At 42.6% G+C, this 144179-nt stretch overlaps 1 protein-coding gene across 1 annotated transcript; it reads right to left on the reverse strand.

Annotated features, from left to right (window-relative positions):
- Positions 1-19057: 19057 nt before the first annotated feature.
- Positions 19058-116252, reverse strand: PPM1H (protein phosphatase, Mg2+/Mn2+ dependent 1H). The gene is made up of 10 exons (XM_075274531.1): positions 115806-116252; positions 76969-77137; positions 75171-75515; positions 64858-64970; positions 58619-58703; positions 52691-52809; positions 37428-37491; positions 33868-33975; positions 23602-23753; positions 19058-20199 (listed from the first exon to the last, which is right to left on the reverse strand). The coding sequence occupies exons 1-10, from the start codon at positions 116036-116038 to the stop codon at positions 20052-20054; spliced, it is 1536 nt and encodes a 511-aa protein (XP_075130632.1). The 5' UTR covers positions 116039-116252; the 3' UTR covers positions 19058-20051.
- Between the last annotated feature and the right edge of the window lie 27927 nt (positions 116253-144179).

Here is a 144179-nt window from a genome sequence, read left to right on the forward strand (position 1 = left end):
TGAACTCGTTCCTCGCGCTGTGTCTGTGATTGTTGCGGTATCTCAGCAGCTCGCTGGGACGCCATATAATGAGCGTGTTGTTGGCGTTGATGATCCGCATACTCTGGCGTTTTGGCAGCTCTGAAGCTGGCCTGCCGCTGAACTCATTCCTTGAGCTATGCCCGTGATTGTTCCGGTATCTTAGCAGCTTGCTGGGACACCATATAATGAGTGTGTTGTTGGCGCTGATGATCTCTGTCAGCTCCGATTGAGGAGAACTCTGTGACTTCTGGCTCCGTTATAGCTTTCATTGTTTGCGACAAATTACATTTTCTTTTTCCAGGCATGTTGAAAATTGGCAAACTGCCAATTTGGATTAAAGGTGTTTTCCCGTGTCAGTTTTTCAGCAGTGCCTGGAGCAGATCAGATAATATGCAAATGTGTATACACGTAGGGTAAGGGTGCATGCACACTACATAACGCCGGGCGTGTATGAGAGCCGTACACGCCGGCGTTACAGCAGGGCTGCCGAACACTTCCCATTCACTTCAATGGGAGCGCTCGTAACAGCGGCGTTTACGAGCGCTCCCATTGAAGTGAATGGGAAGTGTTCGGCAGTCTGCCGTAATGCCGGCGTGTACGGCTCTCATACACGCCCGGCGTTACGTAGTGTGCATGCACCCTTAGTGTGTGTTTATACAGAGAGACAACAGCCCTGGCTTTCTCAGAAGGTGAGATAAGAGCAGTGTAATATAGTATGTGAACAAAAATTCATAAGTCGTGATGCCATGTCATTTACTGGGATACAAAGTAGCCTATATTTTAATTGAGGTCACTATCTATGTTCCGAATTTCATCCAAATCCGTTCAGCCGTTGTTGCGTGATTGAGGAACAAACATACAAACTTTCACATTTATAATATTGGTAGGATAAAACTGTGCTGTGATTGGATGCCTTTTTCACAGTTTTAATAATTTTGCCTCAAGGTATTGATGACAAGCTGTAATGGGTCAATCTCATGATTTACATATTACTTTGTAACAACGTTAGCAGATCTTAAATATACAGATGTTTGTTGAAGAGCATTCTGTTTGAGACACAGTTTTATGTTCCGTTTAATAACTATATCATGCAGCAGACATCACAACTTAGCTGCACAAGGACTTTTTCCACATTAAGTCAATGCGTTTTTAATGGCCGATCCTATAAAGCTTAGGACTCTGCGAGACTGTAGCAGATAATTCATTCTACTTATCCCATGTGTTGCTCTGCATGTAGTTTATTTATACATTTCTTACATTTTTGCAGTTGCAGGCATAATGCTGACATTGCTCAGCAATATACTTTAAACAGAAAGCTGACTAAGTTGTTTCACTAATGTATATGGAAATACTACACCCATACATACCAGTTCAAGAAGCAAACTCACATATGGTAAAAATCAATTTACCACATATCCCACTGCTGGACCTACACTGGGGTGTTTGTACACCAGCCAGGAATGGAGCGCCAGGTCAGACGGTTCTTTTCAATGGGGATCACCAGCGATTGCCAAGTGCTGTAGATATGGGGTAACCAGGGCTGCACAAACAGCCAATAAAAAATGAGCCAGATGCACTCTAGGTAATATTCCCCAAGTGCACAACAAACAGATATTATCTCAGCAACTCCAAACACTGTTGCACATTAAAACTTTAACATTTAATAAATATCGTTTAAAAAGTACATATAAAATGGAAGGTACTAATCGCAATTATTCCCCAAGGTTCTTTGGGATACACTTTTAAGAAGTAACTTTACCGTGGCACATATAAGGTGACAGCATCACAATAGTCAGTTACACAAAAATATGAAATGGTCTCACCATTTGTTGAATAAAGGGCAGGAAAACATCAAATGGAGCCAGGCATATCACAGGAGGGATCCGTATAGAAATCCCTGTTCTCAACCTGCCGATAGCCCTTATCCCCAAAATTACTCCTGCCCTAACAAGGGCAGTCCCAAGCTGTCCCTAAATGGTAAGCCCTGGTAATCCCTAGTCCCTACGCGTTTCTTGGTGCATTATTGTCTGCCAATGTCACTACTTGGAAGTGAGTGCTAAACTAGAGCTAGGGAGCAGGCCGTCAATTAGTCCTACCACTGTAGGCTTTTGAATCCTCCAGGAGGAGCGGCTGCCCTTAAGCCACTATAAAAAAAAAAAAAAAAAAAAACTTGATCGTCTTCAGTAGTTGATACCTTTTTAATGGCTAACTCATAATGATGACAAATTACTGACGTTTCGGAACCTCCAGGGTCCTTTATCAAAGTAAATTTAAAACATTTCTGAAGGATGCATATATATATATACAGAGAAGGCACTAAGTGTGTTAGAATTCCAGGAGGAAGGGGGGGGGGGGTTTGTCGAGTCAGGTCCCCTGATGACTGGTGTGCTAATGCACCAAGAAACGAGTAGGGACTAGGGATTACCAGGGCTTACCGTTTAGGGACAGCTTGGGACTGCCCTTGTTAGGGCGGGATTCATTTTAGGGATAAGGGCTATCGGCAGGTTGAGAACAGTGATTTCTATACGGATCCTCCTGTGATATGCTTGCCTCCATTTGATGTTCTGCCAAATTTTTACATAAACCTATGTATGCAGGAACCTGCAGTCCTTGATCTTCTTCCATTGAATGCAGGACCTTTTTGAAGAGCAGAAAGGTCCTGCCGTCAAAGGAAGACAACGACTCAGAAGAGAAGCAGAGTAAGTGTATGTGAGCTGTATATGTGTAGTGTACACCGTACCTGAAGGTAGGGTCTCAAAGGTGTGGGATAGCCTTAAGGTAATATCTGGACATAAACAAAAGGCTGGTCCCCGGAAGAAGGTAGTGGCTTAATGAGCTTAATCTATTCTTTAATAGATTTGACTCCAAACCAACTCTCCCTTCACCAGCATGTCAGTCAACCCCCCCTTCCCTCACAGTTTAAGACTCAACCCCCATTGACTGGCAGTCAATTGAAATCTGGCTATCTGATCCTCAAGGAGTCTCAAGTGTGTAGGGAAATCAAGAGGATTAAAGCAGACAAGAGGATTAAAGCAGACAAGGCCAGAGGACCCGATGGGATAAGCGCAAGAGTTCTTAAAATGTGCAGAGACCAGCTGTTTGGTATTATTACACACATGAACAATATGAGTTTAAAGCTGGGAGTGGTACCTCAACTGTGGAAAACATCTTGTGTGGTACCAGTACCAAAGAAACACAACCCGATGGGCTACAATGACTACCGACCTGTAGCACTGATATCCCATCTGATGAAGGTCCTAGAGAGGCTGGTCCTGACACACCTACGCCCCCTAGTGAGCTCTGCTCTGGACCCCCTCCAGTTTGCCTATCGACCAGGCATTGGGGTAGATGACGCCATCATCCACCTTCTTCACAGAGCTCTCTCTCACATGGAAAAACCCGGGAACACTGTGAGAATAATGTTCTTTGATTTCTCCAGTGCGTTCAACACCATTCAGCCAGGGCTGTTGAGGGAGAAGCTGAACCTTGGTGGAGTGGACCATCACCTGTCCAACTGGATCCTAGACTACCTTCCAACTGGATCCTAGACTACCTGACTAACCGCCCTCAGTATGTGAGAGCCCAGGACTGTGCATCTGAAACTGTGATCTGTAGTACGAGGGCACCACAAGGTACAGTTCTTGCCCCTTTTCTCTTCACACTGTACACTGCTGACTTTAGGGACAACTCATCCAGCTGTTACTTACAGAAGTACTCCGATGACTCTGCTATAGTAGGCCTTATCACTGATGGTGACGATAGGGAATACAGAGACTTAAACCGGGATTTTGTTGAATGGTGCCTTCAGAACCACCTCAGGATGACCAAGGAAGACCAAAGGAAGACCATCCGTCATGGCTATGACTAAGAGACCGGAATGTAGGTCTCAAAATGCGTAGGCTTTTTGATCGTATCTGCTGGATCCATGTTGTAAGACGTTTTATTTTTATATGAAGTAAAGGTTATATTCTATCTTTTTGAAAATTTGGGTGTGCAGGATGCTTTTATATACAAATTTTGCACATATGTAATCCAGCATGCCTGATCTGTCTTTCTCCCCACATCTGTCAGGTGAGAGTCAGGACCCCAAATGTACAGTACATGAAATAGATGTCTTGTTCTGCCAAAATCAGAATCAATGGCTTTCTTCCAATTTGGAAAAGCTCTATAAGGTACAGCCATAATAACATATACCAATGCTATCTCCATATGTTTTGTTTCTATGTATTCACATTTTCCTTTTTGTTCCCCACATTTTTCCTACTGACTTTTCTTTTTTTTTTGTTGTGCTGATAAGTCTTCCATGTCGTCCCTGTGATTTTCTTTCTTTTAGACAGAAGACAATTTTGTATGTTGGAAGATGGCCATACATAAGTAAAAGTGAATGGTGGAATGAGGAATGACTTTGTATCCAAAGCTAGTCGGGTTAGACAGTCATTTGATTAACATTGTGACTTATTATGGTGAGAAAATGCCATCCATGTGTACAGATATCTGAGCGTATATCGGAGACTAGCTGGAATAAGAGGAAATTGATAAGGTGAATACAGAACAAATATGACGACGTGGTTTATTTCACCCCGCAACTTGTAGTTTTCTAAATAAAGCTATAGTTTTATGAGCTTCACCATCTTTAGGCAGAATCCGGTGAATCAGTCTCAACATTGTATAAATATATTGCATATTTATAATATAAATCACATTATATTGTATTAAATAGTTAGAACTATAAATTGTATCTCAATCATACTGAGGACCCGCAATTGGTCCCTCAGCTGATGGTTAACTTTGGAGGCGTTTTCCAGAATTATGCCTGTCCCCCTAGGTGAGCTCAGGTGTTCTTGGGAACACCCTTTAGTTGTTTCCTCATACACGGAGGGGCTACCTTCTTCTTCTAAGGGAGCGTTCACACTACCGTCGGTGTCCGACATGTAGTGTCCGCTCCTAGTGTCCGCTCAAAATCTGTCACGGACACTAGGAGCGGACACTAGATGTGTCCGTGACACCTGTCATTCACTTGAATGGGCATCGGGTGCGTTCTTTTGCACTCCGTGCCCGTCCTTTCCTGACCGCAAGAGAAGATGTCCGACTTCTCAAGCGGACAGAAAAACCCTGCATGCAAGAACGCACCCGATGCCCACTCAAGTGAATGACAGGTGTCACGGACACATCTAGTGTCCGCTCCTAGTGTCCATGACAGATTTTGAGCGGACACTACATGTCGGACACCGACGGTAGTGTGAACGCCCCCTTATAGAAGAGAGACATAATATCACTAGAGTATAGTGGCACGTGTCCATTGGTGCAAATCTTTTATCTGTTACAGCAGATTCCTCGGATCTGTCAGCCTGAATTTTTGATAGACTGCTATAAATACTCCGCTTCAGACAAGATGACTGGTTGCTTGGCCAGCTTTAGTTTTTCTAATTTAGGCCTCAGCAGATTTCATTATCATCCACCAGCACACCCTTGTTTTTCACTAAACCTTTCTTGTTTAGCTTCTTTTACTCATCTTTCCCTCCCTGCCTTCTTTCTTCTTGTGTTTCTCCACTTATTCTTCCACGCACGTCTTAGTGGAGGCCCATCTGAACAAAGAACTTGTGTTAATTTTATTGCTGGATATGTAAATGATTTATTGTGTATACTATATGCTAAAGTGTAATAACTTGTCTGGTTTGCAAATAGTGTTCTCTAAAAAGTTTGTAAGAATTTTGTGTTTCTTTTTGCATCTTAAACATCTAGAAAATGTTGGTCTCCTCTCTGGTGAGTAAGCTTACATAATTTGTACATGTCTAAAAATGATGTAGTTTTGTCCAGCATGAGGCATGCTGTCACTATAGATCCAGGGAAAGCAGGATAAACTCTATATGGCACAGTAGGCAATTTTCATATAGTAATGAAAAATAAACCTTACAAAACTCTATTACAAACCCATAAAGAGTACTAGTTCCCTAAAGGCCATATGTAATCTGATAGTGCTGTCACTCTAACGCTAGGTTCACACCTGCGTTCAGGTCTCCGTTCTGTGGTTTCCGTCTTCTAAATGCAAGAAGACGAAAACCACAGACCGGGTCCGGCCGTTAGCATTTTATGCGCTCCGACGCGAAACCGTTTTTTTTTAAACCGGACACAGAGTACTGCATGTCCGACTCTCTGTCCCGATTTAAAAAAAAAACGGTTTTGCGGCGGAGAGCATAAAAAGCTCACCGCCGCTCACGGCCAGACAGCTTTCAAACCCATTCAAATAAATGGGTATGAAAGAGTCCTGCAGGTTTCCGTCTCCTGCCTCTGTTTTCTGCAGGAAACGGAAACCTGCAGAATGGAGACTGGGCGCAGATGTGAACGAGCCCTAAGCATTTTGTTTTTACAAACCTATTCAGCTGTTCCAAAGATATAAGTCCTGTCAGTGTTACCGTCCAATTGGATAGACCCTAATTTGTATTAAAGGGATCCTGTCTTTCAAAGACATTTTTTTTTTCTAACACGTGGAAATAGCCTTAAGAAAGTCTATTCTTCTACCTTTCGTTGCCTTCTCCGCACCGTCGTTCACTTGAAATTCCGTTTTTTCTCTGTATGTAAATAAGTTCTCTCACAGCACTGGGGGCGGGCCCCAGTGCTCAAACAGTACTGGGGGCATCCCCAATGCTGCCAGAGAACTCTCCAGCGCTGCCTCCATCTTCTTCTGGAACGAGGTCTTCACCACGTCTTCTTCTGGCGGTGTCTTCTAACTTCTAGGCCTCAGGCCTAGGGCAAACTAACTGCGCATGACCGCCGGCTACGAGAAAATGGCCGCTTCCAACACTGTGTAAGCAGCCATTTTTCTTGCAGCCGCGAGCATGCGCAGTTGGCTTGCCTTAGGCCTAGTAATTAGAAGACGTGGTGAAGACCTCGTTCCAGAAGAAGATGGAGGTGGCGCTGGAGAGTTCTCTGGCATAATTAGGGCCGCCCCCAGTGCTGTTTGAGCGCTGGGGCCCACCCCCAGTGCTGTGAGAACTCATTTGCATACCGAGAAAAAACGGAATTTCAAGCGAACGGCGGCACGGAGAAGACAACGAAAGGTAGAAGAATAGCCTTTCTTAGGCTATTTCCACGTGTTAGTTAGTATACTCTAATTAGCATCAACAGTAAAAAGGGCTTATATCTTTGGAACAGCTAAACAGCTTTGTATAAACCAATAAAACTAAATGCTCAGGGCGACTTATCCGATAAGGTATGTTTATTGGCTTTTTAAACCTGGTGACAGGTTGACTATATGCATTGTAATGCCAATATATATTATATTATCTAAGTACTTGTATTTAAATGAGTTTAATGATTTTAAGTAGATTTCAAATTAAAATGTGAGATATTTGAAGCATAAAAATGTTTCAGAAATTCAATACCTTATCTGATCCTACAAGGTTAGGATATCAGTGTCTGGAGAACCATCTGCTGGGACCCACACCAATCAGGTATATAAGGGTCCTTGTGTAAATGGAGAGTGGTGTAAATGTTTGGCCCCTGTGTCAGTCACTTGTATAGGACTTCAGAGACTATGATCTCCATCAGTCCCATAAAAAGTAAATGGAGTCTGTGGCTACCACCTGGTGCACATAGGGCACTTAGGGACCTTTGTTTTCTTGGTCGGCGTGGGTGCCAGTACTTATAATATAGGGAATATCATTTCCATATGGACTTCCATGTCCATACTAGCCAATAAGCAGCTGAACAAATGTTCATAGGATTGCTTATTTGCTTCATAGCAAAATTCCTTCAGAGGTGTAGTTTCTAAAATGGGGTAATTTACTAGGGTTTCCACAGTTCTCAGCAAATGTGTCCAAAATCTCAGTGGAGTTTCTTCCCTTATATACGCCCCGCCATGTCCTCAAGCAGCAGCAGTCTCTGGACAAAGCCCATGTGGTGGGTAAAACATACGTCAGAAGTTAGGTGGGGAGACAGGGTTTAGTTTAGGGGTTAATTTTTATTTTATCCCACACAATCCCTTTAAGTAAAATATTTGAAAGATCTCTGAATCTGCCATCTACGTATAATATGTACCAATAAGGCTCCATGAAATCTACTCCACAGTTCCTCAGTAATGGTGCATATCTGGTGGATGTGCCCCAGTCTTCTTGGGCTTGAATCATTAGGCTCATATAAGAGGCAGTTGACATTCATTGCCCTAGAACTCCAGCAATTTGTCTCCTTTATAGATAAACCATCCCTGTGCTGACCAGTTGCTTTTAGACTGGCACAATGGCATACATCTACTCTGCATCTCTCTGCAGTTCATAATAGGATTAACTCATCCACACTCCAGCAAAAGATCTAATACCATGGAACACTTCTAGCAGGTCTTCCAACCATGGCATCGTCCTCTTACTCCCCAGATATTGGTTATTTTATTTCTTTATAACAAGGTAATGTTTCTCTCCCCCCCCCCTTTTTATTTCATGCCCGCTGAGTCTCACTCTAGAAAATACTCCCTGATATTATAAAGTTTGTAAAATTACCATTGTGTATATCTGCCTGCCTATAATGTACAATATACAATCTCTGTGTAGGCATTGGCAATAATTTGTTTGTGACAAAGTTTAACCAGAACACGCTGTATGCCATTCAATGGTGGATCTATCTACAAGACTCTCTTTGGGCTAAAATCCAAAAAAACATAATACATGAGCACTCCTTCAGAGTCTTAAAAGGTCATGGCCAACTCTTTCAGGACTAGTCCATACATCCCCTAGTGTAACATGTAGCCATGAAAACTTTAAAGAACATTCCAGACAAATCTGATCTACCGTGTTACAACTAGGGTCTGGGGGACACTGCAAGACATTGTTTGTTTTTTTGTTTTTTGAACTAGGAATAACACAACGTAAGTGTGCATTCACACTAAGTATACGCTTATCTCATTCTGAGCTTCAAATACGTTCAGAATCAGCACGTACAAAGCAGATCCCATTTATTTCAATGGGAGCCGGCGTACGTGCGCTCCCCATTGAAATGAATGGGCTGCTTTTTTTCCCTATTGGTTTCAATGTGATACGCACGTGTTTTAACGTTCAGAATCAGTCAGCGTATACTCAGTGTGAATGCACCCTAAGTGTATAGACTATGATTTGGCTTTTTAGGTAGTTGGATCAAATGCAACCTATAGTAATGCAGACAGAACCTACCATTTCTTCTGATGGTCTTGCATATAAAATTCTAAATTCATAGGTTATCATGTTCATCTACTGAATCTCATCCTAATTTTGAAAAAGGATATGAAAAAAAAAAAAGACCCATTAAACCAATTGGGTAATACAAAAAGTCATCATATATAGTACTTTATTTTTGTTTCCCCAGCAATATATGCTACTTTAATAATGTGATCCATAAGTTCTGTTCTTTGAAATTTTTTAAACATTTTTTGTAGACCATGTGAGCTGTGCGTTTGATCATGGTTTCCGCTTCTTATATTTATTTCAGAAGTTTTCTTCTTCAGTCTCAATTTTCACGCATATAGCAAACACAATATACAATCCACAATTAATGAAAAGCAGGCGCAGGAAGTTTAGCTATATACGTTTATATTTCATAGATATTTTTTAAAACTTTGATTTATTTTTTTTTTACTATTTTTGCTGTAATTGCATCACTTTAAATACATGTCTTAACACACAACATATATCAAGTACTAAACTTTTTTTTTAATCTCCAGGCTACAAAAAGACTAACATTTCACAGTCACAAAAGAGGCTGGAACATTAGTTCATTCATTAAATCCATTTGGTACAGAATACGACATTTACAAAGAGACTTCATTGAAAATACAACCACCATCTACAGTTTTGGTCAAGCAAAGTAAAACATAAGAGCAAATGGAATAAAGGTATGAGCAAAGAAGTCATACAGAGGAATTGTTAAAATGCCACGTGATTATTAAAATGAACAGAAAAAGGAATTGTACACAATCATACGAAAAATTGGGCCTGGAAATAAAACAGGAAAAACAATGCAATATTGAAAAACCAATATCAGATCCTCAAATATCTTTGGAACATCGAGAGGTGAATGGGAAATTTCTTACTTATAATCAGTAAATTAGTGCAAAAGAACAGGAATGTTGGCCGATACTGAGATCTATATACGTATTTTGTGCTTAAGGTTTTCCTTTCCAGATATACTGACAGATTTACAGACTTCTTAAGAAGTTTGTCTTAGAAGGTGTTCCAGTTTGCTGTCGTAACACTGTAAGGGCCAAGGGAACGGTTATGGTGTGAATAAACACTCCCTGTGTAGTTTAAGTAATATTACTGATTATTTAAGTACTTCTTCATAAGAACATGAAGTGGAAATCCGCCTAAGGCTCTGTGCACACAGCCAAAATACCACAGTAGCCATAGATTTAGTGCCAAGGAGAGGATTAGATTCCATCCCATGGGACGTTGCTTTGGAAAGGCTTTCCGGATCTCTGAAGAAGGGATCCTGGAGCGGTAACTATATGGCACCTACATGGAACTGCTTTCACAGGGCAGGCATACACTTCGTCCCTGGATTACATGGTGTTGCAGTATGGCACAATGAAGGGTGTCTTGCATTTTTGTTTCTAGTATCATTAGATTATACATGATGCCACCTTGTACATTATATATGCAAATATTTTAGTACTGTCAATAAGTTTATTATGGATGGAACTTTGGTTTTTTTTTTTTTTTTACAACATAACAGAATAATACAAGCAAGAATGTTCCATCCTACTTGCTGGATTCTTGCTGCTTTGATGACCAATTGGTGTGTATCCTAGCTAAAATCCCTTTCGATCAGGAGACAGTCGGTGAAGTTGCTGAAATAGTAGGGCCCACCACAGTATTACTGACGTGACATCACATTCTCAGTCCAGCGCAGTCAAGGTTGGACTTAAAATTGCCTCAAGTGTTTTTTGTACGTTAGCAGCATTCAATAAATATTACATGTATCAATAAATGTTCTATGCAAAGCTATGCATAAAGCAGAGACTGTACTGTAGTGAATGAAAGTTTAGGTTCAAATCACAAATCTACACTATATATATATATATATATATATATATATATATATATATATATATACACACACACACACATACAGTGGGGCAAAAAAGTATTTAGTCAGTCACCAATAGTGCAAGTTCCACCACTTAAAAAGATGAGAGGCATCTGTAATTTACATCATAGGTAGACCTCAACTATGAGAGACAAAATGAGAAAACAAATCCAGAAAATCACATTGTCTGATTTTGTAAGAATTTATTTTCAAATTATGGTGGAAAATAAGTATTTGGTCAATAACAAAATTTCATCTCAATACTTTGTTATATATCCTTTGTTGGCAATGACAGAGGTCAAACGTTTTCTGTAAGTCTTCACAAGGTTGGCACACACTGTTGTTGGTATGTTGGCCCATTCCTCCATGCAGATCTCCTCTAGAGCAGTGATGTTTTGGGGCTGTCGCTTGGCAACACGGACTTTCAACTTCCTCCAAAGGTTTTCTATAGGGTTGAGATCTGGAGACTGGCTAGGCCACTCCAGGACCTTGAAATGCTTCTTACAAAGCCACTCCTTCGTTGCCCTGGCGGTGTGCTTTGGATCATTGTCATGTTGAAAGACCCAGCCACGTTTCATCTTCAATGCCCTTGCTGATGGAAGGAGGTTTGCACTCAAAATCTCACGATACATGGCCCCATTCATTCTTTCATGTACCCAGATCAGTCGTCCTGGCCCCTTTGCAGAGAAACAGCCCCAAAGCATGATGTTTCCACCCCCATGCTTTACAGTAGGTATGGTGTTTGATGGATGCAACTCAGTATTCTTTTTCCTCCAAACACGAAAAGTTGTGTTTCTACCAAACAGTTCCAGTTTGGTTTCATCAGACTATAGGACATTCTCCCAATACTCTTCTGGATCATCCAAATGCTCTCTAGCAAACTTCAGACGGGCCCGGACATGTACTGGCTTAAGCAGTGGGACACGTCTGGCACTGCAGGATCTGAGTCCCTGGCGGCGTAGTGTGTTACTGATGGTAGGCTTTGTTACATTGGTCCCAGCTCTCTGCAGTTCATTCACTAGTTCCCCCCGCGTGATTCTGGGGGTTTTGCTCACCATTCTTGTGATCATTTTGACCCCACGGGGTGAGATTTTGCATGGAGCCCCAGATCGAGGGAGATTATCAGTGGTCTTGTATGTCTTCCATTTTCTAATTATTGCTCTCACAGTTGATTTCTTCAATCCAAGCTGGTTGCCTATTGCAGATTCAGTCTTCCCAGCCTGGTGCAGGGCTACAATTTTGTTTCTGGTGTCCTTTGACAGCTCTTTGGTCTTCACCATAGTGGAGTTTGGAGTCTGACTGTTTGAGGGTGTGCACAGGTGTCTTTTTATACTGATAACAAGTTTAAACAGGTGCCATTACTACAGGTAATGAGTGGAGGAAAGAGGAGACTCTTAAAGAAGAAGTTACAGGTCTGTGAGAGCCAGAAATCTTGATTGCTTGTAGGTGACCAAATACTTATTTTCCACCATAATTTGCAAATAAATTCTTACAAAATCAGACAATGTGATTTTCTGGATTTGTTTTCTCATTTTGTCTCTCATAGTTGAGGTCTACCTATGATGTAAATTACAGACGCCTCTCATCTTTTTAAGTGGTGGAACTTGCATTATTGGTGACTGACTAAATACTTTTTTGCCCCACTGTATATACGCGCGCTGAGGAGGCAGTCAATGCCAGAATACAAGAGACAAAATGTCTTGTGATGTTGCACAGAGATCACCAACAAGACAATGCTTTTAAGAACATTACAAAGGGAGATAAAACATCTCCTGATCCTAACAAGACAAGCCAGTCTTTACTGCTTGAATGTATTTCACTAATGTGTTTCAAAATTCAATTCCAAGAGTTTCTTGGAATTCATCAGACAGCTGGCCTAAACATGTATGTGGATGATCCTTCAGTAGGGAAAAATGTAAACTATACATTCAATGGAGGTTAGGAGCAGATCTGGTGGAATGGAGATTTCTTTTAGTGGTATCGGCATTGGCTACATAAAGCTAAGTTCTCATTTTGTTTGTTAACAAACATGTTCTTTTCCATTTTTATTTTTACACTGGTGTAAATGCAGATGGAGAAGGCTATGTCTGCATGTGTCATTCCAGTTCTGTTTAAGTCCATTGCTCTCATCCTAGGATGGATGAGAGAAACAGACTTTAAAGCCAAGTTCAGTTTGTAGAGTGACATCCTTCTTGTTGGTTAGGTCTTCTTAGTTCAGCTTTCAAATAGCCAATAAACAATAGTCAATGTTGCTAGCATATTTGGGTAATATTCTAATCTGCTGTGTGGGGATTTCTATGTCAGTAGTGTGCATGCACTTTGGTTTCATTGAGCCAAGTCCCTTCACATCTGCATTCAGGCCATTCCATTCCCCTATCTGCATGAAATATGCAGATAGAAATCCTGCTTGCAGTACTTTCCTCTCTGCATTTTTCATGCGGAAAACACACAGACCCATTATAGTCTATGCGTTCTGCGGGTTTCCTTAAGTAACTGGTTTTTATGCATATAGGCTTCTGTTCGGGGAATCCCAAGCATACTCTCCGAACAGAAACATGAACACAGATGTGAATCGGGTCTCAGATCTTGAGATACTAATTGAGATAGCTGACATAATTAAAGGGGTTGCCCAAAAACCACCACTATCTACAGACTAGGAGACAGATCTCTGACTGCTGGGTTCTGTATGGATACCAGAGTATATCACCTGGGTATTTTAAGCACTTCCATTCTGTTAAATTTTGCTTCAGTAGCTATACACGTTTGTGCACGTGAGAATCAAGGAGTAATCCACTCGTAGTATTATGTGAAATTATATCTGTTGTTCATTTACTTACAGACCTTAAAAGCGGTTTACATAGATACAGTCCAGTCATATTAATGTGACCACTGCCTACTTTTGATGTCAACGTTAAATAACCAATCACAGAAGGCACGTGTCATCAGCCATCTGGGTGCACTCATCATTGTGGAAGGCACAATGGATCAACACAAGTATGCATCTATCCCTGTGGACCATGTTCACCCCTACATGAGAATTGTTTTTCCTCAGGATGATGGCATCTACCAGCAGGACAATGTGACGTGTCATAAAGCTCAGAGTGTACGTGTGTTGTTCGAGGAGCACCAGGATGAGTTTACCGTACTCCCCTGGCCAGCAAATTCCCTGGACTTGAACCCAATTGAGAATCTGTGGGACCACCTCGATCGGGTTTTACACGCCATGGATGCTCAACCGCGTAACCTAGCACAGCTGACATGCTTTGGCATGGCTCGACACCCCTTCTTTTCCTGCACGTCTCGCAGCGGTCTGCTCTGCCAAAGGTGGTTATTCTGGATTTTGACAGGTGGTCACATTAATGTGACTGGACTGTGTAGATTTTAATATGGAGGTTAATTGTAACAGTTGGAAGTGATTTTTCACTGAACTAGGATCTGTTTTCAATAACAGACAACCTCCAACACTTAACACCACCACCAACCCCCCCCCCCAAAAAAAAAAAAAATAAAAAAAAAAATCCAGTATTGGTATTCCTTAGACGCATTCTACATTGTCTTACCATTGCATTATGGATGTGATAAACGCCCGTTCTACCATGGGTACATATGGGAATGTATCACCACATTAGGCCGTAGCCATACAATACTGGACTTTATGGTGTAGGAAAGGGACGACATTATATTACAATGATTAGTTCATATGTCTTAGTAGGAAATGACCAAACTTGTGTGATACATTCTATTACAGAAAACAACTGGCACCAGTCTATATATTTCACAGTAGTATATAACTATATAGTCATGGTCATTCTTTTCACCAGTTCTAACACAAGGCTACAATAATGCTTCATGGTGTATTGGACAATCCTTCAATGTGAAATAATAATAGGCTGAACATGAACTCTCAATGTCCTTTGAGTTTGTTATAACCTCCAGGCACTAAACCCTCAAAATGAACACAGACCTATTGGACATTAGGCAAGACAGAAACGTCCAGCTTTTGTCAATAAAAATGTCAGATACGAGTTGTTCTGAATCAGTTCAGAATTCAGACTATCCCTGAAATATTACTCAGACATGTCAGGAGGGCTTTAAATCTGATAAATCTTTAAGTAATTGTACTACCCATGAAATGGCCATTCTGGAGCATCTTTTCTTGTAAATCGGCTCCATCTTATGAATAAATTGACACCTGGCTCTTCCCATTCCACTTGTCAATAGGATATGTGCCTACCTGACAACACCCCAAGTGGTAACAGCTAGCTGTCAATTTAAAAGAAAATGGGGGCAACACGGTGGCTCAGTGGTTAGCATTGCAGCACTGGAATCCTGGGTTTAAATCCTACCAAGGACAACATCTGCAAGGAGTTTGTATGTTCTCCCTGTGTTTGCATGGATTTCCTCCCATTCTACGAAGACATACTGATAGGGAAAAATGTAGATGGTGAGCCCTAGATGGGGCTCACCATCTACATAAAAAAAAAAAAAAAAAAAAAAAGCTCCAGCGTGGTTATATAATGGGATATACAAGAATTTAGTAAAATAAACATGTCAAGTCTTCTTTAAAAATAAGATTCTTTGGAAATTTCAAGTCTCTTTCCTTATCACAGTTGCCTATATACAGGCAAATAAACTCCAGTATTAAAATGTAGCTGATAAAATGATGTTCTGACAAGTTGGTCACTATGAGAGGAAAAATGACCAAAGATCTCTGACATCTGGGACAATGCTACAGTAGTCTTCAGTGTAAACTAGTCACTTAGCACTAGCTAGTCATACAATGCAGGCAGAAGATACACTAATGCTAGATATATAAAAAAACACGAAAACTTGGTGATCTTCAGTAGTTGATACCTTTTTAACCCCTTCCCGCCGATGGCATTTTTTGATTTTCGTTTTTCGTTTTTGACTCCCCTCCTTCTAAACCCCATAACTTTTTTATTTCTCCGCTCCCAGAGTCATATGAGGTCTTAATTTTTGCGGGACAATTTTTTCTTCATGATGCCACCATTAATTATTCTATATAATGTACTGGGAAGCAGGAAAAAAATTCAGAATGGGGTGGATTTGAAGAAAAAATGCATTTCTGCGACTTTCTTACGGGCTTTGGTTTTACGGCGTTCACTGTGCAGCCAAAATGACATGTCCCCTGTATTCTGTGTTTCGGTACGGTTCCAGGGATACCAAATTTATATGGTTTTATTTACATTTTGACCCCTAAAAAAAATTCCAAAACGGTGTTAAAAAATTTTTTTTCTAAAAGTCGCCATATTCCGACGGCCGTAACTTTTTTATACATAGGTGTACGGGGATGCATAGGGCGTCTTTTTTTGCGGGGCCGGGTGTACTTTTTAGTTCTACCATTTTCGGGAAATGTTATTGCTTTGATCACTTTTTATTCAAATTTTTAGCAGAATTAAAACAGTGAAAAAACGGCGGTTTGGCACTTTTGACTATTTTTCCTGCTACGGCGTTTACCGAACAGGAAAAATATTTGTATAGATTTGTAGAGCGGGCGATTTCGGACGCGGGGATACCTAACATGTATATGTTTCACAGTTTTTAACTACTTTTATATCTGTTCTAGGGAAAGGGGGGTGATTTGAACTTTTAATACTTTTTATATTTTTTTATATTTTTTTTACTTTTTTTTAATTTTTTTTTTGCATTTATTAGACCCCCTAGGGGTGTTGAACCCCAGGGGGTCTGATCACTAATGCAATGCATTGCAAAAAAGCATCATCTCTTTTGCAGGCTGTATACACCAGCCTGCAAAAGAGAGAATTTGCAGACTGGCTGGGAGCCCTTAACAAGGCTCCCGGCTGTCATGGCAACGGGGGGGGGGGGGTCGGCCCTGGAGCATGCTCCAGGAGCCGGCGATCCCTGCCAAAATGGCGGCGCCCATGCGCCGCCGGGAAGATGGCGCCTCCGGCGCCTTTGACAGCAGCGCCGGAGGGGTTAATGCCTCCCATCGGTCCGGGGACCGATCAGAGGCATTAGAGCCGGTTGTCTACTGCTTGAAGCAGTAGACACCCGGCGGCTATGACGGCCGCCCGGCTCCCGGGCGGTCGCCATAGTTACAGACCCGACACGCGCCGTACTATTACGGCGCATGTCGGGAAGGGGTTAATGGCTAACTCATAATGATGACAAATGGCTAACGTTTTGAAGCGCAAAGGCTCCTTTAAAAGGCTTACATTAAAAAGGTATCAACTACTGAAGATCACCAAGTTTTCGTGTTTTTTTATATTTCCAACCCACTGGCTAACACGGTACAACAACGAACATTTTCCTAATGCTAGATAGGAAGCCTGGTATGTCAGGAATGGCCAGTGCATAAATGTGTATTCCATTAAAACCATTGGAAACCTTGCTTTAGGAAAGCCATATTATTCAGAATACATCCTCCAGTCAAAAGTACACCGACTAACAGTATATACAGTATAGGCTGAAGAACTGCTGCCAACCATTCCTCCAATCTGGTTCCCTAATAAGATTCCTCTCTAGAAGGCCACTGACTCCTAATGTACAGAGCTTGTGACCCCATTCCCAGCACCTATAGCAGAAGCATGGAGGCAACTTGGAAGGAAAAGAGGCCACCGGTCACGGTTTTCACTAGTGTGGTGTTGCTTTAAGGAAACAAAGAATGAGGTAAATTGTCTTCTAGATGAACATTGAAATGTAAGAGAAATGGACACAATGTTACCAGTATTGATAAAGTGCTGCTTACTGTAAACTGTCAGAGCAATTTAATTTATCTGGAGCCAGAGATGTTGAGTGCAATATAAATCTAATGTCATTATCTATCCTGTCCAGCAGAAGCCAAACTTGGCTTCAGTGGTACTGTTGGGAATCAGCGAGCGCCATGATACAATTCTTATGTCCTCTGAATGACACTGATATTATCAGCTAGTATGTGACTATTAAATGGCTCTCTCTATGTGCTATGGATAGATGAGGACGGAACCTGAATTAGTACGCAGCAAATTCATAGCGGAACTGAGCGCAGAGTCTCAAAGGTCGTCTGTAACATGTAGTTTGTGGATGGCGAGGACTCCTGAATGTCTGAGGTCTATAGAAAGGACACAGAACATGAGAATACTAAACACGACTATACGGATACGATTCTTCACTACATATTTATATTCTCGACTAGTCACACTAGGGACCATTACATTTACTTCCATGCTATATTATAACAGTCCATAGTGTTATTTGTAACTAAAAATGTCAGAGGTTCCTCCAATGACAATAATACACTAGCTAGCATTGAGTGGAGCCGCACTGCAATGTACCGACACTTCTCCAGTGCTTATGTGCTACATCATCTGCTTCACACAAAGCAGCACCATCTGCAAGCTAAAAACGTCAGCTATTGCACTCTATAAATAAAGACTAAATTCACAATAGGTTATGGACCCCGAGATGTTAATTGTAGACTCCAGCTCCAGAATGAAGGGTGCACTGATCATCCACCCCCATTGGATTGTACAAACGTAAGCACATAAGGTTCATGACGGAAAGACAAACTTATTATACACATGGAGTTATAAATAAAATAGAATATAGCACGCTGCTAGCAATAACCCTCCAGCTTTAAAGACATTTCAACATTCACTTCTGATTTTTTTTTTTTTTTTATGCATTGCCGAATTTCCACGCTACATGCTGGGAAAGTGCGGTAAATCACACATCTCTGTAGTTCTAGATTTAGTTTCTGGCCTTGTTGTGTAGCTTTCACTGTAAACCATAAGAACGTAGGTTGAGAACATGTGAATCTATCCCAGCATGCAGCATGGACAATAGACAGTAGATGCTGACGGGTCTCTAACAGGGTTACTAACCTTTATTTCTCATAGACACTCAGAAATTTTACAAACTGGAAAAGAACAACAAGAAATATACAACTATAGTTCAGATCATATGCAGACATTAGCAGCGTTTACTGTGAGATGAATGAACTTTCCACTCAAAATCTTAAAGAAGACCTTTCACCATTTTGGGAACATGCTGTTTAATGCACTGCTAGAAAGCTAGAAGGCCGCACGTCCCCAAATTGGTGAAAGGTCCTCTTTAAAGGATGAATCCATTTTTTTTTTATTTTTTTTTTAAATTATGGACACTGGTCAATGGTCTTGTATATTCATATCATGGATGTCCAGTCATTTCCCAAAACTTCTCACACTGTTATAAAATAACAAAAAGCCATACACACCCTATAGATTCCCTGCCATTTGTGTTCCCTGTACTTCCTGCTCTAGTGTCCTGGCACAGACATGTGACTTCTACAGCCAATCACGGGCTGGAGCAGTGACCTCCCTGACGTAGCCAGGGCACTTCTATAGTCAGTGACTGGCCCAAGGGATCACGTCTGTGTCCGGAAGTCATCAGGAAACAGTTTGGCGGTGTACCGTAAACTGCGAGGGACTGGCGAATATGACTTTGTGATTTTATACCAGTCTAAGGAGTTTTCTTAGTTTAAAAAAAATTAAAGGGGAGGAGAGCATGGAGACCAGGTCAAGCCTCTCGACTTTGATCTCCATATCTTATATATTATCTACGTGGGATCTAATGAATATATGGATGATTGGCAACACAACTACACGGAAACAAATCATGAAAAATTGCAATCTATAAGCATAACTTAAAGCCAGATTTATGACTGAAGGTTCCCTTATTTGGGACATCTAGATAGATTAGCTACACCCCACTCCTGTCCAAATGTTCATATGTACCATTTTACAGACAGTACTTTAATGGTGAAAACTACATGGCAGCATAAGGAAACCAAAAGAGGGTGAAAGTCTTCAGAATACAACACAAGAAATCTTATGACATTAGCAGCGTTTCCATATTCTCTGAGGTCCCAAATGCACAATTGTGCAATGCCTTATTTCAGTAGTGACATTTCTACATAGGTTCTCATTCACAACATGGTAACAGTACATAATAAACATTCCCTGCACTTGTTGATGATTCCTTCATGTCAGTTTATTGCCATGTATTAATGGGATGACGTACACGGAGATGTCATCCCCTGAGCCCAGCCTGTCATTGGATATTCTCCAACCTCTGTCCTTCAGGACACCTCTAGCACGCATCACCAGGTCCTGAGCGGCCAGCGTATACCTGCCAAGAGAGAGGACCACAAATTATACAACACTTTCCAGCAGATAAATACTACTTCTAGGACTTTCTGGAACCTTTGCCTTGTATTGATCATATAAGCACTTAGATGTATTAAAGGCAAGATCATTTATTATTTAATAACAGATTCTATGTCCTGGAGGTGACAAAAAAATAGCCTGTTTTATGAATATCCATGAAAAAGAGCGGCATTCCATGTCATGTGTTCAAGGACTAAGAAAACTCCTTAAGGAGAGTGCCTTTGCAGGTGTATGGAGTCTTAAAAGCCATTGGGATGATTATGGCTCAGACCCACAAAGATCTGACACATATATTATTTTAATTATATAACCCTACAAGGTTTTCTCTACAAACATTTGTTTGAAATGTACTTAAAGGGGTTGTCTAAGAAACAAGAATCCCCCTCTATCCACAAGAACAAGAATACCGGTCTGATTGGAGTCCCGGAGCATGAATGGAGTGGTGGTTGTCCATGTCATCTGCTGCCCTATTCAACTCTATGCAACTGACCAACAGTGTCAGGGTAATAATACGGTGGAAATGCAAAACTGTTCAAACAAGGGGACTCAAGACCACTGATCTCTGTGAACAGGGAATAAATCTTATGTGTGTGACAACCTATTTAGTATAGATTTAACATGTGAGATATCTCTATCGATGTGAAGGTCTGGATGTCTATAAAGGACAGACAAAAACAAATGCCTGAATCATCCGATTCCAACCTTAGTATATAGATAAATTAGGGATCTGAGAAGGTTTTTTGGGAAGGTTCTAACCTAGTAGGCCATAAGTTTTAAAGAAGGACAGCAACTGCTAGTTGATACTTTGAACCCACAGGGTTAACTTAAACCCCCTTAAGGAAAAGGCCCCATTTTTCAAACCTGATCTATGTCACTTTACAGGACATAACTTTATGACACATTGTGCTTCATCTTGGTGGTAAACACTGATTAATATTTTATGCATTTAATTAATTAAAACAAATAAACAAAACGGAGTTTGGTGAAAATTTGGAAATATTTCCAATTTTCAAAATGCGAGTTGCTCTACCACATCACTGCTTTATCCTGCCATCATCTTTTAATCTTGAATTGATTTAGGATGTTAGAAGGCTTACAAGTCTAATATAATTTCCAAAACCTATGTGGTTAAGGACCAGGACAGGTTTGTGAGGCGAGATGGCATAAAATAGTTACTTCTGTTTCCAGAATGTCGTCGTGTTACAGGTTTTTGAGATTGGATTGTAAAATAGCAAAATAAACAGTAAGTGCTAGTTCACACAGTTTTTTTGAAGGCAGATTTTAAAACGGAAACCGCCTACTAAAAAGTCTCCAATGTCTCTTCAATGGGAGCCGCTCGCTCCCCCCCCCCCAGGAGGGGGATGGCGTTACGGAATGCCGATGCACTACACCGCCATCCCGTTGCAGCTAGCTGCGCGGAGGCTTCACATAATGGAAAAGCTTTCCCCCGGGTAAACATACCTGAATAAGGCATGCTAAAAATCAGATCACTGTTAAGTAGAAAATGTTAAAAAATATATATACAGTCCTATGAAAAAGTTTGGGCACCCCTATTAATCATTTTTAGTTCTAATTATTTTGGTGTTTGCAACAGCCATTTCAGTTTGATATATCTAATAACTGATGGACACAGTAATATTTCAGGATTGAAATGAGGTTTATTGTACTAACAGAAAATGTGCAATATGCATTAAAACAAAATTTGACCTGTGCAAAAGTATGGGCACCTCAACAGAAAAGTGACATTAATATTTAGTAGACCCTCCTTTTGCAAAGATAACAGCCTCTAGTCGCTTCCTGTAGCTTTTAATCAGTTCCTGGATCCTGGATGAAGGTATTTTGGACCATTCCTCTTTACAAAACAATTCAAGTTCAGTTAAGTTTGATGGTCGCTGAGCATGGACAGCCCGCTCTCAAATGATCTGAAAACAAAGATTGTTCAACATAGTTGTTCAGGGGAAGGATACAAAACGTTGTCTCAGAGATTTAACCTGTCAGTTTCCACTGTGAGGAACATAGTAAGGAAATGGAAGACCACAGGGACAGTTCTTGTTAAGCCAAGAAGTGGCAGGCCAAGAAAAATATCAGAAAGGCAGAGAAGAAGAATGGTGAGAACAGTCAAGGACAATCCACAGACCACCTCCAAAGAGCTGCAGCATCATCTTGCTGCAGATGGTGTCACTGTGCATCAGTCAGCAATACAGCGCACTTTGCACAAGGAGAAGCTGTATGGGAGAGTGATGAGAAAGAAGCCGTTTCTGCAAGCACGCCACAAACAGAGACGCCTGAGGTATGCAAAAGCACATTTGAACAAGCCAGCTTCATTTTGGAATAAGGTCCTGTGGACTGATGAAACAAAGATTGAGTTGTTTGTTCATACAAAAAGGCGTTATGCATGGCGTCCAAAAAAAAAAACAGCATTCCAAGAAAAACACTTGCTACCCACTGTAAAATTTGGTGGAGGTTCCATCATGCTTTGGGGCTGTGTGGCCAATGCCGGCATCGGGAATCTTGTTAAAGTTGAGGGTCACATGGATTCCACTCAGTATCAGCAGATTCTTGAGAATAATGTTCAAGAATCAGTGACAAAGTTGAAGTTACGCCGGGGATGGATATTTCAGCAAGACAATGATCCAAAACATCGCTCCAAATCGACTCAGGCATTCATGCACAGGAACAATTACAATGTTCTGGAATGGCCATCCCAGTCCCCAAACCTGATTATCATTGAACATGTGTGGGATGATTTGAAGAAGGCTGTCCATTCTCGGCGACCATCAAACTTAACTGAACTTGAATTGTTTTGTAAAGAGGAATGGTCCAAAATCCCTTCATCCAGGATCCAGGAACTGATTAAAAGCTGCAGGAAGTGACTAGAGGCTGTTATCTTTGCAAAAGGAGGATCTACTAAATATTAATGTCACTTTTCTGTTGAGGTGCCCATACTTTTGCATCGGTCAAATTTTGGTTTAATGCATATTGTACATTTTCTGTTAGTACAATAAACCTCATTTCAATCCTGAAATATTACTCTGTCCATCAGTTATTAGATATATCAAACTGAAATGGCTGTTGCAAACACCAAAATAATTAGAACTAAAAATGATTAAGATTAATAGGGGTGCCCAAACTTTTTCATAGGACTGTGTATATATATATATATATATATATATATATATATATATATATATATATTCTAAAAATAACTGGAGGAATTTTGTAAGGAATTTGTAGCTTACACACTATTTGGCAATGTTATACAAGCTATGAATCCCCCCACTCCACTATAAGGTTATTTACTGTGCTTATGTATACTTCTGGAATAAATTGTTCTGTATTATAAATGGCCATTTTCCATACACACCTGTGAGGGTCATCGGGATCACAGCATGCAAGAAAGTTTGTAATAGCTTCAGACACTTCTTCATTTAATAAGACATCCCAGAGACCATCTGTTGCCAAAACCAGCACATCATCTGCACCATGCTCGTATTGCAAAAGATCATAAACTCGTACCTGTAATACAAAAAACAATATGTAGAGAAAAAATACATTCACGTGACACTAATGTGGTCTTATATGTCTCATACCTCCATGTTACAATACAACGAAACAACTCCCTGCAGAAATGACAGCACTCAGAGGTGATGGTATACATTACTGAATTTATCTTATGTTTCTTTTGGGGATGGTTCTAGGAAATAAAGTTTAAAGAGGACCTTTCACCACTTGGGGCACATGCGGTTTTATACACCGCTAGAAAGCAGACAGATTTCCCGTTCTGTGCCCCTGATGAAGAGTTGTCAGTCAATCAGTCAGGAATGCCCTTCCTCACAGTAGAGTCTATAGCTCTGTACAGTGAGAGCGGGGAGGAGCGCCTCCCTTACTCCTAATAGTGCTCGTCCATAGACAAGTATGGGGGGGGGGGGGCTTTATTCGGCACACTGTCGGCTTTCTAGCAGTGTGCTCCATAAGGTGAAAGGACCTCTTTAAAGGGGTTATCCATTGAGTATAAAAAGTTCTCAGATGTCCAGGGTAATAATATTGAAACACCGGCTTACCCAAAGCATCCACATCCCCTTATTCCAATGCTTACTAAGATTGGCTGAGAGGAAGCACACACTCACTCGCATGTACTTTACTGTAGGTAGTAATTCAGCACAGAAGTTAACAATAGTTGCTAAAACACAGCAGAAATTGAACAGAATTTCCCTCAGGAGGATTGCTGAGAAAATCACTGGACTAACTATGTGCAGTACACAGCAGTCTCCCTGTTCTCATAGATCTTGTACTGTGTTCACACAGTTTCCGCTTTTCTAGCTACATGCCAAGACTCAATGTTAATTTTCGAGTCATGTCTGAGCTTCAGCCCTGGACTGACATGAACACACCATACTGAAGGTGGCCGCAACAGATGGAGATGGAACTCCATATGGAAGACCCAAAAGGCACAGGAAATCCTCAATTTATAGGAGATTTACCCAACCAGCATGACTATGAAGCTTCAGGCCTATCATGCAAAGGCTATTAGCCTCTGCATAGCCAATGGGGGCAATTAGATTCCATCTGTTTGGAAAGTTCCTTTCACTGGAAAAATACATTTGATGTGGCCAGTTGGTCACCTAAATAGATGAGCTTGCCCCCATAATTTCACAGTGTCTAGGACGTTCCTGCTGCTTGTACCAGGTTTGCAGCACCAGGTTGGTAAAGCTGTTAAAGGGGCGTTCTAATTTCATAAAGTACAGCAGACGTGACGTGGTCTCTTCTCCTCAACTGGTTCTCCTTTCTCTCATTCCGGGTCGTATATCTCAGGTGAAGGGCGACCTTCTCTGTCACTTTCTCATGGCTGCCAGGACGGTTATCCCGCACCATTGGTGCAGCCCAGTAACCCCCTCTCTGCTGGAGTGGCTCCAGGAGTTTCTCCTCATTAGGCAGGTGGTGGCTCTGGTTGCGGAGGGTTTCCCTACTTCCTTCAAGTTTGAGACCCCCTGGCGGTCGTGGGTGCCGTTTCGGGAGTCATCTGAATTCTCTAATTTATTTTCATGACTCTCCCTGTTTACCTCTCCCCCCCCCCCCATTTTTTTTATTTTTTTTCCCCCTTTTGGTGTCTGCATGCTCCCCGATGCCCTTTTGCCTCCCCCTACCCTCTCTTCTCTTTCTTTTGCCTCTGTTTTGGACTTGTATCCATTACCACTATGGTTTGCATTCTGTATCGTGCCTTTATGAAATTAGTTAATTTTTATTGAGTTTTCATAAGACAACAGAATAAAATAATCACATGTTGCTAGACTATGTCTTCGTTTTATGATCGGTGAGGGTTTGACTTTTGGGAACCCCACTGACCGTGAAGATGAATGGCTGCAGTGTCGATTCAGTACTGCCTCCCCCTTCCACAGTTGCGTTGTCAGCCAACTGGAGGGGTAATGCAGCAATGAGTCAGAATATAAATCTACACCAACCAGGGACCAGAGATTTCTGCAGTATGCAAGATGAATGTGGTTTCCTACACAGTTAGGTGGCTACGAGCACTACTATAAAGGGAAAGACGTTGAGTAGGAATTCAGCACTATTTTCACAATTGGTGTTGGTCCTATAGATCAGACCCCAACCCATTATAAACAAATGGTATATCCTAGCAATATGCCATCCCATAATAAGTTAGAAACACCCCTCCAACTTTAGAGCTGCATTAAGGAGATTTGTTAGAAATTCTCACGAGTCATGTAATCCAAAGGAAAGCAGTTCACAAATGCGTGAAGCCATATCTTAAAGGATCTATTCTGTCTCAATATTATTGTTACGTTAGCTCTTTTTGCAGATTTTATAGTTCTAGACAAAGAACAAGCACGGTACGCCTTACAAATAAGTTAAAGCATTGAGTGGCGGACTTTACACAATCCAGAGACAGTCTGTGGCCTGTGCTGTAAATTGTTCAGTCTCTAAATGAATCTTTTGTTGAGCATCCACTAAGTATCCTCTGGGCCGGCATTCCAAGTGTCATTGCATACTACTTGAATTTCCTTCTGGACCTTGCAGCCATCAGACAGAGCTCGCAGATCACTTTAATTAACCTAAAGAACAGCCGTAATTTAGAAGACGCATGACGGCCTCAGCCAAGGAAAAATTATACTCGCTATTACAATTTGCACATAGTACGCCTGGTCAGACATGCTGGTTAATCCTTCCAATTCAGCAATACATCTGTGGTCCACAAACTCGTCTAAACATGCAGTGTATTTGGCATCAGCGCCTGCCTGGGATGTTTAATATGCCTCTCCGCATTCCTTGCGTGCTGTAAAAAGGGAATGTTTATTAAATAAACCCTGGGTTTTCATGCAATAGGTCTCAAATGTTTGCCTGAACAGCAAAGTTTCTGGAATTCGAGTATTTGCTTCTGATTTAATGACATAACTTCACATATAAGGAATATCACAGCAATGCACAGAAACCCATCACTGCCCACGCTTGCAAGTTTTTGATGAATTGAACCCCCCCCCCAAAAAAACTAAAAGCTTTTGCCTTCTGCTCCCATATCTGTAACTTCTATATTAATATGCAATCTCTTGTTCTTTTTTAATAATAAGATCCACATGCTTTTGGAAAACTAGGTTCCCATGACAGACACAGAAGACAGGTTTGTCCTCACTTATTAGGAACTTCCTGCTGTTACGTGAATGAATGAGAGGCTGTAGCGGGACTCACCACACAGTAGAGACAAGGAGGCAGCAATATCTGTTCTACCAGGGGTATAGCAGACTGCCATGTAAAATATATTACTATTCTAAATGGCACAACATTGGAAGGAGCCCAATTACAAATTGACATTGGGACCCAAGAGGTACAAATTACACCACTGGGTTCTATGTGTACTGGACCCCAACAAAGAGACCAACTGATTAAAGTAAATGGGCTTTCTGAGATCCCTAGTAGGGTTGAGCCGATCTTGAAATTTCAGGATCGTTTTTAAAATCCGATTTCCGATCATTTTCCATTCGAACCCGATCCCAATGAAAGTCAATGGGATTTTTTAAATAATTGGAGATCGGATTTAAAAAAATGATCCTATTCACTACACAGCATGTAGTCCAAAAATTGATTAAATTTTTGGACCCCTCGCTGTGTAGTGATTAACCCCCAACCCCCCCCTGTGTGTTCACTTACCTGCAGCTCCCAGTTCTTCTTCGTCCGGTCCGGTCCCCTGTCCTTCACATCTTCAGAGCGCCCTGCCCCCCCATCTCCCTAGACTAGTATTGTAGAGATGCAGGGAGTAGGTGGGGCTTTGTGCAGCTGGAGAGTGTGGGTGAGGAGACTGAGTGCATCCGTCACGTCTCCCCTCCCAGTACCCGCCCACACTCTAAGCCCCGCCTTCTTTATAATACTAGTCTAGGGAGATGGGGGCGGGGCGCAGGGCGCTCTGAAGCCACATGAAGGACAGAGGACCGGACCAACAGAGGGCAGCCGCAGCACTTCTGAGCAGGTAAGTTGAGCGAAGTTCATGAGTAGATAGATACTATTGTACATTAACTTGTCTATCTACTAGACAAATCAATGTACAGTAATATCTATCTACTCATGAACTTGCCTCGTCCTCCTCACAGCAGCACAGAGTGATTTACCGCAGCCTGCCACTCTTCTGCTTCATCCCTGTTTTACCGTATATTCAGCTGAGTATACAGTAAAACAGGGATGAAGCAGAAGAGTGGCAGGCTGTGGTAAATCCATAGGAATGAATGGACGCAGCCGGCACGCAGGGGGTTAAGCGGACGGCTGCTTCCATTCATTCCTATGGGTGCTAAGCTTTTCCCACAATGTTTGGCCAGTAGCCAAGCATTGTGGGAAATAAGCCCCGATCTTGATCCCGCCCGAAAAGATCAGGATCGGAATTCTGATCGCGATCGTGAAATTTTCTCGATCGCCAATCGGAATCTGATCTTTTCCAATCCCGATCGCTCAACCCTAATCCCTAGGCATTATTTGCATAGCTATGGTCAGTATCTTTTCTATGCAGATGTTATTGATGACCTATTCTGATGTAGGTCATCAATATCAGATAGATGGGGGCCTGACACCCTGGAACCCCACAGGCTCACTGGTGTACTTAGAGCATAGCTAGGGAGAACTTTAAAGCCTGTTTTCTACTAAAAGGAAATAAAACAGGTTAAAGTAGATTACCAAAATGTTCATCAAATAACCCGCTACACACAATAATGAGAAAAAAGTAAAATGGCAAACTTAAGAACTTATGTACAGTTAACTAAACTCTTAATTTTAGATCATTGGGGCTTGGGTTCTGAAGTTATACATAGCCTTTAACTGACTGCACTGGATCCATGGATAAACGAACAAGGCTTTGGGGATGGGTATTTTGCATGGGCTGTTTGATGCGAAGGCAGTTTACAGAGTACATAAAAATGATTGATGTAACCAATGACCAAACTAAATTACTTCTGGCAAATCATACATATTAAAGTCCCCTGTATTAAATCCATCTACCAGCTTCTAACTAAAACGTTTGAGTGTTCCAGTCCATTAATATAGCAAGTCATACATAACAACCAATACATGTCATGGTAATATTACCTATGTGTTTAAACTGAGCATCGCCTAATATTCGTTTAGCCAGGGATCAGATTTACAGAACAAATAAAAAGCTCCAGGAATATCTACTTTGCATGCGTATTGCTATCCAGTCTACTTGAATGGGCTCACTGTTTAGCATAAGGATCAAATACCTTATTTTAAGCTTCATTTGAGCTCTGTACACTGTAGGGGAACGGAGAGGAGCTCAGACTCCGAGAATATACTGTAGCTGTATGCCTGAGTCTGGATCTATGCAGGCGTCATATAATATGTGTTATTACACAGAAATTCTATATTATACGTCTATGGAGACAAAAGCTTAAGGCATAAGGAAATGAGTTACAAGATCATTTTGCTGATATTACACAATATAGGAATAGCTTTTGATGAGGAACAACTACTCCAAATACTGAAAATACTTTCAGCTAAATAAATTATTTTCTGTATATAACTGAAAATAAATGCAAAAATATAGATTAGCACTTATAATTTTAGCTCTGGAACATCCCTTTAAGATGAAATCTACATGCTTATTACCTGTGTCCTAGAAGTACGGCTCAGTCTTTGGATTCATTCCTCAGCAGCAGGTTTATACTGAGTTGGTCTGAAATTTTCCAGCAGTGTTTTCAACAAAATTGCTTGGCCAGAATGACTACATCTATGGCCAGTAAATTGGTGAGCACATTCTTGCATATATCGGTGATCAGAAAGATACTTCTACTATAACTGGACTGTTTTGGCCATTGTTCCAGAGTGCTTACTATATGTGGTAGGAAATATACAGGTAGAAAATATTTAAAGGCAGTCTGTCACCCAGCCCGACAGATTGATATGCTGGGTTGTGATGACAGACTCCCTTTAACCCCTTCCCGCCGATGGCATTTTTTGATTTTCGTTTTTGACTCCCCTCTTTCTAAACTCCATAACCTTTTTATTTCTTCGCTCTCAGAGCCATATGAGGTCTTAATCTTTGTTGGACAAATTTTTCTTCATGCTGTCACCATTAATTATTCTGTATAATGCACTGGGAAGCTGGAAAGAAAAAAAATCAGAAGGGGGCGGGGGGGGAATTTGAAGAAAAAAATGCATTTCTGTGACTTTCTTACGGGCTTCAGTTTTACGGCGTTCACTGTGCAGCCAAAATGACATGTCCCCTGTATTCTGCGTTTCGGTACAATTCCGGAGATACTAGTACGGCGGATGTCGGGAAAGGGTTAAAGATATAGCTAAGGCTAACTGCAGCGTTGTACCCAATATATTGCTTTATCTATCTTGCTCAATTTGAAGACACATAACCTGCATCCGACAATGGTTCTTTACGGTGTTTGCTGCTAATGGAATCTTCTTTCAGCTCTGCAAAATGCTCTCAGTTGCTGAGCCCTGATAGGGTTAGAACATAGTCTTAGAACACGCACAGTCTAAGCACGTCCATCAACTTGAGATGGAAACTTGGTCTATTTACATGGGTTCATCATCCCCTAAAAGATAATTTATATGAAAGCGGGTCCCCAAGTTTTGCCCAAGTAGCTATGTCATGCAATCAAAAAAACAAAATACCCCCAAACGCAAGAAACACAAATTGTTTGTGCTTTATCACTCACTATGCATATGTAATTTTTTTTTTTTTTTTAGCAGCCCACCCTCCTGGGTAAATAGGGAATGTGTGGCCAACAATATTGTACTCACTGTATGGGGCAAATTAACTTAAGAACAATGGTCTGAACATACAATGGTTTCTCTATTTACATGGAAGTAAATGCGTGCTGATCATCTTGATAGATCAGTGATCAGCATTAGTTATAGGAAGATTTTCTACTTGTGTAAATAGTAGGGCTAATGTATATGGCAAGTTGATCAGTATTTGTTTATCTCCCTGTACTTCAAGCAATCATACAAGTGTGTTGGTGTATGGTTAGCTGCACCCATATATAAAGTGTGCCACTGCCAACTAAAGATCATTTTTATTTATATACAAAAGATGCAAATCAATGACAAATGTGCGTTTGGGCCAACAATTGTTCAGGTAAAAAGGCCTTTGAGACCAGTGTTCCCATAGGGCACAATTACAGTTGGGTATAAACAATGTAATGGTGGCTGATTCCTTGTAGCAGTTTACCTGGACCAGAGAATGTTCATGCAATTTGTAGAAGAATTAAGGAACGTGAGAACAATCAAGACTAAATTTCAGGTCTATTTAAGTGATATGTCGACCATAAAACAGATACAGGAACTTAGGAAAAGTGATTTGATTGCAAACAGATCCCCTTTCCTTTTATTCTCCCTTCTAAGGTCTCCTGCCTTTCAATACCTTTTGTCTTTCCATTCCCATGCCGTGTCTGTGCTCCATCTGTGCACTCAATGCTGCTTTCAGTATTTTTCCAGGTGGGATCAACCATCTCCAACTTCAAACACAAACATCCTAAAGCGTATTCTGAGAATGTTAACTTCCTACATCTTACATGTAAATAATAAGAAACTGATGTTATCATTTCCCTGATGATAGGACTTTATTTTTTCCCAAGGGTTTCCAGAATGAAACTAAATGTTTTTTTTCCCCTTAACTGATCACTCGGTTTTCAGTTGCCTTTAAATATGATAAATGTTTTTTAGTGGTTTCCTCGTAGACAACGGTTCGGTTGGACTTCCGTCACTCATCGTTTATTCATTATCCACCTATCTTTAGCTACTTTCATTTAGGGTGCCCATCGTGCAATAGCCACAGACGGATTAACCCTTATTCTTTTACGGGCTTTGTTTTTATGGCGTTCACTGTGCAGCCAAAATGACGTGTCACCTGTATTCCATGTTTCGGTAGGAGTCCAGGGATACCAAATTTATATAGTTTTCATTTATGCTTTAACAAAAATCGAAAACTTTTTCAATTTTTCAATAAAGTCACCATATTCTGACAACTGTAATTTTTTATTTTTTTATTTTTATTTTTTTTTTATACACAGGGCCAGGGGAACATTTTAGTTATACCCTTTTGGGGAATGTCTATTGCTTTGATATTTTTTTAATCCAAATTTGAAACGGCGAAAAAACCGCAGTCATCCCGTGGCTGAGTGTAGAGGTTTCAGCAGCCTTAGGAGGCCCCTACAGTGACCCAAAAGGCAGAGTGGGGGGGGGGGGCAGCAGCAGCGTTGAGGAGGCCATAGAGTGGCACACACAGCCATTTTGTCATGTAAAGACTGTGTATATTCACCTGAGTGAACAGCCTACGACTGAGATCCCTCATTGCGGAAAAGCTGCTTTTTATGTTGCAGATTTTGCTGTTTTTTTTGAGCCAAAGTCTGGTGTGAATTTAGCAGAGGGGATAAGTGTAAGAGATTACTATAGATTTCCTATTCCTATTCAAGTCATTCTTGATTTTTGATTAAAAAGGGCAGCAAAATCTGCCACAAAAAAACAGCTTTTACCGTATTTTCCGGACTATAAGGCGCACATAAAATACTTCGATTTCCTCAGAAATCGAAAGTGCGCCTTATAGTCCGGTGCGCCTTATATAAGGCTTGAAGCGGCGGCACGCGAGGAGTTAAGCGGCGGCCACCGGCAAAGTCTGCATGCCGCTTCCATACATTGCAATGGGAGCGCGCTATTCAAATAGTATTCGTTCATCTCTAACTATTTGAATAGTGTGCTCTCATTGTAATGTATGGAAGCGGCATGCAGACTTTGATTCTACTAGAGATGAGCGAGTACTGTTCGGATCAGCCGATCCGAACAGTACTCGCTCAACTCTAGATTCTACCATTAAAAGAACCTCTTCCCCCTAACCACGTCGGAATAGCCTTAAAAGACTATTCGTCTCTTACCTTTCCCATAGCCAGCGCCGCCTTCTCCCTGAGCTGTGTTCGCGCCTTCCGTGTCGTCTTCTTTGGGCCTCATGGATGACGCATGCGCAGTCGGCTCTGGCTGCGAGAGCCTGTTAGAGCCGACTGCGCATGCGTCATCCATGAGGCCCAAAGAAGACAGAGACGGAGCTGCGGAAGAAGGCGGCGCTGGCTATGGTAAAAAGGTAAGGAGATTATTCCGACGTGATCAAGAAGGAAGTTCTTTTAAAGGTAGAATCCCTTTAACTCCTCGTGTGCCGAGCGCTTCCATTCATTTCAATGGAAGCGTACCATTGAAATGAATAGAAGCGGCTGGCACGCGGGGGGTTAAGCGGCCGCCGGCAAAGTCTGCCGGCCGCCGCTTTCAATCATATAAGGCGCACTGGACAGCGCTGCGCCTTGTAGTCCGGTGCGCCTTATATATGGACCTAGGCAGGACTATAAGGCGCTCATGGGTAATGCGCCTTATAGTCCGGTGCGCCTTATAGTCCGCAAAATACGGTACTCTGCCTAAGAAAAATGTTCCACATTATTAAGCAGACCACAGGTTTCAAGCAATATTGGAAAGAAAAAGCATCAAATAGCGCAATGCCTTGGACAAGGTATGAAAACATTAGATATTTCACAAAAACCTAAGCGTGATCAACATGCTTTGTAGAGATTTATGGCTGATTCAGAACATAGATGGGTTTGTGCAGATAAAGGAATAATGAGGAAAAATCCTGCCAAACAAATTCATTGGTCTAAGAGAGCAACTACTATAAAAACCACTACAAAGCAGCAAACAGTTATTCAAAGCAGCTGGTGCCTCAGAAAAACCTCAAGGTGTAGGATCTTCCGGAGGCTTGCAGTTGTGCATAAACCTACTATTTGCCCCCTTGTTTACTGATGAGTACCGTACAATGCTGGATGGTCCATGATGGCTGGAGTAGAGGATGGTTGGTGGATGGCCACCATGTTCCTACAAGCCTACAACATCAGCAAGGAGGTCGCAGAGTCATGTTTTGGGCCATAATCATGGGAAGAAAGCGGTTATCCCCCTTCAGGGTCCCTGAAGGTGTGAAAATTACCTCCGCAAAGATTTATGACGGACCATGGTACAAAAAGAAGAACCTTGCATTCTGTAACAAAATCTCCATGGAATATTTGGAGTGAAGATTATTACTTATTTTTTGGTTGTAAGATAGAAACACATTAAATGTAAAAATTGCACTTACCTCAGGAATTGAAGACAGAAATGGTTTAATATAAATATTTGAGTCATGGACTTTCAGATCATGATCACCAAGTCCTCTGGTTACACCAATTGTTGCCATCACACGGGCCTGTATGTAAGTTAATTCATAATGTATTAATTAAAGATTGTAAATTTAGTTCATACAATATGAGCGAGTTAGAGTTGCAAAAAATACATGCATCATAAAACGTCAAAGATTAGCACAGTTTAGTTATGTTTTCAAGTATACAATGCACTATTTTTTTCATAAATTCATAGTTCAGGTGAAGATAAACTTTCTAATATACATTATATAAGAAAAGTGCTTGTTTCGCACTTCTATTGTGCAGATTTCATCAGTGACAGACAGAAGTCTATGCAGAGGGAAGAGAGAGGAAAAGGAAAGATCCTCAAACAAAGAAGAATCAGCAGTGTAGGGAGAAATTCAGGAATTCGTATACATCAGTCTTCTTAGAGGAATAACTCGCTAAGGCTCCGTTCTCACAGAGTAATGCGCCGCTCATTTAGACACGTATACACGTGTCAGAGCGCGGCGCTTCAAAACAGACCCCATTGATTTCAATCTGTTACAGTTAGGGCCAGAAATATTTGGACAGTGACACAATTTTCGCGAGTTGGGCTCTGCATGCCACCACATTGGTTTTGAAATGAAACCTCTACAACAGAATTCAAGTGCTGATTGTAACGTTTAATTTGAAGGGTTGAACAAAAATATCTGATAGAAAATGTAGGAATTGTACACATTTCTTTACAAACACGCCACATTTTAGGAGCTCAAAAGTAATTGGACAAATAAACATAACCCAAACAAAATATTTTTATTTTCAATATTTTGTTGCAAATCCTTTGGAGGCAATCACTGCCTTAAGTCTGGAACCCATGGACATCACCAAACGCTGGGTTTCCTCCTTCTTAATGCTTTGCCAGGCCTTTACAGCCGCAGCCTTCAGGTCTTGCTTGTTTGTGGGTCTTTCCGCCTTAAGTCTGGATTTGAGCAAGTGAAATGCATGCTCAATTGGGTTAAGATCTGGTGAATGACTTGGCCATTGCAGAATGTTCCACTTTTTTGCACTCATGAACTCCTGGGTAGCTTTGGCTGTATGCTTGGGGTCATTGTCCATCTGTACTATGAAGCGCCGTCCGATCAACTTGGCAGCATTTGGCTGAATCTGGGCTGAAAGTATATCCCGGTACACTTCAGAATTCATCCGGCTACTCTTGTCTGCTGTTATGTCATCAATAAACACAAGTGACCCAGTGCCATTGAAAGCCATGCATGCCCATGCCATCACGTTGTCTCCACCATGTTTTACAGAGGATGTGGTGTGCCTTGGATCATGTGCCATTCCCTTTCTTCTCCAAACTTTTTTCTTCCCATCATTCTGGTACAGGTTGATCTTTGTCTCATCTGTCCATAGAATACTTTTCCAGAACTGAGCTGGCTTATTGAGGTGTTTTTCAGCAAATTTAACTCTGGCCTGTCTATTTTTAGAATTGATGAATGGTTTGCATCTAGATGTGAACCCTTTGTATTTACTTTCATGGAGTCTTCTCTTTACTGTTGACTTAGAGACAGATACACCTACTTCACTGAGAGTGTTCTGGACTTCAGTTGATGTTGTGAACGGGTTCTTCTTGACCAAAGAAAGTATGCGACGATCATCCACCACTGTTGTCATCCGTGGACGCCCAGGCCTTTTTGAGTTCCCAAGCTCACCAGTCAATTCCTTTTTTCTTATAATGTACCCGACTGTTGATTTTGCTACTCCAAGCATGTCTGCTATCTCTCTGATGGATTTTTTCTTTTTTTTCAGCCTCAGGATGTTCTGCTTCACCTCAATTGAGAGTTCCTTTGACCGCATGTTGTCTGGTCACAGCAACAGCTTCCAAATGCAAAACCACACACCTGGAATCAACCCCAGACCTTTTAACTACTTCATTGATTACAGGTTTACGAGGGAGACGCCTTCAGAGTTAATTGCAGCCCTTAGAGTCCATTGTCCAATTACTTTTGGTCCCTTGAAAAAGAGGATGCTATGCATTACAGAGCTATGATTCCTAAACCCTTTCTCCGATTTGGATGTGGAAACTCTCATATTGCAGCTGGGAGTGTGCACTTTCAGCCCATATTATATATATAATTGTATTTCTGAACATGTTTTAGTAAACAGCTAAAATAACAAAACTTGTGTCACTGTCCAAATATTTCTGGCCCTAACTGTACATGCGTAAGCCGGCACCCATTGAAATCAATGGGATCTTTTTTGAAGTGCCGCGCTCTAACACGTGTATAAATGAGCAGCGCATTACTCCGTGAGAACGGAGCCTTAAAGGGGTTGTCCCATGAAAAGCATCCTATCTATACTGCTAGTTTGTGTGGATTTAAGACATTTCCTAAATACATTGCTTTATCAAAACTGCTTAGCTTGGCCACTATCTTAATTTATTCACTGCATTGTTGACACTGCGTTTCTATGACCACTGGACCTATCTGCTCAGTTCCCAAGTGAGGTAGCTGCCTGCTCTGGGGGGGGGGGGGGGGTGTCAAAAAAACCCTTATATCTACGGGAAAGCCGCCGACCTTTCCATAGATATACCGTAATTGACATGCTGCGATTTTCAAAACCGCGACTGTTTTGGAAATCGCAGCATGTCCGCGCTGCGATTTTTTTCCGCAAAGTGGGCATGCGATTTGCATGAATCCCATCCGCTTTTTAAGTACTGTAAAATTCAGCGATTTTTCCTGCAGCATTTCCGGCCGGTGGGGCCTTAGCCTTAGGGTGCGTTCACACGATGTAACGTGTAGCGTGATCTGGCACGTATACAGCATGTCAGACTTTGAGCGCTAAAAAAGATCCCATTGAGTTCAATGGGAGTTACGAGCGTATACGCCGCGTTATTTTGCGCCCGTGATTTTACGGCCGCAAAATCACAGGCGCAAAATAACGCGGTGTATACGCTCGTAACTCCCATTGAACTCAATGGGATCTTTTTGAGCGCTCAAAGTCTGACATGCCGTATACGTGCCAGATCACACTACACGTTACATCGTGTGAATGCACCCTTAAGCTGTAAAATTTGATAACTGCAAGACTTTAAAAGTTATGTTCACGTGATATGCAAAAACAAAAAATATCAATAAAATCCACAGCAGAAATCGGAACCTCTGTATTTTCATGCTCAAGTACAGAATAGAACAAAACATTATGCACTATATGGTGAGCCACAGCTGGTTACTAGTAACACAGACCAACAAGGTATCTTGGTTTAATAGCTTGGGTGGTATTATCTTGTATTAAACACATATTTGTTCAGTCTCTGTTGCCCATTTTCAGCGTTCTATGGCAGAAATCTATTGGAAGGATAAAAATACAGGAGCAGGTGGTGAAGAAACATCTGAAATATTAATGTGTTGAAGCATGAAGGGTTTTCATTTAACAGCAGTAAATGCTAAAATGATCCATTCTAGTTCTATGGCATGCAGTCAGCAGATTTAACGTCTGCATTTAGTTAATTATAAAAAGTAAATTAAACTATTACCTTTTTTCCTTCTCCATATATTAAAGGAAATTTTAAGTCTTCCTCCTCAATCGTCTTGTAAGCCCTATGAAAAGCAAGGAATCACTTATGTAGAAACAAATGCAGCAAACAACTAACCAGAAATTCTTTTTAAGTCAAATTTTTCACTAGTAAGCCTGTGTGAGTACATCAGTATGTGTCCTGGTCTTGCCTCCACCACCCATGTCACTGTCCGTAAGTGTGAGAGTGACTCTCAGTCATGCCCCAAAACCAAGGTACGCAGGCAATAGTATTTCTATGGTGATGTTATCAGACACGGTAGGACCTGGCAGGGTAGGACCTGGATAGTTCCTATTACAATATTTCTAAAATTCATAGACTGGAATAATAGCCGATAACGTTCTCCTATAAGAGAGTCTATCACCTGGGTGAACCATATTAAACCAGCAACAGTGTTCGATAGCTCAGGATCATATAACTGTGACACTTATTTCTGTGCTTCTGTTGCAAAAATATTCATTCATTTCCCCATATGCAAATTCGCAGTCTAGCGCGCTGACAGCAGTTTACATTGCGCCAAACTACTGTAATAAGCCAGTGTAATGCGAAGACAGGGCCAGAGGAGGTTTCAGCATAGCTCCCTTGCCCTGACACTCGAAAAAGGGAGGGTATATATGTGGAATATACAAATTTTACACCTTGTAATAGAAAAAAACAAAAAAAAACAAAAAAAAAACTTTGATATTATTTCTGGTCCAATTATGCCAATACTCCTTTCAGAACAGATTGTGTAGGTTCGCACTCATGTCAGTTGCTACTGATTTTTTTTTTTTACAGGTCTCCTTCATATTAGATAATAAGGCATCATATATATGGAAAGCTTTCTGTTGTCTAAAGCAACCAGTCAGACCATAGATTTCACTTTTAAAGCAAATCTGTCAAGGTGATTTAGGACACTAAATCACCCACAGGTCCTTATGGACCAAGAGTTTAGTGTCCCAAATCTCCCCCTTGTAACGCAATCCACGGCCACATTAAAAATAAAATCTCTTTTTGACGAAGGTCCACTTTGTGCACTTTGTGGAAAAGCTGCTTTTTTCGTGCAAATTTTGGAAAGTGTCTTTGTGCAATCCACTCCTGGCTTTAGCTCAAAAAGGTAGAAGTATAAAAACTTCATTAAAAAGAGGACCTTTCATCACTTGGGGCACATGTGGTTTTATATACCACTAGAAATCCAGTGAAGAGCTATTGGTTTCGGTACCGTGGCTCTTCATCGTCAGAAGGGCATTCCTGACTGTCTGTCAGGAACGCCCTTCCTCACAGCAGAGCCTATAGCACTGTACTGTGAGAGCGGGTAGGAACGTCTCCCCCAGTACTGTGAGGAGAGGGAAGGGGCGTTCCTCCCTGCTCTCACAGTACAGCGCTATTGTACTGTGAGGAAGGGCGTTCCTGACTGAATGTCAGAAACGCCCCTCTGACGGTGAAGAGTTACAGTACCGGCACCAATAGCTCTTCACCTGGAGCATAGATCGTGAAAGATGATAGTGTATTGAATTCAGCGCACTGTCGGCTTTCTAGCGGTATATAAAAGCACATGTGCCCAAGTAATGAAAGGTCCTCTTTAACATTTGCTGTTCCTACTGTACCCACACCTGGGTTTCGCTAAAAAAAAATGCAGCAAAAAGCTTTTCCGCACAGTGGGGCCTTAGCCTAATACTAACCTATAGCTTGTGCTCCCAGAACCAGAACAGGTCTTTTTAGAGTAATACACCTCAACTTCAGTGTGCATGTCCTGGACCTTGGGTGCATGCGCAATGAAGCTGGGGAGTAAACCTACAGCCTCAATGAAGACCAGTGCAGGCGCCAGGAGCATCAGAGATCAGTCCAATGAGACTCTAGAGATTATGGGCCTGTGGGTGGTTTAAGCAGAAGAATCTCAAAATGAAAGATGTGATGTGACTGGTTGCTATGACTAAGAAACAGCTTTTCTTTAGACAATATCTATAAATAGGACAGTAACTAAAAAGAAGGCTTTGCAGTGCTGATGGCTGTATGCACCATAACATATACCAATAATCCTCAGTCACTCCTCTTTGTCCATAGACATGTCTCCGATTTACATTTATAAAGCAGCCCTGACCAAAGGTCCTATTACATAAGCCCATAATGAGGAACAATTTTGGAATTGGAACGATTCTTCCCCAAATAATTACCCTGTGTATATGTTCTCTCAAACACTCATTTGCCCACTGACTGCATCTTCAGTGGCAAACATTTGTGATTGTTGGCAGAAAATTGCTCCATGTAAAGAAGAATGTACTGCAGACAGTAACAGGGCTGCATGTGTCCGAACAACTGCACTATCAATCATTGGGGAACACACAGTCCTGATAACTTATAAACACTTTGTATATATTTCTAGGTCAGTGCTGCAACTAGAAAACAAAGGAAAAAATAATGTACATTTATCCTACTAATATTATCAATGTGAAAGTTTGTGTGTTTGGATGTTTGTGTGTTTGTTATTCAATCATGCAAAAACGGCTTAAGGGTGCATTCACACTGAGTAAACGCTAGCTTATTTTGTAGAGTAAAATTACACTTGTAAATTTTGCTATCCCATTGACTTCAATGACATTTTACAGGCGTATTTTTACAGGCGTATTTTTTACAGGCGTATTTTTACACTTGTAAAAAAATATCATTGAAGTCAATGGGATAGCAAAATTTACAAGTGTAATTTTACTCTACAAAATAAGCTAGCGTTTACTCAGTGTGAATGCACCCTAACAGATTTGAATGAAATTTGGCACATACATAGATTGTAACCTTGATTAACACATAGGCTACTTTTTATCCCAGTAAATGACATTGCTTCACGACGGTTATGAATTTATATTCACATACTATATTAAGCAGCTCTAAGCAGTAGCCGATCTCAGAATCTGATAACCCCAGGTCTGTTATCTCTCTATGTAAACACTGAGCTAACCCTCAGTCCATTGTGTACATGCATTTGCATATTATCTGATCTTCTCCAGGCATTGCTGACACACTGGATGGGAAAACATCCTTAAAGGGGTTGTCCCATGAAAAACATCCCATCTATATTGTTAGTTTGTGTGGATTTAAGACTTTTCCTAAATACATTACTTTATCAAAACTGTTTTGTTTGGCTGCTATCTTAATTTATTCACTTCATTGTTGACACTGTGTTTCTATGGCCACGGGGCTTATCTACTCAGTTCCCAAGTGACATAGCTGCCTGCTCTCAGGTGGAGGGAGGGGCTGAGTGCTCGGCAGCAGCTCTGAGCTGTGTATGTCTGACAAGTAACGGAGCTCCTCAGATAGGGGAGGGGGGAGGTGATAGAGATCTGATTCCACATCAGCTTTATACTGTGGTAATGCATTTACAACCAATCCCTCATTACTGACTGCAAACATAGCAGATAGCAGAGCAAGTGAAACCCCGCCCACCAATGTGCCAAGAAAACCAGGAAGTGAAGAAAGCAGAGAGCCTGCAGAACAAGCGTTATGGGAATACCCCTTTAATTCAAATTGGTATTTTGCTACTTTTAAGCATGCCGGTAAAAAGAAAATCTAAGTTGTCGCAAAATTCTAAAACAATGAGAGCTATGAAGGTAGCCAGAAGTCAACAGAGTTCTCCTCAAGCAGAGCTCAGGGGGATCATCAATGCCAGCAACACGCTCATTATACGGCGTCCCAGCGAGCTGCTGAGGCATGGCGTGAGGAACAAGTTCAGCGGCAGGCCAGCTTAAGAGCTGACGGAGCAGGCAAACCATCAATGGCAGCAATTTGCTGAATGTAGGCGGAACATAAACGCCAACAACATGCAGTTGAAGTCACAGGCAGAGGCTAGTCATACATATATAAAGGAAAAAAATGGTTTCTTAGAAAACTTTACAAATTTAGAGCGCTTTAATTTCTAGAAACATTTTTACAGACAAAATGTGATGGCTAGCAAACATGTCTGTGGCCATAAGTCACATATCTTGAACAAGAATGATCACCTGCATCTTCATCAGATAGATGTACATGTTATTCAGCCAGTACATCTTACCTATCCTGCTACTCTATGCAGGTAAATGGAATAAGGAATATTTCCCAAGGAAGAATCAATATTGTCAAAGCAAATAAAGGGTTAAAAAGGCATAGTGATGTAACTACATTAAAATAGTGATAGACTACAAAAAATTATTCTTCTAGAAATAGCACTGTACCAAATTCTGGTATTGCAACTAAGTGAAGCAGCCTGACTAACAACACTAGACAGCCCATGGATACGCGTGGTACAGATTCAGGAAGAAAGCAGCCACGTTTTTCTACAACTCCCTAGAGGACATTTTGTCTGTTTTACTGTAACATGTAGTCCATAAATTTACTGTACATTAATTTTAACAGTCAGGCTAAACAGTTAACCTCAGGATCTTTGCTCACTAAAATATCTGAGCAGCTTTCAAGTGACACAGATAACAAATGCTGAGGAGCCAACATTAAAAAGCTCATATATTACATAACCTTGAGCTGACTTAAGCACTGCCTCTCCATTAAAGGTTACCGGATTGCTCGGTTTGTCCTTGAGTAAAACGCATTCTGCCTCTATCAAAAAAGTCTTTGTTCTACAAAGCATTAGAGACAAGTGAAGAGTAAAACAGGTAGATGGGAATGCTTTACCCAAGCTCTGGGGACACGGGCTTAAGAGGAAGCGCAGCATGGCCATAGCACACAGGAATGACGATGAGTCCTACTTACTAGAAATGCATTGCGTAGAATATATATAATTTAGGGTTATAACTATCACCATAACACTACTCAAAGTACGCTCTGGGAGTGAATGAAAATATAGCCTCAGACCATAGCAAATGAAATATTTTTGTAAGACACTATATACTTCTAATTTGTTATTTTAACCCTTTAAAGATGCAGGGTAGTTTAAAGTTGGAAGGGGTTAATAAATGCCCGAACAAAATTAAATTCAGCTTTTATTAATGGTGTCATTCCAAGACTGGTGGGGTTGTCACTGCTGAAACCCCCTGTGATTAAAGAATGGCGGTCCGATTCCACGAGGGAGTGGTAGGCTGAACATGCGCCCTGCCACTCCATTCATTCTTGACCATTTTGACCATAGATAGCGAATGCTTAGCCTGCTACTCCTTTAAGATGGTGAAACTGGACCCCTTTTCTTGGAATCTGTGGGGATTCCAATGGTCAGAATTCCACCCATCATGAAGTCATCCTCAGTCCTACTGAACTTCAAAACTTGGTACCCCCAAACTCTAAGTGACCCTATTGGACTAAGCTAGAACAGCCAGGGAAGAAGGAAACATGACAGAGGATTTCTTCTATATCCCTCTCACTAAAGTTACTCTTTATTGCTCTAAATATGCTGCTTACTATCCACTAACTGAAATTATTTAACTCTACAGGTTTCAACACCATTTATTTTGCAATTCAATTCCCCAAAGATACAATTTATCAAGGCAAGGGCCACCAGATCATTGTTTTAGTTACATAAAAAAGTATTGATAGCGATATTGAGTAACTATACTAAAGAGGGAAAGTAAAGGGTCAACTTTCCTATCCTAGTTGAATAGGTTACACCAGAACCAATATAGTTATTAAGTAAGCCCTGGTTCACATCTGCATTTGGTATTCCATTCGGGAGGTCCGCTCGGGGACCCCCCAAATGGAATACCGAACACATTAAAAAGTGGTGAGCAATGAAAGCACACGGACCTCATAGACTATAATGGGGTCCGTGTGTTTTCCGCACAGTGTCTACACCAGTCATGTGGAGAGGAAAAAGTACTTTTCTCTCCACATGACTCGTGCAGACATATGGAGGGGACTCCATGAATGGAATACCGAACGCAGATATGAACCAGACCGTATTCAATAAAAAGTTAAATTATGTCTGTAATCACTCATATCTATCTTTGCCCTGAGCAGGGGTCAAAATCTGATTTCTTAGCTCATCAATGTAAATGTTATAGGATTGTATAGGTATCCTCTAAGGCCTGGTTCACATCTGCGTTCGGGTTTCCATTTCGGGAGTGCGCTTGAGGACCCCCTGAATAGAAACCTATCTGCATAAAAAAGCGGTTGCCTAAGGAAAGACTATAATGGGGACTATGTGGTTTCTGCACGAAAAATGCAGAAAGAAAAGTGCTGCTTGTAGGACTTTTCACACCGCATATTTCATGCAGATAGGGGAACGGAATGACCCAAACGTAGATGTGAACCGAGCTTTAATAAGGTTTGCAATGTGGAAAGGGTAAAAACCCATGTACAGGAAGGAACTAATTCCTGCAGATGATGCTCCTGGTCAGATTCCGTCCCATAACCTGTTTGCAATATAGTAGGAATATATTGATTGCTTGCAGTTGTATTTATTCACAAGGAGATGTACAATGCTTGGTGCAGAAAATAAACGTTTTGTTCTGTTTGCAATATATTTCTGGGATGTAAATTTGGCACCGTTTCCCAGGATGTCAGTGTTATCTACTGATAGATATATATAGATATATATATATATATATATATATATATATATATATATATATATATATATATATATATATCTATTAGAGATGAGCGAACAGTGTTCTATCGAACACATGTTCGATCGGATATCAGGGTGTTCGCCATGTTCGAATCGAACACCGCGTGGTAAAGTGCGCCAAAATTCGATTCCCCTCCCACCTTCCCTGGCGCCTTTTTTGCACCAATAACAGCGCAGGGGAGGTGGGACAGGAACTACGACACTGGGGGCATTGAAAAAAATTGGAAAAAATCATTGGCTGCCGAAATCAGGTGACCTCCATTTTAGACGAATAGTGGATTTCAAATCCGGGTCATATGAGAATGTGAACTTTGTGACTATGAGACAGGGATAGCTGTACAGGCAGGGATAGCTAGGGATAACCTTTATTTAGGGGGGAATGTTATTAAAAATAACTTTTTGGGGCTCTATCGGGTGTGTAATTGTGATTTTTGTGAGATAAACTTTTTCCCATAGGGATGCATTGGCCAGCGCTGATTGGCCGAATTCCGTACTCTGGCCAATCAGTGCTGGCCAATGCATTCTATTAGCTTGATGAAGCAGAGTGTGCACAAGGGTTCAAGCGCACCCTCGGCTCTGATGTAGCAGAGCTGAGGCTGCACAAGGGTTCAAGCGCACCCTCGGCTCTGATGTAGGAGAGCCGAGGGTGCACTTGAACCCTTGTGCACCCTCGGCTCTGCTACATCAGAGCCGAGGGTGCGCTTGAACCCTTGTGCACACTCTGCTTCATCAAGCTAATAGAATGCATTGGCCAGCGCTGATTGGCCAGAGTACGGAACTCGACCAATCAGCGCTGGCTCTGCTGGAGGAGGCGGAGTCTAAGATCGCTCCACACCAGTCTCCATTCAGGTCCGACCTTAGACTCCGCCTCCTCCAGCAGAGCCAGCGCTGATTGGCCGAATTCCGTACTCTGGCCAATCAGCACTGGCTAATGCATTGTATTGGCGTGATGAAGCAGTGCTGAATGTGTGTGCTTAGCACACACATTCAGCTCTACTTCATCGGGCTAATAGAATGCATTGGCCAGCGCTGATTGGCCAGAGTACGGAATTCGGCCAATCAGCGCTGGCTCTGCTGGAGGAGGCGGAGTCTAAGATCGCTCCACACCAGTCTCCATTCAGGTCCGACCTTAGACTCCGCCTCCTCCAGCAGAGCCAGCGCTGATTGGCCGAATTCCGTACTCTGGCCAATCAGCACTGGCTAATGCATTGTATTGGCGTGATGAAGCAGTGCTGAATGTGTGTGCTTAACACACACATTCAGCTCTACTTCATCGGGCTAATAGAATGCATTGGCCAATCAGCGCTGGCCAATGCATTCTATTAGCGTGAACTGAGTTTGCACAGGGGTTCTAGTGCACCCTCGGCTCTGCTACATCAGATTGCTACATCTGATGTAGCAGTGCCGAGTGTGCATCAGATGTGTAGTTGAGCAAAACTGACTCAGCACTGCTAAGTCTCTGCATTCGCATAGGAATGCATTGGCCAGCCTTCGGCCAATCAGCGCTGGCTCTGCCGGAGGAGGCGGAGTCTAAGGTCGGACCTGAATGGAGACTGGTGTGGAGCGATCTTAGAATCCGCCTCCTCCAGCAGAGCCAGCGCTGATTGGTCGAGTTCCGTACTCTGGCCAATCAGCACTGGCCAATGCATTTCTATGGGGAAAAGTTAGCTTGCGAAAATCGCAAACTGACAGGGATTTCCATGAAATAAAGTGACTTTTATGCCCCCAGACATGCTTCCCCTGCTGTCCCAGTGTCATTCCAGGGTGTTGGTATCATTTCCTGGGGTGTCATAGTGGACTTGGTGACCCTCCAGACACGAATTTGGGTTTCCCCCTTAACGAGTTTATGTTCCCCATAGACTATAATGGGGTTCGAAACCCATTCGAACACTCGAACAGTGAGCGGCTGTTCGAATCGAATTTCGAACCTCGAACATTTTAGTGTTCGCTCATCTCTAATATATATATATATATATATATATATATATATATATATATATATATATATATATATGAGTGTTGGTAGCATTTTGAGGGACTTTGTGCTGTGCAATAACTAGAGTACAACACTTAGAAATAAATGTAATATCCTGCAGAGCGGCCAAGCAACAGGAGCTAGTAGTGTCAAGTAACACCAGCAAGTCTCCATACTCGTGTCACGCAGTATTGAATGACAGGGATCATGATCCTTATTCACTTGTGCCACTAACTTCATTGGTTCCCCCCTGCATGACATATATAACATATAGCAATAGTTTTTCAGCCTGGGGTAAAGTAATATTCCAAGGGCATTACAGCTCTACAATGCACTATATAACTTACAATATAAAAGAAAGTCTACCACCTCCCCAAGCATATTCAGCTGGCACCATCGCATTACAGAGCACATTACAGTCATACAGCATACTTTTGTTAGTTAAGTCATCATTGTAGATTTGGAATAAAACTGTGAAGTGCTGTGCAAATTAGGCAGTTTTTTTTTTTTTTTTTTTTTTTTTGGGGGGGGGGGGCTTCAGCTCCAGGAGTACTGCTGTGGCTGCTCAAGTAGGATCAGGGTTCATTCACATTTGCGCCTGTGTCTGTCCATGGGGTTTCCGTCCGATTTTAAAGCAGGTCGCTGGTATCCATATGTAGCCTCTCTGTGGGGAAACCATTTTTTTTTTGACAGACACAAAGTCCTGCATGTCCGACTTTGTGTCCGTGCAAAAAGACTGGTTTCACTGCGGAGAGGCTGCATATGGACAACAGCGGTTTGCTTTAAAATCCCATTCAGATGAATGGGTTTTAAATCTGACCGCCGGCAAGCCGTCCCCTATGCAGTTTTTCCAGGGCTTAGGACGGAAACCCCATAGGTGGATACGGGTGAATGCCGCATCAGTGGTGGGGAAACTACCACTGCACAGGGTGGTATAGACAGGAGATGGTTAGGGTCGGAGTGGTAAGAACTAGAGATGAGCAAATAGTATTTGATCGAATACACGTATCGGTCGAATAACACGCAGGAAAATTCCATTGAATTCAATTCAAAAACCTCCTCGTGCTCCTCATCCTGCTACTTCCTGAACTTGGAGGATCCAATGTGTCGAACTTAGGTTTCCATGGAAACCGGAACATAATTTCCGTTTTTTCCCATAGACTATAATGGTATTCGATATTCAATCGAATACTACTCGCTCATCTCTAGTAAGAACAGTGCTCCAGAGACCTGAAACTCCCCATGGCACCAATTGCCTATTTTGCATAAGACAAAGTTGCTTTCTGTCAAATCTACAAATTGACATATATACGGTATGTTATTTACCACTGTAATGTGCTCTACAACACAGCGGTGACTGTTGAACATATGTGGGGAAAGTGGTATACTCACCCTAAAAGAGTAATTCAATAGAATAGAAGGCAAATTTCTGAATGGAATACCTTTAAAAAGGTTCTACATTAAATTTGTGGTCATGTGCTGTTTGTGTTAAAGTTACTGTATAGTTATCATAGTTGTGACTTGTAATGCGCTACGTACCACTGGATACATCACATGGCCAGGACAGATTTTTATTCACTGGAAATAAAAAGTGAAGGTTCCTATGAAAGTAAGTCAAGATTTACATATGCACATGGGTCTCCATCATTCATATCCGCTGAGAGAACCAAACAACGGAGAATCAGACCATTAAAACAGCAGTTACTCTTGGATCCCATAGACGATAATGGGGACTGCTGAGGTTTCTGCCGTTTTTCTACTAAAACCGGGTGGAAGAAAAAAGTCTTCTGTTCGGGACTTTTCGAAGCCAATTTTCGGCAGCTTCTGCGGTGGAGTCTCCAACTGAGACTTTGGCACAGATGTGAACCTAGCCTAAGCAGAGATCTAAACAGTGAAGTGAACTGATACAGTGGAAATGGTCTAACTTTCCCCAATACTAAGAATAGCTTTTATTTGCTAAAACCATAATACCTCTTTAAATGAGTGGAGGAACTTCTTTACAAGTTACGTCGTTCAAGTATCCTATTAAATCGGATCAACTGCTTGTGAATGAAGTGGGTCAATACAGATTGATGTGCAATGCCTCTTTTTCATCTCAACTTTTCTAACTCTTTTATTAATACATTAATAAGCATAATAAATCCTCTGCGAGGCCTCCACACCGCCCGCTTCATTACATATGATCTGGAAGTCACAAATGAAATCCGGCTAATCATTTTTTGTCCTCTTGTTTTCTAGTCCTGGCAGAGATTAATAAGCACTTTTTGTCTCCGTAAAGAAAAACCAGAGACACTCACAAAGAAAAGGTCACTGCGAGGCATCTGAAATGCATTGAAAGTGAAGTTTCTTTTAATCAGATCCTTGGAGAGTGAAAGACCTTCTTAGCTGGAAGAGGGAAATAAAGTAATTCCCTAATGCTTAGCCGCTTGGCAGCGCTCCAGAACTCAACAAAGCGCCAACGAAAGAAAACTATATTCTTGCATACTAATACATTTAATTAAATGCAATGAAATCAAACATGCTTGGAGGTAAATCAAACATGCTTGGAGGTATATCACCCCGACACATCTCTTCAGGGAAGGAAGCTAAGAAGAGCCGTCCTAACCCATCAATGAAAAGTCACTTATGAATATTCAGCTAATATTTGAATATTTTACTAGCTTGTATTAAAAGGAGACTAAAATAAAACTAATCTGGTTAATCAAGTGGAAAAGCCAACAACATATATGTTACCTTATTGGGGTTTTCCCAGGATCAACAGTTATCTGCTATTCACAGGATAGGCAATAAATGGCTGAATGAAGTGACAGCCAATTGTGCACACTGCTGTGCCATTCAAAGGCAATGGGATGGATGAAGATAGCCGAGCACTATACTTTGCTGCCTTCATCAGTTCAGTGCCCATACGTGACCCCTGCTCCATCCAACCTCCTCATTACTACCAGAGATCCAGTAAGGAGAAACAGGGGATGCAGGACCTCAACTTTGTAATCTGTGGCGGTCCCAGCCTTGTGGTCCTCAACGATCAACAATAAAGAGCTCAAAAATATTGTTATATTTGTTGGCACAGCAAAAAAGTAAATGGACTTTTATATTACTCTATGGGCCAGAATGCAGAGCCACTCTGTATGACTAGCTCTCCTTCTGGAGGACTTGCAAGATTCTAAAATTACTATAACCACCATGTGCTGTTCCATTCACTCATAGAAGGTGGGAAAGGTTTATTGGTGCACCATTCTGCAGGTGAACCACATATCTGCCAGTAGAGCCATTTACCTGTAAAATCATGAAGCCATGAACAACCAATCTGAGTGTGTTGGATTGCACCAAAACAGCATGTCAGCAGAGTCTTGCCTGAGATTATGGAGGGGTCATTAATATAGGGCTAGTGCATCCACTGCAGTAAAACAGCTGCCACTCCTATGGAAAGGTTTTCTATAACATTTTCAAGTATGTCTGTGAAAATTATTTTCCCTGTCATCCAAATTAGCATTTCTGAGTTCAGATGAGAGATGTTACATGAGAGAGCTTGGCTCTTCCTTACCACACTCACCCAACCATTACTTTATCGCTCTTGTTTTGTACACTAGGATACAGTCATGCTGGAACGGAAAAAGGCCTTCCCCAAACTATACCTACAAATTGTCTTGGGTGTGCTAAAGCAAAACGATTTCACTGGAGCTAAGGGGCCTAGGCTAAACTCTGAAAACACCACCAAAGCATTATCCCTCCTCCTCTAAACTTTATAGTTGTTACAATGCAGTCACACAGTTAAATTTCTCCTGGCATTCACCAAACTATACTCATCCATCGGACTTCCAGTTACGCTACAAAACATGTTTCTACCGCTTTACACCACTTCATCTAATGCTTGGCGATGCAAGACTGCACGCAGCTGCTCAGCCTTGGAAACCTATACTATGAAGCTCCCTGCACAAAGTTGTTGCAATAATATTAATGTCAGATGAAGGGCGGTTCACACCTACGCCCGGTCTCCGCTTTGTGGGTTTCCGTCTTTTGCCTGAGAAACTGGACAGGAGACGGAAGCCTGGTAGTCAATGTCCGCCCGTGAGCGTCTTCTGGTCTGCGCGGCGAAACCGGTTTTTTTTTTAACCGGACACAAAGTCCTGCATGCTACAGTGGTAACTCAGGAAAACCCGATGGAAGTGGAGGGGTAGGGAGAAAGTGCGCACACCAAGAATTATCTTCAACAGTTTATTAGACACGACGCATTTCGGGCAAACACCCTTTCTCAAGTGTAATACAAACTGTATGGCAGCTAATCTGAATATGTTGCTGGCATTTAGTTTTACCACACTTCAACTTCCTCCAACGCCCACTGGCAAAATACTCAGTAAGATATATCACATGATATAAGGCTGAACCAGAACAGTGCAGATCATTTGGCTAAGCTATTGTTTTACCCTTTTGGGGAATTTCCTCATTAGGGCAAGACATGGCTGTGAAAACCAAGTGCCAATGTCAGCCGCCACCAATTTGTATTAGATTGTGAAGAATTAATTGTTGAATAGTTCACGGTTAATGGCTACATGTTATGGGTATACATGCCCATGTGGTTTTTAGATGCCACATTTGGTTTAACCTTAAACAATCTGAGTTTACCCATGATAAGAGCTGTGGCATGTGGCAGCTGATAACTCATGTGCCGCCTCTAAATTCTGCATCATGTGTAACTATGGTATACACAGAATATATACACCTGGGCCATAACAGCGATCCTTGTAGGAGAACAGCATGTGGCTGCTGGTGCAAGTATTTTACAACATACGAGTCCAGTAATACTGTTTATATACTGCAGTAATAATGTACAACTATACAGTAGTATACAATATGGGAGCACTCAGTTGAACTCCGTGTAGATTAGAACCTTGTTCCACCCAGCAGTAGACAAGATCAGGGTAAGAGAACCTGGTGCAGCATTAGGGAGCATTCACACGGAGTAACGCCGGGCGTGTATTACAGCCGTACACGCCGGCGCTACGGCAGGCTGCTGAACACTTCCCATTCACTTCAATGGGAGCGGCGTTACGAGCGCTCCCATTGAAGTGAATGGGAAGTGTTCGGCAGCCTGCCGTTGCGCCGGCGTGTACTGCTGTAATACACACCCGGCGTTACTCCGTGTGAATGCTCCCTTATTAAACAAGGGAGCTCCACTGGGCTTTCCAGTCTCCATGGATCAGAAACAGGATGATAACTAAGGGTCTGTTCACACAGAGTTTTTTGTCAGAGGATTTTGATGCAGAATCCACCTCAAAATCCTCTGCCAAAAACGGCTCCCATTAACTTCAATGGGAGTCGTTCCCTTCTTTTTCCCACTAGGATTCCACAGCTGCGGCGCAAGGCTCCCTGCCGATTAGGCCCATTCATTCGGGCCTAATCTGGAGTGCAATGCCGCGATGCGTGGAATACAAATTATACTGTGTGAACATACCCTAAAAGGGCAGAGTTCTAGGGGGCATTCACACTTGCACCTATGTCTTCCCGCTGGGTCTCTGTCCTATTTCCCAGAGAAACTGGATAGGGAACGGCCATTTGAATGGGTTTTAAAAGCAAACCGTCGGTGTCTGTATGCAACCTCTCCACGGGAAAACCGGGGTTTTTTTGGGCCATGAAGGACTTGGGCACAAGTGTGAACCCCCCTTACCTGTACAAGCTGTGTGTCTGAGTTTCTGTGCTAGATGGTATATGTAGTGGCAACAAGCAGATGATATGGGCCCTGCTCATGCTCAAACTCAATCTCCACATGGAGGATAAAGGTGCTAAATGACCTGTGGTCGCCCAGCCAAGGAAGTTAGAAGAGTAACTTCTCAAAGGACAAACCATAGACTTCCATAAGTAGGTTATAATAAGTTATGTGTAATAATGAGACGTGACACAGGAAAAAAAGTGTTGAACATGATTACTGAAATGTATTTAATATTTGTTACAAAACCCTTTGTTGGTGATGACAGCTTCAAGACACCACCTGGATGGAAAAACTAGTCGTATGCATTGCTCAGGTGGGTATTTGGCATGTTCTTCCACACAAATACTCATCAGATCCTGAAGGTTTGGTGGGCTCCTTATATAAACTCTGAGCTTCAGCTCCTTCCTGAGATTTTCTATTAGATTCAGGTCAGGTAACTGGTTTCAGAGAAAGAAAATAAAGCTGCTAGAACAGCCCTACCGATCACCTGACCTCAATCCAATAGAAGATCTGTGGAAGGAACTAAAGCTCAGAGTTCATAGAAGGAGCCAACCAAACCTTCAGGATCTGAAGAGTGTTTGTATGGAAGAAATGGCCAAAATCCCACCTGAGCAATGCATACGGCTTGTTTTTCCATAGAGGAGGCATCTTGAAGCTGTCAAAAGCTTATGTATAAAGTATTAAATACATTTCAGTAAGCGTGTTCAATACTTTTTCCTGTGTCATTTCTCATTATTACACATACCTTTATGGACAGCTACAGTCTGATTTGTTTGTGTGGATTGCTTGAGTTGTTACCGACATCTGGTGAGAATTTCATGTGAATAGCACCTTTACAGATATATTAACTTAGAAAATTGGTGACGTGTTCATACTTATTTCATCCACTGTGTGTGTATATATAATTTATGCATATCAAATGGTTGTTCACATTAATTAAACAAACTTGTTTTTGCCAAATAGCATTTATTAACCAACACAGCACCAGGTGAAGCAGTACAAATATGAAAGTGTCTTACCAGCCTGTCATGTTAAAGTCTCTGTAAAGCATCATCTTGCCCAGTTCCTTACGCTGCACTCTTCTTGGAAATTCTAAATGTGTGAACTCATTTCCAAGTAGATGCGGCTGCAGAAAAGCCTGAAAAAAATAGGGAGAGAGAAAAGGAATCTTCAGGAGGCTGAAATCCATGTAATGTACATTATAAAGATTAGTGAGACATCTAACCATATCCAAGCCTTGTTCTGCATATTCAACAGAGCATGAATAGCTTACATAATCAATCTCATCTGTAATTTTAGCTCCTGCAAGTGATGGCAGGAAATCAGGACTTAGATGTGAGATTAAGCAGCATTGTGAACCAAATCCTGGATTAATTCGCCGCATTCCTAATAGAGAAATGTGTCTACTGAATTTATTTAATGTGTAGTACAGATGCATACATATAACAATGACAGCAACCCTCTCTGCATGTTGGTCTGAGAGGTAAAAAGGTGTGCGTGTGTGTGTCAGGTCAGTAGAAGCGGTGGTGCAGACCCAAACAATCAAGACAGGGACACAAAAATGTTTGGCAAACTGATTTAGAAAAAAAAACAGGAAAATAAATACACCTTCATTACAGGCACAAGTAAGCAAAACAAATTACAGCCTTAACTTCAGGCAAAAATAAAACAAATTCCTGCTCGTCTGACGCTAGGTTCACACCTGTGTTCTTCTTTCCGTTCTGTGCTTTCCGTCTTCTGCATGCCAGAAGACGGAAAGCACAGACCGGGTGTTGCGGTGAGCGTTTTATGCTCTCCGCCGCAAAACCGGATTTTTTTATCCGGACACAGAGTACTGCATGTCCGACTCTGTGTCCGGATTATAAAACCCGGTTTCGCGGCGGAGAGCATAAAACGCTCACCGCCGCTCACGGCCGGACATCTCTCTCACCCATTCAAATGAATGGGTGAGAAAGACTACTGCAGGTTTCCGTATCCTGCCTCTGTTTTAGGCAGGAAACGGAAACCTGAAGTACGGAGTTCACAACGCTGATGTGAACGAGCCCTGAGGGTTACAGGACAGACCAGTCACTTCCTCTCCTTCCAGGAGCTGCCCTGAAGTGTAGGCTCAGCAGGCTTTATATAATAAAGCTTTCTATAAAGGCTTTATATATAATCTCAAACAAGTCCCTTCTTTTAAAGGAAATCTATCATTGGCTATAGTGATTTTAAACTAAGCATAGACTTTAGAAAGGCTATTCCAGACATACCTTTTATTTATTAATTCCCCCAGCCGTTTTTGAATTAGCCCGCTTTTAGTGATATGCTAATTAGCCACCACAGAGCATCGGATGTCCACTGAGCACTGTGTGATATGTGTAAAACAGGGGAGATGAGAGCAGATGTAGCAGAGTTGACAGAGCTCTGCTATATCTCAGATGTAGCAGCTACATCTGAGATTGGCCCACAATGGAGACTGCTGTGGACCGATCTTAGACTCCGCCTCCTCCGGCAGAACCAGCGTTGATTGGCTGAATGCTGTACACTGCACGGCATTCGGCCAATCAACGCTGGCCAATGCTTTCCTATAGGGAAAAGTCAGCTCTCGCATTATTAGTGACGTTATACCGGGACTTTGGTGTGTTAGATGCCCCCAGGCATGCTTCCCCTGCTGTCCCAGTTGCATTCCCGAGCTGTTGGCATCATTTCCTGAGGTGTCATAGTGGACTTGGTGACACTTCTGAGTCGAATATTGGTTTCCCCCTAAATGAGTATTTTTTCCCCATAGACTATAATGGGGTTCGATATTCGTTCGAACAGTCGAGTTTTGAGGGGCTACTTGAATCGAATATCGAACTTCGAAAATTTCACTCTAGTGCTGACATATTGCCTCCTTTGACACCGACAATGAGCGTCAAATTATACATTTCTGCCTTTTTTCTATAATAGGGTAATGTAGTTTTTCAGGATGTTTCTATGTTTGTATCTAGTCCGCGAGTGGCATTTGTATTGGTATTGAACTGGTGTAAGATCTGTCTATTTGTATTTTGGGGAGATGTTTTTTTAGGATACAGTATGGCACCTTATCTGGGGCTAGTAGCATTTCTAGATATATTTTTTTTATTTGTTTTGTTGATAGTTGCCCAGTCGAAATCAGCGGGTCCAGCCAACTTCTGTAATGAGTATGGGGACTATTAGATATTTGCCAAATACAGATCTCATTGTCAGGGGTTGCACAGTTGTTTCTGTTTGAGATCAATGTTATGAAATATTGTGGAATGTAACAAACTGCAAAATTATACATGAAAGCTAATGACATAGAAACGTTCTTTTTTAGTTAAAGTCACTACACTATGCCATGATTTACTAGAGTGAATGTATATACCACTAGAAGATGTCTGTTAATATTGAAGAAATGAGGAGAGAAAGGCGGAAGAATGACATATGCTAATAGCTCCGTGGGAGGTAAATTCCTTCTTTACAGAACTATTTCATATCACCAGACGAGACTCTGCTACTAAAGCTCATATGTGCCGGGGAGAAAAAGTCCATTTGTGAATTCTTTGTTGGCCATGTGACTTTTCAAGTCAAAATGTGTATATGACACAAAGGGCTGTGCTCAGAGATGTGTCATGTATTGTCTGTAGTGAAGGCACATTACAATGTGGTACATTAAGAAGATAGAAGCTGACGGCAAAGAAAAGATCCAAGGACACACAAAAGTGGTCCTCTGCTAATGTAGAACTTCTGTTGGCATTGTAAGATTACTGTACGTTTTGTGTCTTCTGTGCCTCAGGTGGGAAAAGTGATGAAGAGCCATTTAATACTGTTATTCAAGCCACATCTTTCTACAAAGTCATGTCCTACATAAGGCTTTTTTGGCTGATGGGATATAAAATGGTTAAGCTTCAATTATTCACAGATGCATCCTGAGAATCTATACAGAGATCCATCAAAGACTGAATAACTTTACAGCTTAACCCTTATCTACCAATGCCAACATTTACAGTGGTTTTATTGCAGCCCTGAATGCCAAGGTATGCTTTATTACAATACTTAATAAATCAGAGCCTAGAAGTAAAATTAATAAAAAAATCCTTAGGTGTAGGGACTATTTATTTTCTGTCAAAGCCAGACACAAAACAGGCCCTACAAACCCCTGTGCCTAGCCACTCTTTTAGTGGTAGTGGTATCCATTATGCCCAAGTTACCCTTGGTTCACATCTGTATTTGGTAATCCGTTCAGGGAGTCCACATGGAGATCCCCCTGGACTACTGAATGCATTTGCGAGTGGTGTGCAGTGAAAGCAAACGGACCCCATAGACTATAATGGGGTGTGTGCTTGCCGCCAGATCTCCGCACAGAACATGGGGACATGAAAGTAGATTGTGAAGTACTTTCCTGTCCACATATTCCCTGTGGAGATCTCGCAGCAAGCACATGGACCCCCATTATAGTTTATGGGGTCCGTATGCTTTCACTGCACACCGCTTGCAAATGCATTCGATAGTCTGTTCAGGGGGGTCCCCATGCGGACTCCCCGAAAGGATTACCAATGCGATGTGAACAAGGCCTTAGGTCAAAGTTGAAAAAGTTTGATGATCCACGGACAAAGCAGTGGATCATCAAAAAAGCGCGAGTTCTTCCCTTCTTGGGTCTGTATACATCTGTAGTTTAAGCAAGGCGCACACCTGTCTTGCTGTGTTCTAAAATGGTTTGTCAAAATGCCAATTGATCCTGAAAGACCTCAACAACTATTATAGGGTCCTTCACGTGTCTGTTATTTTATTATTATTATTTTTTAACCAAATATTGCTAGGATTTCAGCTAGACACTCTACTGAAGACACCGACACCAGTCTTAGCTGGTAAGCCCTCGCTCACTTGTTGGATGTTTCTATGGGATAATATTTGTTGCCATTTATACCTGGCTATATTCTAATTGCGTGATATATTTTGTATTATGACATGCTTTAAACAGACTGGGGGTGCCTCATATCATCAAAGTAATGTCAGGGGCTTTTTAGGTTTTGTTCTAGATTTGTGATCATTAATAAGGATGTGCAATATTGGGCACCAAAATCAGCCATCTTTAGTAGTATTAAAGTTAACCTATCAGGTCGATTTGGTCCTTAAACAGACCAGGAGTTTGGTGTCCCAAATCACCTCGTTTTCAAAAAAATAAAAATAAAACTTTATATTTATTTACCACATAGGACTCATCTCTGGTGCTGTCAACACTTGCGCAGCTCTGCAGTGAAGCAGGGGGTATACACCGCAGCTACACTGCACAAGTGTACTCCTATAGCTTCAGTGAAGAACTGTGCTGACACAAGGAGCAGATCTGCCGAGTGCGAGTAGAAAGGTGTTGTTTTTTTTTTTTGCGGGCATGGAAGGGTTATTAATAGGGCAATTTGGGTCACTAAACCACTGCTGGGTAAGGGGCTGTGGGTTTTTTAGCGCCCCAAATCGCCCTGACAAATTCCCTGTCAGTAGGATGTGTTTGATTTGGGAGATAATCTGGATGAATTAGTTGCATGAACATTGAGACTTTGGATTTTTTTTCATGCACCTTAAAGCAAAAAATTAACTAAAAACTTTCCAAAAAGTTGCATTTTATAGCTGGCCGCAAAGCATGTTCTCTTTACACGCAGTGGTCTCTGACCCACCGAACATCACATAATCTGTATGACGCACATCCTGAACGGCGACTAAACTGTTTACGTTTTATGATTTATTCATTCTAGATATTATATGGCATTTGTGTGTGCTTTATTCATTATAGACACTTTCCATTCAGACTAGTTGCTCCACACTTGCTAATGTCAAACTTATTTGAAGTCTCCCTACCATGGAAATTTGCCAGATGTTACAATAAATAGGTTATTTTATCCTAAAGTTCCTTGTACTCTTTGAAAGACTTTCTGATGCCTCAAAAATGACTACACGCAGAGCAATATAGAGAGAACAACTGACTTCAAATAGAAATCCTGTTCTATCACCAAAACATGGTCAGCCTCTTAAGCAGTCTTTACATTTGCACTAGTTCTTTTACATTTTCTATTACTTTTTGATGGTCAGAATAGTGTATTTTTGGGGAATCTTTAGCCAAGTTTGAAATATCACTATGAAACCTTTTACTTTATAGTGCACCTATATGCATTCCAAAACATAAGAGTCTCAATTTCCTCAAAACTCCCATTTTCTTCTTAAAGAGGACCTTTCACCATCTGGAGCACATGCGGTTTAATACACCGTTAAAAAGCGGACAGTGCGCTGAATTCAGCGCACTATTGGCTTTCCCATTCTGTGTCCCCGGTGAGCAGCTATCGGTGTCGGTACCGTAACTATTCACTGTCAGAAGGGCGTTTCTGACAGTCAGTCAGGAATGCCCTTCCTTACAGTAGTGTCTATTGCGCTGTACTGTGAGAGTGGTGAGGAACGCCTCCTCCCTCCTCACAATACTCAACCATATATGAGTACTGAGGGGGAAGGGGGGCGCGTTCCTCACCACTCAACGTCATCGCAGGGCGGTAAGTGACAACCCCTCTCACAGCACAGCGCTATAGATGCTGCTGTGAGAAAGGGCGTACCTGACTGACAGAAACGCCCTTCTGACAGTAAAGAGTTATGGAGCCGACACAGATAGCGCCTCACCGGGGTCACAGAACGGGAAAGCCTCCTGTGACTGATATGTACAATTAAACAAGTAAGCAGCACTTTGATGTGATGGCGTCCCTGCTGCACCTCTTTAGGTAATGCCCATGTTGCACCAATCAACTCATTAGCGTATCGGAATAAAAGCGAATATCTTACCAAAAGTGGCACCAATTGGAAAGGAAAAAAAAACAAACAAACAAAAAAAAACACTGGTATCTGACTGCTTATAGTTCAACATGGACTGTTCTGGTGACAGATTCCCTTTTCAAACATTCTACAATGCTACTGTAATATTTTGTCTGACTTACTAGGTACTGAAGTCTCTGGCGCTCAGTTTCTGGTGTAAACTCTGAAGACATAGGAATGATCTCTCCATTTCGGATAATTATAGCCCTGAAAGAGAATAAAACATACATAAAGCTTTATATTAATTATCGAGTCATTACATGGAAATCCAACTTGATGGTCAAGTAATACCTCACATCTACACCAATACCTTAGCTTTAATTTAGTTGAAGACTCATTGTCTCATTAAAATATCTCAACATGCTAGCAACTTCACACGCTGCAGTTCACATGACAACCACTGTGTGGCTACAAAGAGGCACATATAGGAGAGACATCTTGTGACACAATATCACGGAATCAAGTTTTGAACGGCTAGTCATCTCATGAGACAGACATGTTCATCCAAGAGAAAAGGTAAGGTGGGTGCAATTTATAGCATCTACAAATAGAACAGCACAGACCAGGAAGTGCAAATGCCTTTCTTTAGGATGCAACATTATCTTCCCCATTTAGCTGTACATTTGTGTGCAGTTGACAGTCTATAACAAAGATGTACAAATTACAGCATCAAAACTGAGATAGGGGATCTAAACGGAAATCCTAAAGAATCAGTCATCAATAAAAGAGAACTGGAATACCCCTTTAAATATTTTTCCATAAAACTTCTTTATCATGCAGGTTTAAAAATTAAGTAATCACTCAGGAAACCGTTCACACTTCTGTTTAGTGGCTCCTTCAAAAATTCTATTGGGAATGAGTGGAGGAAAAAGTGTCACCATGGTAGTACTCTAAAATACAAAAGTCAATGGGGCTCAATGATCTTTGCCATAGCCATCACACCACAAATGCCAGTAGAGAATTGTGGCTTCCATTATAAATAAAACGCACAATACAAGTACTAATACTGAATATAGGCTAAGTGATACAAAACAAGACTAAACAATAGAAAGTCTAGTGGGATAAAAAGCATGTAAATGTGAAAATGGGGAGGGAGGTAGGAAGCTTCCATACACAATAAATAATCATTTGATCTGTAGGAGTCCTTTAAAAGAGGTCATCCCATCTGGAGAACTGCTATTCTGTGAATATACTGGTTATCAGCTGAAACCCCCACAGCTAAACAAGAATATAAGCAAACTTACTCAAACCTGGGGTGAACGCAGTGTCAGCTAGCTGACACCCCATGGTATACAGGAGAATCACAGATGATGGGATCCAAGCAGATATGGTGGCAAAGTTGCCTGGCATAGCATTTTTTGCTTGATGTACAGAACTTTCCAGATGTTGCATGTACAGTACTATGGCTGATGGTTACTGGTTTGGAATTTGACCTTACACCTTTTGTATGGACAGTACTAAAACATTCTAAGGCCCGGTTTACATCTGCGTTTCAAATTCCGTTCAAGGAGTCCGCTCGGGGACACCACACAGACCCCATTATAGTCTATGGGGTCCGTGTGCTTTCATAAACTCACCGCTTGTCAATGCGTTAAGGGACTTCCGAACAAAATACCGAACGGAGATGTGAACCAGGGCTAAGAGTCAGAAATAAAGTGGAAGAATGATCAAGAAGTAATTTAACCCTTTACTGGGAAGCAAACGATTGTTTCTCCACATAGTGGTTCTCCCTTGATGCTCAAGACAGATGATGGATTTTAGAGTTTATCTTTTTCTAGGACAGCTATTAAGATCATTTCACTTATGGCTTAGCTTAAGACCTATACAGATTCTTAAGATTTTCTCATTTTCATCCAAAACAATATCTTTAGCTGCCTGTTTAGACAGCAGCAATCTTCGGCTGTCCTCCTACTCAGCATCTGTGACTGCCTCATCCCATATGTCTAAATTAATAATCGGAACATATATTGTCTTTAGGTGCTATATTTCTGTCTGGATGTTAATCTCCTAAAAAAAGGAAACCAAAAAAACACTGCATTAGATACTGAAATAGTTCTGTAACCAATATTCCCCCCCTGTCTGTAATGTACTTAACCTTGGGCGTCTATAGATACCTAGATTTTAATACAAACCCTGTCGTGCTCTATTGTATTTACCCATTTCCTTTAACCAACAAGGAAGTGCCTAAAGGACAGGTGTCTTTTTACTTAGACTAACAAATCCTACTTCCAAGAAATATTAAAGGGGGTTGTCCAGTTTCAGACCAATATTGAGACACAAAAAGTTATTGTATGTATAATGAATAGTTATACAATTTTCCAATAGATTCCTCACGATTTTCTAGATCTCTGCTTGCAGTCATTCATTCTGCTTACTCCAAGTGAATAAAAATACGTCCATGGTCATGTGATATTCAGTCCATGGTCATGTGATATACAGTCCATGGTCATGTGATATACAGTCCATGGTCATGTGATATACAGTCCATGGTCATGTGATATACAGTCCATGGTCATGTGATATACAGTCCATGGTCATGTGATATACAGTCCATAGTCATGTGATATGCAGTCCATAGTCATGTGATATACAGTCCATAGTCATGTGATATACAGTCCATAGTCATGTGATATACAGTCCATAGTCATGTGATATACAGTCCATAGTCATGTGATGTACAGTCCATAGTCATGTGATATACAGTCCATAGTCATGTGATATACAGTCCATAGTCATGTGATGGACGCACATAACATGCTCGTTATAGTCACTGCACAGTAATCAAACATTTGCCTGGTACACCTGTGTGTTCATCACATGACCATGGACTGTATATCACATGACCCAACAAGCAGAGATCTAAAACTGTAAGGAATTGATACAGAAATTATATTAGAATAATTGTAGAACTTTTTCTGATACAAACAATAATACTTGTAGTTCAATAGCGATTCGAGAGTGGATATCCAATTAATACTCTGCTGAGGGAGTAACATATGAACCAGGGATAGGAAGGGCCGTCTTGGGGAGCCCCCTGGACCCAGTACAGGTGATGGGTGACAGAAGGATACTGTCCGTAGAGAGCTCCTTGCTGGAAAACAACTCCTATCCCACGTATGAGACCGTGACAGCACTGGGCAGTACTGACAGCAAACAACACTGCTTCACCCCAAGTGTGAGAAGGAGTGCTATCGGAGGTCTTTCCTCCCCGCTCCGGTTAGGCTGTAGAAACAACACCGAGCTAAGTGGAGGAGATCACTCCATACTGAGAACTGAAAGATCCTGAAGTTGTGATATTCCTCCTACTATTATTTTTACCTTTATCTTATCTGTACCTACTGTCACTGTGATGCCTCTACCATGGAGCTTTAAGTCTTTGTATTATTATTGTATTATCATGCTGCTGTAACACGTAATTTCCCAATGGTGGGGCTATTAAAGGATTATCTTATGGACAGTCTTTTATTGTGTCTTTACTGACTTCTACTCCTTTAAAAAGGGGTTTTCTGGGACTTGCACATTGATGATTTATCTTTATGATAGGTCATCAATATGTGATTGCTGGGGGGGCTCCATATATCAGGTTGTTGAGGAGATTGCTGTGTTCGTATCAGTGTGAAGGACCCCCCCCCTCTTCCCGTGGTAATTAATACATTTTTAGGATTAACAGAGGCACTGCACAATACAGGGTTACAAAATGGATGCAATTTAATTATTATATTATGGGAAATACAAGTACTGTTTAGACATATGTCCTCTTTAAAGAGTCTGTACAAAACGCCATATCACAACCAGAACTGTATGTTCTGTCTGCACATTTCTTGTATTTATCAGAAGTAGTTCACTGTACGGCTCCTATTCATTCTTATAGAGTAATGCATATAACCTCATGTGTCTTATTTAGGGTAATCTAGCTTCTACCCACACTGTATAATATAGATATTTCAATTTCTCAACAAACTGATGCAAGGTAGAAAAATGCTTCTGCAATCTGACTATAATGTGAGTCTCTTTGTGTACAGAACAGCAGAAGGATGTCCTAGCACATAATGGAGAGTAAACTTGCCTGTAACACTCCTTTTGTTATTGGTAGATCAAGAAGGGCATGTGATGTCATACAGTATGTATTCTGAATAATACTTGGGTTAACCTGCATGGAAATGTGAAAGGAGAATACAGGGCTCTAAAATTATAATGCAAGAGCCATTAGCAAGTAAAGACAGTGGTAGATAGAACAAGGAACGCTGCTCATTGGAATGCAAGGAATAGGCAGCAGCAGATGTAAGACTAAATTAGTAGTCATCCAACACATTCATTTACATGACACACAGCCAAGATAGTTGTCAGCTTTACAGATATTTAGTCGCTACATCGTTCACAGTTAGTAAAGCCAGCACGCTCAGCTTACAATTAAATGACAAGAAAAAAGTGACCTTCCTGGTACATCATGGGAAATGACAAATGTATAATTAAGAAAATATATGATAGAACTTGAAACGCTTCAATATCTTGTCCTTATACAGCACGCCTACACCAGAATACTGTTATCCTTCTTACTGTGAAAAGACATAATGATACTGCAGACATGAAAATATACAGAACATTCACGCCATACACAGGCAAACAGAGATATCCCACATAACCTGCATTATAGGTTTGCAGAACAACCTGGACCAAAATCATGGATGTAAAGGGATTATTCCTATGGAAATAATCCATCCATATGGCCTTTTAGGAGATATAGGCATGGCAGAGACGTTCTGTAAGAGCTGCCCCTGCCATGGTGGACTGTCTACCTCTGTCCCAGGATATAATGCTCCTTTCTTCCTGCAGTGGTTTTTACCGGGGATAGGTTCGGCTGTCTGCGGCTTCCAAAGTTAAAACTGTCTCTATTAGTTTCTCTAATATACCAAAGTAAAGACAGTGACCACACTTTCCCTTTGAATAACCAGATCTCCTACAGCTCACCACGTAATACAATTTGAGTAATAGAGGGGATTGACATTGAGGTTTTTTTTTTTGCTATGATCTAACCCTAAACTAATCTATTAACATGGCAGGCACATTCTTTAGACAAAGCTGGTTTCTTCTACTGGTCTCTATTATCCTTCTCCATTGCTGAGTTCCATGTGAAAATGTAAAACTACATGAGAATTCTAGCACTAGCCAAAAAAATTATATCCCACTTGAAGACATGACCAACCAAATGTCTTACCAGAGCCACTCTGTGGAAGGAAAAAAGGTGAAGTGTTAAGGGGGTTGACCTGGACAGTGCAAAAAAAAAAAAAAAAAAAATATAGCACAATAAAATACCCTTTAGGGCAGGTTCACACCTGCGCCCATGTCCGCTTTAGGCAATCCAGCTGGGTTTCTGTCTTCTGCCCCGAAACTGTTTTTTTTTTTAAAACTGGACACAAAGTCCTGCATGTCTGACTTTGTGTCCGGTTAAAAAAAAAAAAAAAAAAAAAACTTTTGCTGCGGACAGGTACAAAACGGGTGCACACTTTTCAAACCAATAAACTTGAATGGGTTTGAAAACTGACTGCCAGGTTTACGTCCCCTGTCCAATTTCTCGGGGCAGAAGACGGAAAACCAGCTGGATTGCCCAAAGCGCGCACGGGAGCAGGTGTGAACCCACCCTCAGGGTAAACCATGGCCATTTACCTATAAAACCACTTTATAAATTGAGGTTTGTTTTTTGGGGGTTTTTTTTGTAGATTGTGAGCCCCCTATCAGTATGTCTTTGTAGTATGGGAGAAAATCCACACAAACACAGGCAGAACATAAAAACTCCTTGCAGATGTTGATCCTGGCAGGATTTGAACCCAGGACTCCAGATAAATTGAGGTTTCTGAGACTCTTCGTGTTTATAAATAAATGGCATCCTCTCTCCTCTACACAATACCATCCATTTATCTAATCCATATTTCTAACATACTATTACAATGAAACGTGACTGTACCAAGAACTTCCTTAGACTTCAAAGTTCTTTGAAAAGACTGTAGACTGAGGAAGCAGATTATAGTTCTAAATGTATATTTCCAACCAGACCCAGTTTTATATTTTTCCCATTTTATTCGGTTGGTGTCTACTAAAAAGTCAGTAGTAATTCTTGCAAGGCAAGATGGGAAAAACAGTAAACCCTTAAAGCCTTCAATTATCCACAACCGATAACAAGTCCACCCATGTGAACGCGCTCTATAAACATGCAGCCGCTAGTGAAAAGCTACTGAACATTAGCCGCTAGTAAAAATGGTAATTTTGCTATAATTGACAAACTGGCAGATTAACAAAAATGGTGGCGGTGGGTGTGTACTTATTAGTGAATATAAATGGTGTAATAAATGTGAAAAACTACTACCTGCTGTCACCAGCGTTGGCGACATAAATTTTCCCCAGTAAGTATACAACAATAAGTGCCGTGCAGCCGCCAGATATATTGTAAGCGCTCCGTTCTTTCTCAATTTGCAGATCCTAGGGAGAGAATTAAAGTTATAGTATAAGACAGTAATCTATATAATGCAAATAGAGACATGTTTTATAGGACAATACAGACTATGTTATGCTACATTTAAAGGGTTTTTCCATTATAACACAATAAGATGGTTTTCTGAACTATTGATATTGATTATCTAGCCTTAGGGTAGATCCCCAATATCAGATCATTGAGGGTCTGACACCTGTCACCCCCACAGATCATCTGCACAATGGGATCTGAGGCGCTGTAACCCAGCACATCTGCCACACAGATATACACTGGATGGTAGGGCTGGGGGATTATTGAAATTAAATTGATTACCTATTATATTACCTCTGCCCCTATAGAACTATTATTGGGGCATAGGGAAGGCAGCAACAGGATTTGGAGAAGCCAATTGTTACAGATAAGGAAGTAGAAAACAAGCTCAGAGACCGTGTTAAAGGCGGGCTACTGTTGGAAAGTGTCGAGATGCAGGTCACCTATGTATCAGTCCATACAGGATGCTGTAGTGTAGGGACAACAGTCAGCCTGCTCTATGAAGTTCTAGCAGCAGTTGAAGCTTCATGTAGATGGATGGCATCCAGTAAAGCTCACCTTCACAGCCTGACAACTGCATGAAATTTTATTTATTTAGCGCCATTATATTCCGCAACGCTTTTACAACACCAGGTCATCCTTCCACCATGCAACTTACACTGGCCCATGTAAACAATTCAAAAGAACACCGATATCATCGACAGGCCATTTTGAGAGGACTTGTAGCACCTACATGACCATGCAGGTAAACAGTATAGAGTAACCAATTGCTGGCCATGTAATTCCATGCGGGGGAAAAAAAAAAAAAGTAGGTTCTGATATTTATAACTTATACAGACAGCAAATATCTTCAAAACTAAAAGTGAACTGAATCTACTCCGCGGTCAGCTTTACAACATTGTATAACATGTCCTTAGAGAACATGAAAGATTTTCCTTAAAAACAATTCTTGATTACAAATCTAAATTTTTTTGGCTTTCTTGCTGAACAAGTGGGGATGCCGGGTACTGAACACCACCAATCTGATACTGGGTAGGCCATCAATATCATAAGGCCAGAAAACTCCTTTAAGGTTTATTGACCAGATAAGCGTACATGATGGACTGATAGGGGATGGATCCGAAAATGTAAAAAAATGGATGGGCCTGTCAACATTCCAAAAGTACCATAAGAAAGTCAAAATGGACGGTCGCTCCAGAATAGTAAGGTTATGGGAGTTCCTTGACTATGTCAGAGCAAATGCTCACCATGCTTATCTAGATAAAGGTGCAATTGATTTAGCTCCGATTCTCTATGTATATCTTCTGTTCTTCTACACTAGTTCCAACTATCTGGGGAACATTATGACTTCCGCACGACACCACACCATCGGAAATATACGCTTGGAATATATTTTATGGAAACATGCTACCGTCTTGATTAATATTTCTTATGCCCTATTGAAAATCTGATTCCATGTCTGTTTAATTGGTAGCAATATATTACACGTATAAGGGTTTTCATAGTGCCTACATTTCACTCTTTATGCTCTCATTAAACTGTACTTTTAAGTGTTCTGATCAATCATATAAGATCAATTAGAGAACCAAATATTGCACAGGAAAAGGTGGTGTGAAGAGCGGTAGTTGTTTTTATTGTACACTTCATTATAGAGACTAGCAATTGTTCAAGACCATGCCAATTGCTTTTTTTGATAACTTTATAGCATAACATTGATTACAATAATTCGTCACCTCATATCTGTTAGGAACACAATGTAAAATGTGCAAATAGAAGCAGCTCACGGGGGCCTCCTAGCGTCACACTAAAGGACATATCAACCCTAGGTATTAAATGGAATGAATTTATCACTGAATACGTATTAAAATAATAGAAGTTCCATCTAGTGCTACAAAAAAATTACTAAATATACGTATTAAAGCCCTCTATCAGAATAGAATCGTGGGGCTAAGAATAATGACAATACATAATTAGAAAGAATTTGATCATTACTGAAAACTAACAAATCCTAGAAATAAAAGTCCCAGATCATGATTCCTATTTCGACTGCTCCACTACGCTTCCATTACACTTCCGTGCAGAGATCTCCTTAAATAGGTTTTCCCATCTCTCCCAGCTGATTGTCCTGCTGGCACTGAGTAAGTGACGTCACTTATCCCATCTCACAGGTCCGTGGTTATAGCAACGCTGTGTAAACAATGGAAGGAATAAGTTCACATAACAGGCAAACAAAGTAGAATTTCTAAAGCAATATATTTAGGAAAAGTCTTCAATTTACATAAGCTACCAGTATAGATAGGATCCTTGAGATGGGACAACCCTTTTAAAGAATCTTGAAAATGCCCACACACATTAGATAAATGTTGATCTTCGCCAAAAACCACCTTAAAAGGGGTTGTCCCATAGCAAGGATCCTATCTATACTGCTAGTTTATGAGGATTTAAGACTTTTTCTAAATACATTGCTTTATCAAAACTGCTTTGTTTGGCCGCTATCTTAATTTATTCACTTCATTGTTTGCATACGTTTCTATGACCACGCCCCGGGCTTATCTGATCAGTCCCCTATTGACTTAGCTGCCTGCGCCCAGGCGCGGAGGAGGGGCTGAGTGCTCAGCAGCAGCTCTGAGCTGTGTCTGTCTCTGCCACAGATAACAGAGCTCCTCAGATAGGGGAGGGGGGGGGGGGGGGGGGGGTGAGAGCTCTGAGATTTTTTTGAACTTTTTATCTCCTGCTCTTCCACTTATCAGCCGGTTCAACTGAATTTGGCTGATAAGGGCTGAGATAGGGAGTCTGTTACCTCTGTATGTATTACAAACTGACTCAAATCCAGCTCTGCTACATCAGCTTCATACTGTGGTAATGCATTTACAACCAATCCCTCATTACTGACTGCAAACATAGCAGATAGCACAGCAAGTGAAACCCCGCCCACCAATGTGCCAAGAAAACCAGGAAGTGAACAGAGCACAGAGCCTGCAGGTTGGTGAACAAGGGTTATGGGAATGCCCCTTTAAGGCTAAGGCCCCACATTGCAAAAACACAGCTGTTTTGTTGCAAATCTTGCTTGGTTTATTGAGCCAAGGCCAGGAGTGGGTTGAGCAGAAAGGAGAAATATAAATGCTTGCTTTATATTTCCCATTCCTTTTGTAGCCACTCGTAGAAAAGATGCAGCTAAATCTTCAACTAAAAAAAGCAGCTTTTCCGCAATATGGGGCCTCAGCCTAAATGTGTAAGGGTCTTTAGATCCAAGATGGTCTTTGGTCACAAATGCTAATCTAGGACAAGTAGTCAATTATCTAATAATAGAGATCAGACTCAATGTTTCTTTTAGTTTTTTCTTCTGATAAAAGTAACCTAATCCTCTTAGAAGTCCTGGCACAAAAATCAGACTAAGAAAATTCTTTGTTGAAAGAGTGATACACAAGTAATTAACTCACTGCCCTTGGAAATCTGATCTTATCTATCTCAGTGGCTTTCTTTTTTCCAGAAGGCCCTGTTCATGTTTATTATAGGTTTGGACAAAAAAAAATTGAATTTGATGTCATTAACTGATAAAAGATTATTTGCAAAATAAAATAAAACTGTAAGATGAAATGAAAGATATTGAGTTATATAAATTATTCTGGGCACTAGAAATCTCCTTGAAATAATAGGATGACGTGGGGAAAATAGTAATGGAAATGGTGATTAACGTCCAAATTTATTATTGAAAATATTAGGCCTTATTCACATCTGTTTCATACAGACTTCAGATGTCCCTGTTTGTCAAGGACAACATAAGCGCCTTCTTACTTTTCACTTTGGGTCTGTAAAAAGCAAACAGCACAATTATGGCATTCGTGGTAATCTATGGTTTTCATAGACCGCTGAGAAAACAGATCAAAATGGATCAGGTCTCCATTCTATTCACCTGTATAAAAGAAGCAGACGTCTGCTACATGTGTCTAATAAATCATTGGGTTTGTATGCAGTCTGAGAATAACACGGAATTAACATGACAAGTACATATAAAATGGATGTGTGCATAAAGTGTTTGGGATTATCAGCTTATAAAAATAAACCCGACCCTAAGCAAATAGGGACAATAGTTCTAAAAGGACTGAAATTACTGACTCTTCAATATTACTCAATCTAGATGATATTTATCAATAGAAATTCTAGGTATGTGTTAACTAAAATGGCTTCTTATGGCCTTAGGCAGCAATAGACTTGAGCTAATTGACTGATGTCGCTGTGTGCAGGGGGTAGGTAAGCTGTGATGTCATCTATTGTCAGTAGTAAATGTATTCAAGCATGTTATGTGATGTGTTATCTATAAGGGTTTTATCTTCTATTGTAATGTAGTCAGTCTTGTTTGTGATTCTAAATGAGATAACTGTTGAAAAGAAAGACCCTACATAATTCAAAAGTGTCAGTCTAACTAGGGTTAGTGGCCAGAGTGAAAATTGCTGGATATAGTCTTTTTTTTTTTTTTTTAAATGTTCATTTATTTTGGCAAATAGCGCTGTGGAGTCAGGACTAATTTTGGGTGGAGTTCGAAAAAAGATATGGACTTCGGCATCAAAAGAAATGATGAATTATTTTATACAATGATCAATGCTGTATGGCTATACAAATGCCTAGCTTGTTACATATTTACTCTGTTAGATTTATGAAAAAGCTAGAATTTCAATTTTCCCTGCTTCTGATTAACCAGGGCTGTCAGCCATTTATGAAGTTGTCTGAGTAAGAGCAGGAGTCAGATCCCCGGGCTGGTCACACACCTTTTTTTTTTCCTAGGGCCTGATGGATCGATCTCAAAGAGCACAGATAGGAGAGAGCAAACGAAAAGATAGTGGCAAAATAAACAAAACAAAAAAGTGAGACAAAACAAGGAATGAAAACAAGAGAAAAAGTGAGACAGAAAACGAGAAGTAGAGAGAGAGAAAAAGAAACACAAAAAACGAGAGAAAAAAGAAAATGAAAAAAAAAAAAAAAGAAAAATGAGAGAAAAAGCTATAAACTTTACCAAATTCTAGAAAAGTATCTGAAATTTTTTCGAGAGCCACCAAGAAGATATTTGGTAGTATTTTTGACACAATGCTGCCACCTTCTGTCCACTAAGCAATTCTACAAGCAACATTTAAATGACAGAAAATAGAACTATTTACGTAAAGAAAAAAAGAAAGTAACTTTAAAAACATTAGGGTCCCAAAAAAAAACAAAACAAAAAAACACTATCATTTAGATAAGTCATTAACCCCCCCCTTAAGGGCACAGCATAAAAGTACCTTATAGACCAGGCCTTATTTTTCAGAACTGACATGTATCACTTTATATGGCAATAACTGAGATGCTTTAAGGGTTAGTTCACACGTAAATAACGTGTGACTTCTATTGGCACCGGTAAAAAAAAAAAGCTTCCTAATGAGGAAGCTTTTTTTTTTTTTAGACCTTGGCAAGCTTTTTTTGGAGGTTTTTTTTTTTTTTTGTAAAAACAGTTTAAAAAAAAAAAAGCCAGGCTGCTTACCCCTCCTGTAAAGTGAATGGGCTGAAAAAAAACGCACTGCGTTTTTTTCCGCGCAGTTTTTTTTGCAAAGATGACAAAAGGAGAAAAAGCTCCCCAGGGAGCTATGGCAGGGCCCCAGGGAGGGCGGCATTTTTTCTTACCTAAGCCAGTCCAGGACAAGCTGTCCTGGACTGGCTTAGCACGGAGCGGTGGATTGGGGAGGCCGCTGAAGCAGCGCTGCCCCGGCAGCCTCCCCTCACACTCAGTCAGAGAGCAGGTCTTCTCTGTGCCTGCTCTCTGCCTGCGAACAGCGCTAAACCCTGCCCCCCTTCACTAAGCCCCGCCCCCTCCGCTCCGCCACGCCCCCTCCTCCCCAGGGGGGGGGGGCTTTCTGTTGTTCGCTTCGGGCGGCGAGAGGGGCAGGTTCACCCCTGGGTTTCAGAATGGAAAAAGCTCTATTTGGCCTTTGGAGGGCAAATTTTGCTGGAATAGTTTTCAAGTGTCATGTCGCATTTGCAGAGCCCCTAAAGTACCAATACAATGGAAAACCCCCTCCTCCCAAAGGTGACCCAATTTTAGAATCTACACCCCTCAAGGAATTTCTCAAGGGTTATCATCATTTTGAGCCCAAGACTGCTTCCCAAAAATTAATGTACAAAGTGAAAATTTTAACTTTTATAGAAATACTAGCTTTTACCCGCGACTTCGTCCGCGGCACCTTGACTGTCTGCGTGACGCACCTGGCTGGGAGCGCAGGCTTGTTCCTTTTTGTTGTGTCCGCAGGGGGGCCTTCCTACCTCCGAGGGTCCATGGACCCTCTGTGCGAACCTTGCGGCCCTCTTAAACTGTTTACCTCCTCTCCTTCCTGGCGCCTGCCACCCCCCTTTCTCCCTACCCGCTTCCCCTTGTGGTCACTCCTTCCAGCTACCCCGTGCCCCTTTGCGACCCAGGAACGTGGCGACTTCCCCCCCTAACAGCATGCCCTCTTCTTCCGTGTTACCTACTCCGGGCCCTGTTACCTACCCCGTGCGGCCCGCTGGAACTGTTTACCTCCTCTCCTTCCTGGCAGCCACCACCCCCCGTTCTCCCTACCCGCCCTTTGGCGCCCCAGGAAGGTGCCCCCTTCCACCCCTAGTACCTGTGACGTGGTCCGTGGCAGGGTTCCTGGTGAAGCTGTGTAAGGAAGGCAAAGGATTAGAATGCTTCCCAGTGTTGAGCAGCAGGGGGTGTGATGAGGAATGCAAAACATTCCTGAAAGCATTGCAATGCAGTAGCATTGTAATACATTGCATTACTCCTCACACCTCCTGCCACTCAACACTGGGAAGCTGTGTAAGGAATGCAAAGCATTGGGTGAAGGCTCCCAGCAGCGTCGGGGAGTGTGTCGGCCTGCAGAGGCAGTGAAGTGTTAGAACGATACTGCGGAGCTGTGAGGAGAGAAGTGCGTAGCCACTGCCGGAATGGCGACTTACCAGTCTCCTTGCCCTGGAGGGCCTGGTGGTCCTGGGGGAGGGCAGTGTCCTGGGGCCGAAGGGCTGGTGGAGACTCGGAAAGGCCGTGTGTTAGCCGTGGAGGGCTGGGGAGGTGCGGGAAGGCTCCCACCGGCGTTGAGGAGTGTGTCGGCCTGCAGAGGATTTTGTGCGTACAGTGTCCACAAAGTGGTGGCGTGCAGAAAGACGTTATATAGAGGGGGAAGATGCGCATGCGCGTAGCAAGAGCAAGTAGTGGGCGGAGTCGGGGAGCGTAAGATGGCTGATCCAGAGCGTTGAAGAGGTTTCCCTCTGGACGGAGATGAAGGTGAGGGTGTAAGTGGGCAAGTGTATTGACATATTGTAGTGTGGGGTTAGGGGCTAGGCTTGAGAGGCCAATAGGGAGTGTGTGGCTTGTGTGAGTGGTCAAAAATGTGTGGGATTGTAGAGCTTATGCTGTGAGTTTGGGGGTGTCCTGGGCAAAATGTATATGCGTGAGAGGAACGAAAAGTAGCCTATCGTTCAATCCTGCCTAGGATCTATGTTTTGTGAAAATTTCACGCAAATCGGTGAAGGCATTTTTGCGTGATTGAGGAACAAACATCCAAACACACAAACATCCAAACACACATACTTTCACCTTTATAATATTATTAAGATGCCATTTAAGTGCACAATTTGTTGTTTCCACTTCGTGTCATCAGAGACCTGCACTCCTAAAACTATTAAGAAGGCTATCTCGGGTACAAAAAAGTTGTATATTTGGGTATAAACTGCTACTTAGGCACACAGCAGGGCTCAAAAGGAAAGGAGCACTGCACATTTTAGCTTTTGAGGGACTTTTTGGGCGCCATGTTGTTTTCGCAGAGCCCTGGGAGGTGCCAGTAATTGGAATTCCCCAAGAAGTGACCCCATTTTGTAGGGGCAATATTAGAGTCTCTGTAATCATAAAATGGCATCCAAAAACCAACAATATAAACCTGCGCTCGAAAAGCACATAGCGCTCCTTCACACCTGCACACTGCTGTGTGCCCAAACAGCAGTTTATGACCACATGTATGATACTGTTGTACCCAGGATAAAGTACTTAAAGTCATATGTGGGTATAAACTGCTGTTTGGACACAGAAGGACCTATATTTTGGTTTTTGGTCACAATTTGGTTTCTAGACATCAAGCCATTTTTGCATGGTCACATGACCCCACTTTAGAAACTAAACTCCTCGCGGGATTTATCAAGCGGCGTAGCAAGCATTTTCAGCCCTTGATTGTTGCATTAATTTAAAACATGCAGTTCATAATGAAAAGTGAAAAATTGCCATGGTCACCTTTCAGCATAATCTACTGTATGTAGGTATTCATTTCTAGAAAATAAATTATAGCAACACTTGGAAGTTAAAAATGCTCACTGTACTCTTGGATACATTTCTTCAGGGGTGTAGTTTCTAAAATGGTGTCATATGTCAGGGGATTCCACTTTACTGGCATTTCAGGAACTCTGTAAAAGTGACATGATGTCCAAAAATCTAATTGTCTAAATCTGTGCGCTATAAAACAAATAGCACTCCTACCTTCTGTGCCTGATTGTGTTCCCAAATATCAGTTTGTACCCACATATGGACCTTACGTACTTTATCCTGGGTACACCAGTGCCATAAATGTGGGCATAAACTGCAGTTAGGGCACATAGAGCACAGATATGAAGGAGCACTATGTGGCTTTAGGAGTACAGATTTAGATATTTGCTATCTGGATGCCATGTCACTATTATTGCGCATCCAAGGGGTTAAAACCTCCAATCGGAGTAAAGCTCCAAATCGGGTTAATCAAGCGGGTGTTAGCTGTCAGTTATAGCTAACATCCACTCCCAATGACCGGGAGGCCATCACAGGACGTACTACTACGTCCATTTGTGTGAAGTACTAGGCAGCCAAGACTTAAAAATGGCTTTTCATGTCCTTGGGCACACGTGGTTTATATACCGCTAGAAAAACGACAATGCGCCGAATTCAGCACACTGCTTTATTTCTGGTTATGTGCCCTGGGGCTGGATATATCCTTGCCATTATAACGGCAATCAGCCAATTGTGAGAAAAGCATTCCTGACAGTGTAGCTGGGCGGTAAGGAATGCCTCCTCTGATAATACAAGGTTATGGATGAGTACAGTCAGGGGAACATTCCTCACAGCCCACTAGACTGTCAGGAACGCTCTTCTGACAGTGGGCTGAGATCATTGCCTTTATAATGGCAAGGATATCTCTTGCCCCAGGGCACATAACCGGAAAGCCGGCAGTGCTTTTTCGGGTTTCTAGCAGTATATAACACGGCATGTACCAGAGGACATGAAAGGTCCTCTTTAATAGTATGTCCTGTGTTGCTAAGGAGTTAAAGAAATAAATGAACACTTATTTCACCTTTGAAAGCATACTTACATTATATTCACTTGTATGCCGACTATATACACATTGCTTTTAGAATTATTTTACATACCTGCATAGGGCCAACATATTCTGGTCAGTTACTGTCCCATATAGGGCTCACATTCTTATTTCATTCTGATGAATGAAAAAATGCAACAGTTTTATGAAACTTTTTTGAAAATTCCATCAACATTTACTGTAACTGCAAGTAAAGTCATATGGTTAGAACATTTCATAAAATGGGAATAGAATTTAGGTTTTTTCATTCCTTATTGGGACTGAAATGTGCAATTTTCTTGTGCAATACCCCTGTATTTTAGTGTATTCCACCTGCAGTATTTTCCTATTACACCCTTAATAGCAGACTCAGATCAGTTGACTTTTACTAGAAGTAGCAGAGTACCCTGTTTGATAAGATTCAATAAGACCTACCTGTCTAAATAGTAGATACAGTATATTATAATAATTTACATAGCAACTTGTATAAGGCCCCTAGCTTTAAATAGGTGGCTCGCCAAGGTCAACTCCATTTCCCCAAGACTGTCCACCCAATAGTGAGATTATCACGAGGCTATCGCTTATGGAATCCTTGTTTAAGAGTCGGGCACATCCCAATAAAGCCAATGAGTGGTCATGTAATATATTCTTCCATCAAGTTCTCCAGAACAAGTACAGATGCTCAACGGGCACAGACAACCCCTTTAAGTTTAGCGGTCCTTTCAGTTTAACAGTTATACAAAGTTCTGAAAATATAACAGCAAGTATGTATTTCCTTACCATTTCCTTAAAGGCATTTTCAAGAGCTCCAATGATGAGACACTCATGTGGAATTTTTTTTTCTGTAAAAAATCTTGTCGGAGGTGTACTTGGCGAGCCTGGTGCACCAGCAGCTCCACGTAATGATGCAGCCCTAGTTAGAGTCCTACTATTGGTAGACGATGTTTCCGGATCCTCTCCTAGACAAGTAGGAGGTAAAACTGCAGAGTTTTTCAGGATTTCTACAATGTCCTGCAATTGCTCTACGATGTGATGATGAAGCAGCTTAGATGCTACAACTGCAGCTCCAGCACCTGCATGTCCATCAAACAGTGCCCAGTATTGAAATGTGATCCCATCAACCTCCTGAGAACAAAACACAGACATCTAGACACATTAACCACGTCATACAGTAATGCATCAGCGACCATGACAGTCAGAAATCAGCAGAAAAAAAAAAATACAATTCTGGCATCAAAAGGTTGAAAAATAGAGTTTTGTGACTTTTCTGGCTTATTTGTGCAAAAATATCTATGAAATGTAAAATGTAATATCTAACATTTGCTCCACATCTGAAAAGTGGCTGGCAAGGATACTCTGTTGGGAGTTTATTAAAAGCAACTTTTTAAAAAGTTGCAAAAATTGTACAAGGGGGTGGCATAGAAAGTAGAACAACGTCTCTGGACAGAGCGCTTTATGATACCTTGTGCAACCTTTAACCCCTTCCTGCTGCAGGCGTTATTGATTTTGGTTTTTGACCTCCCTGACTTCCAAGAACCATGACTTTTTTATTTTTCTGTTCATGGAGCCATAGGGGCATTTTATTTTTATAGGAAAAATTGTGATTCGTAATAGATTAACAGAGGCTGAAGATGCATACATGTGTAATAATCTGAGCGTTGTGGGATTGCTGAAATGTTAGGCAACTCCTTTCAGTGAGTTATAGGGTGTGTTGAGTCTACTGACATGTCCATTTGGCTGTTAGTGTACATACTATAAATTTCTTGCAGTACTATGTTTCTGGCAGTAAAACATTTTTAGTGCCACAATACATCTACAGCAAAAAAAGATGCAATTTTCTAATATTTTTTTTCCGTTTAAAAATGTCCTACTTTTATGTGTCTACAACTTCTATGAAGACTTAAAAAGACTGTCCAGGAATTGGAGGTCCAGGGAAATGGTGCGCAGAACGTCTGGCATCTAGACCGATGGCGGACAACGGAGCTCTGGGACAGGTCATTATGTTTTTTGTTTCTATTTTACACCCTCCCCAGCCTCCACACAGGTCTAATGCCCTAATTTAAGAGTCTCTGAAGTAGCAGAAAACAAATAAACCCGGAGCTATGGAACTCTCTGCCCCAGGAAGTGGTGATGGTGGATTCATTAAACAAGTTCAAAGAGGGCCTGGATGTCTTTCTTGAAGAGAACAATATTACAGGTTATGGACTTCAGATTTTAAGGACACGTTGATCCAGGGATTTTATACTGACTGCCAGATTGGAGTCGGGTAGGAATTTTTTCCCCTGAAATGGGGCAATTGGCATGAGCCTCATGGGTTTTTTTTTGCCTTCCCCTGGATCAACACTGTAGGGGATTGTAGGGTTATAGGTTTTACTTGATGGACTGAGGTCTTCATCCAACCACATCTACTATGTCAAATCCTAGGTTAATATTCTTTACCATATGTATGTTCCATATGTCCGATTTTCCTTAATTTAGTTGAAAAACATTAGGTTTCCATTATGACAAAGCTCATCATGACAACACAACAATGTAAAAGGAAAAGAATAGTAGCATTTATCCAGCTTGTGACAAGTACCGTGTTCTCCTTCAGTTGCAGGCCTTCTCCATTTGGTAGAGATGATCTTCGCTTGTTTGAGCAGGTCTTGTTGGGAGTGGATTGTACTCCGGTAGTTTTCTTCTTCACAAACATAACTTCACAGCTTGCCTGATCTTCATTATGGGTGCTTTTCCCTGCATTTATCACCCTGGGAAGTACAGAAACAAAAAAAAAAAATAGAACAAAAGAAGTCTATTAAACAAAATGGACACAAAGAAATACAACTTAGTACATTAAACAGTAGTACTAATGCGCATACAAAGGTCACCAATGAAGGTGGGTGTCCATTGTAAGATCACGTATGAAGGACATCACACAGTAAATGGTACATAGTATAAACATAAGAACAGTGCAGTTAGGCAAAAGAGAAGTCTTACTTGTACAGTTCCAACGTATTTCACAGCACTTAAAGAGGACCTTTCACCTCCTGGGGTACATGCGGTGCAATACACTGCTAGAAGGCTGACAGTGTGCTGAATTCAGCGTACCATCGGCTTTCACGTTCTGTGCCCCCGGTGAAGAGCCATCAATGCTGTTACCGTAGATCTTCACTGTCAGAAGGGCGTTTCTGACAGTCTGTTGGGAACGCCCTTCTTCACAGTAGTGTCTATTGCACTGTACTGTGAGAGGGGGCGTTCCTTACGGCCAGCGATGACGCTGAGTGGTGAGGAACGCCTCCCCTACTCCTTATAGTACTCAAATACTGGGGGGGGGGGGGGGCGTTATCAGCATCATCACTGGGCGGTAAGCAGTGCCCCCTCTCACAGTAAAGCGCAATAGACACTACTGTGAAGAAGGGCATTCCTAGACAGACTGTCAGAAACACCCTTCTGACACTGAAGAGCTACGGTGACGGCACCCATAGCTCTTCAGTGGGGGCACAGAACAGGAAAGCCAATAGTGCACTGAATTCAGCGCACTGTCTGCTTTCTAGTGGTGTATTAAACCGTATGTGCCCCAGAAGGTGAAAGGTCCCAATTAAAAGACATTGTCAGTCACCGTCCTATATAGGGCTCACAATCTTGACTCTCCATCACCAGGTCTATGGAGAGCAGTAGGAAAAACAGTATCTGGAGGAAATCCACGCAAAGAAAAAGAGAACATACAAAATCCTTACAGACGTTGTCCTTGGTCGGATTTGAATCTAGCACTGTACTAATTCATTGATGCCTTTTGATGTAGATTGTTATATAGATGCCCTTGATTCCTTTGGCATCCATTTTTAGAGTATTAGTTAAATGGATCCACTAAGCAGGAGATCCAATCATCATGTGATCAGGCCCTAATGTATATTACTGTATATACATTGTTCCGGTGCTCTGGAAGCAGAAGAAACAGCTGATCCACTGGATCTTGGGAGTCGGACCCATACAGATCTTCAGTTGATTACTTATGGTGAGGATAAGTCACCAGTCTAAAAGTTCTGGAAAATCTCTTTAAGGCTAATGCCCCAAGGGACGATCCGCAGAAATGAAGCGCTGCGAAAAAAACAAAAACAAAACACGTGGCAGCAACGCATCACGGTTCTTCCCGCAGCAATTTAGACAGAAAGTTTCTAGAGTTTTCTTCCTCAGATTTTCTGTTACAATTATATCTATGGGGAAACCGCCGGCGTTTCCGTAGATACAGATTGACATGCTGCGATTTACAAAACCGCGGCGTGTCTACATAGCAGTTTTTACCATGGAGCGGGCATGTGATTCACTTGAATCCCATCTACTTTGCCTGTACTGTAAAACGCCACAATTTTTCCGGCAGCGTGTCCGCCACAGGCAAATCGCGGCCTTTCCGGCACGTGGGGCCCCAGCCTAAGGGTTTTGATAGTATGTTGTGATTTTTCAACTCCTTCCACAAAAGTATGTTTTACTCTGTAGCTCTGCCTTCACCATTCTGTAAAATACAGGGTGAGGAAGCGCTGGTGGCTCACTAGCAATACACGCTCTCAACACGTCTTTAACAGAGCATAGGGAACTAGTGTGGTCACTGGTACAGATGGGTGCTGTTGCTAAGAAACCTTCAGAACAAACTACCCTGCAAGCTCTGTGCTTCAAGAGATCGTTCATTAAGGAGCATGAAGGACTTGTCAACAATGGCGCACATACAACAATGTCCTTGCAACAATTCTGCAATACACACAATCAGCAGACCAAATGGAAGATCATAGAAAGCAAAAATGACACAGCATTGTGCAGAAGCAGTCATACATAAAAGGGAAATGAGAAAACATTCTGTTATGCCAGAAGGCAGGCGCAGCAGGTGGGAAAAGGTTGGCAAACATCTTACAAATGAGTCAGGCTTTGCACTTCATATGTGCCATACACCAAGACAGGATTAGTAAGCACGGTGTCTGAAAATGGTATCACAAAGGAACAGATTTTAGAATTTAGTCGTATAAATACTAATACACAAGAAAACCCAGAAAACAAGTATCAGTTTCTTGAAGAAACATTGTAAAATTGTCACAGCTCGGTGATCATTGTTCCTGAAGAATGAAGGACTTTATTCCCTGCCTGTATATCAAGCCTGCAACAATGATCTAAGTGTGTGCGCAAACGTCACAGCAAATACTTATTTAATATTCTCTGGCACAGCACAGACACTATTTATTTACCCTATTTTATCCATATGAATTATGCTGTGGGGTTTGCATGGCAATGACTGAACGGCACCAATAAATCTGCCACATGGATAGGGAACGGTCATTAAATAGAGAGATGTCCTTCCTTACCTTTCCTACTGGCTGGACATCTCCAGATAGGAGTTTCACAAGATGACCAGCTTTCTAAAACAACATCATTTTGTGGTATGGTCTCACCAATGTACACTGAGGACAGTAAGAAAGCAACTATCGTGGCTTTTGTTAGAGTTAAGTCCTCCATCTTTGTATTTTGGCAGCCATCTTGTACTCTTTCACATATAAACTGTATAAGTATGTATTTTTCTGTTTAAGTCAAGGAGGCCCCTTGTTAGACTTTAAGGAATGTGATAATGAACGTTAATGCATAGGTTGCTAATCATTATCTCTCAAGGGCCTCATTTTTGAGAAGATGACTTTGTATATCTCTTATCTCCTTTACATGATGTATGGACACATAACCAACAAAAGTATTAATCTTATGGTATCTGGGCACTCTGTCATATTTTATGGTATATGAAGGTCACTTAGAGTGTATAGACACAGAGTCTATGGAACGTGTCATCTTATCTCTTTTGCCATGATATATACATATAGACAGTCTGGGATGTTAGCTCACACAAGTATTTTGAATCCTTCTTTGTTTCATGGGAAAGTCCATCCCAGTGTGGAAAGCTATAATGAGATGCAGATTATAATGAGCCTCAGCCAATAGCCATGTGCCAGGCTTGTCTTATATCTCTATAACCAATCATGATTGCACTGATTAGAATAGCCAAGCCAGCTCTTTGTCTGTAATGTATTTAAACTACCTTTTTCTTACAATAAAATCAGAACTCTTTTGATACACTACCATGTTGTGTCTTAAATCAGTTCTCCAGGCCTAAAGAAAGATGGCTGCAGTCCATCTAGGCCTGTTAGGACCTCTACAACATACGGAGGGATCCATATGTCCCTATCACTTTCCACTACGGACTAGGCCCAAATGAATGCGTCTAGTCGGAAGGAAGGGGTCGCGAGGTGGATGTCCACGGCTGAACCAGCCGCAGAATCCGCCTGAAGAAAGGGCAGCTTACTTCTTTTTTCCGTGAGTGGGAACAAACCACTCGCGGAAAAAAGAAATGACTGTCTCACACTAATTTCAGTGGGAGGCAGTTTTTTGAACCGGATTCTGCGTCAAAATCCGTCCTATTTGACTCCGTGTGAACTAGCCCTTAAAGAGATATGATTTTTAACAATGTTACCGCGTCTAACACCACTATGGGGTCAGTTTAAAGGGGTTAGGGAGATGATTGATTGCCTTTAAGAAATTATAAACTGACTTGTTACAAAGGCAGCATACTATTAAAAGTACCATGCTGAAATATAGCGAGTTATTTAGAGGTTAGTAAAGGCAGACTGCATAGATAAGTGCTGAATGTTATATACTTTTGGCAATGGGATTGGATGAAACGCCCATATTCAATGATTCAGGTAAATTCACGTGTGCGCCAGAGTCTCTGTTGGAGACTACACGGCAGAAAACGTCAAAAATCGACAGAGAAAAGTCCTGCACGAAGATAAATGACAGACCCTATTATAGAGTAATGGCTAAAACAGTGGTCTGTCTCTCCATAGTGTGGGTTCCTCAGTGATACTGAATGATGGAGAGACCAGTGCACTTGTGAACCTAGGCTAAGAGGTGAATCCCAATACTTTTCTCCATATAGTGTACATGCAATAAGCAGACTGTCTCTGTTTCCTGTTTGCGTTATCCAATACCTCTAATGAGATCTGACCAGGTAAGTAAACCTCAATAGTACAATATGGTATTGTCACAGGATAAGCTCACCTGAATACAGCTTATTGTTAAGTTACGAGAAACAGAGACAAAACAGCCTTCTAGGCATGCCAAAATCTGCAAACTAGTAAGACTAGATAAAAGTACAGCTGTTCAAAAATGAATAAACCACCATAATGTTAAAATTTCATATATAATTTAACCATAATATTTTAACTACCATGCGGACATCTAAAAAGCAAGATTATATTTGTCACATACGGGCCACGTACATCTCCAGAATACGCCCTTTCCTTACCAGAGATACACTAAAGACACTTATTGTCTCTCTGATTCATTCTCGCCTTGACTACTGTAACTCCTTACTAATCGGTCTTCCCCTCACTAAACTCTCCCCTCTACAATCTATTCTGAATGCAGCGGCCAGGCTCATCTATCAGTCTAGATGCTACAGCGATGCCTCTGGTCTGCGCCAGTCATTACATTGGCTGCCTATTCATTACAGAATAAAATATAAAGTTATCCCCCTCATCCACAAGGCTCTCCATAATGCCGCACCTCCCTACATTTCCTCCCTCATCTCTGTCTACCGCCCAACCCGTGCTCTCCGCTCACTCAATGACCTAACACTTACATCCTCTATTATCAGAACCTCCCACGCTCGTATACAAGACTTCTCCCGAGTTGCACCACTTCTCTGGAATGCTCTATCCCGGACAATCAGATTAATGCTTGGTTCACACATCAGTATGCCATCCATCCGTTTGAATTCAGTTTGAGACTAAAAACGGACTGATACGCATACTGATTGTATACTGACACCTTTTTATGCTGATCGCAAACGCTGTCTCCCCTTGAGGACAAATAAGGGGATTAAAAGTAGCAACTGTAATCAGCATATCAGCATAATCAGTTTGCTATCAGCATAAAAAAGTATCAGTATACAATCAGTATGTGTATCAGTCCGTTTTTAGTCTCAAACTGAATTCAAAGATTCGGATGGCATACTGATGTGTGAATCAAGCCTAACTCCTAATTTCTACAGCGTCAAGCGCAAACTAAAGACACATCTTTTCAGACAGGCCTATCACAATTTCTAATGTAAACCTTTCCATACCATAATTAGAATCCCCAAAATTTAACCCTTCTCTGTTCCAGCTCCCACATTACCCCACATGATATGATGCCATTTCTGGCTAACTTTACATGTCCAAGCATCATCCACGTATTAAAGGACACGACTAGAGACGCCTCAAAGTTTTATGTTTGTGTAATGACAGTAACCTCTATTACAACATTGTTTGACCTCTGTATAAGCAATGCTGCCCCTGCTACCTCTTGTGTCACCCCCTCTACCTCATAGATTGTAAGCTCCTGCGAGCAGGGCCCTCAGTCCCACTGTGCGAAGTGACTCTTTGTAATGTATCTTTTTGTCTGTATTTAAACCCTGCAAATTGTACAGCGCTGTGGAATATGTTGGCGCTATATAAATATTTTTTAATTATTAATATTATTATTCCTAGCACGTGACGTGGGTATGGTTGTCAGGGGTCAACTCAACTCCGCTCACCCTTCACTCAAGCTCTAAATTCAGCACAAGTCGCACCCCACACAGTCCACACCGCCGACTCAGGTCCAGTAGAAACCTTGCGCACATATATACTTCAAAATGATAAGGGATTCATAGAGCATACACAAAGTAGCCTTAAAGTTAACACTTTAATACCAAGATGGTTCAGCGCTACATACATAGACAAATAACAAGTGACACACAATACAAACAGCTATAAAATAAAAAGGAATAAAACAGAATAATACTTAAAAGTCTTTAGTTCCAGGAGCTTGTGAGTATGGAAACATCCTATTCTCTTAGTTGACTCCATAGATGTGACAAAGAATCTAGGTCTTCCTCTCCGTTCCATGTAGCCCCCCACCTCCTTTTACTCCCCACTGCAGGATCTTGAAAAAGAAGGATATTTTACTGGCTGCTGGAAAGCTCTGTCTGGGGTTGGGCTCAGGGTCATTAGCCCTTCAGATTAAAACTGTCAGGGCGGGTTCACATCTGCGTCCCGGTCTCCACTTTCAGGTTTCCGTCTTCTGCCCGAGAAATTAGACAGGAGACAGAAACCGGCAGTCACTTATCAAACCCATTCATTTGAATGAGTTTACAAAGTGTCCACCCTGTGAGCATTTTGTGGTCTCCGCAGCGAAACTTTTTTTTTTAACCGGTGTAAGCCGATTACTGGTCAGATCATGGAGGGGGTGTACATCTCACCCAGACTACTCAGTTGGGCGAGATGAAAAACTCCAGAAAGAATGGTTCTCAGCAGATAACTCAGTCTGCTGAGTGTTATTTCAAAGTTCTGTTTATTGGGCTGGAATTTTTTTTAGGAATGGCAGGTAGGTTGGCAGTGGGACCTGACATTCCACCCCCCTCCAGTCCACACTTTGTGGTTGTTCTTGCAGCAACTCGGCAGTTTAGAGTCTCCTTGTCAAGGGAGGCTTAGAGGGATACTAGCATTGAAACCTATTTTTTTTGTGAATAAGACGTCAGAATAGCCTTTAGAAAGGCTATTCGTCTTGTGATCTCCGCCGCGCCGTTCCTTAGAAATACCATTTTTTACCGGTATGTAAATTAGTTCTCTGGCAGCAATGGGGGCGGACCCCAGCGCTGAAAATGCGATGGGGGTGTCCCACTATCGCTGCTGCTGCTCGAGAACACGATCCTGCGACGCCTCTATCTTCGGCTGGATCCTCCCCTTCTCTGTTGTCTTCCTCCTGCGTCACCTCCAACGCCGGCGCAGTTGGTTCTGCTAGTGAGACACTAGTAGAGCCGACTACGCATGCCAGCCGGCGGCCATTTTTGGGAGGCTGTTCTTGCTCTTTGCAGGAGTGGCCTCCCAAAAACGGCCGCCATTCGCACTCGGCTCTGCTGGTGTCTCACTGGCAGAGCCAACTGCACAGGCATCGGAGGTGACACAGGGGGGGAAGAAGACAGAGAAGGGGAGGATCCAGCCGAAGATAGAGGTGTCGCAGGATAGTGTTCTCGAGCAGCAGTGGGGACGCCCCCATCGCATTTTCAGAGCTGGGGCCCGCCCCTATCGCTGCCAGAGAACTAATTTACATACTGGTAAAAAAAAAGGTATTTCTAAGGAACGGCACAGCGGAGATCACATCTAAAGGTAAGAGACGAATAGCCTTTCTAAAGGCTATTCCGACATCTTATCCACAAAAAAAAAAAAAAAAAGAGGTTTCACCACAGAGACCACAAAATGCTCCCAGGGGCTCACAGGCAGACACTGTCTGCCAGGTTTCCATCTCCTGTCTGCAGAAGACGGAAACCTGAAAGCGGAGTCCAGGGCGCAGAACCCGCCCTCAGCCTGTAATCAATCAGTTTTTTTTTTTTCCCCTCCTTCATTCTGAGCATGTGCAAAATGGACACAAACTGATTGCTATCATATGTAATCAGTATGTACTTTGTTTCCCATAGACCACAATGTTAAAACAAAATTAATTGGTTGATGTCCAGTTCTACTTTTCTCTCCGCACAAAAAAAAAAAAAAAAAAAAAATTGGCCTGGGCGCATGCGCAGTAGCCGTAGTAGAAGCAGCATGCTACTGTGCATGCGCCCAGGCCATTTTTTTTTTTTTTTTAGCAATGTCAGTTCACGAGCGCCGGAGGAAGACGGGATCCGAGGACATCGCAGGAAGAGGAGGCGTGGATGAAGAAGACGGCGGACCCTGAATGCCCGCCCACCGTGCACGATGGGTAAGTTGATCACATTCTTTTTTTAGAGTATTATTTTAAAACTGGGGGGGGGGGGGGGGGGTAGTTTAATATAACTTTAGCGGTGCCTGAATAGCCTTTTTAAAGGCTATTCACGCATATGTGGGGCTCCATCAGCATGATTTTGCTGATAGAGCCCCTTTAATGAATGAACACGTTATACTCTGCAAGTAAATTTCTGTTTCTTGTAATGAAGCAAGATCTGTCAGAGTTGCTAAATTATCACTTAAGTTAGAAAAAAAACAAAAAACAAAAAAAAAACGTAATGGGAACTAAACCACTAGAGATTACAAAAGAGCAAACATCAAGCTACGGCACTTCATTTGATCACAAATACAAGAACCATCACAACAGCTTCCCGAAAGCCATTTTTGGAGACATTCCCTTTAAGCTCCAATCCCTGAAGAACATCTAGTATACTATTTTTTTTAACCCCTTCCCGCCGATGGCATTTTTTGATTTTCGTTTTTGAATCCCCTCCTTCTAAACCCCATAACTTTTTTATTTCTCCGCTCCCAGAGTCATATGAGGTCTTAATTTTTGCGGGACAATTTTTTCTTCATGATGCCACCATTAATTATTCTGTATAATGTACTGGGAAGCAGGAAAAAAATTCAGAATGGGGTGGATTTGAAGAAAAAATGCATTTCTGCGACTTTCTTACGGGCTTTGGTTTTACGGCATTTACTGTGCAGCCAAAATGACATGTCCCCTGTATTGTGTGTTTCGGTACGGTTCCAGGGATACCAAATTTATATGGTTTTATTTACATTTTGACCCCTAAAAAAAAATTCCAAAACTGTGTTAAAATTTTTTTTTTCTAAAAGTCGCCATATTCTGACGGCCGTAACTTTTTTATACGTAAGTGTACGGGGATGCATCGGGCATCTTTTTTTGCGGGGCCGGGTGTACTTTTTAGTTCTACCATTTTCGGGAAATGTTATTGCTTTGATCACTTTTTATTCAAATTTTTATCAGAATTAAAACAGTGAAAAAACGGCGGTTTGGCACTTTTGACTATTTTTTCTGCTACGGGGTTTACCGAACAGGAAAAATATTTTTATAGATTTGTAGAGCGGGCGATTTCGGACGCGGGGATACCTAACATGTATATGTTTCACAGTTTTTAACTACTTTTATATTTGTTCTAGGGAAAGGGGGGTGATTTGAACTTTTAATACTTTTTATATTTTTTTATATTTTTTTTTACTTTTTTTTTTTTGCATTTATTAGACCCCCTAGGGGTGTTGAACCCCAGGGGGTCTGATCACTAATGCAATGCATTACAATGCTAATGCATTGCAAAAAATCATCAATCAAAAATCGGCTGTATACACCAGCCTGCAAAAGAGAAAATTTGCAGACTGGCTGGGAGCCCTTAACAAGGCTCCCAGCTGTCATGGCAACGGGGGGGGGGGGGGGGGGGGTCGGCTCCAGGAGCCGGCGATCCCTGCCAAAATGGCGGCGCCCATGCGCCGCCGGGAAGATGGCGCCTCCGGCGCCTTTGACAGCAGCGCTGGAGGGGTTAATGCCTCCGATCGGTCAGGGGACCGATCGGAGGCATTAGAGCCGGACACCCGGCGGCTATGACGGCCGCCCGACTCCCGGGCGGTCGCCATAGTTACAGACCCGACACGCGCCGTACTATTACGGCGCATGTCGGGAAGGGGATAAGATCCCAAATAATTAAATTTCAACTTTGCCATAACCTATAATATTTAATAATGGATAGAATAAAATTAAAATTTTTCCATTTTGAAAGATGAATATGTTTACAATTAAAACCCAATAAAACAATGGATTAAATCAAATAAGCTATCGGAGATGTGGACTGGCAAACCCTGCACACAAGATTAAAATAGCCAAAACTAATTCCTGTAACTGAAAATGTGTTATTAAATTGACTTGGAGCGAAAGACCTTCACGGTAGAAAGCACAGTCATGGCCGTTTAATTTCTTGTGAAGTAGGGTCACTCTGCATGAGCATGGATCTAACTGAGCTGACAGCTTCACCGACCAAACTATTCTAAGCCCTAGATACACAAGCCTATGGTGACAAGTGGATGCAATTAATAAAGATTTTTAAAATGACAAATAAAGATGCTTTACTAAAATATAGGGGAAGGTAGTATGTATTTGTATCCTCAGGTACACATCGGTTCAGCTATTGTGTTCATGAGACTATTTATATACTAAAAATAATAATAATTTATATATATATATATATATATATATATATATATATATATATATATATATATTATTAATAATAATAAATAAATAATATTTGTTTGAAACGTCTGAAAAAAAAAAAAAATTGCTATATAAAGTGCAGATACATTTAAGATTTATTTTGGGATCTTGAGATCTACTTTGGAAAATGGAGAGATTAATGGCTAGTTCACACATGATTACGCGTGTGCATAGTCAGTCGCGGCTGCTTTCCGCTCCAGATTAGGCCCAAATGAATGGGCCTAGTCCGGAGGGTGCTGTCGCGAATCCGCCTGAAGAAATAGCATGTTGCCGCTAGCGGAAAAAAGAACGCTAGCGGTCTACATAGACCACCATTGCGAGGGAGCGGATTATGACGTGGATTCTGCACCAAAATCCACCACCTCTTGCCCCGTGTGAACGGGGCCTTATACAAACTAGGGCAAGGGTATAAAAACAATTAAACAATTGCTCCTTTCATTTTCTAATTGTCCTTGGTTGGTTTCTACCAGCACCTCTTCCACTTGCCCAGGTTTTAGCTAATATAAACCCTCTACATAGGAAGTGGTGTCCCTTTAGCTGAATGGTGTATAAACGACACAACAAAAATACATAAAGCAGAACAGAACAGCTGTCATGTTACAGCCATCATCAGAAGACACAAATCTAAAATAGACATTTCAACAACGCATCAAAACATCCATTTCACACCAACTAAATAACAGACTCTCATGCCACATATGTAGTGGGTCAGCTATAAGGAGTGAAAAACATCTGGGCTCTGTGAAGAGGCATAACAAGGTAGGAGAAAACCAGGCACAAGGAAGGCAATGAGTAGCATATAAGCTGCAAGCCCATGCATTTTTTTCAGATTTGTGTGACATGGCAGGTATATTTTAGGTTGAACCCCACATTGCGGAAACGCAGATTTCTTTTGCAGATTTTGCTGTAATTTTTTTGAGCTAAAGACAGAAGTGGATTGAGCAGAATGAAGAAATATAAGAAGTTCCTATATATTTCTCATTCCTTTTGTAGCCATTCTAAGCTTTGGCTGAAAAAAAAAAAATGCAACAAAATCTGCAATAAAAAAAAAAAAAAAGCTGTGTTTCTACAACATGGGCATTCAGCTTTAAAGAGGATATGTCACTAGAAAATTAATGTTTTTAAACACGTTTTTTTGTTATAAAAAATACCAAAATACTTTAAAAATATGTTTATTTCCATGGTATTATCTAGACTATTAAAAATAAATAAATTAAATAAATCCTGCAATTCTGAATCTGGCCACTAAGCCAAATAATATGCGGAGACTTCCTGTTTTCTGTAGATTTCTTTGCAGCAGCCAACACACTGATGATCACAGCCATCATGTATTTGTAGTTAAAACATCTGTTATAATAGGTGATTTTACTTCTCATCTACTACCCTCTCTGTGCAATAATGTTTGCAGAGGTCAAAGAGCATGCCTAGAAAACTCTTTAGTGAATTGTATCTGCTCCAGACCATTGTGTCTATGGCCCAAGGTCCATCTCCAGGAGAAAGGAAGTCAAACTACACACAGTGGCCAAAATTCACGGAAAGGCGTGTCCCAGTGCCGATTGTGTCGGATATGATGCTCAAAGAGTGTGACACGATGTGGCCTACGGCGCTAGTGTTGCCAGGATATCTGATCAGTCTGATGCAGACAGGTGTCTCGTGAACATGGCAGCAGATCGTGAGTTAATTGACTTTGAATGTGGGATGATAATCGGTGCAAGACATACAGGGCATAGCATTTTGGAAATTACCTGGGAATTCGGGTTTCTGAGGTCAACAGTGTCTCGGATGGACCTGCAATATCGCAGAGACAACGTTGGCAGCCGCGTAAACCGGCACACCAGTCGACCACAAGTGTCTGATGAACAGACGTCATGTCACCTCTGCAGAGCCGTACAGGGCTCTTGAGGGTCTAGTATGGTCAAATCGTTGCCGATTTGAATGTCGGATGCCAGGACGCTATTTCCACCAGGACTGTACGCTGAGAACTGCACCGCATAGGCTTCAGTCGACACCTGACCAGTGTCCCTTCGCTGACGCTGCAACACAGAGCTCAAAGAATGGCAGGGGCCTGCAACCATCATCATTGGACCATGGAACAGTGGTGGCATGAGGCACGGTCTGATGAATCACAGTTCCAGTTGTAAAGAGCCGATGGGCATGTGAGTGTGGCATATGCCCCATTAAGCCATAAATCCTGAATGCCAACAAAGACGTGTCCAGGCGGAAGGTGGCTCTGTCATGGTCTGGGCTGTGTTCACCTGGTCGCAATTGGGCCCCATTGTCCGGGTGCAGGAATCAATGACCGGTGCTCGATACATGCAACTTATGGCAGACCTTTCTGGTGATGGAGTTCCCTGATGGGGATGCTGTGTCGTTGATGGCACCGGACTGGCTTAATGAACACATCAGTGACCTCACGACCCTCGATTGGCCTGCCTGCTCACCTGATCTCAAACCCATATAGCATTTATGGGATGCGGTGGATACCATTGTCTGCTCCGTGCACCCAGCACCAACCACACAAGACCAATTGTGAGCTGCAATGCAGACTGCATGGATCAATATCCCTCCAGAACTCGTCCAACACCTCGTGAAGTCCATTCCTTGTCGTCTTGCTGCAGTTACCAGGGCTCGCAGAGCCCTTTGTAGAGGGAATTCTACAGTTCCATATATACTGCTGTTATTCAGTTTTTCATGTCGATGTGGATTTATCCATATGCATATGCAAATCTACTCTCTTTAAAAGGAGGGAGTTGTGCACAGAGGCAGCTACTTCTTCACTTCATCTAAACCTAGATGGGATATCATGTAAGAATGCTATAAAAGGCTAGAATGGTTAAACGTGCCCCTGAAGAGGGGAAAAACCGCTTCCCATCCATCCATGCTCTTTCCACACACTGGGTGTGGGTGGAAAGGTCAGTGTTACAGTAGGTGGAAAAAATGTATATAAAAGCTAAACTGCAGAAAAACAACACACTTTGACAAACTGCTTACTGTTCATATTTGGACAATGACAATATGCAGAAAAACCACAGACCACATTCAGTTACTCATATGCTCGTACACACTAAAATTAGATTTATTTGTGGGACAAATTGATCATTCCATCATCAGATACTAGAACGTTATTTTTCCTGCAACAATTTACTAGGCTTTGAAACTGGATGCCCTGGGATGTCTATAGCAACCACAGGCCGAAATGTGGTAAAGTCAAGGTCATGTCTGATATCGGAGGTCCTACAAACACTAAATCACAGTACCAAAAAGGAATCTAATTTACTGTCTGTATATTCAATATCACATATACATTTCATGATTATAGCATACTGGAGTTGTAGAGGACTTGCGACATCTGGGGTTTCTAAACCTAGACATGTGTTACCTTCATTATCATAGGTGGTTGCCATCATGGAAAAAAAAAAAAAAAGTATATGGGTCCATTATTGGGCTAGTTTAGACAATTTTTGGCTGATTGAATAGTTTACCTAATCATTTCAAGCCAAGCACCCCCTTGTGAAACAAAAAAAAAAAATCCAACAGAATACGCCCAAGGGATGCTGTGGTGTCTTTTGGGAGACTGATCTTGCTCCCCATCTCAAGTCATCAAAAAGCTCCAAGCAAATCCTTAAGCTCATGGAGACACCTGTGTCAGGCCCACACTAAATGCTCTGAGGGTCTTTTAGCCTTCGACCACCTATTAAAATATATTAGATTAGAAGATGTCAGTCTATTCAACACAGCCTACCCATAGCTGTAGAGGAGACTTGTGGCATTAACCAGGACCCAACATCTTATGACACCTGTCTCTACTTGGCAGCCAATGTGCTTCAGTATTTGAAAAAGGTGGGTGGTTTGGGCAGCACTAGTCCCCCAGGATCCTCCGAATGCCAAGAACTCACAACCTGCCACTTCCAAAGCACTGGTTCTCAGCAACAGTATGTACCCTTTGAGACTGCACGGTGTACCCACCTGGGGTCACCAGAAATCTTAGGTGCCATGATGAACTGCTAACCAAAGTATGTTTTGCCCTGCTAAATTAACCCTTCAAGAAGCATAATAGCATGGGCCCTGCTGGGGTACTATGCTTTAACCCTTTCACTGCCAAGGGTCTCTGGAAATTTTGCACCTCCAGCAGCCAGAGCAATTTTCAATTTTGAGATGGATAAATCAAACCTAAATTCCAACATTAAAAAAAGCATCCACCCCCCATATCTATATATTTTCTAAAATTAGCCACCTGCAGTATTGTCTCAATGCCACTTGGTATTGTATACGAACAGGCACCTTCATGCAATTTTTATTTAAAGTGAATGTTTTATGAAAAAATGCAAATATATTAGTTGCTAAAAGCAGAAACCAAACAAAAGATTAAATGCACTAAACCTCCTAAAAATAAGAGTTCAACATGTGCAGAGTTCACTCATATCACTATGGCCTACACCACATGCACGCGTCTTCAGAAAATCACCAGAACTGGAAGGAACGAAAATCTGCTTTGAAGCTGGAAAGGTTAGAAAAGTATCATCCTATAAAATGTAGGGATTACACACCATGAAAAGTAAGTGAACCCCTAAACCCTATATATTTTTTGAAAGTAAACAACATGAAGATTACAAATGTCTTAATGGGTCATCAATAGCCACATCCACCTTCATGCAACTTTGTGATAAACACATAATTTTTTGAAAAAATGTGCTAACACATATACTTGCACCTAAAACTCACGTTCAATCTCAGATTCATATACAAAATACATTTAAAATAATAGCTTAAAGGGATTCTACCATTAAACTACCTTTTTTTCTAATGAACACGTCGGAATAGCCTTAAGAAAGGCTATTCATCTCCTACCTTTAGACGTGGTCTCCGCCGCGCCGTTCCGTAGAAATACCGGTTTTAACCGGTATGCAAATGAGCTCTCCGCAGCAATGAGGGCAGTCCCCAGCACTGAAACACCGATGAGCGCATCACCATTGCTGCCCAGAGCTCTTTCCTGCGCCGCCTTATTCTTCTGCAGCAACTCCGCCTCTTCTAGCTTCTCTTGCTCTTGTAGTTCTATACAGGAGCATAGAGAGGCCACCCCAAAATAGCCGCCGGCCAGCTCCTGTATTGAACTGCAAGAGCTGCTACCCCAAAATGGCCACCGGCCGGCTCCTGTATTGAACTGCAAGAGCGGCTACCCAAAAATGGCTGCTGTCCATTTTTGGGTAGCCGGCGGCCATTTTGGGGTGGCCTCTCTATGCTCCTGTATAGAACTACAAGAGAAAGGAGAAGCCAGAAGAGGCGGAGTTGCTGCAGAAGAAGGAGGCGGCGCAGGAAAGAGCTCTCTGCTGCGGAGAGCTCATTTGCATATCGGTTATAACCAGTATTTCTACGGAACGGCGCGACGGAGACCACGTCTAAAGGTAGGAGACGAATAGCATTTCTTAAGGCTATTCTGACGTGGTAATTAGAAAAAAAAAAAAAAAAGTAGTTTAATGGTAGAATCCCTTTAAGGTGTAGACAGTGTATAATATATATATATATATATATATATATCCATCCCCTACTAATATTATCCTACTAATCCTACTATAATATTATAAATCCTACTAATATTATAAATGTGAAAGTTTGTATGTTTGTATGTTTGTTACTCAATCACGTAAAAAAAGGCTGAATGGATTTCTCTGAAATTTGGCACATAGATAGGAACCCCGACTAAAATATAGGCTACTTTTTAGCCTGGTAAATGACGTCACACACTACGTTTGAGGACCTTTGAGGACGTCGAACACAGAAGATACTCAGACACTCTCACACAAATTCACAGATGTAGCAGAGCTGAGGCGCGCTAGCAGTTTGTGTGTGGCATGTGGTCTTCGGACTGTGCTGGGGGGGGGGGGGGGAACTGTCTCAAATTTCACCAGCAGCCGTGTCTAACACAGACACTGCTAGGACACTCAAAGAAGACAATCCCTGTGGTCAAAATTGCCCGATGTAGCCTAACTGAGGCAGCGCGGTACCACAACTTGTTCTGCTTTCCATACGGATGTGCATACAGCTCGGGCTGCTGTGCATATGCACAGATGTAGCAGAGCTGACCCGTGGACAAAGGCGGATAACCGCCAACCACATTTGGCTAATTATTAGCGCCTCATCACCAACAACAACCCACAGACGAAGTCGCGGGCAGAAGCTAGTATACTATATGTAAACATCGCATACGCAAACATCAACTACAACAAGAGCTCAGACTCCCAAAAACGCTAATACAGAAGACAAGCAGGATTTTGCTGTTATTCACTAATATGTTAAAAATCTATACTGCACCTTGCAAACTGTTACTGTGATACCGAAATAAAAAAATTTCCAGATTACAGTGCTATAGACGCTACTGTGAGGAAAGGCGTTCCTGACAGACTGTAAGAAACGCCCTTCTGACAGTGAAGAGCTATGGTATTGGCACCGATAGCTCTTCACCGGGGGCATGGAACGTGAAAGCCAATAGGGAGCTGAATTCAGTGCACTGTCAGCTTTCTAGCGGTGTATTAAACTGCATGTGCCCCGGATGGTGAAAGGTCCTCTTTGAATGGAAAAAGCAAAAAAGCTTTTCCTACCCACCTTTTGGAAAGTCACTTCCTGTGGACCATTGTTTTTTAGTGTCCTGGTCAAGGACTAAAAATAAACCAGAATATTTTCTCTAAAAGGCATAGAGATCTATCCACAGACAGCCGATTTGAGGTTATTTCCCCTTATGTGCAGGGGTGTAATCTGAATAAAAATCAGTCAAATGGCCAATAAAAATATACTTAAAGCTTACCTTAAACTTGCGAGCTGGCAAATAACATATTTGTCAGGAATTCACTGTCTACAATATAATCCATATTCAGACACATCTATCACCATGTACTCCTACATATTAGAAATAAATGGCATGTATAATCCCAACAGTAAACAGAGGTAGACGTGCTCACGCTTATACATGTATCTGAAGACAGTCCATACTGTAAGGCCTTGTTACTGCAAGGATTCTTCCCGCATGTTACACACTGCTGAGCTGCGGCTAAAGATCATTGATGATCTGAGAGATAAGTTTAGCTCTCTAATCAGTTGTTATCAGATCATCGGATCTTGGGGGATTTGGAGGAATCTGCTTTCACAACAAGAGCTGCACAAAGACCAGAACAATCTCTTCTCCGAAACACTACAGTAAACTGAGCAGAAAAGAACAGCAGAAGCCGTCCTCATTGCTCATAAAAAGCCACTATACAAGTATATAACCTCATTGGTTCTGTAATAACACTCAATAACAGTGAGCAACAGGGGGAAAAAAAAAAAAAAAAAAAAAAAAAAAAAGATTCTTACACAGTAAAGAAAAAATTGTGATAATGTAACAGACCCGTTACAATTATTAAAAGGGCTGTGCACTAATGGTCAATGGTAAAGAATACAAGAAAGAGCAGACCACTCTAAGGGTCCATTCACACGGAGGAAAGTGGCGCTGATTCTGGTATGATAACTCGCGTAAGAATCAGCGCTGAAAATAAGACTCCCATTGACTTCAATGGGTTCCGTTTTCCATGCGGAACCCATTGAAATCAATAGGAGGCTTTTTTTCCAATTGATTTCCACGTGGAAAACGGAACCCATTGAAGTCAATGGGAGTCTGATTCTTACACGAGTTATCGTGCCAGAATCAGCACCTCTTTCCTCCGTGTGAATGGATCCTAAACCAGGCCATACATAAAAGATAACAGTTGCGATACACATGCCCACTTGGCTCGTGTACTGAATGGGATATGGGAAAAAAAGTCGCTGACAGCCTACCCTGGCATTGGTTTCTCTTCCCAAGAACAAAACTGGGCATTTGAAATCCAGCAGATCACAAGAGCAGAGAAAACATCCTGGAAGAGAACTTCAGTTATATCTTAGCACTCTTGAAAGAAGAGTGTATTGTCTTATAAAAGCCAAGATCACAGTCCTACCGGTATTATTTACAGAGATATCACCAGTTTAAAACAGAGTTGAGATTGGGATATCTACATGCAACTGTAGACTCTCCTTATTCCAGCTATGTTTTCAACTGGTGATATCACTGGAAATAATACCGGTAGATCGGTGATCTTAGCTTTCACATGACAAGAAGGTCTTCTTTCCTCACCAAAGGCACTGTTCTAGGTTATAAAATGATGGAGATAACAGTTTCAAGTAGCATCACCCAAGTCTCAGCTTCTCTGCATAGACAAGAGTTTGCGCACCTCCATACTCCTGTGAGCTACTTGTGCCATAGGGTTTCTTCAAGTCCTTAAAAAAAAGGACCTTTCACAATGCCATGGATTTCAGCACAGTTGGAATTTAACTCCCATCGTTCCTGAGAAATCGGTGCAGTTTGATGCCAGATAGGCTACTTACGCTAGGGTTCCCACTAACATCAGCTGTCCACTGTTCTGGTCATTCTGACTATAATGAGGTCTGTCAGGAATCGGTTTTTAAACAAAGTGGAGTAAAAGGAAATAAATAAAAAAAGTGTCTACAGGCCTTTGCAGTATCCACCGATTTCATATGAACACTGCGACACAAATGTAAACCTAGCCTTCGGCACTCTATTGTTAGCTAGGCAATCTCAGGCAGGAGCACACAAGAGTTTGTGATTCAGAGCTCCCATCAGAGGTGGACTGTGTCAGTGCTCAGAATCACACCCCTTGCCTGCTCAAGCCTGACGCTGCACTCCTGAGGCCCAGTTGACATCAGCATATGGGCTTCCATTTGGGGAGTCCGCTTAGGGACCCCCTGAACAGAAACCTACTCTGCAAAAAAAAAAAAAGTTACTTAGGGAACCCATAGACTATTATGGGGTCCATGGGTCATTTAAATTTCTCCTCTTTGTAAGTTTAAAAGTCAATGGGGTGGTCCTATCAGTGTCTGACAGCCTGCCCTATATCACTGTGCTTACAAAAATAATGATCAGTCAGTCACAGAGTACGACCAACTCCTCCAGCTGAGAGAGAGAAAAAAGAAGATTTAAATGAATAAAACTACAGTTAATAATGGAGAAGGTGGGGTGTATAACCACTGAGACAAAATTTTACTGGTCTCATTTAAAAGAGTTGCCAAGATCTGTGACCAATATTTGGGAAGGTCATTAAAGATTGACACCTAGGTCCTCAGCTATTTGAAGAGGCTGCAGTGCAGTCTGATTTTCATCGGTTTCTGCGATGGAGTCTCCATTGGCGCAGATGTCAACCAAGCGTGAACTTATCTGCACCCTGCTTAGAACCATGGTTTCATCTGACATCAGTTGACTCTAGGTTCACGTCTATTCTTGGGTTTCCATTCATTGACTCACCTTGGGGACCCAAATAAATGGAATTGTGATCTGCTTCAAAAGCGGTTACCCACGGAAACCATCGAACCTCTTAGACTATAATGGGGTCAGCCAGGTTTCCACTGGAAAAATGAAGAAAAATTTGCATTTATAGAATGGAATGGGGAACGGAATCCCCAATTGCAGATGTGAACTAACCCTGAATATGGCCTTTTCTTCAGTGATATGATTTTATACAATGTCCTATATCAGTGAAGTATTTTACCCTGGCCATCCACCAAACAGCTGGCAATGCCTACATGCAAAGGGCAGCCACTGGTTCTCCAATCAACCTTTATGGCTAGCTGGGCCAAAACCATGAGTGCACCTCCCACCAAGCAGAGCCCCTCATGTCACTAGTGATATACTGGTTGTGCCCATTGTACCACCAACAATTGCGATTGCAATGTCACCAAGGCTAACAAATTACCAACTATTATCCAATACACAATACAGCACATCCACATCTGATATACCTACATACTGGGCTTGCTTTTCATGCAAAGACATTTTAGTCCAATCTTTTATCCAAACTGTTCTCCTTTCTCTCTGTACTGCCCTTCCTTCACAGCTTTTCCCAGGCCAGGAGAATACTTGACCTTCTCCCCTATACAGTGCCATTTTCCTCGCCTTGTATCCTTGTACACCCATTGGATCTTCCTACTAGGACACTATAGGGGCTCCTTGGTCAGAGTCTCTTCTTGTTGCTTATTAGTTGCTGGCCCTTACAGTGGAACAATAATAATTCTCTATTGCCTCAGAAGAGCAGATGTAGTAGGGACACATTTACTTAGGATTTTTCTTTTTTAAAATAGCATGAATCAGAATTAATAGGGGCAAAGTATTTATCAAGAAAACTTTGCTTTACCTCCAATCAGACTGATCCCTGCAATTAAACTATAGCCCAAGCTGTGCTCCTCCAAAACCGTAATGTTCTTTTCCTATTGAGCGAGCACAGCATGGGCTAAGTAGTAGGGGGGGGGGGGGGGGGGGTTTAGGGAAGCATGGATTTTCAGAGTTAAATGCCAATGGCAGTGCTGATCCCTTCAGTGGGCAAAAGTCATAATAATCTAGTGGAAACTGACTGCCATGTGCTTCATGCACAACACAACTATTTCCATGTTCCTGCTTTTCCCACATCAAGGAACCCAGGAGACCTCTTGCCGAGCAAACATCAACAGTTAACACATTATATGCCACTGAAATGTAGCAACCATGATATTCATCTGTAGAACAAACAAATCAGAAAAAGACAAGGAGTAAAGAAAAGTCAAACAGGGATCAGGGCAAATTCTTCTTTCAACCCGGCCCGAAAATAAAAATTGGTGAATTATAAGCAGCTTCTATGCTAAAGCTGGGTTCACACCTGCGCCCAGTCTTCACTCAGGGTTTCTGTTCCCGAACTCAGACTTATCTCCGCATTTTTCAGGTGGTAAAAACCGCAGAGAAAACCGCAGAGAAATATGCAGCAAAAACGCAATGAAAAATGCTGTAGAAGAAAACGCAAAGTGTCTTTGCTGAGATTCACAACGTGAAGCCTAAGCCTTAAGATCATTATCTAAACTACAACAATCATCACTCCTGACTGGGAAATTCTGCAGCAGGTTTATTAAAAACTGTATATACAAAAGAAAAAGATTTTTTCAGCTCACCCTCACATGGAGTAGATTGGACTCCCAATCATCCAACTGTGCACGGACACCGGTGGACTTGTCCAGCTGAGTCAACCCACAATCGCAGAAAAATCCAGCACAAAGTCGGACGAAGGATAAAATCACCTTTTATTTGAATTCATTAAAAGCCTCCATATAGGAACCGTCTGTTCATTTCATCAGTGCATAGATGTAACTGCTGCTACGCGTTTCGGGACCAGGCAGGTCCCTTCCTGCCTGGTCCCGAAACGTGTAGCAGCAGTTACATCTATGCACTGATGAAATGAACAGACGGTTCCTATATGGAGGCTTTTAATGAATTCAAATCAAAGGTGATTTTATCCTTCGTCCGACTTTGTGCTGGATTTTTCTGCGATTATTAAAAACTGTGCTTTGTGCCATTCCTCATAGAATAGAAATGTATGTATAATTCAATCAACAACTGGGTTCTACCATTTTCCTTACCAAAGGTGTGTAACTTACCTTCAGTTTCAATCTAATAATTTACTGCACTGTGAGAACATGCCACAATCTCAAACACAATTTAAGACCATCTGACAAGTCTTAACCCCTTAAAGACACAGCCCCAAAGTGCGTTAAAGGGGCTCTATCAGCAAAATCCTGCAGATAGAGCCCCACATATGCGTGCATAGCCTTTAAAAAGGCTATTCAGGCACTGTAAAAGTTAAATTAAACTACCCCCTCCCCAGTTTTAAAATAATAACTTAAAGAATGTTCTCTACTTACGGAACGTGCACCCTGGGCGGGCATTCAGGGTGCGCCGTCTTCTTCTTCCCCGCCTCTTCTTCCTCTGACGTCTTCGGGTCCCGTCCTCCTCCGGCGCTTGCTCGCGGACACTGATAAAAAAAAAAAATAGCCCGGGCGCATGCACAGTAGCACGCGGCTTCTACTACGGCTACTGCGCATGCGCCCGGGCTATTTTTTTTTTTTTTTATCAGTGTCCGCGAGGAGGACGGGACCCGCCCAGGGTGCACGTTCCGTAAGTAGAGAACATTCTTTTTTAAGTTAGTATTTTAAAACGGGGGGGGGGGGGGGGGGGGGGTGTAGTTTAACTTTTACAGTGCCTGAATAGCCTTTTTAAAGGCTATGCACGCATATGTGGGGCTCTATCAGCATGATTTTGCTGATAGAGCCCCTTTAAGGACCAGGCCTCTTTTTTCAAATCTGACATGTGTCACTTTAAATGGCAATAACTTTGAGACGCTTTAACTTACACAAGTGATTTTGGGATGGTTTTCTCGTAGCACATTATTCTTCATGTTAGTGGTAAAAACTAATCAATATTTTTGTATTTATTTATCAAAAAAATAGGAAATTTGATGGAAATTTGGAAAAAATTGCAATTTTCTAAATGTGAAATTCTCTGCTTTTAAGGCAGATAGTCATACCACCCAAATACATGAATAAATATGATCTACCATATCTCTGCTTTATATCGGCATCATCTTTTGATTGTCTTTTAATTCATTTTGGACGTTACAAGGCTTACAAGTGTAACAGCGATTTTCCAGTTCTGAAAGGAATTGTAAAGGCCTATATAATAGAAACACCCTGAGTTTTGGGCAAACAGCAGTGCACGAAAGGGAAGGAGCGACACTGGGCTTTTGAACAGCAGATTTTACTAGAATAGCTTTAATGTGCCATGCCTCATTTGCAGAGCCCTTAGTGTACCAAAACAATGGAAACCCCCCAAAAGTGACCCCATTTTATAAAATACACCCCTCGCAGAATTCATCAAGGGGTATAGTGAGCAGTTTGACCCTACGGCTGTTTCACAGATTTTGCGAACATTGGAATGTATAAATAAAAAAATGACTAAAATGTCACTTTATCCCCAAAGTTTTCATTTTCACAAGGGGTTAAAGTAGAAAAAGCCCCCCAGAGTTTGTTAAAAAATTTCTCCTGAACACGGAAATACCCCATATGTGGCCATAATCTGCTGTATGGGAACATGGAGGGGCTTGGAATGGAAGGAGCGCTATTTGGCTTTTGGATGGCAGATTTTGCTGGGAGATTTTTCAGGGGCCATATCGCATTTGCAGAGCCCCTAGAGCAACAATACAGCGGAAACCCCTTAAAAGTGACCCCAATTTGGAAACTACACCCCTCATAGAATTTATCTAGGGGTAGAGTGAGCATTTTGACCTCACAGCTGTTTCACAGATTTTATTAACATTGGGACGTAAAAATGAAAAATTACTTTTTTTTTTTTCCAATAAATCGTCCATTTAGTGCCATATTTTAAATGTTTGCAAGTAGTTAAAGAATTAAAAGCCCCCCACAGTTTGTTACACAATTTCTCCTGAACACGGCAATACCCCATATGTGATCATAATCTGCTGTATGGGTACATGGTGTGGCTCAGAATGGAAAGAGCGCTATTTGGTTTTTGGTGGGCAGATGTTGCTGGAATAGTTTTGAGGTGCCATGTCGCATTTGCTGAGCCCCTAAAGTATCAATACAATAGAAACCCCTCAAAAGTGACCCCATTTTAGAAACTACACCCGTCAAGGAATGTATCAAGGGGTATTATGATTTTGAGACTAAAAATGCTTCCCAAAAATAGAAAATTAAAATTTTTTAAAGAAATATGCCATTTCGGTGCCCAATACATTGCACCCACTTTGTGTTGTCAGAGACCTGCACTCCTAAAACTATTAAGTGGGCCATCCCGAGGGGGAAAAAATTATATACATAAAAAATATGTGGGTATAAACTGCTGCTTGGGCACACAGCAGGGCTCAGAAGGGAAGGAGCACTGCGCTTTTGGGGTAGATTTAGAGGGACTTTCTGGGCGCCATGTTGTTTTGCAGAGCCCTGGAGGTGCCAGTAAACTGGAATTCCCCAAGAAGTGACCCCATTCTGTAGGGGCAATTTTAGGGTCTCTACAAAAGGGTCATGGCATCCAAAAACCAAACCGTCTAAGTCAGTGCTCCAAAAACCAAATAACCCTTCTTCCCTTCTGTGTCCGGCTGTGCCCTAATATCAGTTAATACCCACATATGACATTACGTACGTTATCCTGGGTACACCAGTGTCATACATGTGGCATAAAATGCAGTTTGGGTGCACAGCAGGGCGCAGAAGGGAAGGAGCATGATGCGGCTTTTGGAGCACAGATTCAGATGTTTGGTATCTGAACGCCATGTCATGTTTGTAGAGCCTGTAAGGTACCAGAAAAGTGGATTCCCCAAACGAGTGACCCCATTTTGATAACTGCACCCCTCAAAGAATTGATCAGGGGGTGTAGTGAGTATTGGTATCCCAGACGTGACTGCCCAGCGGATGGTGAAGAGGGAATATATAAATGGTGCGGAGGACATTGCAAACACCAAATTCCCTACTATGCCCCAGTAGCTCCTATGATTGGTGGAGTCACTCTGGGGGTCACTACTGGTGTCTTTTCGCTCACAAGCTGTAAATATGGGGTGTCCCATGATATACGCTCGCAACGCTTATATATTCCCTTCCTGCCGCAGCCAGTTGTGTTCTAATAATTTGGCGATTTTGGGATTTTTTTGTCTTCACATTGGTAGATGCTATATTTTCTTTATTTTTCTGGTGACGCGGCCATATAAGGGCTTGTTGTTTGCGGGATGCGATGTATTTTGTTATGACACCATCTTGGGGTGCCTATAAAACTTATTGAATACATTTTATTACCTCTTTTTGCTGGATTTAAAAAAAAAAAAAAAAAAAAAAAAAAAACAATTCTGGTATTGTGTTTTACCTTTTACATTTTTCGCCATGCAGCGTACAGTATAAGTAACGTGTCCTTTATTCTGCGGGTCGGTACGGTTACGGTGATACCTCATTTACAATATTTTTTTATGCGATACTAAGTCTGCAGAACAAAAACACATTTGGGGACATAAGTCAATGATTTTTGCATCGCCATCTTCTGAGAGGCGTAACATTTCTATTTTTCGGTTGACAGTGTTAGTTGAGGGCTTATTTTTTGCGGGACAATGTGTGCTTTTTATTGGTACTGTTTTGGAGTACATATGACTTTTTTGTACAGATACCGGCATCCCCCCGATCTCACCGCGGGGGGGGTGCCGGAAAGATTGCGGAACCGCTTGTTTGCCGTGATCATGTTTGATCATGGCAATCAAGGGGTTAAAACCTTCGATCGGTGAAAGCACCGACCGAAGGTTATGGAAAAGGGTGAGAGCTGTCAGTAACAGCTCTCACCCGGTTCCGCCCGTACTATTGACGTACTATTACCTCATGGTGCGCCAAGTACCTAGCGCCCATGAGGTAATAGTACGTCAAAGGTCGCTAAGGGGTTAATAGATGGCTCTTTGCTTTAGGGATGACAACATTTAAAGAGGACCTTTCATGTTCTCAGAGATGTGCAGTATTATATACTGCTTGAAAGCTGACAGTGCGCCGAATTTAGCCCACTGTCAGTTTTCCCAGTATGCACCCCATTGCTGGGGATACCGGAGCCATTAGTTTCGGCACAGACATCTCTCCACTGTCAGAAATGGCAGACCTTACAGCTTAGCTCCATTGCTGAGAGAGAAGTACGAGCTCCTCCTGACAGTACAAGGCTATGGAAGGGTACTTACTTTGGGGGGGGGGGGGGGGGGGGGGGGAGGGGGCACATTCCTCACAGCCCAGGGATGACGTTGAGCTGTCAGGCCTGTCTTTGTGACAGTGGAGAGATATCTGTGCCAAAACTAACAGCACCAATATCTCCAGCACTGGGACACATATCGTGAAACTAGTAGTGTGCTCAATTCAGCGCATTGTCAGCTTTCTAGCAGTATATAATACCGTACATCTCAGAGGAAATGAAAGGTCCTCTTTAAATGTTTTCATCACTAAAGCAAAGAGCCATCTACTCAGACTTTTCAGATGCTCTTAAATTGTTTGTGAGGTTGTGGCATTTCAATGGCTTGGTTGGCACCAACAAACTGAAAGCCAAAGTACAAAATAACCAGACTTAGAAGCACATCCAGGTGCATTTACTAAGCAATGCACTGCCAGATAGTCATTAAAGCTGTTAATTATGCAATCTGTTAGCATGGAAAATGACTTTAATGTGAACACTAATGGACGCTGTGCTACATTTTGCATGCACTTCTGGCAATAGCTGCAGCTGTGTACCCACTGGTGAGTAACAAAAAGAAATGAACAACATCTCCTAAATTTAGGAAAATCTTAAAGTCAGCAACGAGAACAGACAAGTATTCACCTAACAAACTTAATATTCAAAATAGTAATTTGCTATAATCAGATGTGTGATTGTGTGTGTGTGTGTGTGTGTGTGTGTGTGTGTGTGTGTGTGTGTGTGTGTGTGTGTCTTACACAGCCATATTTATTGGTCATATCAGTATATGACCAATAAATTTATGTTGGGTTAGCTTACGGGCTAAACGTATGCCAAAAGAATGTCCTTTTTAGCATAATCGTGTAATATTTTTTTTGGATCTGGATAAAAGTCCGAAATTTACGCCTCAGTATTGCACAAAAGTATACACAACATGAATATATTATACATAACATACATGTGAAGGGTTAAGAAGGGCTGAGGGACAGGTGGAATGGATTAGGATCAGACTAAAGTTTGTTTGAATCAGATTATTGCTCTTCTACTATGGAATCATGCCATCGCAATAACCGAAGACAATATGATAACACAGGATTCAAAAGTAGACGAGTGATTCTCCCGTTATGTGCGCCTGGGCAAAAGATATTGGTGCCGTTAATGATGTCTGCCCACTTTCAGAAGGGTGTCCTTGACAGTCTTTAACAAGAGGGAATCCGGCACCAACGTGATGTTTTCTTAAAACTTAGCTTTTAATGTTCCATGATTAAAAACCATACATCAAGAGTGTTCTTTAGATGCAATTTCATTTGTAGAACATTTCAGCAACGTCCTAGCTGACGCGTTTCGAGGATAAATGATCCCAGCCCAGGCTACGACTAAGGGGATCATTTATCCTCGAAACGCGTCAGCTAGGACGTTGCTGAAATGTTCTACATATGAAATTGCATCTAAAGAACACTCTTGATGTATGGTTTTTAATCATGGAACATTAAAAGCTAAGTTTTAAGAAAATATCACGTTGGTGCCGGATTCCCTCTTGTTAACTACTTACCATTATCCAAAACCGATGGAGCTTCTTTTTCCTGAACATCCGTGATTGTTTTTTTATTACTGCACATGTCAAGATATATTCTGATCGTCATCTCATACAATTAAGTGGGCTGTGATTTTCCCCTTTTTTCGTATGTTATGCAAGTCCTTGACAGTATAGCTGGACTGCAAGGATCTACCCCCCTAACAGTACTGTTCATAACCCTGTACTGTCAGAGGGAGCATTCCTTACCATGCAATGATGATTAAGCTGTGAAGAACATCCCATGACTGTACTTGTCCATAGACTAGTACTGGGGCGTTCTTCACAGTTTAGCATCAGCGCTGGGCTGGGTGGTAAGGAACGCCGCTCTGATAGTGCAGGTCTATGGACAGTACTGTCGGGAAGGGGGGGGGGGGGGGTGAGGGGAGTAATTACTTGCAGCCCAGCTAGACTGTCAGGACCGCCCTTCTGACAGTGGGCAGACATCATTAATGGCACAGTTATCTCTTGCCCGGGGGCACATAACGGGAAAGCCAATAAACGCTGAATTCAGTGACCAAGATTTACTGTGAAACTTGTTTAATTACTATTTGTCAAGTGGCCTCTGTGACGAGTTTCCAGCATTTAAGAGTGCTTATATTTTACTATAGAAGACATATCCAAGCACTGACATACATCTAATGTGCTGTCATTCTAAATTGTTTACAGCGTTTGAATCATTGTTTTCAGAGCTGAGTCACATGGATTGGGCACAAGACATTTTTGATACAGAAGCAAGATATCAGCAGCGAGTCTCAAAATAGCAAATGTTCTTTTATATTGCTTTGCCCTATTTTCGGTTCCATATTGAAAGTGAAGCCCTAAGGTACTTTAGCGCATGTACCATTTAAAAACAGATACGCTTTGAAAATGTGTATTTAAAAGCATCAGAGATCTGTTCAAGTAATATCAAAGAAATTGTAACTTGCTCTGAAAACAGCCTTCAATACAAGCCCCTAGTCATAAAGATGCACACTAGAGGTATATAGCAAATGTTAGGCTTTTGATATGCAAGTATCTTTAATGGAAGTTCTTCTGTATCTTTCATCCCAAGAAACAGGAAGTGAATCTGCAATAATAGTTTGTCAAGCACAATGGAGATAAAATAAGTCATGAACAAACACAAAGACAAGTGAGCCATTATAAAAGATGAAGATGCAAATCTGAAGAGAGAAGGCAGACATAGGATGACTGTTCAGAAATGGGAAAATGATAAAGGAGGAAGTACAGCTTTACAAGAGAGCAGTATAATACACATTTGTATATGCATATTAAATGAAAAGTCTATATATACAGTAGGTATGAGTAGACACTGGACTACCATACATATCAGGTGCACGCCAGGTCTCCAGAGACTCCTAGAAGGCTTCTGTCCAGAAAGCTGAGGGCTAGACATAGTAGTTGTTGCCCAGGCTGTCACTCACATTTGAAAAATACCACCAACCACTTTATTTACGATATACACTCACCGGCCACTTTATTAGGTACACCATGCTAGTAACGGGTTGGACCCCCTTTTGCCTTCAGAACTGCCTCAATTCTTCGTGGCATAGATACAAGGTGCTGGAAGCATTCCTCAGAGATTTTGGTCCATATTGACATGATGGCATCACACAGTTGCCGCAGATTTGTCGGCTGCACATCCATGATGCGAATCTCCGGTTCCACCACATCCCAAAGATGCTCTATTGGATTGAGATCTGGTGACTGTGGAGGCCATTGGAGTACAGTGAACTCATTGTCATGTTCAAGAAACCAGTCTGAGATGATTCCAGCTTTATGACATGGCGCATTATCCTGCTGAAAGTAGCCATCAGATGTTGGGTACATTGTGGTCATAAAGGGATGGACATGGTCAGCAACAATACTCAGGTAGGCTTTGGCGTTTCAACGATGCTCAATTGGTACCAAGGGGCCCAAAGAGTGCCAAGAAAATATTCCCCACACCATGACACCACCACCACCAGCCTGAACCGTTGATACAAGGCAGGATGGATCCATGCTTTCATGTTGTTGACGCCAAATTCTGACCCTACCATCCGAATGTCGCAGCAGAAATCGAGACTCATCAGACCAGGCAACGTTTTTCCAATCTTCAATTGTCCAATTTCGATGAGCTTGTGCAAATTGTAGCCTCAGTTTCCTGTTCTTAGCTGAAAGGAGTGGCACCCGGTGTGGTCTTCTGCTGCTGTAGCCCATCTGCCTCAAAGTTCGACGTACTGTGCGTTCAGAGATGCTCTTCTGGCTACCTTGGTTGTAACGGGTGGCTATTTGAGTCACTGTTGCCTTTCTATCAGCTCGAACCAGTCTGGCCATTCTCCTCTGACCTCTGGCATCAACAACGCATTTCCGCCCACAGAACTGCCGCTCACTGGATGTTTTTTCTTTTTCGGACCATTCTCTGTAAACCCTAGAGATGGTTGTGCGTGAAAATCCCAGTAGATCAGCAGTTTCTGAAATACTCAGACCAGCCCTTCTGGCACCAACAACCATGCCACGTTCAAAGGCACTCAAATCACCTTTCTTCCCCATACTGATGCTCGGTTTGAACTGCAGGAAATTGTCTTGACCATGTCTACATGCCTAAATGCACTGAGTTGCCGTACAGTAGAGAAAGCAATTTATATTTTGAGGCACCAAAACTAACTGCACAGGGTTTCTTGCAATATGCAAATAAACATTCAACTACTGCAGAGTCTGGATGGGCTCCTTTTCCAGCAAAACCCACCCTGTGCCGCCTACATGTACTTGATTGACAACCTCTGCTCTCCAGCTTGTGCCCCAAAGATTCTCCCTCTAGCTGTTCATCAAAGGCTGTTGTGAGTGAGTGATTGAGTGAGTGTGTTTAAAGGGGTTACCTAGCCTTTTAATGCACTGAAACTGCAACTACTAAAGTAAATGAGGCCAGCTGCCACCAGGTGCCTGGGGAGGGGGTGGGTACATTATTGATGGATGTTTGGGGTTCAAGAGGTTAGACCTTCCCCATAAAATCATAGCATAGCAGTACGACATCAGTTTATTAGATAGGAATGCTCCTTTAAAATTCTTGTCCAGTGACATTCCTTTCAAGGGCTGGAACATTTAAGGAACAGGGCATACTGTCACAGTAATAGGAGAGATATAAAGGAAAACGGCTATGAAGAATTATTCTCTCAGCAACTTAGCTTGGATGGTAACAGGTTGCCAATGAAGTCCTTCAAACCTTTGACAGTTTGGCAATGTGCATATAAGCAACTTCAACATTGTATTGCGAGGCGTGTATAAGAGTCACAGGGATATAGCCCACCAATGGGGAACATCACTCTTGCTGGCTGCCCACAGACCAAGCCACATCAGTAGCATGTGCACTGAAGCAAGGAGTACTGGCCTTGGCTTCATCTGTGCATGCGCTGAATGACACGGAGGTGGCTTGTGAAAGCGTATGAAGGCAGCAGTATGAAAATCAAACCAAGGGTGGGAGCACCCAGAACAATCTCTCCAGACAGTAATTCCAGACAGCTTAGCAGATCTGATTAACAGTGCAAAAACGAATTGCCATCTATTTCAATAAATATTAATTAACCTCTTCCTGACATCCGTCATAATAGTACGGTGAACCCCAGATCTTTAAAGATGGCAGTTACTCTCCTGCAGCGCAGCCACCATAGCAACCGGGTCTCCGCTGTATTCTACAGTGGAGACCTGGAGCTAATGCACACGATCAGAGTTCATGAGCATTAGTTACAAGTGTCAGAGTATGGCGACTTTTAGAAAAAAAAAAAATAATAATTTTTTTCTTAAGGGGTTACAATGTAAATAAAACCATATAAACTTGGTATCCCCGGAATTGTATTGTAAACATAACATACAGGCGACATGTTATTTTTGACTGCAGAGTGAACGCCGTAAAAACGTAGCCCGCAAGAAAGTCTCTCAAATGCACTTTTTCCTTCAAATTCACCCCAATCTGAATTATTTTTCCAGCTTCCCAATACATTGTATGGAATAAAGGGGGTAGCATCATGAAGAACAATTTGTCCCACAAACAATAAGCCCTCATATGGCTCTGAGAACAGGTAAAATATTTGGAATGGGGTTTGGAATGTGGGGAGATTTTATTAAAAAAAAAAAAAATTACATTACAATAATATATATATATATATATATATATATATATATCGATCAAAAAGTGTCACCAGTGTAAAGGGGTTAAAAGAAAAGGAATGTTTTTTTTCCTTTTTGAAGGACACGAAAACCACAGTATACCATACACAGTATCTGACAATTTCCTATTGTCACAATTCACGTTTATAGGCCCAGCTATTAGAACCCAAAGAAGGAATAGAAATACAGGAAATCAAAAGACAAAGAATTATTCTATAACCTAACAAACAACTAAATAGGTTTTACCATAGCCACATGTAACATTTTCCAGGTCTTCCGCAATTCAATTTAATACTACATTACTGTTATGTGCACCAAATACATTACTGAGCCAAAAATAGTCTTCTCCTTACAGTTCATTTGTTTCCTTTATGAGACATGAACATCTTTTCTTACCATTTATATAGCAATAAAACTTACCCAGTATAAGCTTAATACAACTCACCCAGAATGCTGATAACATCGAGTAGACTAAAACCAGTGGCTTCAGGGTATACCTGATTCATTGCTAAGTGCCATATAAAGATATACAGGGTATGCAAATAGAGAGGACAATATGGCCCCAGACACAGAAGATTTACAGTATGTACTGTAGTGTGAACAATAATTTATGTGACGTCTTACTGTGTAGTCAAACCACTTCAAGAGGGATCTTAAATCTCACATTCTTGTGGACGTCATCATAAAAACCATAAAATGTGACTATTGGCAGGCATATAAATGTAGCATCTTACACCAGCCACATACAATATCATGTTGATCTCAACAATCCAATAAACAGCGTCCCACAATGTATAGACTTCTGTACATCGCTACATCTTACTGCTTTATAAGGACTAGTAGTAATGATAAAAATATGTCATTTTGCTATAATTTTGAAGACAGATTAAAAAATATATATACATTTTTAGCAGCAGAAAAGGAAGAGGTTTCCATATTAGATAAAGAGGAGAAGTACATAGCCCCACATCTATAAAATGTCACCTCATTTAAGACAATGTCTAAAGTCCCTATTCCACAAGCCTATGACTAAGCCAATGTTCCTTAAACAGCTTAATGCAGTCACGGTTTTGACTTAAAGATACAGACGGAAAATACTAACAAGTCTGCACTGTGTAAAAATATCCTTACATGGAATCAGTTCTAAAAAGGATTGTGGTCTAACAAAGGGAACATATTATCCAAAAAAATAACAGCTTGCAATAACAAGAGGTGCCACTGTATACAATACAAGAACATGCCTGCCCCATAAAAAACATATTACGTGAGGGGTCGTATCCCTTTAAAGCAGTGCAATAAGGAATTTGCATTAATAATACATAGAAGTGAAAAATGAACATGTCACTTACTAGTAATAGCAAATGAAATTACATTATTTCTGCAATTCTGGAAGGAAAATCACTGTAATAGCTTATTCAGATGAAAGGACAATATATTCGGTCGTGAAAAAGTACGCATCCAGGGGTAATCTGTTTTCAGAGATCCCTCAGGCCTCATGCACACAACCTAGTGGGGGAAGGGGGTGTTCCAATAATTATAAAGCAGGTGCTATCCTAAAATCAATGAGGGACGTGAGACACTCAGATATCTATGGTGCTAACAGAATACTTTGCATACTAAAGAGCGCCTTGTAGGTTTCTTCTGCTCTATAAACTCATAGAATGTAAGCCCTCGCGGGCAGGGCCCTCTACCCCACTGTGCCAGTCGGTCATTCTTAGTATTATATCTGTTAGGATATTTTGTGTACTGTATGTAAATCCCCAAATATAAAGCACCATGGAATTAATGGTGCTATATAAATAAATAATAATAATATAAACTCCAGAGAAGGACTGTGTGTTTGGTATAATACATAATGCCTTGACATACACCATTTGCACCGTGCAACCTAACAGGGGCACTTCATTGACTGCCTCAATACAAGGTGTCATATTAGTTAGTTAAAGGGAGATCACTTAATTTAACACAAATTGTTTTGGCTAATTGACTTCTGTGTCTTAATAATGTATAGGCTATTTATCTGTTAACTGCAATAAGTACTGAGCATAATGAAAACCTCTGAAGCATGGATCTTAAATTAATGGAGAGTGTTCAAGGAAGAAATCACAAAGAAACATTTAGCTATATCGGCATACCACTTACTATAGTGTGGTGCACACTGTACTCGCCAGTATGGGCTGGTACTGAGCAATATGAAACAGGCGCTAGACAAATACAAGGCTGTACATGGACTAGCTCGTTGCCATTTTTCTTTAAAGAAATCCTTTATAGATAATATGCAAGTTGTGAGGAATAGCTCATGTAGATGCTCGGTAGCAATGCAGGAAACAGGGACACAGAGACTGGGTTGCACTTAAGTTCAGTATTTTTTCACTTCTTGTGCATAAATTGCCTTTACAGGGGGCACAAACAAACAAAACAAAAGCCTTCTCGGCTGAGAACTAACTATAACAAAAGAAACTGTATCCCGAATATACAGGAGCCGGGCTACCAGATTCTCGCTCTGATAACAACCACGTGTGGCACAGTACCTGGTTTGAAGGTTCAGTTCACACAGGAACTCTCAGCTTTGTCAGTGTGGTGCCACAGCCCTTAGCACTACACACAACCGAATATCAGGCTAAGTTCACACATGAAAAAAGCTAGCTGATTTTGTCACTGATTTTTAAGCCTCGCTTTTTTTGGACGCTGTTTTTTGCATTGGACGCTGTTTTTGACGCTTTTTCGGTCGCTGTTTTTTTGAAGCTTTTTTTTTCCCCAGCCCATTTTTTAACTAGCCAGCCCACTGGGCATGGCCAAAACCAACCCCTTTTTGTCTGTAGGCGCCATTTTAGCACACATCTCCAACTGAGCAGAGCTCACTGCTACTTCATAGCAAGCTGCTATCTTTGATATCAAAAAATAAAATTTCCTGGAGAGAAGGGAGCCCAATGAATGCTGCTGTATCCAGATGTGCTGTGATGAGTACTGTCACAAAATGGCTGCAGGAAGCAGCCAACACCCATGGCCACACCTCTGGGATGTCACTTCCAAAAGTGTGATAAAAAACAGCTAGCTGTTTCAGTCGCTGTTTTTGCCAAAACAGCTGCAAAAAAAAAGCGACCAAAAACCGCTAGCTGTTTTTTCAGCGCCCAATAGACTCCAATTCATTTTTTCAGGCGGAAAACGCCTGAAGAAAGGTCATGTCGCTTCTTTTTCTGCTAGCAAAAAAAGCTAGCAATAAAAAAAGCTAGCAATTCACATAGGGCTCCATTTTATGGAGGCTGATTTGGCCGCGAAATCAGCTGTCAAAATCAGCGTCCATGTCCCCGTGTGAACTAGCCCTTAATTACACAGCTGACCTCCCTGGTGTGGGTCTTTACCAAACACCCTTTAGCTGCCTGGCTGGAACATACCTGTCTTCCCACACCCCACCACACGCTTCACTTTCTTGCAAAGTGAAAAGCTGAGTCTCTCTGAAGATCAAAAATATTGTAAGGACTTGAAGAAGAGTCATGGTGCATACAAAATCCAGCCATAGTCTTCAAAGGCAGTCTGTCACCAGAACCCAACATATTATGCTAACTCCGCAGGTCTCCATTACCAGAAATATTGTTTTTATCAACAAGCAATTTAAGTCTTTGGAGCAATGGTCATGCCGTCATTGCTCCAAACAGTTAAATGACAACGCCCTTGTTGCTCCAAAGACCTTATTTGAATATCAACAAAGACCTGGTGATATCCGGGCAACAGAGTTACCAACTCACAAGGGAAAAAAATACTGTTTGAGTCAGGTGACCATAACATATCTATATGCAGGGAGGGGTTGATATGCTGGTATCTGGAGGCATCACATGGAAAAATTGTAGAAGTTGAAAAATTGTGGAATCTGCCATGGAATTAAGCAAGTTCTGAGACAAACTGTGAGCCTGCCATACGGCATTTTTCTGCCTTCATTCAATGGGCATTTAGCTACAAGGAAAAAAAATTTCAGGTTATGAAAGAGAAACTATGAGTTAGGTATGCACTGTAGGGTGGATGGTTATGTACTGTGAAGCCACAATCAGTACTGATTGGACAGTATTAGTTTGGGGAACATATCCTCAGCTGATCATGGCCAGCTGTCAATTTATTCATAAATTTGTAGGAATTTGCGAGACTTGTGAGCTGGCACCTTGTTGTGAAGCAGCAACAAACCTATCAACAACTTCCCATGGATTTCTCTTGGATTGCTTCAGGTGATGCCTGTATTGGTAAAGCATAGGCGTTTCCAGTAATTGTTGTCTTGTGTGGCATGAATTATAGTAATAACACACCATCTGTATCCCAAAAAACTGTTGCCGTGACCTTTCCAGCTGACTGCTGCACACAAGATTTCTTTGGAGCTGGTGATCCCTTCTGCTTCCATTGGATGGGCTCTTGCTCGGGATCTTCGTAGTGGACCTATGTTTGATCACCTGTAAAGCAACTGGAGAATAGAAGTCTCCTGGATTTTCTCTAAATAGATCTAAAATTGCTGGTGTCAAATTATTTGCTCAGACATCAACATTTGTAGAACTCGATGGGAACTGACCTTTGGCATCATCGATTCATCGTGAATGATACTGAAGACTGTGACAACTAAAATGCCTCATTCATAACCTATAACACTGACTTTGACCCGATAATCTTCCAAACACATGGCCTCCACTTTATGGCACATTTCCTCTGAAGATGCTTCGACACGCTATGCTGAGTGAGGGTCATCTTCAGTGGATTCCCTTCTCCATTTAAACAGTAGGGTCCAAAACATTACTCAGTACTAGGAAGATGCATCAACTCCATATACAGCCATCATCCTCTCATGGATTTCTTTAGGCTTCTTTTTTTCCTTTTATAAGGAACATAATCAGAGAATAACGCTCCAAATCCCTCAATTTCTTTGTAGCCCAGCTCTGTACTGCACTTGCCATCCTGTCACTTCCAGTGCTTTCATCAGACTGAACTGCTACTGTGTGTATCATATCTAGACATGTCTCAGCCTACACAGATAAGCTCAGCTTCATAACAGAACACACTGAGGTAAATAACTTATTGAACACCCCTTGTAAAGACCTGATGGTTATTACACTGGACCAATCATCTCTCCAAACATACTTACCAGTAATTTTATTTCATGAAATCATAATTTAGTAGCATAACACTTCATTTGTTCTTGCTTATATTACTCTTCCTACAAGTTTATGAATAAATTGACAACTGGGCGTTATCAGCTGTGTTCCCCAAGCTGATACTGTCCAATCAGTGCTGACATTGTAGAATGCCTATGGACACACCTGTCTGACCAGGGAAAGGTTAACACCCAGTTGTCAGTTTATTCATAGATTTCCAGGAGGAATAACAGAAGAGCACAATGTTAAGAGTGTTCCAAAATTGAAATTTCGTAAAGAATACAAGTATTTACTATAACACCCATTAGGAGTGGTGACTAGTCTTAGGAAAAACGTAAAGAGCTATTCTTATGTTAGATATTTACGGCAGCCCTGGCTATTTTGGGAAATCTTGTATGCGTGACTGATAAGAGCCACATTCAGCCACCTCTGAAATCAATATGGTTGCAACACAAGGATCACTAGACCCCCCCCCCCCCCCATCATTTTCAATACAGGTGCGGGACCCAGATTACTTATTTCATATTGTAAGCTACTATAGGAAGGTGGGAGTTGATTTCTGATCTCCTCAAAAGTAAGTATACCGTACTACTACAAGTTGTCAGCCAACCATCACATCTGTCTGGAGATGATGTCATGTTTCTTTTCCTCTATACAACTATGGCTGGCAACTGTAACCTAACCACGATGAAAACTGTGGTGGTGCCACAATTAGTAACAACCAGGACTGACTTTACCTCCTGTGCTTTAAGGCTGAGGCTGCACGTTGCTGAAACGCAACTTTTTTTTTGACCCAAGGCCTGAATGGCTAGGAAAGGAATGGGAAATATACAGTATATAGGAAGTATTTATACTTCTACCTTCTGCTCAATGCACTCTTGGCTTTGGCTCAAAAAACCGCTGCAAAATCTGCAACAAAAAAATCTGCATCTCCACAATGTGGGCATCAGCCTAAGGAGTTTTCTGGTTCTGGGACCAATTTTGTTATTGAAGACCCCCTGATAACAAAATCCACACAAGGAGCGAAGCCAGAAGCAGATGGCCCCGCCCCAAACACAAAAATACGTTAGACTATTGTATGTAACAAAAAACTTATGAAAATAAATGGACAAAAAAAAAGATATTTTTTTTTACATGAAGCATTATAATTTATGTAAACAGATAACCTCCAGTCACATAGTATATAAAAATAACAGTAAACGAATGATCAAAAATGAACATAAACAATATCAGGCATAAGTCGATGGTATAATACAACCCCACCAGTATTATTACAGTAAGCTATCTACAAATGTAAGGCATTTCAGAGTTTCTCCAAATTTACTTTTTTTCTTTTCTCTTGAACGTGGATCTCCACCACCAGCCAAGTTAAACATGGGTCACGGCAAACAAACGGTCATAAAGTAAGGCCTTATTCACATGTCACGGACGTGTGTACTCAATGGTTTCCACGGACTTGCTACTTTTATATGTTTTAATGTTAGCGAAAAATTAAGCTAAATTCTTAGACTTTGGACTGCATTCAGATGGCGTCTGTGCTCGGCCCAAGATTGTCACAGAACCACAGACTTGCATTTACCTGACTAAAATGTAGACTATAGACAACACACCATGAGAAACTGAGGTGTGAATACTGACCTACTGTGCTAGTTTCCTAAATGAGAAACGGAGGTGTGAATAAGGAGCTACTGAGGTAGTTTCCTGAATGCAGTAAGTGTCATCCTGCAGCCACACAATATAATATGGAGGGAGACATGATGCACTCCATGACACAGGCTCATCGCCTTCTAGGCCTGGAGCACGTCATAGCTGACAGGTTACTGGCGCTTCACCCTCACAAGTCAACTAGTGACGTCATCGTGGCAGCTCTATGACCCGTCCCTGCTCTGCTACTATGACCTTGACCGCTGACGTAATAACAGTAATAACAAGCGGGCACTCACTCTGCGTAGCCGGTGCTCCACGGTAACCTCTTGGTCTCCTTCAGGATCAGGATCGGTCTGGCGATATGGTCGGCCGAACACTCGATCTCGTCCTGCGACAGCCCCAGGAACTCCGGTCTGACATATGGAAACCTCATAGGTAACTCAGAGCCATTGGCATGATCAGAGCCGGAGCTGCCAGCCATGATTCCTCCCATGAAATTGGCCACGGCAGATTTCATCCGAGTGAGCATATTACAGGCGGCACACTGGTGGAGGCAGCATGAAGAAATGAGTGGCAGGCACTGGGCTCAGTTGGGCAGCTCTCCCTTCCCCCTCGCAGTGTGCAGGGAGCTGCATGGATCGGCCTGCCCGCTACTATGCGATGAGGAAATAACCGGAGACTCAGGAGCTCCAGCTCTGCAGGTTCCCAGCACTCCGCGATGTTACGGCTAAAGCTCTGGTCATATGACCTGCTCCCTGTCACGTGATCTACGAGCGGCCCCGGTGCCGGAGGACTGGGCTTACGTGTGTGTGATGTCAGCTCAGCTTCCAGGTGGCACACAGAAACGGCACCTCAGCGCCTGTGTGTTCTGTGCATGGCATCGGCATGGCGTCATGCTGGGAGGCTGTGTCTGGTTTATTTTCTATTTTGTCAATTGAAGCATTTTATGTCACAAATCTGGGGACAGTTGTTACATTTCTGAAAATAAAACCTTAATTATAAAACAAAGCCTTGGTGTTATATCCTCACCAAACCTGGGAGCCATCCAAAATATTGTGCCCACAGCTCAGGTCCATGCCCTATCTGGTCCCTGCCATCTAGAAGTGATGACACCCCATTGGCCATTCATGATGACTACAGCCAATTCCTGGCTTTACTAGTCTCATATGTACATGGTTGAAAAATGGGATGTTGCCAGTTGCGGATGGCAGGAACCACAAAGTGTGGGGCAGAATGGCAGCAATGGAGCTGCGGGACATATAAGAGGTGAGTGTAGCTTATTTTCTGATTTTATAAGGTTTCCTGCTTGTAGCTTACAGCCAACATCACAGCTAAAACATCGTGAAAAAAATGCAGCAAAATTCTTGAAAAAACAGAAGTCTAAGGCCCAGTTCACATCTGCGTTCTGGTCATTTTCCTCTCTCCACTTGAAAAATGGAGAGAAATGTTCAGCAAGCAGCACTTTTGTCTCTGCATTTTTTGTGCGGAAACCACATAGACCCCCATTATAGACTATGGGGTCTGCAGGGTATCCTAAGATAACCGCTTTTTTTTTATGAGGATTAGGTTTCCATTCAGGGGATTCTATGCACAGATGTAAACCGTGCCTAAGCCGATGTGTGGCCTCACGCTGCATTTTTCCCATAGACTTATGTGAAGGGAGGCAAAAGTGCAAAGCATGGTGGAAAAGCGAAAATGCAAGTACATTTGCAGGTTTTATTTCTCACAGCTGTTTCCTGGAAGTCAGGGAAGGCAAAAAAAAAAAGGAAAACATACCTGTCCTCAACGCTCCTGTGTACTACGCCTGTCCAGTCCTGCGGCACCCCAGTGCTTGTTCTGGCGTAAGTCCTCACCGCACATGAACACTGAGGCCAATCAGTGGCCTCAGGAAAGGACCTGGAATGTCACTCACATATGCCATCTGCAGGAGCGTAACTACTGGGGTAGCAGCTGCCACAGGGCCCGAGACATTAGGGACCCAGTGACAGCCGCTACCGCTGTGTTTTTTTTTTTTAACAGGCTGTTATGGCTGGAGTAACACCAGATGGTAACGGGTCCTATTTACTTACCAATCCTGGCAGGCACCGAGATCAGTAAGTGACGCCGCGGGCCCCACAAACACTATTAGGAGGCCCAGGGAACATAAAAAAACACCGTTACTTACCTCTCCGGGCAGGCTTCAGGCGTACTTGTGTAACGTCCCCGACCTGCGTCCTGGGTCATGTTATGTCCCAGATGTCATTGAAGATGGCCGACACCACCGAGGAGTGCAGCAGAGTCAGGGATAGGTAAGTAACAGTGGTTTTTTATGTTGATATCCCCCCTCGGTCTCCGCTTATTATACTCTGGAGTCTGAAAAGAACCCAAAGTATAATAATTGTTCATGGGTGTCCACAGTGGGCCATAATAGTGTGTGTAGGGGCCACTATGGGGCATTATACTGTGTGCAGGGGCCACTATGGGGCATAATAGTGCGCACAGGAATGCGGGGGGAGGAGGGAGTCAGTCAGGAGGCCCCCATGTCAAAAGTTCGCCACAAGGCCCTGCCATTCCTAGTTATGCCACTGGCCATCTGTGACATCTTGGGTCCTTTCCTAAGGACGTTGATTAGCCTCAGCAGTCGAGTGCAGCGAGGAATTCTGCTGGAACAAGTTTTCCTCTGCTAACTTTCTGCTTCCATTATATCTATAGGGAAACCACCAATGTTTCTGTAGGTATACAGTAAGTGACCTGCTGCGAGTTCTAAAAATACCCTGGTTTGTGATATGTGGATGGGATTAGCTAGAATCCCATCCACTTTGCAGGGACTGCAAAACACAGCAGATTTTGCCACATGGGGCCATGGCCTCAAAGAGTTTTTCCCATGAACATAATGATGTTGAAATTTATAGACAGCTAAAAGTTATACAGTTTTGTAAACATAAGTGATATAAAGGGCCAATAAAGAAGCAGTATACACTGATTGGAATGTCCCACCAGTGAAATTGATTCTAGGGAGCCACTCTATGACTACTGGACATACAAGCCGTAAAAAAAAGTCATGACACTTTCCTGCCCCTATCAGATTTATCATCATAAATGATACCAATTCTACACCAGCAAGGAGCTGCTGTGGAATTTTGTTTAGATGTACGGACCCCAGAAGTTACTGCTAATCTATGACAAGGTGTGCTCTCATAAATTATAGAACATTGTTCTTGATAAACCAGCACTAATATAAGCTATTTTACTCAGCAAGGGCGTAGCTAGGGGTTCAGTACAGGGGGGCAAACAATTGGGCCTCCTTCCCGGGTATACTGATATTATCACTTTATAGTGACTGTATAGTGGTAGATATGGGTTCTACGTAAGGCTCTGCAGGTAGTTTCAGTAAATACAGTACTGGGTAAAAAGTTGTGAATTGCAGATGACGTCTCTGACTGTAATCTTTTATAGTTTCCATCTCTTCTATCTGGACCGCTATGGGTATGTTCACACAGCGAAAAGTGAAGAGAAAATTTCTCTTCATTTTCTGCCACCATCATTTTCGCATTGGGCTAGCCGCAACGGGATGCCGATACAGTGCATTAGCATTCCATCCCAACATCCTGCTGCTGATTAGGCCTGGATGAATGGGTCTAATCAGGAGGGTGTTTCGAGCCGTGGACCCTGCGGCTGAGTCAGCTACGGAATCCACGGCAAGATCGAGCAGGACACTTCTTTTTTCCACGTCCTGCTGCGATCTCTGCCTCGCATTGAAAACAATGGGAGGCGGATTCCGGGAGGAATCTGCCCAAGATTTGAAGGTGAAATCTGCCCCCAAATCATCAGCAAATTCCTCCGTGTGAACACACCCTGTGACCACTTCTTTGAGCTGCAACTTGTCCATTTAAAGCAGGGGTAGGGAACCTTTGGCTCTCCAGCTGCTGTGAAACTACAACTCCCAGCATGCTCCATTCACTTCCATGGGAGTTCCCAGAACAGCAGAGCCAGTATGCATGCTGGGAGTTGTAGTTTTGCAACAGCTGGAGAGCCGTACGTTCCCTACCCCTGCTTTAAAGTCTGCAGTTTACTGCTGCAGCAGTGATGTCAAGTTACTCAGTGCAGGTAAAGAAGGAATGTAATTCTTTACTTACATACTCCTGTATTCTTCTGTATATTCCCATGTAAATCAATATTGCCTCAGTTAATAATGCCTACTAATTAATAATTCTCCTGTATACCCCCTTAAAGGGGTTGTCCAGGAAATACAGAACTGGGGAAGAAGGCCTGGGAAGGTGAAACATAAAAATAAAACATACCTGTGCCTAGCGTTCCGGTGTCCCCTATTGCTGTCAGGTCCAAGATTGCCCGGGGGCTTGCACTGGCGAAAGTCCTTTCTGCACGTGACTGATGAGGCTGCTGAAAGGACCCGGGATGTCACCCATATACTTTTCTACGAGCGTTCAGACAATCGATTGGCCTTAGCAGTCACATTCAGCAAGGACGTCTCCCAGAACAAGCCCCTTGGCTGGACCAAGCAGCGGTGAGGATACCAGAGTGCTAGGGACAGGTGTTTTTTTTTAAATGTTTTACCTTCCCCGACCTCTTGCTCAATTACTGTAATTCCTGGACAACCCCGATAAAGTAATAATGCCCATTATATTATTAATGCCCCTGCCTGCCCTAATGAACACTTACGGTTATTGGCCCTTAATATTAATGCCTCCCCCCAAAAAATAATAATAATATTCACCTGCCTTTGATCCCTTTGCACGGACTTCGCACCGCGCCTCTTCTTGCTTTATTTGTAGGCTTCAAGCCACTATAGGCCTGCAGCCTACAAGGTGCCAACACAATGACATGTTAATCATACCTCCCAACCGTCCCGATTTCCGCGGGACAGTCCCGATTTGGGTGACATGTCCCGCGGTCCCGGTTGGAGGGAGGAATGTCCCGATTTCAACTCAGATCTGCGTCCAGAGGACGCAGATCTGAGTTGAACACACATGCGGCTGAAGGAAGGAGCTGACACAGGTCAGCTCCTCGCTTCGCCGCTGCCCGCCTCTCTCCCTGACGCATGTGGCTGAAGCTGCTCGCGTGCTCGCTTCGCCGCTGCGTCTCTCTCTCGCTGACACATGCGGCTGAAGCGAGGAGCTGACCTGTGTCAGCTCCTAGCTTCGCTGCTGCCGCCGGCTCCTGGCTTGTAGACGCGATGTACACGCCAGGAGCCGGCGGCAGCAGCGAAGCGAGGAGCTGACACAGGTCAGCTCCTCGCTTCAGCCGCATGTGTCAGCGAGAGAGAGAGACGCAGCGGCGAAGCGAGCACGCGAGCCGCTTCAGCCGCGTGTGTCAGGGAGAGAGGCGGGCAGCGGCGAAGGGAGGAGCTGACCTGTGTCAGCTCCTTCCTTCAGCCGCATGTGTCAGCGAGAGAGGCGGCGAGGGAGCGGAGGAGAAGGTAAGTTTAATGTGGAGGTGGAACGTGAATCTGGGGGCAGATGAAGGAGAGGACGGCATGACATTGGGGCAGAGATGGGGGACATGAATCTGGGGGCAGAGATGGAGAGGACATGAATCTGAGGGCACAGATGGGGGACATGAATCTGGGGGCAGAGATGGAGAGGACATGAATTTGGGGGCAGAGATGGAGGGACATGAATCTGGGGGCAGAGATGGAGGGACATGAATCTGGGGGCAGAGATGTGGGACATGAATCTGGGGGCAGAGATGTGGGGACATGAATCTGGGGGCAGAGATGGAGAGGACATGAATCTGGGGGCAGAGATGGAGAGGACATGAATCTGGGGGCAGAGATGGAGGGACATGAATCTGGGGGCAGAGATGGGGGACATGAATCTGGGGGCAGAGATGGAGGGACAGGAATCTGGGGGCAGAGATGTGGGACATGAATCTGGGGGCAGAGATGTGGGGACATGAATCTGGGGGCAGAGATGGAGAGGACATGAATCTGGGGGCAGAGATGGAGGGACATGAATCTGGGGGCAGAGATGGGGGACATGAATCTGGGGGCAGAGATGGAGGGACAGGAATCTGGGGGCAGAGATGTGGGGACATGAATCTGGGGGCAGAGATGGAGAGGACATGAATCTGGGGGCAGAGATGGAGGGACATGAATCTTGGGGCAGAGATGGGGGACATGAATCTGGGGGCAGAGATGGAGGGACAGGAATCTGGGGGCAGAGATGTGGGACATGAATCTGGGGGCAGAGATGTGGGGACATGAATCTGGGGGCAGAGATGGAGAGGACATGAATCTGGGGGCAGAGATGGAGGGACATGAATCTGGGGGCAGAGATGGGGGACATGAATCTGGGGGCAGAGATGGAGGGACAGGAATCTGGGGGCAGAGATGTGGGACATGAATCTGGGGGCAGAGATGGAGGGGACATGAATCTGGGGGCAGAGATGGAAGAGGGACATGAAACTGGGGGCAGATGAAGGGTGTATATGAAACTGGGGGAGAGATAGAGGGGGGACATATAATTTACGGGTGACTGTAGGAGGATTATACTGTGTGCGGGCACATGAAAAATTAACGAGTGGGCGGAGTCAACACAAAAGTGGGTGGGGCTAAATGCGCGCCGCACATTTTGTCCCTCTTTCGCTTCTTCAAAAGTTGGGAGGTATGTGTTAATTGTTGCTAGGGAACCTGTAGGCCAGAAGCCAGATCAGGCCTGTGGTCTACAGGTTATTAAATGGCAGGGCCTGTAGACACTAATGCAGGCCCATGCTAGCTACGTCACTGTTACCCAATGGTGTTGCAGACTGTAATGACTGCAGCATCTGAGGGGTTAAAGGACTGTTGTCTCAGCCATTAGAGCAGGTACTATCACTGCTGCATAATGGTACAGAGGTTAGCAAGAATAAATCTACAACTCTGAACTCAGGATCTTGGGTTGCAGGGGGTTGTAGATCTCAGAGGGTCATGGAAGAGTAAGAGCCTGTTCAGACTACTGAAAATGAGGAGAAATTGAGGTAGGCTTCTGCTTCAGATTCCTCTTCATTTTCCAGCCCTCTAGTTCCCTGCATTGAAAAACTGAAGCAGAGCTTCACCCACTAATCAGCCCTTTACTGATTCCTATACAATATAAAGCCCTCTTTACTGCCCCCCCCCCCACACACACACGTTATAATGCAAACATATAATGCCCCAACATGATATAATACCTCCTTTCAATATTACATTTGTATGGGTTTTACAGCCAGGACCCCTGCCGATCATTTGCCATGCTGCCTGCCCACTTACCATACGAAGTGCACAACTGTAGTACCTAAACCCACAACTACAGATTGTAAGGACTTTTTAAAATTACTGTATCCAGGCTGTTCTAGAAAAGCTGATCTGTGGGGGTCCTAAGGATAGGCCAGTAATATTAGAAAAGTGGAAAAACTCTTTAGCAGACTCTCAGACACCCCTTGGATAACACACTTGAGCGCATCACAGTCAGGGGTCTCCTAGAATACTCTTAACTTGGGGTCCCTACACACACACAGCATAGTACTCCCTTTCCTGGCCTCCACACAGTAAAATGCCCTATTCAAACACACTATAATGTGCCATAGCGGCCCTTCCATACAGTGTAATGTCCCAAAGTGTCTCCTCCACACTGTATTATATCCCACAGTGGCCCCTGCACACAGTATTATGTCCCACAGTGGCCCCTGCACACAATATTATGTCCTACAATGGCACCTGCACACAGTATTATGTCCCACAGCGGCCCCTGCACACAGTATTATGTCCCACAGTGGCCCCTGCACACAATATTATGTCCTACAATGGCACCTGCACACAGTATTATGTCCCACAGTGGCCCCTTCACACAATATTATGTCCCACAGTGGCCCCTGCACACAGTGTTATGTCCCACAGTGGCCCCTGCACACAGTATTATGTCCCACAGTGGCCCCTGCACACAGCATTATGTCCCACAGTGGCCCCTGCACACAATATTATGTCCCAAAATGGCACCTGCACACAGTATTATGTCCCACAGTGGCCCCTGCACACAGTATTATGTCCCACAGTGGCCCCTGCACACAGTATTATGTCCCACAGTGGCCCCTGCACACAGTGTTATGTCCCAAAGTGGTCCCTGCACACAGTATTATGTCCCACAGTGGCCCCTGCACACAATATTATGTCCCACAATGGCACCTGCACACAGTATTATGTCCCACAGTGGCCCCTACACACAGTATTATGTCCCACAGTGGCCCCTGCACATAGTATTATGTTCCACAGTGGCCCCTGCACACAGTATTATGTCCCACAGTGGCCCCTGCACACAGTATTATGTCCCACAGTGGCCCCTGCACACAATATTATGTCCCACAATGGCACCCGCACACAGTGTTATGTCCCATAGTGGCACCTACACAAAATATTATGTTCCACAGTGACCCTCCACACAGTACTATGCCCCATAGCGGCCCCTCCCAGGCCCGCACCTCTAATGAGGCGAGGTGAGGCAGCCGCCACAGTAGGCACTTTTGGAGGGGGCGGCAGCTGCAGGACTGTTGTTATTATTATTATTATTATTTTATTTTTTTTTACTTTTTTTTTCTACAGTACAGAGCCATTCTGAAAACAAAACGAGTGGCCCTATCCTGAGCTGGTTTATACCTCTGCACCTGAAACGCAGACGTCTTTTGCCTGATGAAGAGGAGACGGAGGCAGTAGGAGCAGCAGCGGCAAGGTAGGTAAGTCACATACTTTTTTTTTTTTTTTTTTAATAGGCCGCTACCTGCTGGACCTGCAGGTAGCAGCCTATTTATCTACCATCCCAGAGCCCCAGGAGAGGTGAGGGAACATAATAATCAGTGTTACTCACCTCGCCTGGATCTAGTGTTAATTCTAGTAGGCTTCGGGCCTGTATGGTAATGTCCCAGACCACAAGACTGGAGAGGTGAGTGAGGGCCCCTTCACACTACTGATACGCTGCCTGATTCTGAACGTTAAAACACGGTCAGAATCAGCGCGTATAAAGCAGATCCCATTCATTTCAATGGGGACCCGGCATACGAGCGCTCCCCATTGAAATGAATGGGCTGCTTTTTACTCTACGAGCGCTCCTATTGAAGTGAATGGGAAGCGCTCACGTGTATGGCTCGGACTGAGCCGAGCGCCGGGCCCCTTCACACGGCTAGCCGTAAACGTGAGCGCTTCCCATTTCAATGGGAGTGCTCGTAGAGTAAAAAGCAGCCCATTCATTTCAATGGGGAGTGCTCGTATGCTGGCTCCCATTGAAATGAATGGGATCTGCTTTATACGCGCTGATTCTGACCTTGTTTTAACGTTCAGAATCAGGCAGCGTATCAGTAGTGTGAATTGGCCCTAACACTGTTTATTATGTTCCCTAACCTTCCATGGGTCTCTGATTATTATACTCCGGGGTCTGAAAAGATCCAAGAGTATAATCATAGTTCATGGGTGGGCCACTGTGGTGCATAATAGTTGGGTGGGCAACTGTGGGGAATAATAGAGGTTGCAGGGTCCACTGTGGCCCCTGAAACCTCTATTATGCTCCACAGCGGCCTCCTGCTACCTCTATTATGCCCCACAGTCTATTGTGCCATTATGGAGCATAATAGAGGTTGCAGGGGCCGATGTGGGACATAATATATATATATATATATATATATATATATATATATATATATATATGGGGGTCAGGTGCATGGAGAAGTGAGGAGTCAAAGATGTCTTTGCTGCAAACTTTACAGTCAAGTCACAGCTGCAAGAAGTGGTCATGGCGGTCGAAAAAGAAGAGACAGGAAATATGGGAAGACGTCTCCTGTAAGTAACAAAACATTACTGCACTGCATTCACTGTAATGTCCACCCCCACCCCCCCCAGGTTAGACTTTTGATCATCCTCCTCAGGCAGCAGAGAGGCTAGGTTTATGGCCTCTCCATACAGTATAATGCCCCATATCGGTCTCTAGACACAGTGTTCCCTAGTGGCTCCTCCACACAATATAATGTTCCATAGTCAGGGGCGCACCTCTAATAAGGCGAAGTGAGGCGGCAACCTCAGGCAGCACTATCAGGAGGCATGCTGGTCTGCATGCATCTTTACAGGTATATCGCTCTGCAGGTAACTTTACCTGATGGGACACACACAGCCTAGACTTCCCTCCTACTCCTAGGCTGCCCTGGGCCATTAGTATATGCTTTACTGTTAACTAGATCAGCGTCTGCAAGACCCCGATCTAGTTAAATCTAAATCTGTGATTCTGTCTTGTAAACCACAAGCCACGTCAGGCCTGCGGTTTGCGAGACACCGTGAAGAAATCACAAGATGTCTGCTTCTCGACGTAGGAGGCGCGATGCTATGATGTCATCACGCCTCCGACACTGAGACTCAGTCGTCTTGTGTGCGGTTATCGTGGGTGAAGAAGATGAGACAGCAGCTGCATCAAGGGATCTCAGGTAGGTGACCATAACTTTTATAAATATACAGTATATATTATAAACAATTGGCAAAAGACAGTAGAGGAGATTTCTTTAACAAAAAAGTATATTGTTGCCCATAACAACCAACCAGAGTGCATATTTTATTTCTCATAGTACTGATGGTTGATGAAATGGAAGCTGCACTGTGGTTGTTACAGTAACAAAGACAGTTTTTTTCTGCTAAATTTTAAAAATCTTCTGATATTTATTTTCATTAAAAAACTATATTAATAATAATGTTCTTTCTCTTCGGGGTCATGTTTTTATATATAGAGGTAATGTTCACAATACATCTGTTTTGCAATCATAGATTAATCTGAGAACATAAATGAAATCTTATCTTTGTAGCCTAATAAATGGATAGGAAACAGAAATGGACATGAATTTCAATGTGAACAGCGCCTGTCAAGTTCCATTAAACTATGGTCTTCTGGTAAGTATGTCCGTAAGGTCCTCAATAAAGAAGTAAGGAATCAGAGGGTTATTGCATTTGAAAATAATACTTTCAAATATGAAAGCTGATTTATTTGAGAAGAGTCTGAGAAATAAGCTGAGACTTGGATAAAATGAAAACTAATCTACAAATCAGGGTCAAATGTCAAATGAATGGACAAAATCATCATAATATAGATTTCCTGAAATAAAAACTACAATTACATTAATCTTCTTTTTCATTCAGAAGTCTAAATGAGAAATTCTTACCCCACTAACCCCATGTATTATGTAAAGTGCAGAATATATGGATTGATTATTTCAAGTCTAAGGTTGTGTCTTTAGAAACAAGCTCTGATGAAGCACAGCTAACAAGTATCACTCTCAGTATGGTCCAGATTTGCTAATACTTAGACAATGTGAACTTAGAAAGGGAGTGTTAAAATTCGCCAGATTTGTTACAGTGGCTGATGCTGGATGATAAATCTTTAGACTGTATAGTCTAGGTTTACACCACCTTTTAGTTGGCTTGCTTTGAGCCAGAATTTTACAACTCAATCTTTGTACATTTTTGTCACTTTGTGGCGCATTTAAAGGGATTCTACCATTTAAAACTTTTTTTTTTTTCTAGTTGACACGTCGGAATAGCCTTAAGAAAGGCTATTTTTCTCCTACCTTTAGATGTCTTCTTTGCCCCGCCGTTCAGTTAAAAATACGTTTTTCGTCGGTATGCAAATGAGTTCTCTCAACGCACTGGGGGCGGGCCCCAACACTCAAACAGCACTGGGGGCGTCCAAAATGCTGCGAGAGAATTCTCTCCAGTGCTGCCTCCATTTTCGTCAGCAATGGCCTCTTCTTCTTCTTCCGGCGCTGGGGTCACACGTATGCTTGTGCAGTTGGCTCTGCCATCAGGCTGTAGGCAGAGCTGAGTGTACTTGCCGGCGCTCATTTTTTTGTGGCTGCTTACGCGAGCATGCGCAGTACGCTCTGTACTCCATAGAACTACAGGAGCGTACTGCGTATGCTCGCATAAGCGGATTAGATACGTGCCACCGCACACAATACCACACGCCAGAGGATTAGATATGCGCTACTGCATACAATATCACACACTGGAGGATCGGATACACGCCACTGCAGAAAATACCAAACGCTAAAGGATTAGCTATGTGCCACTGCACACAATACCACACGCCGGAGGATGGGATATGCGCCCCTGCACACAGTTACACACGCCGCAGGATTACATATGCGCATCTACACACAGTTACACACGCCGTAGGATTAGATACACATGTCTGCACACAGTTCCACATGCCAGAGAATTAAATATGTGCATCTACACACAGTTACACATGCCAGAGGATTAGATACACGCATCAGCACACAGTACCACACGCCGGAGGATTAGATACTGTCATGACCTGGTTGGTGGTTTGTGTATGTTGGGGATTTGATCCGGGCTCCTATGTTCTGCTGGTGGTTGCTTTGCCACTGGACCATCTGGTTTGGTATTGTTGTCAGTCCTCTTAGCATACTTGAGGTTCCAGGAATCGAACCTCAGGTGTTTAATATTGCCATCATCCTATAGGAGGATTCTGGGGCCTTTTTAAGGAAGAGGGCTGGCCCCACATGTTGCCGGTTTTCGTGGTTTACACCTTAGGATTCTTGGCTCTAGGAGGAGGATTGTTTTTGGTGAAAGTTCCAACTGATTAGGAAGTGGTGTGAGAGTTTCCTGTTGTGTGAATCTGGTTTGTTCTCTCACACGTCATCTCCACCCTATCCTTCTGCTCTGTTTGCCTGGCACTTTCTTGTGGTTTGAGAGGTTTTGGGTTCCAGTGTTTTCCCCAGTCCTGTGTTTACCCTTTCCTCACCTCTCCACTGTCCCTCTCCTCCTTTTCTTGTTTTGTTTTGTGTTGTGCTGCGTGTCTGTTGTCCCGCACCTCCCAGCCCGTTTGTCTGTCTGCAGCTGCACCTGGATTTCTGTAGGGGTCACCACTTTAGAAACCCCAGTCCCTAGCTCTCCTATAGCTCTTGCCCTATCTGTCTGCTAGGTCTTTGTGCTAGAGAGCCAGGAGTTGTCGGGGCCAAGACTAGCTTGGGGACAGCTGACCGCCACCCGTAGGCAGGGCCTAGCTAGCCTCCGTAGTGCCAGGGATAGTCTCCCTCCCCTGTTTCCTTAGTGGTGCAACCTGCAATCCGGAATTTGGGTCTGGACTCAGACACGAATGTAACAGATACATGCGTCTGCACACAGTTACATATGCTGCAGGATTAGATACCCCCGTCTGCACACAGTTCCACATGCCAGAGGATTAAATAAGCGTCTCTGCATACAGCACCACACGCCGAGGATTATATACACGTCTCTACACAGAGTATCAAACATTAGAGTTTTACTCCAGGTTTCCATAACATTTTTCTTCATTGTTTTATGTCAAGGGCAGGGCGCTGTGGATGACACTGTTACATAAGGTCACATACACACAGCTTTACTACAGGTATCCATAACAACCGATCACAGGTTTTTCACTGATATCCAAACTGAGATACACATGATCACATGACGCTTATGGACACAAACACAAACAACATACAAAATACACCAGTGCAAAACTGGACAATTCTTATGGAGCTACTACACAAACAAAAAATGAAATATACCTGTGCAAAGCTGGGTCCTCCTGCTAGTGTCTTATAATTGTACGCACTATGAAATATATTTCTTAAGCCTATGTATACTAATGATACCAATGTAGAAGAAAAGATCAATGTACCTGGCTATATGAGAGCAGGTCTGAACTCGGATGATGTCAGCCCAAACACACGTTGTAGTGCAACCTTCTTCCTGTAGTTTAGTTTAATTTCCCTGTCGTATAGTCGCTGACATTTCTTTGGTTCTCTACTGTCTTGTTTACATACTGTTGAATCAAGGACAAGACTTTGGCAGTCAATTACTGGCTGACGCACCAAGATCCTGTAAGTGAAAGAGCAGCATGGGATTTGAAAGGTAAATTGCTTTCAGTTCTCTACACATGAAGTTTAGCGCTCATTCACTTTTCTGCAACCCATTCAAAGCCAACATGCTCAACTATCCAGTGTGTGCTAGACATACAGCACACACAACAGTTCCAGCCAATCTTTTCACAGTGTACTGGTATTACTATTATCTATTATCTATTATATTACCTGGTTGAAGATTATGAGACAATGCAGCTATGTACACAATCCTAACACATATGATGTTATAGATGCAATATTAATAGTAATGTAATAGTAGTACCATGTATGTGTAGGATAGACAGGATAGTTGTGGCTGCAGAAAGAGGGAACATAGTGTAGCTGGTACTAAATGGGAGAGAAGAAGGATTGATATATTAGAGACAATACTGTACACTCTGGGGTGGGAGAAGTGACATAGAATAGAACAGTAGTTCTTGTGACTATAAAAGCAAAGCCCCACCCTAACTTTCTGCAATCTGTCTCAGTGTCTTTGCTGCTAGAGATGGACTTCACATGATAACAGGCAGAGAATATTTCTAGTCAGCACTTTAGAGCAGAAGTGTATCTATTGTGGAGGCGAGGAAGGGGGCCTCAGGCCCCCTGATTCTGTGGAGCCCACCATTGGGCCACCCTTGCCAACTGCTTCCTGTTATGGTTCTTTGCATATTTCATTTTAACATCTTCGAGTATGACCTTGGCTTCTTGATTACTCTCTTATACGATTTCACACCAGCATTCCGCTTTCTGTCATTCAGGTCCTCATGAGGCCCCAGAAGACTGAGAACTGGTCCACAAAAAAAAAAGAAGTTACTCGCGGACACTCGTGGCCCTCATTGACTATAATAAGGTCTGTCAGGTTTCCGGCAGTTTTATACTGACTAGAGATGAGCGAACAGTGTTCTATCGAACACATGTTCGATCGGATATCAGGGTGTTCGCCATGTTCGAATCGAATCGAACACCACGTGGTAAAGTGCGCCAAAATTCGATTCCCCTCCCACCTTCCCTGGCGCCTTTTTTGCACCAATAACAGCACAGGGGAGGTGGGACAGGAACTACGACACCGGGGGCATTGAAAAAAATTGGAAAAAGTCATTGGCTGCCGAAATCAGGTGACCTCCATTTTAGACGAATAGTGGATTTCAAATCCGGGTCATATGAGAATGTGAACTTTGTGACTATGAGACAGGGATAGCTGTACAGGCAGGGATAGCTAGGGATAACCTTTATTTAGGGGGGAATGTTATTAAAAATAACTTTTTGGGGCTCTATTGGGTGTGTAATTGTGATTTTTGTGAGATAAACTTTTTCCCATAGGGATGCATTGGCCAGCGCTGATTGGCCGAATTCCGTACTCTGGCCAATCAGTGCTGGCCAATGCATTCTATTAGCTTGATGAAGCAGAGTGTGCACAAGGGTTCAAGCGCACCCTCGGCTCTGATGTAGCAGAGCCGAGGCTGCACAAGGGTTCAAGCGCACCCTCGGCTCTGATGTAGGAGAGCCGAGGGTGCACTTGAACCCTTGTGCACCCTCAGCTCTGCTACATCAGAGCCGAGGGTGCGCTTGAACCCTTGTGCACACTCTGCTTCATCAAGCTAATAGAATGCATTGGCCAGCGCTGATTGGCCAATGTATTCTATTAGCCTGATGAAGTAGAGCTGAATGTGTGTGCTAAGCACACACATTCAGCTCTACTTCATCGGGCTAATAGAATGCATTGGCCAGCGCTGATTGGCCAGAGTACGGAACTCGACCAATCAGCGCTGGCTCTGCTGGAGGAGGCGGAGTCTAAGATCGCTCCACACCAGTCTCCATTCAGGTCCGACCTTAGACTCCGCCTCCTCCGGCAGAGCCAGCGCTGATTGGCCGAAGGCTGGCCAATGCATTCCTATGCGAATGCAGAGACTTAGCAGTGCTGAGTCAGTTTTGCTCAACTACACATCTGATGCACACTCGGCACTGCTACATCAGATGTAGCAATCTGATGTAGCAGAGCCGAGGGTGCACTAGAACCCCTGTGCAAACTCAGTTCACGCTAATAGAATGCATTGGCCAGCGCTGATTGGCCAATGCATTCTATTAGCCCGATGAAGTAGAGCTGAATGTGTGTGCTAAGCACACACATTCAGCACTGCTTCATCACGCCAATACAATGCATTAGCCAGTGCTGATTGGCCAGAGTACGGAATTCGGCCAATCAGCGCTGGCTCTGCTGGAGGAGGCGGAGTCTAAGGTCGGACCTGAATGGAGACTGGTGTGGAGCGATCTTAGACTCCGCCTCCTCCAGCAGAGCCAGCGCTGATTGGTCGAGTTCCGTACTCTGGCCAATCAGCGCTGGCCAATGCATTCTATTAGCCCGATGAAGTAGAGCTGAATGTGTGTGCTTAGCACACACATTCAGCTCTACTTCATCAGGCTAATAGAATACATTGGCCAATCAGCGCTGGCCAATGCATTCTATTAGCTTGATGAAGCAGAGTGTGCACAAGGGTTCAAGCGCACCCTCGGCTCTGATGTAGCAGAGCTGAGGGTGCACAAGGGTTCAAGTGCACCCTCGGCTCTCCTACATCAGAGCCGAGGGTGCGCTTGAACCCTTGTGCAGCCTCAGCTCTGCTACATCAGAGCCGAGGGTGCGCTTGAACCCTTGTGCACACTCTGCTTCATCAAGCTAATAGAATGCATTGGCCAGCACTGATTGGCCAGAGTACGGAATTCGGCCAATCAGCGCTGGCCAATGCATTCTATTAGCCCGATGAAGTAGAGCTGAATGTGTGTGCTAAGCACACACATTCAGCACTGCTTCATCACGCCAATACAATGCATTAGCCAGTGCTGATTGGCCAGAGTACGGAATTCGGCCAATCAGCGCTGGCTCTGCTGGAGGAGGCGGAGTCTAAGATCGCTCCACACCAGTCTCCATTCAGGTCCGACCTTAGACTCCGCCTCCTCCAGCAGAGCCAGCGCTGATTGGCCGAATTCCGTACTCTGGCCAATCAGCACTGGCTAATGCATTGTATTGGCGTGATGAAGCAGTGCTGAATGTGTGTCCTTAGCACACACATTCAGCTCTACTTCATCGGGCTAATAGAATGCATTGGCCAGCGCTGATTGGCCGAATTCCGTACTCTGGCCAATCAGCACTGGCTAATGCATTGTATTGGCGTGATGAAGCAGTGCTGAATGTGTGTGCTTAGCACACACATTCAGCTCTACTTCATCGGGCTAATAGAATGCATTGGCCAATCAGCGCTGGCCAATGCATTCTATTAGCGTGAACTGAGTTTGCACAGGGGTTCTAGTGCACCCTCGGCTCTGCTACATCAGATTGCTACATCTGATGTAGCAGTGCCGAGTGTGCATCAGATGTGTAGTTGAGCAAAACTGACTCAGCACTGCTAAGTCTCTGCATTCACATAGGAATGCATTGGCCAGCCTTCGGCCAATCAGCGCTGGCTCTGCCGGAGGAGGCGGAGTCTAAGGTCGGACCTGAATGGAGACTGGTGTGGAGCTATCTTAGACTCCGCCTCCTCCAGCAGAGCCAGCGCTGATTGGCCGAATTCCGTACTCTGGCCAATCAGCACTGGCTAATGCATTGTATTGGCGTGATGAAGCAGTGCTGAATGTGTGTGCTTAGCACACACATTCAGCTCTACTTCATCGGGCTAATAGAATGCATTGGCCAGCGCTGATTGGCCAGAGTACGGAATTCGGCCAATCAGCGCTGGCTCTGCTGGAGGAGGCGGAGTCTAAGATCGCTCCACACCAGTCTCCATTCAGGTCCGACCTTAGACTCCGCCTCCTCCAGCAGAGCCAGCGCTGATTGGCCGAATTCCGTACTCTGGCCAATCAGCACTGGCTAATGCATTGTATTGGCGTGATGAAGCAGTGCTGAATGTGTGTGCTTAGCACACACATTCAGCTCTACTTCATCGGGCTAATAGAATGCATTGGCCAGCGCTGATTGGCCGAATTCCGTACTCTGGCCAATCAGCACTGGCTAATGCATTGTATTGGCGTGATGAAGCAGTGCTGAATGAGTGTGCTTAGCACACACATTCAGCTCTACTTCATCGGGCTAATAGAATGCATTGGCCAATCAGCGCTGGCCAATGCATTCTATTAGCGTGAACTGAGTTTGCACAGGGGTTCTAGTGCACCCTCGGCTCTGCTACATCAGATTGCTACATCTGATGTAGCAGTGCCGAGTGTGCATCAGATGTGTAGTTGAGCAAAACTGACTCAGCACTGCTAAGTCTGCATTCGCATAGGAATGCATTGGCCAGCCTTCGGCCAATCAGCGCTGGCTCTGCCGGAGGAGGCGGAGTCTAAGGTCGGACCTGAATGGAGACTGGTGTGGAGCTATCTTAGACTCCGCCTCCTCCAGCAGAGCCAGCGCTGATTGGTCGAGTTCCGTACTCTGGCCAATCAGCACTGGCCAATGCATTTCTATGGGGAAAAGTTAGCTTGCGAAAATCGCAAACTGACAGGGATTTCCATGAAATAAAGTGACTTTTATGCCCCCAGACATGCTTCCCCTGCTGTCCCAGTGTCATTCCAGGGTGTTGGTATCATTTCCTGGGGTGTCATAGTGGACTTGGTGACCCTCCAGACACGAATTTGGGTTTCCCCCTTAACGAGTTTATGTTCCCCATAGACTATAATGGGGTTCGAAACCCATTCGAACACTCGAACAGTGAGCGGCTGTTCGAATCGAATTTCGAACCTCGAACATTTTAGTGTTCGCTCATCTCTAATACTGACTATATTAGGCAGAAACTGTGATCACAGATGTGAACCTATCCATAGGTAACTGACTTTGTTTGCTAGTGTACCTGTTGTCCTATACTTGTCCTGGCTTTGTGACTTGGATCCTGACTGGCCAAATCCACTCTGCCTCATGGCGGGCACTGGTGAAAACATTGGGGGTGTCTTAGACTCTGCATTCCAAGATCGTGTAAGATAATGCAGTTTACTTGAGGAATTCAGACCTAATATACTCCTAGGGTATATTGGGGGGGGGGGGGGGGAATAACGCTATGTGCAATGATATTAACCTTTTAAGGAAGCAGGGTACTTGCAAAATACTCGGCGACTTTTTTAAAATTTTGCTTCCCAGTCTTCCAAACTTCATAACTCTTTTACTTTTCTGTAGACATAGCTACAGTCCTATGAAAAAGTTTGGGCACCTCTATTAATCTTAATCATTTTTAGTTCTAAATATTTTGGTGTTTGCAACAGCCATTTCAGTTTGATAGATCTAATAACTGATGGACACTAGAGATGAGCGAACAGTGTTCATCGAACACATGTTCGATCGGATATCAGGGTGTTCGCCATGTTCGAATCGAATCGAACACCACGTGGTAAAGTGCGCCAAAATTCGATTCCCCTCCCACCTTCCCTGGTGCCTTTTTTGCACCAATAACAGCGCAGGGGAGGTGGGACAGGAACTACGACACCGGGGGCATTGAAAAAAATTGGAAAAAGTCATTGGCTGCCGAAATCAGGTGACCTCCATTTTAGACGAATAGTGGATTTCAAATCCGGGTCATATGAGAATGTGAACTTTGTGACTATGAGACAGGGATAGCTGTACAGGCAGGGATAGCTAGGGATAACCTTTATTTAGGGGGGAATGTTATTAAAAATAACTTTTTGGGGCTCTATCGGGTGTGTAATTGTGATTTTTGTGAGATAAACTTTTTCCCATAGGGATGCATTGGCCAGCGCTGATTGGCCGAATTCCGTACTCTGGCCAATCAGTGCTGGCCAATGCATTCTATTAGCTTGATGAAGCAGAGTGTGCACAAGGGTTCAAGCGCACCCTCGGCTCTGATGTAGCAGAGCCGAGGCTGCACAAGGGTTCAAGCGCACCCTCGGCTCTGATGTAGGAGAGCCGAGGGTGCACTTGAACCCTTGTGCACCCTCAGCTCTGCTACATCAGAGCCGAGGGTGCGCTTGAACGCTTGTGCACACTCTGCTTCATCAAGCTAATAGAATGCATTGGCCAGCGCTGATTGGCCAATGTATTCTATTAGCCTGATGAAGTAGAGCTGAATGTGTGTGCTAAGCACACACATTCAGCTCTACTTCATCGGGCTAATAGAATGCATTGGCCAGCGCTGATTGGCCAGAGTACGGAACTCGACCAATCAGCGCTGGCTCTGCTGGAGGAGGCGGAGTCTAAGATCGCTCCACACCAGTCTCCATTCAGGTCCGGCCTTAGACTCCGCCTCCTCCGGCAGAGCCAGCGCTGATTGGCCGAAGGCTGGCCAATGCATTCCTATGCGAATGCAGAGACTTAGCAGTGCTGAGTCAGTTTTGCTCAACTATACATCTGATGCACACTCGGCACTGCTACATCAGATGTAGCAATCTGATGTAGCAGAGCCGAGGGTGCACTAGAACCCCTGTGCAAACTCAGTTCACGCTAATAGAATGCATTGGCCAGCGCTGATTGGCCAATGCATTCTATTAGCCCGATGAAGTAGAGCTGAATGTGTGTGCTAAGCACACACATTCAGCACTGCTTCATCACACCAATACAATGCATTAGCCAGTGCTGATTGGCCAGAGTACGGAATTCGGCCAATCAGCGCTGGCTCTGCTGGAGGAGGCGGAGTCTAAGGTCGGACCTGAATGGAGACTGGTGTGGAGCGATCTTAGACTCCGCCTCCTCCAGCAGAGCCAGCGCTGATTGGTCGAGTTCCGTACTCTGGCCAATCAGCGCTGGCCAATGCATTCTATTAGCCCGATGAAGTAGAGCTGAATGTGTGTGCTTAGCACACACATTCAGCTCTACTTCATCAGGCTAATAGAATACATTGGCCAATCAGCGCTGGCCAATGCATTCTATTAGCTTGATGAAGCAGAGTGTGCACAAGGGTTCAAGCGCACCCTCGGCTCTGATGTAGCAGAGCTGAGGGTGCACAAGGGTTCAAGTGCACCCTCGGCTCTCCTACATCAGAGCCGAGGGTGCGCTTGAACCCTTGTGCAGCCTCAGCTCTGCTACATCAGAGCCGAGGGTGCGCTTGAACCCTTGTGCACACTCTGCTTCATCAAGCTAATAGAATGCATTGGCCAGCACTGATTGGCCAGAGTACGGAATTCGGCCAATCAGCGCTGGCCAATGCATTCTATTAGCCCGATGAAGTAGAGCTGAATGTGTGTGCTAAGCACACACATTCAGCACTGCTTCATCACGCCAATACAATGCATTAGCCAGTGCTGATTGGCCAGAGTACGGAATTCGGCCAATCAGCGCTGGCTCTGCTGGAGGAGGCGGAGTCTAAGATCGCTCCACACCAGTCTCCATTCAGGTCTGACCTTAGACTCCGCCTCCTCCAGCAGAGCCAGCGCTGATTGGCCGAATTCCGTACTCTGGCCAATCAGCACTGGCTAATGCATTGTATTGGCGTGATGAAGCAGTGCTGAATGTGTGTGCTTAGCACACACATTCAGCTCTACTTCATCGGGCTAATAGAATGCATTGGCCAGCGCTGATTGGCCGAATTCCGTACTCTGGCCAATCAGCACTGGCTAATGCATTGTATTGGCGTGATGAAGCAGTGCTGAATGAGTGTGCTTAGCACACACATTCAGCTCTACTTCATCGGGCTAATAGAATGCATTGGCCAATCAGCGCTGGCCAATGCATTCTATTAGCGTGAACTGAGTTTGCACAGGGGTTCTAGTGCACCCTCGGCTCTGCTACATCAGATTGCTACATCTGATGTAGCAGTGCCGAGTGTGCATCAGATGTGTAGTTGAGCAAAACTGACTCAGCACTGCTAAGTCTGCATTCGCATAGGAATGCATTGGCCAGCCTTCGGCCAATCAGCGCTGGCTCTGCCGGAGGAGGCGGAGTCTAAGGTCGGACCTGAATGGAGACTGGTGTGGAGCTATCTTAGACTCCGCCTCCTCCAGCAGAGCCAGCGCTGATTGGTCGAGTTCCGTACTCTGGCCAATCAGCACTGGCCAATGCATTTCTATGGGGAAAAGTTAGCTTGCGAAAATCGCAAACTGACAGGGATTTCCATGAAATAAAGTGACTTTTATGCCCCCAGACATGCTTCCCCTGCTGTCCCAGTGTCATTCCAGGGTGTTGGTATCATTTCCTGGGGTGTCATAGTGGACTTGGTGACCCTCCAGACACGAATTTGGGTTTCCCCCTTAACGAGTTTATGTTCCCCATAGACTATAATGGAGTTCAAAACCCATTCGAACACTCGAACAGTGAGCGGCTGTTCGAATCGAATTTCGAACCTCGAACATTTTAGTGTTCGCTCATCTCTAATGGACACAGTAATATTTCAGGATTGAAATGAGGTTTATTGTACTAACAGAAAATGTGACATTAATATTTAGTAGATCCTCCTTTTGCAGAGATAACATCCTCTAGTTGCTTCCTGTAGCTTTTAATCAGTTCCTAGATCCTGGATGAAGGGATTTTGGACCATTCCTCTTTACAAAACAATTAAAGTTCAGTTCAGTTTGATGGTCGCCAAGCATGGACAGCTCGCTCTCAAATGATCTGAAAATAAAGATTGTTCAACATAGTTGTTCAGGGGAAGGATACAAAAAGTTGTCTCAGAGATTTAACCTGTCAGTTTCCACTGTGAGGAACATAGTAAGGAAATGGAAGACCACAGGGACAGTTCTTGTTAAGCCCAGAAGTGGCAGGCCAAGAAAAATATCAGAAAGGCAGAGAAGAAGAATGGTGAGAACAGTCAAGGACAATCCACAGACCACCTCCAAAGAGCTGCAGCATCATCTTGCTGCAGATGGTGTCACTGTGCATCGGTCAACTATACAGCGCACTTTGCACAAATAGAAGCTGTATGGGAGAGTGATGAGAAAGAAGCCGTTTCTGCACGTACGCCACAAATAGAGTCACCTGAGGTATACAAAACCACATTTGGACAAGCCAGCTTCATTTTGGAAGAAGGTCCTGTGGACTGATGAAACAAAGATTGAGTTGTTTGGTCATACAAAAAGGCGTTATGCATGGCGTCCAAAAACAAAACAGCATTTCAAGAAAAACACTTGCTACCCACTGTAAAATTTGGTGGAGGTTCCATCATGCTTTGGGGCTATGTGGCCAATGCCGGCACCGGGAATCTTGTTAAAGTTGAGGGTCGCATGGATTCCACTCAGTATCAGCAGATTCTTGAAAATAATGTTCAAGAATCAGATCAGTAACGAAGTTGAAGTTACACCGGGGATGGATATTTCAGCAAGACAATGATCCAAAACACCGCTCCAAATCGACTCAGGCATTCATGCAGAGGAACAATTACAATGTTCTGGAATGGCCATCCCAGTCCCCAGACCTGAATATCATTGAACATCTGTGGGATAATTTGAAGCGGGCTGTCCATGCTCGGCGACCATCAAACTTAACTGAACTTTAATTGTTTTGTAAAGAGGAATGGTCCAAAATACCTTCATCCAGGATCCAGGAACTGATTAAAAGCTACAGGAAGCGACTAGAGGCTGTTATCTTTGCAAAAGGAGGATCTACTAAATATTAATGTCACTTTTCTGTTGAGGTGCCCATACTTTTGCACAGGTCAAATTTTGGTTTAAAGCATATTGCACATTTTCTGTAAGTACAATAAACCTCATTTCAATCCTGAAATATTACTGTGTCCATCAGTTATTAGATATATCAAACTGAAATGGCTGCTGCAAACACCAAAATATTTAGAACTAAAAATGATTAAGATTAATAGGGGTGCCCAAACTTTTTCATAGGACTGTATGTTATGGCTTATTCTGTATTTGAAGAGTTGTACTTTCATTTTGCACCATTTTAGGGTACAAAGTTTAAATAGCTTTTTTTAACGTTTTTAAAACATAATTCTATCAATATTTTTTGCATTTTGTTTTTATGGTGTTCACTCGGCATTAAAAATGGCATGGCAGCTTTATCCGAGGGGTCACTATGATTACATAGATATCATATTTATATTGCTTTTATTATGTTTTACAGCTTTTACAAATAAAAACTCAACATGATGTGTGGTGCCCAGGGTCCATTGAAGGCTGAAGAAGGGAAGGGAGGCCATGAGCAGGAAACAGGAACAGGGGATGAGTAAGTGGATGCTTCCTCTTGCCATTTAAAGACACAACCAGATTGCAGAACTGGGGAGAAGCGGTGCCTAGACCTAATTCTGCTACTGGTAAAGCAGGAAACCACAGGCTCTACCATTCCCCAACTTGAACCTGGGCCTACAAGCTGTGTGGGATAAGGAGCAAGTATCAATATTTACCTATTTTCTCACTGGCCCCTCTCGTTCCTTTCTGCTCCGGGTGCAAATAACGTCAGAACAGTGCACCCTGAGAAAGAAAGAGCAGGACCTGGGAGCATACAGATAAATAGTGCTGTATGAGGGGCCACTGTAGCTAGAGCAGAAAGCTCCATTCACTGAACAGTGACACCTTCACTGCAGCTCAGCATTTATTGAAGTTAGTGGGAGCTTGTTAGGACAGTGCGGCAGATGCGGCCTAGGGGTTGGGTCGCAGTCCGTCCCTCTGTTGTGGCACCGTAACACACAGTCATTCTCCTCCCGATGCTGGCAGTCCAGCATAGCAGGGGTTAATCCCTTTTCACCCAGTGGGTGTGGTCAGTCTTCTAACTCACAGTGGTGTCAGCCTATGGGCACCTGACTTGGGCAGCTGGGCTGGCTGATCAGACCCACCATCTCTCCATTTAAGGAGGCGGGTTTCTCAGCCCAGTGCCCTAGCCTCCATTTCTAAACCATATGTGTTTGCAGAAGTTGCTGGGGTCTTGTATGTTTGTTTGACCCTGCAGCCACCGTATTTATGTTTGTAAAGAACAAAGTAGTCAGCGGCACTACTGCAACAGCGCTCGTATTCACAATCTTGTGTCAGTATTGGCAAATCTTCCAGCTGTAACAGCCAAAAAACCATGGAATAAATAAAATCCCAGGGTGGTGCTCACTGTGAAAAAACCTAGACAGGCAGTGACATATGTGAAATGTAGAAAACAGGGCACTCACCCGCCACGGGATACATAAAACATTCGTTTTTATTTCATCCTCTTTAAAAAAAGGGTCAAACCTTGACTATCGGGGTACAGAAGACGGAATGATGCAAAGAAACAAACAGCGACGATCGTTTCGTGCTTAGTGCACTTCGTCAGGCTTCTTTCAACTGCTAGCAACATCATTGATTTATCCAGATGGAACAGGTCAACACGCCTACTTTTGACCTTACTACACCCAAGTTCAGATAATTACATTCATCAGTTAAAAACAAGTTAACAAGTAAACATGTAATGTTGATAACATGTAATACATCATACATTATTAGCCTCAGTTTGTGACATTTTTCTCTATAGAGCGTAATTCTTTTATTAAATGTGCACCAATTGGCGCTACCCCTAATTCACCTTCTGCCACCAGCACATCTATACAACGGATCTATAAAAGGGAACTACATTGCTATTCCTATACTGAGACTGTAACATTTGTCATGATCCCTGATTATCAATCTATTAGAGACGGACCCAGACAGGAACTATATACATAAACTACCTTTATCCTCGTTCCTGTGCTATGGGGCAGGGAAAAAAAAAAAAAAAAACCTAGCCTACTCCAAACTCCTCCCCTTCATTCTTTTAACTAATATAGGACTAAACAACGCTGTTTCGTTTAGGTCTATAGCAGTCTCTTGTTGTCTACACCTAATTCCCTATACCACAGGATTATAAACACCTATCGAAAAAAGAAGCTGAGTAAATTTGTCTAGCTACGTATATCAATCTATGGAAAACTATAACGGATCGTACCAGATATCGCTAGATGTAAACAGCGATTTATCTTGCACTCCTTACTAGCGGAAGTAGCTGAAGTAAGGACTTTTTTCCTATATTGCACATTATAAGACGTGTCAAAGCTCTTCTAGGGGATAACATAAGAAAAACAAACAGGACGAAGCAGACACATATTGTTCATGTGAAAATTACAAAAAAACGCTCATATCAACCCTCTCATTGAGACCAAGTGGTCCCATTGCTCCCGTGCGCAGAATGATCTTAGCCTCTTCCTGTAATAACTTTCTACCTCTATCGCCTCCTCTGGGCAGGGGTTCTATATGGCGTAACCCACAGAAAGACAGACAATCAGCTCTCCCTCCGTGGGCCTCCCTAACATGTTCTATCAGTCGTGGCGATCCTTTGCCACTGCTGATAGACCGAACATGTTCCCTAAACCTATGATACATCGGTCTAATAGTTTTGCCCACATAGAACTTCCTACATGGGCATGTGATCACATAGACCACAAAGGACGTTTTACACGTAATGAACTGTCTAATATTAAATTCAATGCCTCCTATATTCATAAATTTTGCTTGACTGTTAAACTGACAATAAGAACAGTTTTTGCAACGGAAGTTGCCTTGCGGTTTTAACCCGGTTAGCCACGTATTTTTTTGTGATGTAAAGTTGCTAGATACAACACTATCTCAAATTGTTCAACATTTTTTAAAAAGTTATTAATGGTCGATTAATTGCTGTCTTCGCCAATATAGGGTCATTTTCTAACAAGTGCCAGTTTCTATGAATCGCGCTTTTAATTTGGTTGGCCAGTGGGCTAAACTTAAAGGAAAACACGAACCTGTTTGGTGCGCTTTTCTTTTTCACATGAAACAGTTTTTCTCGATCAATATTGCTGGCTCTATGATAGGCTTTATCAATTATTCTTTTAGGGTATCCTCTTTCTCTTAGTCTTTTCTTTAAATCTTGTGCTTGTAATTCAAACTGTTGGAACTGACTATTAACCCTTCTTAGCCTAATAAACTGGCCGTATGGTACGGCCTCTTTAACATGTTCAGGGTGGAAGCTTTTATAATGTAATAGTGAGTTGGTTGCTGTTAACTTTCGGTGTACCCGAGTGCTAACCTCTCCTTCCTCAATATTAAGCTGGACATCTAGAAACTCTAAAGCTGAGCCCCCAATATTGTATGTAAATTTCATATTGAATGTATTATCATTAAGATAATCCACAAATTGAACAAATTCCTCGTCTGAACCAGACCAAATGATGAACACGTCGTCCACATAACGCAAATACATTTTTATATATCTGGCAAAACTATTACATGTCGAAAACACTTTTTTTTCCTCAAATACCGCCAGATATATATTTGCGTATGTACACGATACGGGCGTGCCCATTGCCGTTCCTGTTTTCTGGCTGAACCATTGATTATCGAATATAAAACAATTATTGTTCAAAATCAATCCCAGACCATCTCTTACCATCTCTATTCGATCTGGATCCTCATCCGCGGATTCTAATACACTTACAACCGCTTCGATCCCTTTCTGATGAGGGATCCGCGAATAAAGACTTTCAACGTCTATTGACATTAATTTATCATTTTTTTCCCAAACAACGTTTTTAATTAAATTGAGAAAGTCTTTAGTATCTTGCACATAAGCAGGAATATTTTTCAAGATTGGTCTAAGCATCCAATCGATGAACTGGGACACTGGTTCGATTGCTGAGCCAATACTGGCCACAATCGGGCGGCCAGGTGGATCTATAAGCGATTTATGAACCTTTGGTACAAAGTACCAGCATGGTCGAACTGGATATTCGATAATCAAATTCTCAGCCGTTTTTTTAGGTACCACGCCCTTCTGTACGTTTTTACGCAAAAAGGCCACAACTTTTTTCTTTATTCTTTCGGTAGGATTATTAGGCAGTTTATCGTATGTACTTAGATCTGACAATTGACGGGAAGCCTCTCTCATGTAATATTCTTTACTCATGATTACTATATTCCCGCCTTTATCGGCTTTTTTACAAACTAGATGGTCCTGTTTTTTTAGCCATGCCAGTGCTTCCCTTTCCTCTTTTGTTAAATTCGGGGGATTTTTTTCGTAGATTAAAGATTTTACATCTTTCATCACCTGTGTGTGGAACATATCTAAGCTACTCCCAGGGACGATCGGAGGATCAAAGCGTGATGTCACTCCTCCTCTAAAACGATCGCTAGTGTCAACTGTGACGCTGTTGCTCTCCTCATTTTGCAACATGTCTAGATCTATCATGACACTCTTTTCTTGTTCTGACCATTCGCTCGAGAAAAAACCTAATGGGCCAATTTCAAATTTTTCTATAGTATGTACTTGTTCACTCTCAGCAGTATTTTTATTATTGCTGTAAAACTTCATCAGATTCATTTTTCTGATAGCCCTGTAAAGATCGACTTCAAAGTCGACCGGATCAAACGTCTCAGTTATGCCAAAGTTCAGTCCTTTTTGCAGTACTGCTATACAATTCTTATCCAGTATTTCATTGGTTAAATTGATCACTGCCGGTGTCTGGCTGGTGTTTATCTCCTCCATGACACCTGTTTCCGCTTGGTCCCAATGCGTCTTTCTTCTTCCTCCTCGTCTGATAGACTTTTTCCTAAAAAAAACTTTTTTCTCAGTATTGGACATAACTTTCTTAGACACTGATGGTATTTCAGATGCTGACAATGGTTCATCAGAGGTACTTGACTCAGTCTCCGTTGTCCAATAGTCCTGTCGATGAAATCGTCCTTTTTTATAATTGCTATTATGTTTTTGAAATTTATTATTATTTTTTTGTCTGTTTTTTTGTCCTTTAAACCTATTATTGCCACTGCCTGTTTTTTCATGCCAGTTGAAAATACGGCCCAATTCAAAATCTTGTTTGTCTCTTAAAAATTTATCACGCTTCCGTTCCTTTATTTCAGCTTGAACAATTGCAGTTTTTTTCTCCAATCGCTTGATTGTG

Source organism: Leptodactylus fuscus, chromosome 5, assembly GCF_031893055.1.
Source record: "Leptodactylus fuscus isolate aLepFus1 chromosome 5, aLepFus1.hap2, whole genome shotgun sequence".
Taxonomy (NCBI): domain Eukaryota; kingdom Metazoa; phylum Chordata; class Amphibia; order Anura; family Leptodactylidae; genus Leptodactylus; species Leptodactylus fuscus.

Excerpts from the sequence above, each read along its gene's own strand:
- PPM1H (XM_075274531.1), bottom strand. The coding sequence starts at position 116,038 with ATGCTCACTCGGATGAAATCTGCCGTGGCCAATTTCATGGGAGGAATC. Across the intron at positions 77,138-115,805 it reads TGGAGCACCGGCTACGCAGA|GGTGATAAATGCAGGGAAAA; the intron begins GTGAGTGCCCGC and ends TGTACTTCCCAG. Across the intron at positions 37,492-52,690 it reads GACTTTAACATGACAGGCTG|GGCTTACAAGACGATTGAGG; the intron begins GTAAGACACTTT and ends TGCTTTTCATAG.